The 140,828-nt window shown below is 39.9% G+C and overlaps 1 protein-coding gene and 1 pseudogene across 1 annotated transcript; both read left to right on the top strand.

The window, feature by feature from the left end:
• Positions 1-24,768: 24,768 nt before the first annotated feature.
• Positions 24,769-119,405, top strand: NPEPPS (aminopeptidase puromycin sensitive). Its single transcript, XM_030295838.1, has 23 exons — positions 24,769-25,152; positions 34,657-34,741; positions 78,794-78,871; positions 87,267-87,388; positions 88,821-88,928; positions 90,406-90,606; positions 91,052-91,148; positions 91,260-91,293; positions 92,136-92,250; positions 94,284-94,448; positions 95,275-95,379; positions 96,041-96,101; positions 98,728-98,837; positions 100,669-100,732; positions 102,454-102,593; positions 104,998-105,132; positions 106,598-106,817; positions 111,297-111,439; positions 111,868-111,924; positions 114,596-114,703; positions 115,187-115,342; positions 115,633-115,680; positions 117,811-119,405. The coding sequence occupies exons 1-23, from the start codon at positions 24,901-24,903 to the stop codon at positions 117,961-117,963; spliced, it is 2,757 nt and encodes a 918-aa protein (XP_030151698.1). The 5' UTR covers positions 24,769-24,900; the 3' UTR covers positions 117,964-119,405.
• On the top strand, positions 74,218-74,701 carry LOC115501260 (annotated as a pseudogene).
• Positions 119,406-140,828: the final 21,423 nt, after the last annotated feature.

Here is a 140,828-nt window from a genome sequence, read left to right as displayed (position 1 = left end):
GAAACAATCATGCTTAACTTTCTCAAGCAAGAATAAAATTGTTCTTTTATTTTATTTGGACAGGGACAGGGGCTGGGGAGATGGGGACTGGAACACGGAGCCAGGAAGTGACTGGCCATTATCACATAGTGAGTCAGTGGCCTAACTAGGGACAGAACTCAGGTTTCCTAACCCCACCCCAAATTCCATTCTTTTTCCTTCAGCCTCCGTACTTATGGACTCGAGCAATATTCTGGGTTTTCTGGACTTTATAAAGCCTGCAAATTCCTGAGGGTTCAATAGGATATCGATTGTATTTTGCTTATTTGTTTCATACGTGTCCCTTTCAATATCTGTCCTATGGAAATGTGAGATATGTTTATTGCCTCCTCCACAGATTGTTGAAAACACTTAGAGTTATCTAAGATTCAAAGAAGACCAATGTCTGTGTGAGGTTAGATTTCAAGACTGAAAATTCTATTTTTAAATTATTTCTTGGTATTCAGATTCTAATATCCTTGTAAATTACCGTACCTGTGAACGCTGAAAATTATTTTCTTACCCTCCGCTTTATTCAAAGTTCCCAATCTCTCCCTAACCGGGGTCATGCTTCTTAAAGACATTAGCTGGTTTCCAAGAAAGCAGATTTTAGCTTTATCCCTTGGCAGAGAGAATTCAGTCATTGCACACAGGCCAGAACATTCTGCCAGAGCTCCCCATCTGGAAGAAAAGAGAAAAAGAGTTTCAGAGTTTCCATAAGGGCTGCCTAAGGGGAGGAAGGGAGAATGAGCTATAGAGAGGGAAGAAGAAAGCTACCGGGCTGTAACCCCAAACTCCATAGTCAGAAAAGAAAATCAGATCTGCAAGCTTAAAATCCTGACTCAGCAGTATTATACCTTCTCCTTCCTCCTAACCCTTCCCCAGGATTTATTTTCACCCCATTCCTTTATCTTTCACATGTACTTATCTGTCCTGACTGTCCCACTTTAGGACATTCTGCTTATTCTTTGTTCTTTACGTATCTCCCCGTTCCAATTTTGTGCTCTCCCTATGGATAGCTCAGAACGTAGGATGGCCAGGGCACTCTGGTGTGCTGTCGCGATACTGTGGTGCCTAGCTGGAGAAGCTGGAGATTCAGTCTGGATCATGGAGAGTCTCCCACTAAATACAGAAAATTCTAAATGTCCCCAACAGACTGTTGCCCAGCTCTACCTGAGCTGTCTCAGTGACAGGGAACCTAGAACTTGGTAAGGCAGTTCATCCTGCTGTTGAGCATCTGATTGTGACAAATTCCTTCCAGATTGATGTAATGTTTGCTTCCCCTTTTCACCCAATGATTCTCATTTGCCCTCTGCTGAACTACAAAATGAGTTGACATCTTCTATTCAGGTTGAGCCACGTGAAATTGCCATTTTTCTATGTTAAAAATGGCTGAACATTGTCAATTTCGTATTGTTTGCCTTACACTTGACAAAGTAACCTATTTGAGGACAGCTATTACTTCTCCACCTTAGTCTTCTCTTCTCCATATGTAACATCTCTAAACTCCCCCAATGCTTCCTCACCTGGTAAAGTTACTGGATCCTGTTCCAACCTGTTCTCTCAATGGGTATAGGCTCATCCATCAATGTCTTTTTCAACATGGGGCACCTAGGACTGGCCAGTTCAAAACCCAGTGAGATTATTATCTCTCTTGATTTGACATTGTGTTTTTTCATGAAACTGTGACCGCACTGGGTTTGGTGAGGCCTAAACCTTTTTCACATAAAATGCTGCCAAGCCAGTACCACTGCTTCCTGTACAATTGATTTTTTTTTTTTTAAACCAAAATGTAGGTCTTCACTTTATCCCTGTCAAATTTCATCTCGTTGATTTTGGCTCTTGGTTCCAATCTGTCAAGATGATTTTAAATCTTGCTACTATCATCCATTCTATTAATTATCTTTCCCCACTAGATCATGCAAGTTATTGATTTTTAAAATGCTCAATCGGACAATGAGGCCTCTCTTTGTTGATATCAATCTTTTAATCAATATCCTTTGCGTTCAGTTGAAAGGCTAGTTAAAAAGCTACATAACTGATTATCTACCCACAACTCCCCTGCCTCATTTTCTTAGCCCCATCTTCCTGCTCCTTGACTACCTTTTTCTGATCTGCCCCTGGCCCATTAAGCACCAAACCCACCCAGGAACCATACAACTACAGATTTCTATAAGGGGGCCATAAGCACTAGTTGTTGTTGTTTTTATATATATATATATATATATATATATATATATATAATGTGTTATCATCTTGTTTATTTATGTATGTAAGTATTTAGTCTTATTTGAGAGAGAGAGAGGGAGAGAGTGCAAGTGGAGGAAAGAGGCAGAGGGAGAGAGAGAGAATCTTAAGCAGGCTCCGTGGTCAGCGGGGAGCCCAAAGTGAAGCCTGACGTGGGGCTCAATCCCATGACCCTGGGATCATGACCTGAGCCAAAATCAAGAGTTGGACACTCAACTGACTGAGTCACCCAGGTGTTCTGCACCAGCTGTTTTTTAAAAGGAATCATCAAAGGCCTTCCTTCTTGATAATTCCCCAACCGCTGTCATGGGGATCTTTCCTCTGTGCAACTTTGTGGGAGGCTTTGTGACCCAACCCTCATCACCCCTAGCAGCCACTCCAAACATGATGTCTCTATACTCCTCTAGAATATAGACTCTGGCTTGGACTTGGGCATGGCTCCTCCCATTGGCTCTTGGTGCTCTCCCTCTGCCTACAATAGAACTGTTTTTTTTGTTTTTTGTTTTTTTGGTTTTTTAGTTTGGGTATTATTCCATAAATAGTATTATAACCTTGCCTCAATCTTTTAGTGGCTATATAGTATTTCACTGTTTAGGTATACTACATTAATGAGCACTTAGGTGACTCCCAAGATTTTGGTGTTATAAACACAGAAGACATGAATCTGTTTGCAAGTACTTAGGTAAGACAAATTCCCGGAAATAGAATTGAAGGGTCAAAAGATATGTACAGTTTAATTTCAATAGCGCCAAACTGCTCTCGGAGGAGTTGTACCATTTTACTTTAGCAGTGGTTCAGATCTCAGCAACATCACCAGTTTCAAATTAAATATGCTTGTTCTTGGGGAGCCTGGGTGGCTCAGTCAGTTAAGCAATTGACTCTTGGTTTTGGCTCAGGTCATGATCTCATGGTTCCCGAGTTCTAGCTCCGCATCAGGCTCCACCCTGACAGCACGGAACCTGCTTGGGGTTCTCTCTCTCCCTCTCCCTCTGCCCCTCCCCTGCTCACTCTCTCTGTCTCTCTCTCAAAATAAATAAATAAACTTAAAAAAATGCCTGTTCTTAAAAGATATCTTGCCATACTACTGTAAATTTGGAATTGCTTTTAATCTTTCCCTTCTCCCTCATTTCTCCTCTTTACACCCTCCTCTGATTGTCCCCCTACCCTGAATTCCAAATTCTTCTCATTCATTTGTGCAAAATAATTCTGCTATCTCCAGACTCCCCTTCTTAACTCTGACCCAGACCTGTATTTGCACATGCAAACCTCAAGAGAATAAATTTGTTACCATCCAAAGCCATCCTCCTTCGTAATAGCAATATTGAACTCTATTATAACTTATTATTAAATAGTAACTTATTTAATCCTTTCAACAACCTTATGATGCAGGTACCATTGTTATCCCTACTTCACAGTGACAAAGTTGAAATAGAAGTAGCTTTTCTAAGGTCACACAGTTTAGAAATTGCAAAAATTATGTAAACCTACACGGTAGGTCTCTAAAGATCATGCCCTTAACCACTGCAGACAGATAACCTCTCTTGGGAGATTAGTCTACTTAGGTCCCCATCAAATTCTAACCCTTCTGAGCAATGCCAGTGATACAATTCAGGTTCTGGTATTTACTCTTGACGCCTATCTCGCCCACAGCCTGTTCTATTGGCATTTCTGCCCCACAAGGGTGCCTGGAAAAAACAAGTTTCAGGAAGGCTTTACTTAGCCTGCAGCAGAGGAAAAAGTGTCGGGTGGGTTCACAGGCAGAAGGGGACATCAGTCAAGCCCTTTCCCTTTGCAGAGGTGTGGCCTCCCTGTTCTGGTCTCTGGGTGGGTCTCCTCAGACAGGAAGGGAGCAGTTGGTTTAGTCAGTCTGATTTTCCCTGGAACTCAGCACACTGTGAAACGCAAGAGGTGCCTAAGGCCAATTTAGGCAAGTTCCATTCAACAAACATTCACTGAGTCCCAACAATGGGCCAGGCACTGTGCCGTGTTTGGGTACAACATAAATAAGTCACATGCTTTAGAAGCAAAGATAAGCACTCCAACCGCCAGTTACCTACATCTACATACCTGAGTGTATTGTCTGGCGGGCGAGAGGACAAGAGGAGAAAGGGAAAGTGTGGATAAGGTGCTTATCCCTGGGAGTTCTGATTTATTTTAAGAAAACAATCTCGATTAGGGAAAGAAATAATAACTCAGTCTCGGTAAGTATTTCTGGCAGAAGGGAGGCACCTTCCTGAATACTAAGTTCTTCAAAGGCAGGTGAGGTCAAATACTTTGCCTGTTTATCTCGAACGGTGGGGGAATGAAGGTAGGAGGGCAGGGAGCAGTCAGAGTAAGTTCCAAGGTTCATAATAGTGTGGGGGAGGGGGTTCCATGAAATGCGAATTCCTGTTTTTTTCTTGGCAGGTTTTCTGGAAATTGTGATGACAGCTGGTCGTGGGGAAAAAAAATCACTGAAATCACCAGTGACTATGGCCATTTCCCTGCCTCTAGGTGGCTGGCTATCACCTGGGCCATTCCAGATGGCAGGCTGCTATGGATTCTTCATTCTCTTTCTCTTATTTAATAAAGTGAGGGTATTATTGGCTTTTTTTTTTTAATTTTTTTTAACATTTATTTATTTTTGAGACAGAGAGAGACAGAGCATGAACAGGGGAGGGGCAGAGAGAGAGGGAGACACAGAATCTGAAACAGGCTCCAGGCTCTGAGCTGTCAGCACAGAGCCCGACGCGGGGCTCGAACTCACAGACTGTGAGATCATGACCTGAGCCGAAGTCGGGCGCTTAACCGACCAAGCCACCCAGGCGCCCCTTGGCTTTTTTTTTTTTAAATAAGAGGTAAAAGGTAGGAAGGAAGAGAGAGGTTCATTTTCCAACAGCAATGAATAAGCAAGCCACATCCTCTACATGAACCGGACAGCTTCTTGTGGGAGGATTAAAAGCTCTGGACAAGAGACTAAGCCAGCAGGGACACCCAGTTTCTGGTTTCAGATCGGGTCCAACTTACTGAGAGCTTTGGAAATTCAAAACCTATCTGTACATCCAGTTTCTCTTTTGTGCTGTGGAATAATAAATGTTTGTCTCCCAATGATATTGTGAAAAAGGAAAGAGAGGAATCATAGATACACATTTAAAGGCCTCAGGAAAAATAGTACTCTGTAGAGACGTATTTTATTGTTTTTAATAATTTCTCAGACTGTTTCAGAAAAGTAAAAAGACCATGGCTGGTATGCTATTTTTTAAATGGAGGTTGAGAGTTGCTAAGGGACCTCTCTTGAGTAACTTCCTCCTCTTAATTGGGACAGAAATTCTGGCAGTTGACAGAAACATAAGAAGGGCCAAAATAGAACTCAACCATTCTACAACTTCTGGTTCTCAGTGGACCCCACTTAAGCATTCAGTTGTATCTTCAAAGCTAAATCATTAAAACAAGGGCGAGTTCTAATGAAGAGCACACTTATGAAGAAATATGGATAACACATAGAGAGAGAAAAGGCAAGGAAAAAATCCACTGATGAGCTACAAATGGCCATAAAAATCTGGAAACACAGGCGAACATACATAGTAAAAGGCTTATGGATATTACCATACATGCTATGTTCAATAACATTACATCACGTGGTCAATAGAATGCCCCGCCTTAGGAATGCTTAGTTCAATGTGATGTGCCAATCCACAGTGCATGAAGCACTAATGGAGTTTCTATCAATCCCTGAAATGAGTCTGTGATGCCTTGTCTCATATAATTTAACTTTGATTTTCATTTTCTTTATTTAAGCTTTTTAAAAAGTTTGTTTAATGTTTATTTATTTTTGAAAGAGAGACATAGACAGAGCATGAGAGGGGGAGGGGCAGAGAGAGAGGGAGACACAGAATCTGAAGCAGGTTCCAGGCTCTGAGCTGTCAGCACAGAGCCCAATGTGGGGCTCAAACTCACGAATTGCGAGATCACGACCTGAGTCAAAGTCAGACATTTAACTGACTGAGCCACCCAGGCACCCCATCATTTTCTTTTTTCTTTTAAAGTTTATTTGTGTGTGTGTGTGTGTGTGTGTGTGTGTGTGAGAGAGAGAGAGAGAGAGAGAGAGAGAACAAGCGGGGAGGGACAGAGAGAGAGAGGGAGACACAGAATCTGAAGTAGGCTCCAGGCTCTGAGCTGTCAGCCCAGAGCCTGATGTGGGGCTCGAACTCAGGGACCGTGAGATCATGACCTGAGCCAAAGTCTGATGCTTAACTGACTGAGCCACCGAGGCGCCTCTGATTTTCATTTTCACTGAATAAACCTACATACCTCAGAAGAAGTAATCAAAGGGTTTCAATCTGTGAAAACTAAGCTATTTGCTATGTTTCTAGGTTTTATGGTTATCTTGTAGCTTTGATGGAGAGGAACACAGAGAATAGTAAAAAATAGTAAAGCAAGGAGAACAGTAACGAGTTTAGAGAATGATGGAGGGTAAAAGTAGAAACACACAGAATGTGACCATGGAAACAAAACTGGGGTGGGGGAGGGATATCCAAATCCAGTGAACAGAGAGACATAGGAAGAGAGAGACATCCTCTGGAAAAGAACGCAACAGATCAGGAGGAAAGGACAGTGAGAAGGACAGAAAGGGAGGTCAGAAAGAAAAAAGCATTTTTTTTAGTAATTTAGGATTTATTTTTGTAAAAGTAATTGACAAATATTAAAATGTTATACTTGCATTTTGAACATTATAATATAAATATAAAACACAAAACACCCAATGTTCAACACTGATCTCCCATGCCCAACTTGGATTTAGATAGTGAGTATATTTTAAAAAAGAAACTCAAAGTTTGTCACTGCTTGTAGTATATACTTTTATTAAGGGGAATTTCCTAGACTTCACAGACTGTTGGACGCATCCTTCATTAGCCAAAGCTGATAGATGGGAACATACTAGCTTTTTCTACAGAAAATTAATAGAAACATAGTAAGAACTATAACTAAGAACAAGAAAGAACTTTATTTTTATTATTTATTAAAAATTTTTTTTAATGTTTACCCATTCTCGAGGTAGAGAGGCAGAGCGTGAGTGGGGGAGGGGCAGAGAAGAGGGGGACACAACTCAAAGCAGGCTCCAGGTTCTGTGCTGTGAGCGACATGGGGCTGGAACCCACAGACCGAGAGATCATGACCTGAGCCAAAGTGCGGCGCTCAACCAACTGAGCCACCCAGGCACCCCTGGAAAGAATTTTAAAGATGATCTAGTCCAACACTCAACTTTACAGATGAAGGAACTAAAGACTGAGAGGTTCTAGAGACAAATAAAAGGATTTGGGTGGTGCTGCTGGAAAACCAAGAGATTGTGGTGACCATCAAGAGAAAATGACGTCTGTTAGTAAGTTTTCAATATTTAAACGAGGAGCGCCTGGGTGGCTCAATTGGTTGAGCGTTCAACTCCTGATCTCAGCTCAGGTCTTGATCTTAAGTCCCGTGATAGGCGCTGCGCCGGGAGTGAAGCCTATTTTTTTTTTTTAAATGAAATTTTGGGGCGTTTGGGTGGCTCAGTCAATTACGCATCCAGCTTTGGCTTAGGTCATGCTCTCACGGTTTGGCTCTCACGGGATGGAGTTCGAACCCCATCCCCGTCTCTATGCTAACAGCTCAGACAGAGCCTGGAGCCTGCTTCAGATTCTGTCTCCCTCTCTCTCAGTTCCTCCCCGTCTCGCGCCCTGTCTCTCTTTCTCTTTCAAAAATAAGTAAACAGTGAAAAAAAGTTTTTAAATGAAATTTAAATTAAACAGGTGAGGAAAACTCATCTGAACTGTGTGTTAGGGAAGAGCAAAATGGGGACTCAAGCTCTAGTCTTACTGTTCCAGCCATTCTTTACTTTTTTTTTTAATTTATTTATTTTGAGAGAGAGAGCAAGGACGAGCAGGGGAGGGGCAGAGAAAGGAGAGAGAGAGAGAGAGAGAGAGAGAGAGAGAGAGAGAGAATCCCAAGCAGGCTCTGTGCTAATGTGGGGCTTGATCTCATGAACTGTGAGATCATGACCTGAGTCAAAATCAAGAGTTGGACACTTAACCAACTGAGCCACCCAGGTGCCCTTGCTTTTTAAAACATTTTTATTTTATTTTTTATTTTTAAGTAATCTCCACACCCAGTGTGGGGCTTGAACTTACAACCCAAAGATCAAGAATCACATACTCCCCTGAATGAGCCAGTCAGGCGCCCCTTAAGGTTTTATTTTTAAGTAATCTCTACACCCAACAGGGGGCTTGAACTCATAACTTTGAGATTGAGTCGCGTACTCTCCAGCCATTCTTTGCATTGAATTACATCAATCAGCTCTGGAGTTTACAGAAGAAGATCATGAGAAGATGAGAAAAGAATGCCTGTTCTAAGTCAAGCCAGCTTGGGCTCTTGTACGGGTTCTACCAGTTACCAGCCACTGAGATCGCAGGAAATCAGTTAATCCAAGCGTTTCTGTTTTCCAAAACGAGAATAGTAACATCTGCTTCAAATGATACTTGGGGGTGTAAGTGAAAGAATACATAGTATAAAGTGTACAGCAATTCACCAAAGCAATAAGAATGGCCAATAGGAAAAGAACACCGAAACTTCTTCCTGACCATGAATCAAAGAAATGCAAAATAAAGAGCAACGAGGTACCACTTTCACCCACCAAATTGGCAAAGATGAAAACAAAGCTAATAACACTGGAGGGGAGGGGTGGAAGCAGATATTCTCATAGATTGCCGAAAGGAGTGTCAATTGATACATTTCTGGAAGTCAGTTCGGCAATGTGTATTAAGAACTTTAAAAATGTTCCTGCTCTGGGGGCACCTGGCTGGTTCAGTTGCGGGAGCGTGTGTCTCTTGATCTCAGGGTCATGAGTTTGAGCCCCACGTTGGCTGTAGAGATTACTACAAAAAATAAATAAACTTAAAATAAAAATAAATAAAATCTTTAGCAGAAAAGTCTATGCTCTCTGATTCAGGGTTTTACTCTAGGTATTTTGCCTAAAGAAACAATTACACGTGTGGAGTTTTTGTTCATATAGATGCTTTATAGGATAGGAAGAAATACAGTAAGGATGAGTTCTCACAACTTTCCTCTTTCCTACACGGTAAGAAGAATGCTTTGTTGCTAGATGAGTAGGTCCTGGAGAAAATTAGATACAGCTTCGATTTAATTGACATTGAAGGCAGATATTTACAGGAACGTGAGAGGAATTTTATCAGAACATTTTAAGAGGGAGGAAGACATGATGGGGAAAGGAAGGAAGGGAAGGTGGAAACAGGAAAAAAGGGGCTGGCTGAGAGAAGCTTCAAATAATTGTCCTATGTGTGAGGTATTAAGAGACAGGAGAGAGAAGAGAGGATTCTGAGAAGTGCTTATTAATGCTAATTAATTATGTCTTATTAATGAAAGGTTTTATCTTGAGAGAGTCAAAATTTACTTTTTCTTTTCTTGTTTTTTTTCCTTTTCTTAAAAAAATTTGTTTTAATTTTATTTTTTTAATGTTTATTTATTTCTGAGACAGAGAGAGACAGAGCATGAGCGGGGGAGGGGCAGAGAGAGAGGGAGACACAGAATCCGAAGCAGGCTCCAGACTCTGAGCTGTCAGCACAGAGCCCGACGCGGGGCTCGAACTCACAGACTGCGAGATCATGACCTGAGCGGAAGCCAGATGCTCAACCGACTGGGTGCTCAACCCAGGCACCCCAAATTTGTTTTAAGTAATTTCTACACCCAATGTGGGGCTCAAATTCATGATCCTGAGATTAAGAAGTCTCATGCTCTTCTGACTGAACCAGCCAGGCACCCCTTTCTTTTTTCTTTATTCTCATTCTCTCTCTCTCTCTCTCTCTCTTCTCTTCTCTTCTCTTCTCCTCTCTTCTTCTTTGTCATCCTCCTTTTCTCTTATTATTCTTTTTCTTTTCATTTATTTTTAAAATATTTATTTATTTATTTATTTATTATTTATTTATTTGAGAGAGTGAGAGAACACAAGTAGGGGAGGGAGAAGGGCAGAGGGAGAGGGAGAGAGAGAATCCCAAGCAGGCTCTGTGAGGTCAGTGCACAGCCAGACATGGGGGTTCAACTCACAAAATTGTGAGATTATGTCCTGAGCTGAAATCGAAAGTTGAACGCCCAACCAACTGAGCCACCCAGGTGCCCCCTTTTTCTTTTTAAAAATTTTTAAAAAATGTTTTATTTAGTTTGACTGAGAGAGACAGACAGAGCATGAGCAGGGGAGGGGCAGAGAGAGAGGGAGACACAGAATCCGAAGCAGGCTCCAGGCTCTGAGCTGTCAGCACAGAGCCTGGTGCGGGGCTCGAACTCACAGACCGCAAGATCATGACCTGAGCCGAAGTTGGACACTCACCTGACTGAGCCACCCAGGCGCCCCTTTAATTGTTGGAGTGATGTTTCTTTAAAATCTTAGCTTGGGCTATTATCAGCTTGGTTTTACGTGGATCATATCTAAAACAGCAAAAATAATTAGAAACACTCTAAATATCCAGGAATAGGAAATTAGTTAAATAAATTAACTAATCTATAGATTAACAGATTAAATTAAGATGTGATCATCTACAGTCATTAAGTCATACTGAAGAATATTTAATAGCATGAGTACATGAATAATATATTAAGCAAAATATATTATGATCCCAGTATGGTGTGCATGCATGTATGTGTGTGTGTGTGTGTGTGTGTGTGTGTGTGTAATGTATATGTGCATAGAAAAAAGACAGGAAGACAGTATACCAAATGTTAACAGTGATATTTATGGAATTACCAATTATTTGATATTTATGGAATTACTGGTTATTTTTGTTTTCTTTTTTTTTTTTTAAGATTTTATTTTTGAGTAATCTCTACACCCAATGTGGAGTTCGAACTTAAGACCCTGAGATCAAGAGTCACATGCTCTACTGACTGAGCCAGCCAGGTGCACCCTATTTTTGTTTTCTTTTTCTTTTTTAAAAATTTGTTAATGTTTATTTTTTAAAGACAGAGAGATTGAGAGGGAGAGAAAGAGAGAGAACACGATCAGGGGAGGGGCAAAGAGAGAGGGAGACACAGAATCAGTAGCAGGATCCAGGCTCTGAGCTGTCAGCACAAAGCCCGATGCGGGGCTCAAACTCACGAATTGTGAGATCATGACCTGAGGCGAAGTTGGATGTTTAATCGACTGAGTCTCACCCAGGTGCCCCCTGCCATTTTTGTTTTCTTAATGCTCATCTAAATTCTCTTAATTCACTGTGTTGATCAAGCAATACTTTTATAAACAGAAACACCCTCACAGTAACCTTTGCTTTTGATTTTTTTTAACGTTTATTTATTTTTGAGACAGAGACAGAGCATGAACAGGGGAGGAGCAGAGAGAGAGGGAGACACAGAATCCGAAACAGGCTCCAGGCTCTGAGGTATCAGCACAGAGCCCGACGCGGGGCTCGAACTCACGGACCATGAGATCATGACCCTAGCCGAAGTCAGATGCTTAACAGACCAAGCCACCCAGGCACCCCTGCTTTTGTTTTTTTTTTTTTTTCAATATATGAAATTTATTGTCAAATTAGTTTCCATACAACACCCAGTGCTCATCCCAAAAGGTGCCCTCCTCAATACCCATCACCCACCCTCCCCTCCCTCCCACTCCCCATCAACCCTCAGTTTGTTCTCAGTTTTTAAGAGTCTCTTATGCTTTGGCTCTCTCCCACTCTAACCTCTTTTTTTTTTTTTTCCTTCCCCTCCCCCATGGGTTTCTGTTAAGTTTCTCAGGATCCACATAAGAGTGAAAACATATGGTATCTGTCTTTCTCTGTATAGCTTATTTCACTTAGCATCACACTCTCCAGTTCCATCCACGTTGCTACAAAGGGCCATATTTCATTCTTTCTCATTGCCACGTAGTACTCCATTGTGTATATAAACCACAATTTCTTTATCCATTCATCAGTTGATGGACATTTAGGCTCTTTCCATAATTTGGCTATTGTTGAGAGTGCTGCTATAAACATTGGGGTACAAGTGCCCCTATGCATCAGTACTCCTGTATCCCTTGGGTAAATTCCTAGCAGGCACCCCTGCTTTTGAAAGTGAGTAGCACAAGAACCACACAGCTTCTAGAAAAAATACAGAAAAATATCACTGCAAGCTTGAAGGAAGCACAGATTTCTTGGCAGAACACTAAAAGCACTAAACATAAAATAAAAAATTGAAAAGTTGGACTTCATCAAAATTAAAAATGTCTACTCATCAAAAAACACCATTAAGAAAATGAGTAGACAAATGACAGGGAAAAATATTCATGGTATATTTACTTGACCAAGGATTCATACCCAGATAATACAAGGAATGCCTAAAAACCAACAACAAAAAAAGATGAACTACCCAATTAAAAAATGGTCAAAAGACTTAAGCAGACACCACAAAAAAAGAAACATAAATGGCCAATAAGCCATGAAAGGGTACTTATGGTAAATGCTGTATCACCCAGATTTTTCTTTTGGAACGAAGGACTTATTCTTCAGGTGTTGAAAGGCTGCCAATAGACAGCCTTCGACTGTCCAGTCCATCTCAATGATTGATTGCCTCAGCTGAAGAGCCCTGACTTGCCTAAGGTCATTCTTTCTTTACACAGTGGCCTGTATCCAATGACAAATCAACATGGAGGTATAAAGGCCTAGCCACTTGCTCAAACTCATAACATTTTTGAAGGGTCATCCCAGTTTCAGTGCTCTCTGTAGGGTCAGCTGAAGCCTCTGAGACTACATCATAGCTCGCCTTTCCTCTTCCCAATCATCCTTTTGCCTTCCACACTATAGGTGTTGAACCCAAGTGCACTCCCAAAAAAATCCTCCTGCTGACTAATCTCCCTCTCGGAGTCGGCTTCCAAGGGAACCCCAACTGTGACAATGCTCAACATCAGTAATCATCAGGAAAATGCAAATTAAAATCATAAGGAGATGCCATTTCACATCCACTAGAAGGGCTTTGAAGAAAGACTGACAACACCAAATGCTGATGAAGATATGGAAAAACTGGAGCTCTCATACAGTGGTGGTGGGCCTGTAAAATGGTACAACCACGTTGGAGAATTGTTTGGCAGCTTCTTAGAAGGTCAAATACACACTTAACCTATGACTATTCTTAAGTATGTACCCAAGAGAAATGAGGACATGTAGCCATAAGATTGTACAAGAATGGTCATAGGTAGCCTTAGTTATAATAGCTCCAAAACTGGAAATAAACCACACGTCTATCAATAAGAGAATGGATAAATAAACTGCAGTCCTATAATACTACTCAGCAGTATGTAGGGATGAACCATTGATATGTACAACATGTTAGATCAAAAACATTGTTGTATAAAAAAAAAAAGCCATAAGCGCACACACACACACACACACACACACACACACACCCCAAACACATATTGACTGATTCCATTGATATGAAGTACAAGAATAGGCAAAACAAATCTACGGTGATAGAAATCAGAAAGTAATTGCTTGGGTGAAGTGGGGTCAGGGGTGGAGATTGACTGAAGGGGCCATGAGGAAACTTTCCGGGGTGATGAAAATATTCTTTATCTTATTTTGTGTGGTGGTTATATAGTGGTTACAATTGTCAATAGGCACTGACCTGCACACTTATGATTTATCCATTTTACTGTATGTAGATTATATTTTTAAAAAAGCTTACGTACACAAAGAGTAGCACAGACACACTCAACAAATGTTTAATGAACAAACGGAGATGATTTTTCTAAGGAAACCAAATTATTAATAATCATAGAAAAGATTTCCTTCTCCTGGGTTATGGTAAAATGTGAGAGTCTCTTGGGATACCCCTTGATTAAAAGCTTGTGAATATTTATTCTTCACGGCAGTTTTTTTCCTCCCCCCATTAAAATGGGTAAGCTTTGATATCTACAGGAGTGGCAGAATCAGGTCTATGATGTCTGTCTGCATCATTTGCAGGTGAGTGGAAACACTAAAAGTATTATCAAGATAGTAACAGCGGTGAGAGAAAGAAGTTAAAAACCATCACTGGTTTCCCAGGGAGGTAGATCAGCATTTGGCTGCTTTTCCATATAATCCTGCCAACATCACTTTCAAAGCAATTTCTCTTATAAAATATGGCACAATCACCACCCTATTTTAAACATGGGTACTTAATCTCAAAAAAAAAGTATTTAAAGTATTTGAAAGGTTTCAAGAGACGAGCTAAGGTTTATGGAGCCAGCTGATGTTAACCTATGCTGTTTTGCACTAAGGTTAATACCCTGGGGTACAGGAAAATTAAAGGGGAGACAGAGAATCCTTCTGGGGGTTTCATAGCCTAAAAAAGTAAACATGACAGAATGCCAATCGACTCTCAAGAAAAAGATTTTCGCAAACATGCAAAGCTATTTTAAAATTCTCTTTTATAAAATCAAACAGTTCAAAAGCCATTGGCTGCCATCTTCAAAATCTGAAAGTAGATACTTGGTGGGGTTGCCAGATTCGGCAAATAAAAATATAGGATGTTCAATTAAATTTGACTTCCCGATAAAACAATGAACAGTTTTTAATAGAAGCGTTCCCTCCAAATATTGCATATTTTTAGTATGAGCACGTCTCATGAAATATTTGAGACATATTTATACTAAAAAGCTATGTATTATCTGAAGATCAAATTTAACTAGGCATCCCGTACTTCATCCAGCAACGCTGAGTGCTACTTCTCTGCAGGACAAGAGGCCCCACCAGGCTGAGGGGGATGAGCCTTTGCGGTTAGTACATGGAATTACAAGGTTAACGATGGTTATGGTAAAAGAAGAACTGAACCTTTCTTTTTAATGTTTATTTATTTTTGAGATAGAGAGAGCACAAGCAGGGGAGGGGCAGACAGAGAGGGGGACAGAGGATCCCAAGCAGGCTCTGCACTGATAGCAGAGAGCCCTATGCGGAGCTTGAATTTGCAAACCATGAGACCATGACCTGAGCTGAGGTCAGACGCTTAACTGACTGAACCACCCAGGTGCCCTTCTTTTCTTTTCTCTTTTCTTTTCTTTTCTTTCTTTAAATATTTATTCTCATCTAATCTGAAGGAATGGCACAACTTTATTTTTGTTGTTGTTGTTAGTTAATTTATTTAGAGAGAGAGCGCAAGCAGGCGAAGGGCAGAGAGAGAGGGAGACACAGAACCCAAAGCAGGCTCCAGGCTCTGAGCGGTCAGCACAGAGCCTGATGTGGGGCTTGAACCCAAAACCGTAAGATCATGACCTGAACTGAAGTCAGACGCTTAGCCGACTGAGCCACCCAGGTGTCGCCCCCCCCCATTTCTTTTTTAAAGATTTAAGTAATTTCTGCCCCCAATGTGGGGCTGGAACTCATGCCCCAGAGATCAAGAGTCACATGCTTCACTGACTGAGCCAGCCAGCTGCCCCTGAACCTTTCTTGTGCTCCTGGATTTTTTACTCTGTCACACTGAAAAATATGGTGAAAAGCATTGAAATGTATTTCCAATCTTTTTAAGTGGTAATGAATTGGTTGTACTAAATAAATACACTTGATATTGGAACTCTACGGTTTGTGTAGGGGCTAAGTGCCTAGGATTTACCATATGGATTTATAAACCTAGAGAACTCATTTCCCTTGCTAGGTTTGCTTTTCCTAGTAAGGAATGAACAGACCAGACTTTGTAAAGTGATTTAAAGACTTCCAAATTGCCACATGAAAGTATTTTTTTTCTAATGAGGTTATTCCCGCACTCCTTTTACTAAAGGATTGTCCACATTGTTTTGCTTTATAAGGCTTCTCTTAGGGGCGCCTGGGTGGCTCAGTCAGTTAATTGTCCGACTTCAGCTCAGGTTATGATCTCCCAGTTTGTGAGTCTGGGCCCTGCATTGGGCTCTATGTTGACAGCTCGGAGCCCGGAACCTGCTTCAGATTCTGTGTCCCCCTCTCTCTGCCCCACCCCACCTTGTGCTGTGTCTCCCAAAAATGAATAAATGTTAAAATAAAAATTAAAAAAAAAGACTTACATTATGTCAGAGATGTCTCATATACTATGTTTCCAAGAGGAGAGTCTGCTTCTGATGGAGTCTGGGGTACCAGTACTCCAGAGGTGGGTTGCAAACAGCAATACTTCTCTGAGTCTGTTTTAACACTCTTAGGGAGAGCATTCTTTTCAGCATCAGCTGATGCTCTGCAGCACAGGATTCTGTTACCCTCATTTGAGCTGCCTGGTTATTCTAGCAATCAGATCTTTCTGTCTCCTTCCTGTTACCCGGCCTGACACCAGCTATCATGTACCCTCTTTGCCTTGACTCCCAGACACACAATTCTTTCATTTTCTTTAAACTCAAATGCCAGAATATTAGAATTTCTAGGACAGCTACATGGCTGTAACAATAGTAGAGAATATGTGAAATCAGGACTTTTCCTGTAAAATCTAGGACACGTGGTCTCCCCAAGATTTCAACACTTGTCCTCTGACAGTTACCCACAACGGTGAGGATATTTGGAAAGGAGACAGGACTGAGAGTCAGAATTCTTTTCAACATGGCTTTGATCACTGCTTTGCAGTTAACCTTGGGCAAATTACTGCCGCTACCTCTGTCCTGTTTCTGATCCCCTTGAATTTGAAGCCCCCTATACCAAAAAAGTAATAATAATAAAAATAAGCTTAAAGAAAAAAAGAACAGAGCAAAAGGCACTCATCTCTGACTTACTTTGCCTAGCCTTAACATTTGAGTTTGAAACCTAGCGTTTGTAACTTGGTTTATTGGGTTTCTCTTTCTCTTTACCATGAAAGGGGAGAAGTTATGGAAAACAAAGCTCTTAAAGATTTTACCATTTGATTTCCTTGTTTAGGAGAATGAAACTTGCGTCTGCTTTCAGGACTGCCATTTGTCAACTTCAAGTCTGAACCTAACCTGGATAGAGCCATAGTATTCTCATTCCCGGGAAAAAAATGAAAAGGGGTTTATAAATTAAAGAAAGTAATTTACCCCCTCAGACAGTAAGAAAAGTATTTTCTAGGAAATAGTGACTCCTTTTTCTCCACTCAACCTCTTCATTTCCTTTGATCCTGTTACCTCCCCTCCATATACTAATGTCCTCTTAAATTGAGATAAGACAGCAATGAATCACTCTAGCAAAAGTACACAGGACTAAAAAAAGATGCCACAGGGGCACCTGGGTGGCTCAGTCGGTTAAGCAGCCGACTTCGGCTCAGGTCATGATCTCGCGGTCCGTGAGTTCGAGCCCCACGTCAGGCTCTGTGCTGACAACTCGGAGCCTGGAGCCTGTTTCAGATTCTGTGTCCCCCTCTCTCTGACCCTCCCCCGTTCATGCTCTGTCTCTCTCTGTCTCAAAAATAAATAAACGTTAAAAAAAAAAAAAAACAAAGATGCCACATTCTGGCATCTCTTGTCACTGAGACCCATCAGGATAGGGCACAGCAAGAGTTCAGGTTTCCTGATGCAGAGCTCCTAAAACTGTGGTCTCCACTTCATAGTTAATGCATGTTTGGGGCGGCAAAAATATAAATCTCTCTTGAATGTTTGAATTGTGCCTTGTTGCCTAAAGAGTTTTGTTTTTTTTTTTTTCTTTTGGCCTGCCCTAATTCCTGATGTCAGGTCCCTGGGGTATCTGTGATCTGTGCTAGGTCTCATTCTCAGTGAATGTATATTTTATACAGTGTGATCGCACTTTGAGCTAAAATAGATCATATCTAGAAATCGGCTGGTACGGCTTCCTAGGACGAAAGAATGTGAGCAGTTTGAATGCTTTTTGTCTCTTTGGTTTCTTACTGAGTCAATTCACAATACAGAGATGTTACCATATAGATTTATTTGGGGGGGGGGAAGGCACCATATCCCAAAGGCTAGCCTCCATACTGAGACCATTTTCCCAGAAAATATAGAATATCTGAAAATGAAAGGGACCTAGATGCATAATTTACAGTTTTTCTTCAGCTCTGGAATTACTTGTTTACTGGGGACAAGATGACTTTCAGCTCAGTCCTGTGCATAAGCAGGCCACAAGCCAATTTCTAGCTCTCTCTACACTTTTTAAGTGTTTATTAATCTTGGTTCCTATGCAAATTCTGTAGGGAAGCTGGCAGCAGATTTTTTTCATCCTCACTTATTTAAACTCCAAGATAAATCGCTCCTATAAAATCTCACTCCATAAGATGTGATCCCGCCAGGTTGGCAGGCCTAAATGTCTTGGGTCTCTTTTTTCACCTCACCCTTAACTCAGGGTTGGAAAAAGGTTGAGAGTATTCTCTTTGGTAGGCATGGCATCAGGTATTGAGTGAAGACCAATTCCTTTTTTTTAATGTTTTTATTATTATTATTATTATTATTATTTTAGAATTGCAATCTTTTTTTAATTAATGTTTATTTATTTTTGAGAGAGAGAGAGAGAGAGTGTGTAAGCAGGGGAGGGGCAGAGAGAGAGGGAGACACAGAATCCAAAGCAGGCTCTGAGCCAACAGCACAGAGCCTGACGTGGGGCTCGAATCCACAAACTGTGAGATCGTGACCTGAGCCGAAGATGGGTGCTCAACCAACTGAGCCACCTAGACGCCCCATTGTTTATTTATTTGGGGGGGGGGTGGAGAGAGAGAGAGAGAGAGAGAGAGAGAGAGAGAGAGAGAGAGCATGAGCTGGGGAGGGGCAGAGAGAGAGGGGGACAGAGGGTCCCAAGCAGCCAGATATGGGGCTTGAACTCACAAACCATGAGATCATGACCTGAGTGGAAATCCGACTCTCAACTGACTGAGTGTCCTGAGTGAGGGCCAACTCTGATGTACATTCTTTTTGTCAGGGATTTAAAAAGCAAACAGAAATAGAGCCAAGGGTGGAGAAACTGAGGCTATCTGACTGTTGCCAAGCTGCTGAGACTTCTAATCCTCTCAGCTACTCTACCGGGCTGGTTCCCGCTGAGCCCTCACTCATTTTTCTAGATGAGAGGTCAAGGCAACAACATTGCTAAGTCAATTCCAGCATGCCAGCTCCAGAACACTGTAACCTTTAAAGACTTGGGATTCCATGAGAAATGTTGCAGCAGCATTCCAGAGACCTACGCATCAGACACAGACATATGCATTCTCGCCTGCAGCACAGGGTGTTGGTGTTCCTGCTTAACTCATCTTCTTGTGAGACTCTGGTGGCTAATCTCTCCTAAAAGTACAGTCAGAAAGGCTCATCTCAGTATGAAGATCAGCAACAAAGGGCTTGGGTTTAGTCCTGTAGTTGTCAGTCACTCGGGATTGGTAATTAATCCTGGAGTAGTGGCTGGGGAAAAGGAAGCAGAAGTACTGAAGAAAAAAAAAAAAAGCTGGGAGGAGCTAGAAAAGAAGGAAGGTAGGTGGAAATGTATGACTTTTTCAACTTCCTGATGGAAAGATACCAAAAGAAATAAAACTCCTTCTGACTCTGAGGACCCTTCTTTGGCCATATCTGGATGTATATATAATAATGTCAAATTGCCACCAAATATATATAAAGTTGACCCTTGAAAAACACAGGTTTGAACTGTGAGGGCCCACTTATACATGGATTTTTCCCCCCATAAATACAGTATTGTAAATGTATTTTCTCTTCCTTATGATTTTCTTAAAACATTTTCCTTTCTTCAGCTTTACTGTAAGAATACAGTATGTAATACATATATAACATACACATTACATGTTAATTGGGGTGCCTGAGTGGCTCAGTTGGTTAAGCATTTGACTCTTGGTTTCGACTCAGGTCATGATCTCACAGTTCATGAGTTCAAGCCCTACATCAGGATTTGTGCTGCCAGTGTGGATTGTGCTAACAGCTCAGGATTTTTTCTTTCCCCCTCTCTCTCTGCCCCTTCCCCACTCATTCTCTCTCCCTCTCTCTCTCTTAAAATAAATAAATTAAAAAAAAAAAAACAGGGGCACCTGGGTGGCTCAGTCAGTTAAGCATCTGCCTCTTGACCTCGGCTTCAGGTCATGATCTCCTGGTTTGTGAGCTGGAGCCCCACATCAGGCTCTGCACTGTTGGTGTGGAGCCTGCTTGGGATTCAGTCTCTCCTTCTCCCTGGTCCTCCCCTGCTTATACATGCTCTGTCTCTCAAAATAAATAAACTTAAACACACACACACACACACACACACACACACACACACACACCTGGATGGCTCAGTAGGTTGAGCAGTCAACTTGGGCTCAGGTCATGATCTCGTGGTTCTTGAGTTTGAGCCCCGCAGTGGCCTCTGCGTTGACCATGCAGAGCCTGCTTAGGATTCTCTCTCTCTCCCTTGCCCTCTGCCCCTCCCCAACTTGTGCTATTTCTGCCCCTCCCCAACTTGTGCTATTTCTATCAAAATAAATAAACTTAAATAAACACACACACATGCACGCACACGCGCGCGCGCACACACACACACACACACACACACACACACACACACACACTACACGTTAATTGACTGATATCAGTAAGGCTTCCAGTCAACAGTAGGCTATTAGTAGCTAAGTCAGAGTCAAAGAGTTACATGCACTTTCAACTGCACAGGGGTCTGTGCCTCAATCCCTGCCTTTTGCAAAGTTCAGCTGTATTTATATACACATGCAAACATACACATCACCTGTTATACGTAGTATCCATTGGTATAGTATACATTTAAAAGCATATGGAATTAATCTGCTTTCCTTTCATGAAAAACACAGGATGGGTAGATGTACTCCCCACTTTTCCAACAGTCATTCCAACAGCCATTTTATGTTACAAAGAGTCAAAGCTGGGATCTCATGGCATCCAAGCTCCCATGGATTGCTCTCTTTCTTTTTGTGTCCCTGGTGCTTGGAACCCTCTCCCTACCTTCCGCAGGTTAAGACTCATAATAGCGAAATTAGAATTATAATTTCCATGCTTGAAAGTGACATTGAAGGCTTTAATTTCTACGCCAGGGAGGTTACATATTAATAGTTATGCTTAGTTTCGATCTAATATAGTGGGTTTTGTAATGGTCTCCCAAAGTCTTCCACATCTTTCTCTTCCCCTTTCAATGTTCCACAGCCAGGATGTGTTTCCCTCCTCCCTGAATATTTTGGCTTCCTGTCCCAACTCCTTTATATTATCTTTGCTTTAAAACATGTTTTCCAATGATTTACGTTTGTTTGACATATCATTTCTCCCAGCTCTTTATCTAGCATTCCTGCTATGAAGACCATACTGACATTAAGAACATGATAGACTTCTTTTAGAAATTCCTAACCCACAGGTAACATAATATTTTTCTTCGAGAAAAGCATTCATCATGCACTTGTCTCCTTTCCGAATGGGGAAACTGAAGCATGGAAATTGTAAGACTTGCTCCAGGCCATAGACAAAGTCAGCGGTAAGATTGGGACTTATGTCCTCAGACTCAGGCTAGTGCCTAAAATCTAAGGACAAAAATGTCTTAGAATGACTTCATTTATTTATTTTTTGAGGTTTATGTACTTATTTAAGTAATCTCTACATCCAATGTGGGGCTTAAACTCAAGACCCCAAGATCAAGAGTTGCACGCTCTACTGACTGAGCCAGCCAAGAGCCCCTAGAATAACTTTGGTGTTTTTTTCTTTCTTCCTCCCTTCCTTCCTTCCTTCCTTCCTTCCTTCCTTCCTTCCTTTCAAGTTTATTTATTTTGATAGAGAGAGAGAGAACGAGTGCAGGAGGGGCAGAGAGAGGGGGGGACAGAGGATCTGAAGCAGGCTCCCTGCCGATAGTAGAGTCCAATGCGGGGTTCTAAGTCTTGAACTGTGAGATTGTGACCTGAGCCAAAGTCAGAGGCTTAACCAACTGAGCCACCCAGATGCCCCTACGTTTTTCTTTCTTAACTTTTTACTGAAGTATATAATTTGCATGGGTTTTGAAATTTAGATTTTCATGCATCTATTTGACACACCTGGAGCAGTTACTGTGTGCTGCTAAGGTTCACATTACAGATGTAAGAAAAAAATTGTCCTCACCCTTTCTGTCTAATTGTGGCAGCCACGATTGAATGGGGGAATGGGGGGAGGGATTTAGATTTTCAAGGGCTTCCTTAAACAGAAGCCTAGAGATCTGCTAGAAGTAAGGCTAATGACCTTGAGACATTACTGAATCTCCCACCCCCCCACCCCGCCCCATTCCTTCTGAAGCATCGTGGAGAGAAATGAATTTCCAAGAGCCCTCGTGTTCTTCATTTCAGTTATTCCAGAGAGGCCTGCCTGGAGCATATTAGATTGTTAGCCAGTCTTATTTATGAGAACTGTATTCTCATAAATTCTCCCAATTCAACCTTCCATTCCCCAATCCCAACTTATAGGTAGTGAGTATGGCTTCACTCCTGACTTGCTACATTGGAACTTCCTGGGTCATGGGACTAGGGAGAGGGCCAGGTAAGATTCTCTCCTTTTCCCTCAGCAGGGTCACAATTACTGCTACTATGAAGTCTATGGCCCTGGTGATTTTTTTTTAATTGCTTCTGTGATTTTATTAAAAAAAAATGTTGCTTCTAGTCTTAGGTTCACATAGTTTCTCTATAGGGCATACGTCTTGTACAAAAAGGAAAGGCTACAGACTGGATAAAATATTCTCTCTTGATCAATCGGTTAGTTGGGTCAATAACAATTGAGATGTATTTGTTCAGGGCTCAATACCTACAGTTATGAAGGAATTAGAAGTACATCTTGAAAAGATATCCATATAAACAAATTAAAAATATAATTACAGAACAACAGACGAAATACAAACAAATCAGCAAAAGCCAGTACTTGGGAGCTGACAGGAAAGGGGTTTGAGTTGAGTGGAGTTAGTCAATGAGAGCTTTCTGGAAAAGGTGAGGTTTGAAGGAAGAAGCATGGGTTGGGCAAAAGAGGATAAGGAGGTCTTTCCAGCAATAACGCATGGCAATGGTAGAGAAGAGAGAATGAGTGAACTATAAGGGCCAAATAGTAAACAGGTTAGCTTGCTAAGACTGGAGAATCTATGTTACAGGGTGAGAAAAAACAAATCTAAGGACAGTTCATGGAGAGCCTTAAATGGTTATAAATCAAATTATCTTTAACAGACAAGAGGGAGTTTTATGGGTACTCACATAATGAGAATAACTTTTTAAGAAGCAGAGATACAGACGGACTGGAATAAAACAAAACTGAAGAGTTAGAAAAATAGGGAAGCTGCTGCAAATTTTTTCAGGACAGAAATAAAAATGGCTGTGTTCTGCTGCCAATTCTGCCATTTATTAGCTGTATGACAAGTCACTGAATCTATGTGTGTCTGTTTTCTCATCTGTAAAATGGGAAAAATGGGGTCCACCTAAACAGGCTGTTGAAAGGATTAAACGAATTAATATGTGAAAAGTGTGTAGTAAGCGTTCAATACATTATTATTCAGTTACTAGTTAGATTATTAGCATATAACTAAGTTATTACTACTATTATATCTATGACCTAGAGTGGTCATTTGTTCTCTGATGTGCTACTAGAAAATTTAAAGTTACTTAGTTGGCTCCAATATATTTCCATTGTACAGTGCTGGTCTGTATGTCATTCAGCATTTGAGTTTGGAAATCAAGGAGTACTACATGAGAAGGTTCTATAAAGGAATATGGGGATTATGGACGAATCTCTTTGTCCTTGACACTTTAAAAATACATACTTATATATATGTATAAATACATATTTATATATGATTAATATACATTTCTATTAAAATATATATAACCCCAATTTGTGAGATATCTACAGAACTACTATCTATGGAGGGAACCACAGCTAGTTTAACTTTAAAGAGGACACAACTGGCAAAGGGTCTTTTAGTTTAAAAAAGAAGAAACAAAGATGAAAACGGAAAAAAGATGAAAAACATATCTTACTGTGAACATTAACTCACGGAAACGAAAATCTTCCTAACTTTTGAAATCACTCCCTCAAAGGTCCAAATGGCATTGGTTTAAGTAACCTGGATTATTAAAAGTTTTCTGGCAATTTTTTTTTTCATAATCATCCCTTCAAGTTGCTGTTTAAAATGACAGGAATAAGTACTGCCAAATAGCCTCCAGTCAGGGCTTTCCGCTGATCTGGAGGTAAAAATCCAGTTTGGGGTTTTGCTCTGAATTGATATTTTAACATTTTACCCTGATGTACCAGCCAATTGCACAGACTTCAACTTCCAAATGTAGCTGGGGGTGGGGTGTGTGTTTGGGGGGGGTCCTCACACGGCTTTCCCTCCGCTTCTCCAACCCTTCTGGGCTCCTTTCGGCTCGCGACGATCCGGCTTTCCCCAGTGGCGCCGACAGGTGCAGCGCGGGGAGCCGCCTTCCGCCCCCAGCACGCGCCCGCGACCCCGCACCCTCCCGCCCAGCCGGCCGCGCCCTCGCCGCTCCGCCCCCTGCCCCGGCGCGCGCGCGCACAGCGGCGGGGGCGCGCCCGGCCGGCGGGGCCGCGCACGCAGCTGCCGCCGCCGCCGCCACCGCCTCCTTCCCTCCCTGCAGGCCCTCCTCCCCTGCCCTCCCCTCCGCCCCCTTCCCCGTAGGCAGCCCGCCCGCCCGCCCGCACTGCCTCCCTCCCGGCCGCGAGCGCTCCGGCTGGGTCTCTCCCCCGCCCCCCCCTACCCCAGGCTCCCCGGTCGCTCTCCTCAGGCGGTCGCCCGCGCTCGGTGGATGTGGCTGGCAGCCGCCGCCCCCTCCCTCGCTCGCCGCCTGCTCTTCCTCGGCCCTCCGCCTCCTCCCCTCCTCCTTCTCCTCAGCCGCTCCTCTCGCCGCCGCCTCCACAGCCTGGGCCGCGCCGCGATGCCGGAGAAGAGGCCCTTCGAGCGGCTGCCTGCCGATGTCTCCCCCATCAACTACAGCCTTTGCCTCAAGCCCGACTTGCTGGACTTCACCTTCGAGGGCAAGCTGGAGGCCGCCGCCCAGGTACGGCGACCCTCGGGCGCCGGGGGCGAGCTGCGGGGCAAGCAGTTAGGCCGCGGGCTGGGCTGGGGGCCCGGCCGGGAGGGCGGGCAGGCCGGCGGGCCTGGGCGCTGCGGGCCTGGGGCTGGCGAGGCCGGCTCGGGGAGCGGCGCGCCCCTCTGGGGCGGCCGCGGGGCGCCCCGGCCGATGTGCTCTGCCCTGCTGGGCTGGGGCCCCGGGCCGCGCTGCGGGGAGCGCCGAGGGAGCTGGCGGGCCCTGCCCGAGCGCCCGCACCCCCCTCCCCACCCCTGCCCCGGGCGAGCACACCTGTGCCGGGCTTCCCCCCGACCCCAGGCCCTTCCGGGCTCGGTAGTGTTCTGGGCGAGGCTGGAGGCTGTTGGGGGAGGCCAGAGGGGTCATGGGAGTCCACGCTCCGTCTCACCCTCCTGACTCAGTTCTTTTCTCTGGTTCTCCCTACGCCCCACGGAGGACACATTGGAAGGGGCGGTCATCTGAGACTCCGACCGCCGCGCGTTAGCGTGGACGGGAGATTCTAGAAGGGGGGGAGAGGGTGCGAAGGAGAATGCTAATCCCGGGCAGCCTTGCTGAGTTCTCCCCGCCTGCTCCGGCCCAGGGGCTGGGTTTCCAAGATGATCCGCCCCCTCCCCCTTCCCCTCAAGTGACAGTGCAGCAGTGACTTTGTTCTCTCCTAACCTCTAGAGAAGCTGAAGGAGGACCCCATCTCCGCTTTTCCTCCCGTCTTCCTAGCTTTGCAGGCTGTGAAGCAGGTGGATTTATTGTTACCGCGATGGTTGCTTAGCAGTAACAGTCCTTTGAAAGAAGCTGTTAGTTTTAGCATACCACTGTTGAAAATATTCCATTACTCTTCATTGCAGTTTTTGGTGAATCATGCCCCCCGCCCCCCACATTATCTTAAGTATTGTTTGATCTTGGAGAGTTTTAGTACCGATGCCCTCCAAAGGTCCCGAACAATAGACATTTGTGATATACCATGTTTTATGATGTGTTCTGTGAAGTCTGCGGTGAGAAATGGGAACCGTTTAGCAGTTATCTTTAAAAAGAATGATGGTAAATATATTGTTTCAGTTCTTTCTCTACTGCAGTCAGAGAGGGAAAACCAGTAGGCCTCAAGCTTAAAGAACAGGGTGTATATCGCAGCGAAATGAAAGGAATGTATGGTGCTGGAATGAATTGAAAGTTTGAAGTTGTCTTTGAAAGCTGAGTACTCAGATTGAAAATACGTCTAAAAGTGTAGAATTAAAAAGTATACTGTCACGTATGAAGTGCTTGTGGGAAAGCACGAGGGCTCTAGGGTCTGGCTGTTTCAAAAGGCAAAGCTTAACCCGTTTGAAAGTCAGGTGATTTAAAAAAATTTCCACTAAGAATATGAATCAGAATGAGTGTATCTTCGGTCTAAATTAGGATTTGAGAGGGTTATTTGGGAGACTGTTTGTTTAAGCCAAGTGACTAGAGTGTTTGATATATATTGGCAGGGGGCAGATGGGAGGGATTGTAAACAGTAGTGTGTCTTGTGACTTGGCAAACCTGGGGGAAGAAGGACCTATGATGAATGAGTTCGCATTATGTGAAAAGACTGAGTTAGATTTAAGAAATCATTTGTTTCCTTACCTCATTAGTTGGCAACGTGGGTTCCGAGTTTTGAGAGGTATGCATGTTTAAGGGAATTTTTCAGAAAAAGACTATCTAAATAAAGATTTTTCAGTGATTGTTAGGAAGTGAAGTGACAGTTCTGTTTAAGTGTTGGGACAGAACAAGATGCAGTGACATGCTTCTCCTTACCGCCTTTCTACTTGCTTTTCCAAAGTGGTGAAAACTATGTGGAAGACTGCTTTGGGCCATTGAGGGAGCACATGGTAACGTACTAGATATTAATGGGGAATTGTTAATTTGATACAAGGAAGTAAATGGATCTTTGTTCGTAACAGGAGCTTTTCAAAGCAATTCTTTCCAGAAATTCTTTGCAGGTTAGGTGGTAACACGAATGAAAGATGGTATGATAGTGACTTGTAACAGGTTTGATTAAAGAATGATTGGGCTTTTTAATTGCACACATTGCCACCTTTGGAAGAGGAAAGGAGTTAATGTTGGTAAAAAGTTAGCATTAGTAGTAAAAAGCACATAGTCATGTTTTTGAGATACATGTTTTAGAGCAACAATTGTGGCGTTAGATGGTATCTTATTGTGGAGATCTAAAAATGTGGACAAGATTATTATATCTCTAGAAATCTAGATTTAAATTTTTTTTTTTCAACGTTTATTTATTTTTGGGACAGAGAGAGACAGAGCATGAACGGGGGAGGGGCAGAGAGAGAGGGAGACACAGAATCGGAAACAGGCTCCAGGCTCTGAGCCATCAGCCCAGAGCCTGACGCGGGGCTCGAACTCACGGACCGCGAGATCGTGACCTGGCTGAAGTCGGACGCTTAACCGACTGCGCCACCCAGGCGCCCCTAGAAATCTAGATTTATAACTGGTATTGGGTCAGTTTCCTAACAGTTGGGATCATATTACACAAAGTATGCAAGTTGCTTGGTTGCTTTAGTTGCAAAATTTTATGATAAGCTCAGAGTATTTGTACAGGTTACATATTAGAAGCTTAGTGGATTTTTAACCTGGTCTGGGGTGTGGGCTCCTGGGGAAGGTGAAGAAATTAGTCAACGTGCACCAATTTTAAAAGCAGTTGTCTTTTACATAAGTGAGTGTGGTCTAGGTCAGCAGGGTTTTTTGCAAATGTGTTATCAAGGGCCTAGAGAAATGGGACGTTTCTACTACCACTGCCCCCATCCCCCTTTACATTAGGATACTTGAGAGCTTTTGTAGCTATTTCAAATTCTGATTTCTCTTGCTTTGTGGATAATTAAAAAATAGATAAGATGTTTATGTGAGTGGCTGCACTTTCTTGTTACTGGTGTATTGTGGTTTATACAGTAATTGGGCTTTCTCTTATGGAAATAGTTAACCTGTGCCAAAGAAATTAACTTCATCCTTCAAGGCCAGAAGTCAGGATATAGTAGACAATCCTTGGTCTTTGCCAACAAAATACTCATGTTGGTGATGACTAAATTGGCACTTAGCGGAGAGTTACAGATATAGTAGTTTGTTTGGCAGGCTAAAACCTGGCACCTAAATGGATGTTATTGTCAACCCTGTGTTATGGAATTTTATGCCCAAATTTTGCATATTTTCTTTAAATTTTTTAATGTTTATTTATTTTTGAGAGAGAGAGAGAGAGAGAGAGAGGCAGAATGTGAGCAGGGAGAGGCAAAGGGAGAGGGAGACACAGAATCCCAAGCAGGCTCCAGGCTCTGAGCTGTCAGCACAGAGCCCTATGCGGGGCTTGAACTCACCAATCAAGAGATCATGACCTGAGCCCAAGTTGGATGCTTAACCGACTGAGCCACCCAGGCGCTCTTGCATATTTTCTATGCAGTCATTTTGGTTGTGTTTTATTACTTAAAAAAGTGATAAAATTAATAATTTGTGCAGCATTGTGTGGAATCACTAAATGGTCTTAAGAAATTAAATTGGAAAGATTGGTAATAAGGAACTTAAGTTGTTCAGATTTTCTTTTATTTCTTGAATTATATGTATGAAGAAACACCTAAATATAAGCAGCTTTTATATGTTAAGCTTTATCTACTATCATCTGGCAATGAATTTTGCAGTGAATTTTCCGGATAAATGAAGTTTACCCTTTGAGGCACTTTACACTTAAAAAAAATATTTACTGATTTGGATGGAAATATGCCAAAAATGTATTTTTTTAAAACTCTAGTTCCTTATAATCTAGGTTTGTTGCTTTCCTCTTTTTTAAAATACTGGACATTGTTCTGAATATCTGTCACTGATACTTGTAACCACAGATTTACCCAATTATTACTATAATTTACTACTTTCATATCTATAAAGTCTTTTTGTTTGTTTTTCTTACTGTTAGGTTATTACTTCTTGCTGCTTCTGGTGCCTGGTTGTTGCCGATTGTGCAATTTCTTCCCTCTTCTATTTTATTGAACTTGATCTGAAGAGGTCTAACTAACCAGATAAACAGGCTTTTGTGAGCTTAAAAAGAAATTTCTAAGTGAGAGTTTGATGGACTCTTCTGAGTGAAGGGTATGAGCTTCATTGTATGGACTTTGTATCATCTATTCTGGCTTCTATACAGGCTCTTTTTTTTTTTTTTTTAAACTTCCTGGTTCTGGATAATTGGTGTTGTCCAGTACAACCTGGCCACATGTGATCTTGAGCAGTAAATTATCTATGCAACTTCTCCGAACTTTGCTACATAAATGAGCCTATTCTTATTGGAAGGTAAATCCTACTCTAATCTGTATGTGAGTCAGTGGCAAAGGACTGAGTCTTCCTAGATAGCTGCTTTGTTGCTAACTGGGATTCGTTCTCCAGATCTTGGAGATTCAGTTTTGAACCTCATTTAAGTTTGTAGTTCTTACTTTATTTGACCACTTGTAATCACTTTAAAATTTTACTTTAAATTAGGAAACATTTTATAAATACAGAACAGTAACTCACCACTCAGATTGAGCAGATATTAATGCTCCCCCCCCCCCCCCCCCCGCATTTGCTTCAGACTGTGCACAGTGTTTTTTAGGAAATAAAAGGTCACAGATACCACTGAAGTCCATTTCCATCTCTTCCCATCCCTACTCTCAGGGGTAACTTCTCTCTTTAGGTAGGTGAGTATTATTCCTACGTGTATATGTAAGTAGCCACCAACTGTTATTTAAACTTTTATTGCATATGTAAGTAGCCACCAACAACACACAGCAGTGTTCTGTACATTAAAAATTTTTACATTAGTGGTAATGGAAAACATTACTACATTTGACTTTCTGCAACTTGTTCTTGTCAATGTCTCTCATTAAAAAACTTGGCTCAATTTGTGTTTGCTAATTATTTGCTCCTTATTGTCTTTAGAAATTATAGCCCTGTTCTGCAGAAGCAATGATTATTACAGAATTTTAACTGTGAAACTGCTTGTGAGGCAAAGTGGCTCAGGCTTCAGACTGATTGGTATTTGGAGTTATTACACTGGAGATTTCCTTTTACTAAAATCTGAGGACTTTGGCAATCAGAAAAAAACCCTCTTGAGTCTTATAGTACCTGGAAGATGTATTTCTGGGTGATTGTAATAAAGACTTATTCAGGAAAAAAAATTATCTCATGTTGCTGCCTTCTTAGCTCATAGGAAACTTCCACTGTAAAAGTGTTACCAGTGGTAACACTGAAAAGCTGTCTTTTCAGTAGAGCTATTAGTGTTTGGTCCAGTTGAAATACAGTCTATATCAAACTTCAAGAAAACTTAACCCTAGGTTTGAAACAAGGAAAGGATATATTATTGTTCCATTCTTTAGTAGAATCAAATGGAGAAGTTGAAAATGAGTTTGTTATCCACACAATATATATGCCAACTTCAGCCTTTTGCTTCTATTTTAAGCTTGTAAATTGTGAAGGTCTTAATGCTGAAATTCCTTTGAATTATTACCCATATTTTTAATAGTGGAACACACAGGTAACATTCACTAACATGGTGATGTTAATATGTGAGAAATCACATACTGAATCATCAGGTCAGTGCTACTGTTGGGAAAGCGTCAAAAAGAGTAGTGTTACATTGTGGTAGTCAAGCACTTAAGTCCACGGAGATATTTTAAACCTTGGGCAGTATATGTATGCTGATACCCATGGTGCTATATAATAGCACATAGTTTTTAAGTTTTATATCATTCTCCTAGGCACTTTATAAACTGTTAGGTGAATGCTGTTAGATGATATTCAGAGTTAACATTTTTATGATTAGAGTGCATTTAATCTTGGTCTCTGTGTCTTTTTTTTTTTTTTTTTTAAGTAAACTCTGTGCCCAACGTGGGGCTTGAACTCACAACCCTGTGATCAAGAGTTCCATGTTCTACCAACTGAGCCAGCTGTGTGCTCCTCTGTGTGTGTGTCTTAATAATAACATCTATTAAGTAATTACTGTGTATCAGGCACTAAGGGCTAAAACAAGCACTTTCCATCCTGTTTAAAATGCATGGTCTGATATGAAGCAGAATATACTGTCTGGTTTTTAAAATTTGAGTAGCTTTCTATTATTAAAATAAGTGTTTTTGTTCCTTTGGTTCTTCCCTGCCACCCTGCAAAAAAAATTAGTAGTTATTCAACAAGCAGCTTATAAACAGGTGGGTTTTCCTTCAACACAGGAGAAATTAGAATGTACTGGTAACTGGATGTTGTACACTGTGCCTTTCCAAAGTACGCAAGCAGTTTCCCTCAGAATGTTACAGTAGTAGTGAGATAAATGTCATTTGGCATATGTAGTGTTGTACAGGTATCTTGACATTGGCAGATTAACTGCTTGGCTACCATTAAATTCACCAAAGCTGTTGATGGATGAAAATACGGTTGCCTAGATAAAGATTAAGATGCGTAACTAAACTCCTGTTGTCATTCTGTTGGCATAAACTTCAAACTCTGGAAGACTTTTATTCATTCAACTTTTTGGAGACACCTCCCTGCCCCTCACCGCAGCCTCATTAAGTGCTTCATTTCTCTGTTTCTGAATTTTTTTAAAGTCACTTTATAAATAGGCAAAGTTTTGTTTGTTTGTTTGTTTTTGTTCAGATGTGTTATTAAATGGCCAGTTGGGACACAAAAGTTTTACTGCTGTTTAGGAATGTTCCTGGTGTGGGATTCCAGGGTGGCTCAGGCGGTTAAGAGTCCAAGTCTTGGTTTCGGCTCAGGTCATGATCTCACTGTTCCTGGGATCAAGCCCTGCATCCATCTCCAAGTGGAAAGCAAAGAGCCTGTTTGGGATTCTCTATCTTCCTCTCTCTCTGCTCTTCCCCCCCACCTTGAGAGAAACAGAGAGCATGCTCGTTCTCTCCGTCAAAATGAATAAGTAGGGGCACTTGGGTGGCTCAGTTGGTTAAACGGTCTGACTTTGGCTCTGGTCATGATCTCATGGCTTGTGAGTTTGAGCCCCACATAGGGCTCCGTTTTGACAGCTCAGAGCCTGGAGCCTGCTTCGGATTCTCTCTCTCTCTACCCATCCTCCCCCCTCTCTCTCAAAAATAAATGAGTATTAAAAAAGGGAACAATATGATCTTGGTGAAGTAAATGGTATGAAGGAATATTACCACTCGCAAAATTTATTATGTATGTGTGTGTTTATTTTAAGATTTTATTTTTAATTAGTCTCTACACCCAATGTGGGGCTGGAACTCACGACCCCAGGATCAAGAGTCGCATACTCTGCTGACTGAGCCAGCCAGTTGCCTCTACCACTTGAAAATTTTTTTTAAAGTTCATTAAATGATATTTTTGTTTAGAAACGGACTTATGAAAAGGATTTTTTAAAAACTAAGCTCTATACCCATCGTGGGGCTTGAACTCAGGACCCCAAGAATAAGAGTCTCATATTTTACCAACTGAGCAAGTCAAGCCCCTGGAAAGGATTGTTTTTAATGAGCCAAAATAGTTTCGTGTTATATATTAGAGATTTTGACAGTGTGTTACAGGCTTAATAACATACTGTCTAATTTAGGTTAGATAATTTTAGCTTGAGATTAATCATGTTTATTAGTTATTAATAAAATGATTATGGTATAGCTTTTCCCTACAGATATTACACTACTCTCTTGTCCTTACCTAGTTCTGTGGTCTGTTGGTGATCTCAAGGCGCTATTGACCTACACGTGGATTTTGTTTGGACTGTGCAGTGTTTTTGCAAATTTTGCATTCATTGCCATTAGTTAAAATTTGGGAGATTGCACATGAAATCTGAAATTTGTGGCTTTTTTTTTTTTTTTTTTTTAAGTAATCTCTGTCTCTAATGTGGGGTTTGAACTCAGATCCTGAGATCTAGAGTTTTCATGCTCTACTGCCTGAGCCAGCCAGGCACCCCTGTGGCTTTTCTTTTCTTTTTTTTTTTTTAATTGGAAGATCTGTCACTACTAAGTCTGCTTTTCAGTATAGCAATAATTGGTTGGCTCCAAGAATTGGTTACTTCCACCTTACTTTTACACAAAGCCTTCACTTGGCCTACTGTACTCACCTGCTTGGCTGGCCTCTGTAGACATTTGTTGATGATTTAGGGCATCTGTATATTTATTGCTTTAAATTTAGACTTTTCAAATGTCTGAAAATGAATTTGAGTTTCTGTTTAATGCAACAAGTATGTAAAACCATGGTTACAACCAAATTGAAAAATGGGCAAAGGTTATGAATGGACAATTTGCAGAGGAAAAACAATGGCAAAAAAAAAAAAAAAAGGAAGAAAGAAACTTTTAGGAAAGATGCTTATTAGTGTTACTAGTAATAAGGGAAATTCTAATTAATGCAACAGTGAAATACCATTTAAGACTCATCAGCTTGTCAAAAATTTTTAAGTTTTCAGAGGATAATGAAAGTGAAATTTCTTTATTCTTTGCTCATTGGAGTATTAATTGAAAATACTCTAGAGGATAATTGGGTAATTCTTGGTAAAGAAAAAGGTGGATAAGAAAACATGGACCAAGATGTGTATTGTAGCACTATTTTAAATAACAACAACAAAAAAAATAGAACTAAACTAACTTCCTTCAGGACAGAAATGGATAACTGTGGTTTACTTACAGAATGGAATACCACTAGGCAGAAGTTAAAACTAATGAGTTAGGTCTACATCTGCCTGCATTTACCCATCTCAGAAACAATGTTAAATGAAAAAAGCGCATTGCAAAGGTTATATACACTTTGATACTATTTGTATAAAGTTAAAAACATTGCTTGCTGATATTTATATATGTAGCAGAAGTACTATACATACATGAGAAAGAGCTACATTAGCCTTTGGAGAGTGGCTGCAGGGAATGAGGAAGAGAGGATGGGGCTTTCGTTATGTCTGTATTTTATTTTGGGGATCTGAAGCACATAAGACAAAATCTTAAAAAGTTTATTTGGTCTTGATGGTGAGTCATTAGTGTCTGTTACATCCAAAATGTTTCTTTGGTAAGAAAAAAATTTAAAGAGTTTTATGAAGTTTTGACATGGTTTATGATATCACTTTTCTTCCTCTATCCTTACAGAAGGTCTTATGATGGGCTTGATGTATAGGTTATAATACATAATTAATTGCAACCTATGAGAAATGTTTCCTGATTTTTTTTTAATTTGAAAAATTGTAATTGTTTTAAATAAAGGTTCAAGTAGAAAAAAATTGCTTTTATTTCGCTCATTGGTCAGATGTTTAAATTCTGTGAAATACTTGTGTTTATTATTGCTTTTAATATAATTTGGAAAGTGTAAATTGCCTTGGGTTACTTAAAACAACTCATTTATTTTTACCATGGTGATGTATAAATACTCAGTCTAGGTTTTAGTGATGTCTGGGTTTTAAAAAATTGCCTGTGACATACATTAGGCTAAGGTGAAGATGTACATGTTACTAATCTAGGCTATTTCTGACACTGCTGGTTTTTCTTTTCCCTTTAGGTGAGGCAGGCAACCAATCAGATTGTGATGAATTGTGCTGATATTGACATTATTACAGCTTCATATGCACCAGAGGGAGATGAAGGTAAGAGCTGTTTTCCATTTGATTTGCTGTCTCTCTGTGTGTATGATGTGTGTGTGGTGATATATACATTTTCAGATTAAGATATCAGTGTTTGTTACTTTAGAAATAGGAAACATTTTTAGATGTTCATGGGAAATATTTTAATAATCTATATTATGAGATTAAGGAAATGCCACAATTTTAATTCTACTTCAAACATTAACTTATTTTTTGACTCTAGGCAGATTACATTTTTATAAATGTAAAATACATATAATATAGTAACATGCATATAAAGCCAAAGAGTTATTTTAAAAGTAAGTACTTTGAACATGAAAGATTGGTTCATCCAGGCAGCTTAGTTCATATGTGGTTTTCTTAAAAGTTTTTTTTTTTTCCTTCTTGAGCAATAGATTACAACAGGGATAATAAATCTTACTCGTAATGGAGAGAAAAATATTGGCCTTATGAGATTGAATGTGGAGGTTAGACGCTAGATGACCAAGTTAGTTACAGGGTAAGAATATGTTAAAAAGAAACATTATATAGAACACATGGGAATTCAGTTAGCATCTTTAAAATGAGAACTATTTTAGACCTTGTAATTACAATAAGGATTAAATTGAGTAGTCAGTTTTGGCCTGAAATCCTCTTCCCACATAAGCTACATTTTTAAAAAGTTGTCAAGTTTGGCAGAAACTCACAAGTATATTGATACTGGAACTGAAGTGCTTCTTACTTTTTTTTTTTAAGTTTATTTATTTATTTTGAGAGAGAGAGAGAGTGGGAGGGAGAGAGAGAATCCCAAGCAGGCTCCAGTCCGTCAGCACAGAGTCCAACACAGTGCTTGAACTCACGAACTGCAAGAGCGTGACCTGAGCTGAAACCAAGAGTTGGATGCTTAACCGACTAAGCCACTCAGAAGCCCCATAAAATCTTTTCATTTGATATCCGGGCGCTGGCTGGCTGGCTCAGTTGGTGGAGCATGTGACTCTTGGTCTCAGGGTTGTGAGTTCAAGCCCCATGTTGTGTGTAGAGCTTACTTTAAAAAGAAAAGAAAAAATCTTTTCATTTGATATCAAATAAGTTAGGAATTTGACCCTTTAATTTCCATTTAGTATTGCTCTTTCCCCTCTCCTTTACTCTGAAAAGAAGCATACAAGTAACATTTTATGACCAGGCAGTATTTATTTCGTGAGTTTTTCTTAGATTGTTTTGTCCATAGAAAGACCAAAAAAAAAGTATCAGTTGAGCAGATTATTGCCAAGAAGTACTGATGTTCGATTGTACATGAGATCAAACTGCAGTGATTTTAAGTTAGAGGAACAGATCCTTCCAATGGACTTTGAGTGAGTGCCAACATTAAAGCAATTGTTTGGTAAATGAAAGAGGGATGATTTAATTTCTTTACCTGTGAAGAAAAATATAAGCACCTTAGCCACGCATATCAATGCAAACATACTTTGTTACAGGTAGAGAACATTTAAATTTAATACAGAGTTTTTAAATGGTGCCCAGTAAAATACATGTGCACCCTCCAGCTGGCATGGTTTCAGCTCAGGTTTGTTTTTATCTTCCTCTACTAAAACGCCAGGAAAGAATTCAGAGAACTTAAATGCTTTGAATATGCATAACTGAATGGTGCCAAGCTCATACCAGCCTGAATATCAAGGAAGCAGTGTTTGTGTTCTCACTAAGAGGGTCAGAAGAGAAATGAAAGCTTATAGGAAGTAAGGGGATTTGGAGAGAGATTCAGATAAAATATTAATTTTTTTTAGGTACTTAAAATATTTTCTTCAAAACTAGCTAAGGTATATTTTTCAACTCATTTCTCCTACAGCAATGGGAAAAACCTAGGGTCATGTGTAAGCACCTCTAATTTAAGGGATAAGAAAAGGGGAAATTATATTAATGTGGTATTTTAAGGTTTCAGTCAGAAACATAGATTTGGCCTTCTAGATACATACCCAGCTTAATTTTCCCCTTGGACAGAGTAGCATTTCTTGATTTTTACCTTATGGGCGAGTACAACACGTTGTTTCTTTAGAAATTAGTAGTTGGAAATTTGACTGCCAGCTCCTTCTAGGACTGTATGAGTTGGCAGGGGAATATTTGAGTCAATAGGACTCATTTTTTAAACCCAACTAATCTCATCTAGTCCGGTACTTGTTAATACTTACAGATTGCCTTCTGCAAAACTGATTTACGTATCTGTAGCCACTAAATCTTGGTGCTTTAAGGTAAAATCAGAAAATCGTTTGAAAGCACAAAATTGTTGCTTCTCTGTGTAAGTTTTTAATTGATGAGAAAAGGCCATCTTATGATATGTGCAGTAACCCAGAAAGACCTATTGGCATGTGTCTCCTTAAACTAAGGCACTGCCTTTTAAACAGAAATAATTTATTTTAAAACCTAATTGAGATCTTTGTAGTATTTAAAAAAATGAGAAATCAGTAAGAAAAACGGCTGAAAACTGTTTTTTTACTGTTCTGCACTTCAAGGGTTGGTGAAATCACTAGCACTTAAGCCCCAGTACAAGGAGTGCACCTCCCTACACAGGGCAGGGATTAGTATTGTCATCAGCTTCTGCAAGAGAAATACGAAACTTTTGAGTGCCTGAACTCAGGTCCTGACAGGTAAAGAGTTTTTTAATTTATCGTTAATAGATGGCTTGGGCATAAGCACATGGAGAATGATCACTTGAAAGTTTTGTACCAACTTTTCCCTTAGTGTATACTCTGTCAGGTATGTTTGTGGCATTAGCTATATAAGGAAACAATTTTCCATTGGCGACATAATATTTCATAGAAGGTTCTAATACATACTTTCAGGTCCACTAGTATCACTTTGGTTTATTTGTAAGGCATGTAAATTTTAACACATTTATTCTTGAAGTAGAATTCTATTTTTCAGTGTGTGCATAAGAGCACATGTATGGGTTTAATGAAAGGAAACAGCTTAGTCAGAAATACTGCCAGATATTAATAATTCAGAACAAAACTGTTAACTTGAAAAAAAGGAATCGTTCCTAACACTTGATCATAAGCTTCAATAGGCCTTTATAAGCCTATTAGTAATATATATTCTGTCATACAGTTAAGTGTGGTTGAGGAATAACATTAATAAACTACCATTTCTTTGCAATAGAGTTGTTTTTGTCATCATTCGGAAAATACATGCATGACCAATTAAGTGCTAGCCCTCAAATCTGGAAAATTGAAAGAGAAGGGAAAATACCCATTTTTAATACAAATATATTGAAATATGATACAGAATTTCATAAGGAAATTTTATTTTTATTTTTTTAATTTTTTAATGTTTGTTTATTTTTGAGAGAGGGAGAGGGAGAGGGAGCATGAGCAGGGGAGGGGCAGAGAGGGGAGACACAGAATCCGAAGCTCCAGGCTCTGAGCTGTCAGCACAGAGTCCGACTCGGGGCTCAAACCCATGACACATGAGATCATGACCTGAGCTGAAGTCAGACGCTCAACTGACTGAGCCACCCAGACACCCCCATAAAGAAATTTTAAATAAAGAATCAAAGTATGAGTTTAATTATAAATAACAGTGTAGAGTAGGAGCCTCAAACCAAAGTTACTGTTGGGATTAAGCAAATAATAAAACGTGAATGAATTGGACTGGATATAGGAAAACAAGTGTGTTGGAACAGAGGCCAAACCAAAGAGTGCACGTCTCACGTAAATATTCAAATTTTAAAGAACTTTTCTGGCCAGCAACATTTTTGTGAGCTATATTGATTTCTTTTGAATTTGCAGCCTCCCAGGGAACTGTGGTGTGTTATGCATATTCTTTATCATTTGGACATGAAAATAAGACGTGAGCATAGCGGTCTCATTAAAAAGAGCAAAAACCCCGGGGCCCCTGGGTGGCTCAGTCAGTTAAGCATCTGACTTCACCCCAGGTCATGATCTTGAGGTTCACGAGGTGCAGCCCTGTGTCAGGCTCTGCTGACAGCTCGGAGCCTGGAGCCTGCTTCGGATTCTGTGTCTCCCTCTCTCTCTGCCCCTCCTCTGCTCGTGCTTTGTCTCTCTCTCTCTCTCTCTCTCTCTCTCTCTCTCTCTCTCAAAAATAAACATTTAAAAAAAAAAAAAAAGAGCAAAAACCCCGTGTGAAATTTTTCTAGTTTTTAATTGAAACTGATGTATACTGTGCTGTATTACTATTAAATATATTCATCAAACTGTGTTAGTTTGCTGTATGTGTTCCAGTGGTATATACTTTTTAAAGATTCAGAATCTAGTATAATACCTCTTCTTAGGTAGCTAGCTTTTTGGGGGCACTAAAATGGCCTTATTTGTGAGCTCTTATTTTTATTTTGTCTCTGGTTTAATTACCGGTCCTGAGTATACTGAGTTTTGGGGATTTTGAACATAAAAGTCTATCATGTGCTATTATTCTTCTGAAGAATGGGTATGTAAATGCAGAAGCTAACCACCACTCCAGGCTGTATTGAAGAACCGGATATTTTCCCAGGTCTTTGGTAACTTTCAGGACCTCCTGTTTTCTGAATTAAATGGTGATTTTATTTATTTACTCATTCATTTTATAAAATTTTTTTTTAACGTTTATGTATTTTTGAGAGAGAGAGTGCGAGTCGGGGAGAGCAGAGAGAGAGAGAGAGGGGAGACACAGAATCTGAAGCAGGCTCCAGCCTCTGAGCTGTCAGCACAGAGCCCATCGCGGGGCTCGAACTCACGAACTGTGACATCATGACCTGAACCAAAGTCGAATGCTTAACTGACTAAGCCACCCAGGCGCCCCTTCATTCGTTCATTTCAAAGTTTCTTTTGAGAGCATGTGCGCATACCCAGGTGGGGAGGGGCAGAGAGAAGAGACAGAATCCCAAGCGAGCTCTGCACCATCAGCACAGTGCCCTATGTGGGGCTTGAACTCATAAACGGTGAGATCTTTACCTGAGCCAAGATCAAGAGCTGGACCCTTAACTGACTGCGCCACCCAGGCGCCTCTGATTTTATTTTTTGTGCTAGTAAACTTCATTTTTTGAGCAGTTTCAAGTAAAAAGTGTAGATTTCCCATGTATTCCTTGTCCCACCCACCCCCTTTCCCCTCATAATCAACATCCTGAACCAGAATGGTACATTTGTTACAGTAGATGAACCTACATTAGCACCTCATTAACACTTAGAGTCCATAGTTTACATTAGGGTTCACTCTTGGTGTTATACATTCTATGGGTTTTAACAAATGTAGTCACCATTACTGTACCACACACAACTGTTTCACTGCCCTAAAAATCCTCTGTGCTCTGCCAATCTTCCTTCCTAACCCCTGGCAACCACTAATCTTTTTATTGTCTCCATAGTCTTTTCTAGAATGTCATATAGTTGGAGTCATAGGGCAGTATGTTGCCTTTTCAGATTGGCTTCTTTCACTTAGTATTAATGCACTTAAGTTTCTCCATGTCTTTTCGTCATTGCTTGAGAGTTCATTTCTTTTTAGCTCTGAATAATATTCCATTGTCTGTATATACCAGTTTATTTGTCCATTTACCTATTGAAGGACTTCTGGGTTACTCTAAAGTTTTGGCAGTTAGGAGTTAAGTTGCTGTAAATATCCACGTGCAGGTTTTTGTGAGGATGTACGTTTTCAGCTCCTTTTGATAGATACCAAGGAGCATGGTTGCTGGATCCTATGATAAGAGTGCATTTAGGGGTCCCTGGCTGGCTCAGTTGGTAGAGCATCTAATTCTTGTTTGCCAAGTTGTGAGTTTGAGCCCCACAGTGGATGTAGAGATTATTTAAAAAACAAAACTGTTTAGTTTTTAAGAAGCTGCCAGACTGTCTTCCAAAGTAACTGTATCATTTTGCATTCCCACCATCAATGGGTGAGAGTTCCTGTTGCTCTGCATGCTCCCAAGCATTTGTTGTTATCAGTGTTTTGGATTTTGGCTATTTTAGTAGGTGTAGAGTGGTATGTCATTACTGTTTTAATTTGCAGGTGCCTAATCACATGATGTTGAAACTCTTTCATATGCTTTCTTGTCATCTGTGTATCATCTTCTGTGAGATGTCAGTTCAGATCATTTACACAATATTAACTGGATTGTTCTTTTTCTTATTGTTGAGTTTTAAGAATCCTTTGTATGTTTTGGATAATAGTCCTTATCAGCTGTGTCCTTTGCAGATATTTTCTCCCAATCTGTGGCTTGTCTTTTCATTCTCTTGATACTGTCTTTCTCAGAGCAGAACTTTTAGATTTTAATTAAGTCCAGGTTATCATTTCTTTTTCATGGATTATATCCTGGGTGTTTTATCTAAAAAGTCATCACTGGGGCACCTAGTTGGCTCAGTTGGTTAAGTGTCTGACTTTGGCTCAGGTCATGATCTCACAGCTCGTGAATTGGAGTGCCATATCTGGCTCTCTGCTCACTGCTCAGAGTCTGGAACCTTCTTCAGATTCTGTGTCTTCCTCTCTCTCTGCTCCTCCCTCACTCACGCTGTCTCTCCTTCAAAAATAAATAAATGTTTTAAAACAAATTTTTTTTTTAAATAAAAAGCCATCACAATACTCAAGATCATTTAGGTTTTCTCCAGTGTTATCTTCCAGGGGGTTCGTAGCTTTGCATTTTCATTTAGGTCTATAATCCATTTTGAGTTAGGTTTTGTAAAAGATGTAAGGTCTGTATGTAGATTGTTTGCATGTGGATGTCCAGTTAACAGCACCATATATCAGAAAGATAGCTCCCTTGTATTGCTTTTTCTCCTATGTCAAAAATCAATATGACTGTATTTATGACTGTATTAAATACTTATGTATTTAAATTATGTATTTATCTACTTCTAGGCTCTCTATGCTCTTCCATTGATATACTTGCCTTTTGTTTTTCCAAAACCACACTATCTTGATTACTGTAGACTTTATGGTAAGATTTGAAGTAGGGTAGTGTCAGTCCTCTGACTTTGTTCTTCAGTATTGTGTTGACTATTCTAGGTTGTTTGCCTCTCCATATAAACTTTAGAATCAGTTTTTCAGTATCCACAAAACAACTTGCTGGGATTTTGATTGGGATTGGGATTGAATCTATAGATCAAATTGGGAGGAAATGACATCTTGACAGTATGGAGCCTTCTTACTCATGAACATGGAATATCTCTCCATTTATTTAGTTCTTTGGTATCTTTTGTTAGAGTTTTGTGTTTTTTTCATATGGATCTTCTATATATTTTGTTAGATTTATACCTCATTGTTTCATTTTTGAATATGATAATGTAAATGATAATGTGGTTTTAATTTTAAATACCACTTATTCATTACTGGCATATAGAAAAGTGATTGACTTATATGTATTAATCTTATATCATGCAACCTTATTATAATTGCTTATTAGTTCCAGTTTTTTGCTAATCCTTTTGAATTTTCTACATGACCATGTCATCTATGAACAAGGACAGTTTTATTTCTACCATCCCAGTATGTATACCTTTTGTTTCCTTTTCTTGTCTTACTGTGTTAGGATTTTCAGTACAACGTTGAAAAGCAGTGATGAGAAGGGACATCTTTGCTTTCTTTTTTCCTCATCTTAGCTGGAAAGCTTGGAATTTCAAGTTGAAGAAATTCATCCATTTCTACTTTGCTGAGAGTTTTTATCATGAATAGGCATTGGATTTTGTCAAATGCTTTTTGTACATGTGATGATTGTGTGATTTTTCTTCTTTAGGCTGTTATGATGAAGTACATTAGTTGATTTTTGAGTGTTGAAACAGCCTTGCATTCTAGGATAAATTCCACTTGGTCATGGCCCATAACTCTTTTTATATATTTTTTTCTTTTTCTTTTTTTTTAAACATGTATTTATTTTTGAGTGAGGGGGATTTATGGGGGAGGGACAGAGAGAAAGGGAGACAGAATCTGAAGCAGGCTCCAGGCTCTGAGCTATCAGCACAGAACCCAACATGGGGCTCAAACTCACAAACTGTGAGATCATGACCTGAGCTGAAGTTGAATGCTTAACTGACTGAGCCACCCAGACGGCCCTCTTTTTATATTTTTATATGTTGCTGCATTTGATTTGCTAATATTTTGTTGAGGATTTTTGTGTTTACATTCATAAGAGATATTGGTTGATAGTTTTCTTGTATGTCTTTTGTTTTGATGTTATGGTAGTGCTGACTTCATAAAATGAGTTAGGAAGTTAGGAACTCATAAAATGAGTTCTTCTATCTTCTGGAAGAGAGTGTAGAGAATGTATATAATTTCTTACTTAAATGTTTGGTAGAATTCACAAGTGAACCTATCTGGGCCTGTGCTTTCTGTTTTGGAGGATTATTATTGATTGAATTCTTTAATAGATATATAGCTATTCAGATTATCTGTTTCTTCTTGTGTGAGTTTTAGTAGATTGTGTGTTTCAAGGAATTGGTCCATTTCATTGAGGTTTTTAAATTTGTGGGCAGAGACTTCTTTATAATATTTCTGTATTATCTTTTTAATGTCCATGGGGTCTGTACTGATGTTCCCTCTTTCACTTGTGATTTTAGTAATTTGTGTCTTCTCTCTTTTTCCCTTAACCTGGCTTGAGGATTATTGATTTTTTTTTTTTTCAAAGAATCAGTTTTGTGGGTTTTTTTGTTGATTTTTCTCTACTGACTTTCTATTTTATTTTCTTTTATTATGTTTTTAAAGTCTATTTGAGAGTGAGAGAGAGCACACACGTGCAAGCAGGGAAGGGGCAGAGAGAGAGGGGGAGAGAGAATCCCAAGCGGCCTCTGTGCTGTCAGCATGGAGCCTGATGTAGGGCTCAATCCCACAAACCATGAGATCATGACCTGAGCCAAAATCAAGAATTGGGCACTTAACTGAGTGACCCAGGTGCCCCCTGTTTTTCTAGTTTAAATTTCATTGATTTCTGCTCAAATTTTTATTACTTATTTTTGTCTGCTTATTTTGGATTTAATTTGGATTTAAAAAACTTTTTCTAGTTTCCTAACATGGAAGCTTAGATGATTTTATTTATTTATTTATAAGTAAACTCTACACCCAACGTGGGGCTTGAATCAGAACCCCAAGATCAAGAGTTGTATCTTCTGACTGATCTAGCCAGGTACCCCTAGATAATTGAAATTAGATCTTCTTTTCTAATATATGTTTTCAGTACTATAAATTTCCCTCTAAGCACTTCTTTCACTGAATCCCACAAACTTTGATAAGTTGTATTTGCATTTTCATTTAGTTAAAAATATTTAAAGGTTTCTCTTGAGATTTCTTCTTTGACCTGTGTGTTATTTTATATATATATATATAATATATATGATTTATATATGTATATATGATATTAATATATTAATATATAATTAGTTAATATTAATATATAATATTTGTATATATAATATAAATATATTATATATATATATATAAAATTTAATTTCCAAGTATTTGGGAATTTTTCCAGCTATTTTTCTGTTACTGATTTCTAGTTTAATTCCTTTGTGGTCAAAAAGCAGAGGTTTTAGATTTCTATTCTCTTATTTATTTATTTTTAATTTTTAAAAAATGTTTCTTTTTGAGAGAGAGACAGAGCATGAGTGGGGGAGGAGCAGAGAGAGAGGGAGACGCAGGCTCCAGGCTCTGAGCTGTCAGCACAGAGCCTGATGTGGGGCTCAAACCTACGAACCGTGAGATCATGCCCTGAACCAAAGTCAGATACTTAACTGACCGAGCCACCCAGGTGCCCTGATGTGTATTCTTTTAGTTTAGTGAAAAGTGTGTTTTATGACACAAAATATGGTCTGTCTTGATGAATGTTCCAAATGAGCTTGAGTAAAATGTGTAACACATTTCTGTTTAATGAAATAGTCTATAGATGTCAATTATATCCAGTTGATTGATGGTGCTGTTGAGTTCAACTGTATCCTTACAGATTTTCTGCTGCTGAGTCTATTTATTTCTGATAGAAGGATGTTAAGGTCTCAGCTCTAATACTAGATTCATGTATTTCTCCTTGCCATTCTGTCAGGTTTTGCCTCATGTATTTTGATGCTTTGTTGTTAGACACATACACAGTAGGGATTGTTATGTCTTCTTGGAGTATTGGCCCCTCTCTCGTTATGTAATGTTCCTCTCTTTTTGCTTTGAAATCAGCTCTGTCTGAAATTAATACAGCTACTTGCACTTGTTTTCATTAGTGTTAGTGTATCTGTTTCCATCCCTTTACTTTTTAAAAAATTTTTAAAAATTATTTTCTTTTAATGTTTATTTTTGAGCGAGAGAGACAGAGCGTGAATGGAGGAGGGGCAGAGAGAAAGAGGGAGACACAGAATCTGAAGCAGGCTCCAGGCTTTGAGCTGTCAGCACAGAGCCCAACGTGGGGCTTGAACGCACAAGCTGTGAGATCATGACCTAAACTGAAGTCAGACGCTCAACTGACTGAGCCACCCAGGCACCCCTCCATCCCTTTACTTTTAATCTGTAAATTTTTTTAAGTGGTTTCCCTAGATTTTGCAGTATACGTTTATAACTAATTCAGTCACTTTCATATAACACCATCATGCTTCCCAAGTAGTATAGGCACCATATAATAACAAAATATTCCCAATTCCTTCCTGCCATGCCTCGTATCATTGCTATCATTCATTTCCCTTATGCATAAGCACATGCGCGCGCGCGCACACACACACACACACACACACACACACACACACAAAAGCCAACCTAATCAAATACATTGTTATTATTAATATTTTGAACAAATTATCGTTTAGATCACTTAAAAATAACAAAAATATTTTTATTTTACCGTCATTTATTCATTCTATAATGCTCTTCCTTTGTATAGATCCAAGTTTCTGACCTATATAATTTTCCTTTTCTCTAAAGAACTTTTTTTTTTAATGTTTATTTTGAGAGAGAGAGAGAGAGAGAAAGAGAGCGTGTGCGTGCATGCACAGGGGAATGGCAGAGAAAGAGAAGAGAGAGAATCACAAGTAAGCTTCCTGACTCAGGGCTCGGTCTCATAAACTGTGAGATCATGACCTGAGATCATGATCAAGAGTCCAATGCTTAACTGATTGAGCCACCCAGGAGCCCCTAAAGAACTTCTTTTAACATATCTTGCGAAGCATGTCTACTGGTAACAAATTCCCTCAATTTTTGTTTATCTGAGAAAGTATATTTTTCCTCACTTGTTTTTAAGACTTAATTTTGTTTTAAGTTTATTTTGAGAGAGAGAGAGCGCATGTGTGCATGCGTGCATATCAGTGGGAGAGAGGCAGAGACGGGGAGAGAATCCCAGGCAGGCTCTGCACTGTCCCTGATGCAGGGCTTGAACTCACAAACCATGAGATCATGACCTGAGCTGAAGTCAGACATTTACTGAACCACCCAGGTGTCCCTTAAGACTTAATTTTATTTTAGAACAGTTTAGGTTCACAGCCAGATTGAGAGGAGTATTCTATTTCACTTTTGAAGGATCTTTTTTTTTTCTTCAATGAGCAGCCGGCAAAAGCATATTAGAATGTAAGAACAGAAAGTAAGAATAATATGAAAGCTCTCTTTACAGAGAGGGGGCATTTGAAAGTGAATGCCACTGAAGGATCAGTTTCAAGGATACAGAATTCTAGTTAGTTTTTCTTTCTTCCCTTTAAATGTTTCATTCCATTCTCTTCTTGCTAGTGTGATTGATGAGAAGTTGAATGTAATCCTTATCTTACTCTTCTATAAATAAAGTGTTTTTTTCCCCTGTGGCTTCTTTCAAGACTTTTTCTTTATGTTTGATTTCCTAAAGTTTGAATATGATATGCCTAGGTTTAGAGGTTTTTGTTTTTGTTTTTGTTTTTTTACATTTATCCTGCTTGGTCTTCTCTGAGCTTCCTGGATCTGTAGTTTGGTATCTGACATTAATTTGGGAGAAATTCTCAGCCTTTATTGCTCCAAATACTGCTTCCATTCCTTTACTTTTCTTGTCCCTCTGGTAGTCCCATCATGGTTACACCTAAAGTTTTCCCATAATTCTTGGACATTTTGTTCTGTTCCCCCCCTCATCCCTTCCCCCACTTTTACCCTCAGTTTTGGAGGTTTCTTTTGTCATGTCTGCAGGCTCAGAGATGGTTTCCTCAGCCATGACCAGTCTTAACAACCAACCCATCAAAGGCATTCTTCATTTCTGTTACTGTTTTTGATTTCTATCATTTTTTAAATTCCTTTTTAGTATTTCTATCTCTGCTTACATTATCTGTCAGTTCTTGCACGTGTCTACTTTTTTCATTAAAGCTCTTAGCATATTAATCATAGTTTAAATTTTTTTTTTTCAACGTTTATTTATTTTTGGGACAGAGAGAGACAGAGCATGAACGGGGGAGGGGCAGAGAGAGAGGGAGACACAGAATCGGAAACAGGCTCCAGGCTCTGAGCCATCAGCCCAGAGCCTGACGCGGGGCTCGAACTCCCGGACCGCGAGATCGTGACCTGGCTGCAGTCGGACGCTTAACCGACTGCGCCACCCAGGTGCCCCTATCAATCATAGTTTAAAACAAAAATCCTGGTCACATAATTCCAACATTCCTGTCATAACTGACTCTGGTTTTGATGTTTGTTTAGTCTCTTCAAATTGCATTTTCTGCCTTTTAGTATGCCTTCCAATAGTTTTTGAGACCCAGACATGATGTACTGAGTAAAAAGAACCACAGGAAATAGGTCTTTAATAATGAGATGGGGGGCACCTGTGTGGCTCAGTCAGTTGGGTGTTCAGCTCTTGGTTTTGGCTCAGGTCATGACCTCACAGTTGAGTTCAAGCCCTGTGTCAAGCTCTGCGCTGGCAGCGTGGAGCCTGGTTGGGATTTTGTCTCTTCCTTCTCCTCTGCCTCTTCCTGGCTCATGCATGCTCATACATTCTGTACATTGCCTTTCACTCTGTTGATTGTGTTCTGATGTACAACAGTTTTTAATTTTGATGAGGTTCAGCTTTTTCTTTTGTTGCTTGTGCTTTTGGCATAATATCCAAGGAGTCGTTGCCAAATCCAATGTCATGAAACTTTTGCATTTTTTAAATTAATTTTATTATTTTTTAATTTACATCCAAATTAGTTAGCATATAGTTCAACAATGATTTCAGGAGTATATTCCTTAATGGCCCTTACCCATTCAGCCCATCCCCCCTCCCACAACTCCTCCAGTAATCCTCAGTTTTCTCCATATTTATGAGTCTCTTCTGTTTTGTCCCCCTCCCTGTTTTTAGATTATTTTTGTTTCCCTTCCCTTTTTTTTTTTTAATTTTTTTTTTTCAACGTTTATTTATTTTTGGGACAGAGAGAGACAGAGCACGAATGGGGGAGGGGCAGAGAGAGAGGGAGACACAGAACCGGAAACAGGCTCCAGGCTCTGAGCCATCAGCCCAGAGCCTGACGCGGGGCTCGAACTCACGGACCGCGAGATCGTGACCTGGCTGAAGTCGGACGCTTAACCGACTGCGCCACCCAGGCGCCCCTGTTTCCCTTCCCTTATGTTCATCTGTTTTGTTTCTTAAAGTCCTCATATGAGTGAAGTCATACGATTTTTGTCTTTCTCTGACTGACTAATTTCGCTTAGCATTAATACCTTCCAGTTCCAGCCAGGTAGGGCAAATGGGCAAGATTTCATTCTTGGGAGTGCTGAGGAAGACGCCACTGGTTAGAGGAAGAGGGAGAGGATGAGGGAGAGAGAGAAGAGAGAAGATGAGGGAGAGGCGAGAGAAAGAGAGAGTAGTAGGGAGAGAAAGAGAAGAGAGAAAAGAGAGAGGAGAGAAGAGAAGAGAGAGACGGAGAGGGAGAGAGAAAGGAGAGAGAAAGTGAGAGAGGGAGAGAGAGGAGAGAGAATGGGACGAGAGAGGAGAGACAATAGATAGTACATATATACGTATAGATAGTATATGATATAGATAAAATTTATATATGTAAATATAACATAAAAGATAAAATATATATTTATATATTATATTTATATATATTATATATTATATATATCATATATTTATATAAATATATATATACATACATACATATATATATGTATATATATAGGTACACACCACATCTTTATCCATTCACCCATCAGTGGACATTTGGGCTCTTTCCATACTTTGGCTATTGTTGAAAGTGCTGCTATAAACATAGGGGTGCATGTGTCCCTTCGGAACAGCACATCTGTATCCCTTGGATAAATATCTAGTAGTGCAATTGCTGAGTTGTAGGGTAGTTCTATTTTTAGTTTTTTGAGGAACCTCCATACTGTTTTCCAGAGTGGCTGCACCAGCTTGCATTCCCAGAAACTTTTGCATTTTTTTTTTAATGTTTATTTATTATTGAAAGACAGAGAGAGAGCATGAGCAGGTGAGGGGCAGAGAGAGAGGGAGACACAGAATCTGAAGCAGGCTCCAGGCTCTCAGCTGTCAGCACAGAGCCTGACGCAAGGCTCGAACTCACAAACCTCGAGATCATGACCTGAGCCGAAGTTGGATGCTTAACCGACTGAGCCACCCAGGCACCCCTGAAACTTTTGCATTTTTAAAAAACACTTATTCATTTTTTGGGAGAGCACAAACAGAGGAGGGGCAGAGAAAGGGGGATAGAGGATCTGAAGTGGGCTCTGCACTGACAAGCTGACAGCAGTGAGCCCGATATTGGGCTTGAACTCATGAACTGTGAGATTGTGACCTGAGCCAAAGTCGGACACTCAACCGACTGAGCCATCCAGGTGCACCTGCATTTTCTTTTAAGAGTTTTGTAGTGTGAGTTCTCACATTCAGGTCTTTGATTCATTTGAGCTGATTTTTAAAAAAAGTTTTATTTTTATTTTATTTTTGAGAGAGAGAGAAAGAGTGCAAATGGGGGATGGGCAGAGAGAGAGGGAGAGAGAGAATCCCAAACAGGCTCCACACTCAGCTTGGAGCCTGACTTTGGCTCAGTCCCACTAATCATGAGATTATAACCTCAGCTGAAATCAAGAGTCAGACTCTTAACTGATGGAGCTATCTAGGCACCCTGAGCTCATTTTTTTAAGTTTTGTATTTTAATCCAGTACAGTTAACATACAGTGTTATAGGGGTGCCTGTTCAGTGTAAAGAGCATGTGACTCGATCTTGGGTTGTGAGTTTGAGCCCCATATTAGGTGTAGAGAGTCCCAAAAAAGGCAGGGGGAACCCTTACAGTGTTATGTTAGTTTTAGGTGTACAGTATGGTGATTCAACAAGTCCAACTTTAGAGGCATCTGGGTGACTTGGTCAGTTAAGTGTCAACTCTTAAGTTCAGCTCAGGTCACCATCTCACAGACTGTGGGATGGAGCCCCACATTGGGCTTCGAGCTGTCAGAGTGGAATCTGTTTGGGATTTTCTCTCTCCCTGTCTCTCTGCCCCTCCCCTGCTTGTTCTCTCTTTCTCTCTCTCTCTCTCTCTCTCTCTCTCTCTCTCTCTCAAAATAAATAAGAAACATTTTTTAAAAAGTCCAACTTTATTCTTTTGCGTGTAGATATCCAGTTTTCCCAGCACTATTCTTTTTCTTTTTCTTCTTTTTTTTATTTTTTTTATTTTTTTAATCTTTATTTTTGAAAGAGAGACAGAGTGTGAGTGGGGGAGGGGCACAGAGAGAGGGAGACACAGAATTCGAAGTAGGCTTCAGGCTCTGAGCTGTCAGCACAGAGCCCGACGCGGGGCTCGAACTCACGAACTGTGAGATCATGACCTGAGCTAGAGTCGGATGCCCAACCGACTGCACCACTCAGGCGCCCCTTCTTTTCTTTTTTTAATTTACATCTAAGTTAGTTAGCATATAGCACAATAATGATTTCAGGAGTAGATTCCAGTGATTCATCCCCTATGTATAATACCCAGTGCTCATCCCATCAAGTGCCTTTCTTAATGCTCCTTATCCATTTAGCCCACCTCCCCACACACAACCTCTCCAGCAACCCTCAGTTTGTTCTCTGTATTTAAGAGTCTTATGTTTTGTCCCCTTGCTTGTTTTTATGTTATTTTTGCTTCCCTTTCCTTATGTTCATCTGTTTTGTATCTTAAATGCCTCATAGGAGTGAAGTCGTATGATATTTGTCTTTCTCTGACTTAATTTCTCTTAGTATAATACCCTCTAGTTCCATTTATGTAGTTGCAAATGGCAAGATTTCATTCTTTTTTTTTTTTTTAATTTTTTTTTTTCAATGTTTATTTATTTTTGGGACAGAGAGAGACAGAGCATGAACGGGGGAGGGGCAGAGAGAGAGGGAAACACAGAATCGGAAGCAGGCTCCAGGCTCTGAGCCATCAGCCCAGAGCCTGACGCGGGGCTCGAACTCGCGGAGCGCGAGATCGTGACCTGGCTGAAGTCGGACGCTTAACCGACTGCGCCACCCAGGCGCCCCAAGATTTCATTCTTTTTGATTGCTTAGTAATACTCCATTGTATATATATATACCACATCTTCTTTATCCACTCATCTGTCGATGGACATTTGGGCTCTTTCCATACTGTGGCTATTGTCGATGGCACTGCTGTAAACTTTGGGGTGCATGTGCCCCCCAGCACTATTTCTTTTTTAAAGATTACCTTTCCCCATTGAATAATTTTCGTACCCTTGTTGAAAATCATTTGGTCATATATGCAAGAGTTTATTTCTGGGCTCTTGATTCTATTCCATTAGTCTGTATGTCTGTCTGTATGCTAGTACCACACTTTTTTTTTTTTTTTTTTTTGGTTACTATACGTTTGTAATCAGGAAATGTGAAACTTCCAACTTTGTTCTTTTTTCAAGGTTGTTTTGGCTCTAAAGGTCTTTATGAGATACTATGTGATTTTTTTGGATGGGTTATTAAATTTTTGCAAAAAACATTGTTGAGCTTTTGAGAGGGATTGTACTGAATCTATAGATTGCTTTGGATATTATGAACATCTTTTTTTTTAATTAAAAACATTTTTTTAATGTTTGTTTATTTTTGGCAGGGGTGGGGCAAAGAAAGAGGGGGACAGAAGATCTGAAGTGCGCTCTATGCTGACAAGCAGAGAGCCTGACATGGGGCTCGAATTCACAAACCATGAGATTATGACCTGAACTGAAGTTGGATACTTGACTGACTGAGCCACCCTGGTGCCTCTAAGTTTAAAAACATTTTTAAGTAATCTCTACACCCAAGGTGGGACTCAAACTCACAACCCTGAGATCAAGAGTCATACATGTTCTACTGACTGAGCCCACCAGGTGCCCCATGGATATTATGAGCATCTCAATATTGACTTTTGTTTTTTAATTTTTTTTTAGCGTTTTATTTATTTTTGAGACAGAGAGAGACAGAGCATGAACAGGGGAGGGGCAGAGAGAGAGGGAGACACAGAATCCGAAACAGGCTCCAGGCTCTGAGCTGTCAGCACAGAGCCTGATGCGGGGCTCGAACCCGCGGACCGCGAGATCATGACCTTAGCCGAAGTCGCTCAACCGACTGAGCCACCCAGGCGCCCCTTAATATTGACTTTTAATCATAAACAAGGGATGTCTTTCCATTTGTATATCTTCTTTAACTTCTTTTAGCACCATTTTTTAGTTTCGAGTGTATGAGTCTTTCACTTCCTTGGTTAAATTTGTTCCTGAGTATGTTTATATTATTTTTGATGTTATTGCAAATGGAATGGTTTTGTTAATTTCCTTTTGAAATTGTTCATTGTTAGTGTGTAGAAATGCAACTGATTTCTGTATGTTGATTTTGTGTCCTACAACTTTGCTGAATTTGCTTATTCTAACAGTTTTTTTGCTGGAACCCTGAGGATTTTCTATATATAAGGTCATTTTTCTCTGAACAGAGAACATTTACTTCTTTCTTTACAATTTGAATGCTTTTTATTTCTCTTTCTTGCCTAATTACTCGGTCTAGAACCTCTAGTACTGTGTTGGATAGAAGTGGCAAAAGCAGCCATCCTGTTTTATTCCTGACCTTAGGGGGAAAGCTTTCAATCTTTTATTAATAAGCGAGATCATCTTGATACAATTGAATCTGTTTGTTTTTTCTAAACTGCTCTTATTCCGGGTTTGTAGCCTGGTCAGGGGTGTTTACTAAGGTTTTCCTTTCCCTTTTGGGCCCTGAAATTCAGTATTTAGTTCCCTCCCGTCATAAAACTGCTGAAATCTAGGAGTCACCAAATGTCTTGAGGGAAAATTGAATAAAGAATGTTAGACAATCTGTTATTCCATTTTTCTGGGATATTGGCCATTTGAATTCTGGCTGCTTTGGTAGTTCTGAATTCCAATTTTTGTGTCTTCAGCCCAGCAAGACTGCTGCAAGCTTTATGGCTCTCCTTTCTTCATTGGCCTCTGTGTTCTGTTTAGAAGTCAGAAAATGCAGCAAGGGAATAAAGAACCTGTGAATATAGAGTTGTTCTTTGTGTGATTCCCATTCAAACACTTAAAAGTTCTTTAATCCGATTTTTATAATTGTTCTGATACCACCTAAGCTGTGATAGCCAGAAGCAGAAGTCTAGATGCATCATTTAAAAATGCGAAACATGGGGCGCCTGGGTGGCGCAGTCGGTTAAGCGTCCGACTTCAGCCAGGTCACGATCTCGCGGTCCGTGAGTTCGAGCCCCGCGTCGGGCTCTGGGCTGATGGCTCAGAGCCTGGAGCCTGTTTCTGATTCTGTGTCTCCCTCTCTCTCTGCCCCTCCCCCGTTCATGCTCTGTCTCTCTCTGTCCCAAAAATAAATAAACGTTGAAAAAAAAAAATTAAAAAAAAAAAAAGAATATAGGACTGTTCATATCCATTTTTAAAAAAATTTTTTTTGAGTTTATTTATTTATTTTGAGAGAGAAAGAGTGGACAGAGAGGGAGCCAGAATCCCAAACAGGCTCCACACCATCAGCACAGAGCCTGATGCAGGGCTTGAACCCACAAATTCTGAGATCATGACCTGAGCTGAAATTAAGAGCTGGATGCTTAACCAACTGAGCCACCCAGGCATCCCAGGACTGTTCATTTCCTTATATTGCCATTTATCCTGAGTATTGTTATCAATCTATACTGTCACCACACCGGATGTTATTATCAGTCTTTCTACTCTAATCTAAGAAATGAAAAAATAATATTTTTATTTGAACATTTTATTGTATAAATAAATACAGTATATAAAATGTATGTTCAAGCAATATAAAATTGGACAGAAATACTACAGATTTATAATTGTTACAGAAAGTAAAAGGCCAATAAGTAGATGAAAAAATATTTAACCCTACTACTAACGGGTTCATAAAAAGCAGAACACAGTCTCGTACTCTTCATTAGACATATAATATGAAGCAACTCTTTAGGAGGATATTTGATAATCATATCTACAGCAGGCAATTTGATATGTGTTAAAAATTTGACACAGTAGGGGTGCCTGGGTGGTTCACGGTTCTCTCTCTCTCTCTCTCTCTCAAAAATAAATAAACATTTTTTTTAAATTAATTGAAAAATTTTTAATGTTTATTTTTTAGAGAGTGACAGAATGTGAATGGGGGAGGGGCAGAGAGAGAGGGAGACACAGAATCTGAAGCAGGCTCCAGGCTCAGAGCTGTCAGCACAGAGCCCAGCTTGGAGCTTGAACTCAAGAACTGTGAGATCATGATCTGAGCTGAAGTCGGATGCTTAACCAACTGAGCCAGCCAGGCGCCCCAAGATAAAATCTTAAATTTCTAATTCCTGATCTTATTGGGATATCTAAGTTTATATATGAAACTGTGTTTTGCTTTCTATACAAAATGTATGCATTTTAAAATAAGTAATCTGTAAGTACGATTAGCTCAACTTGGCGTCAGATTGAATATATTCTTGCATTAGAAGGAACAAATTGGGGGTGCCAGCTGAGCCAGCTCAGTTGAAAGAGCATATGACTCAGTCTTGGGATTGTGACTTCAAGTCCCATGTTGGGTGTAGAGATTAAATAATTTTTTTTTTAAAAAAAGGAGGGACAAACGATACTGCTAGTCAACCCTTTTCTTCCTTTTTAGTACAAGTCAGAAATGAGAAACATGACGTTTGGAGTTGTGCACACTTAAATTCTTTCGCTTTCATTTTAGTTGGTTTTGAACGGTAATGGAAAACTCTGATAAGGAGTAGTCCAGGTTCCATAAGGTTATGTACGAATATAAAGTATATCAGTGTATCATAGTTTTAAAATTTATCTTATTTGTATTTAGTGGGTTTTTAACGTTATTTAAACAGCTTTAACGTGATATGGATTGCTTTAGTGGCTGTTGTTTTTAAGAATTTAGATAACTTGTCATTTGATTATAAAAGATACATTGGCTTCCTAAATTAGGTTAGGTTCCCTATAATCTGTAGACCAGGTTAGGGGCCCAGTCACGTGTATCATTTTTCTTAATAATGATCATGTTTAGTAGTAATGATAAAAATACTGGAGAATTCATGGTTTATTGTATGCCAGGCAGAGTGTATTACATATTCATAGAGACAACAGCCTTAGGTACAGAGAGGTCATGTAATGTATGGTAGGTCATAAGACTGGTAATTGATGCAAATCCAGGTAGTTTGGCTTCTAGGGTCTACAGTCTGTTGCTGGTTATTAATTTAACGACACCATATTGTAAGTACTTGTTTGTGTCCATGCTTATTAGAATCTAAGTTCCTTAAGGACCAAGAGCCATGATTCCTTCTTTTTCCTCTGTGGTCTTTGATAGTATCTGATATATAATAGGTAAATATTTAGTAAAATGAAGTAAAATCTAAACAGATGGAGTGTCATGTTTGTTAGGACTGAATTTCTTCGTATGGCATTGACTTTTATGGGTAACAGAATTACATTATATTTGGGATTATTTTGTCATTAACTTTAATTTCTATTTTATTCCCTTTGAGGAATACAGTCAAAATATTTGCTAATTGTAAAGATTTTTTACTGGGGCACCTGGGTGGCTCATTCAGTTGAGTGTCTGACTCTTGATTTCAGCTCAGGTCATGATCCCAGGGTCAGAGGATTGAGCACCGCATGGGACTTTGCATTGAGTGTGGAGCCTGCTTAAGATTCTCTGAGTGCCCAGGTGGCCCAGTTGGTCGAGCGTCCATCTTTGGCTCATGTCATGACCTTGTGGTCTGTGAGTTTGAGACCCACATCTATCAGCACAGAGCCTGCTTTGGATCCTCTGTCCCCCTCTCTCTACACGTCTCCTGCTTGTGTGCTCTCTCTCTCAAAAATGAATAAACATTTTAAAAATTATTAAAAAAAATAAACATTAAAAAAAAGATTGTCCCTAAAGTTAAAAAGATGATTTTGTATAGTGTTTCATTTTTTTTAAGTTTATTTGTTTTTGAGAAAGAGCACACGAATGTGAGTGGGGGAGGCCAGAGAGAGAGGGAGATAATTCCAAGCAAGTTCTGCACAGACAGCATAGATGTGGGGCTCAAACCCACGAACCATGAAATCATGACCTAGGCTGAAACCGAGAGTCAGATGCTTAACTGACTGAGCCACCCAGACATCCCCAGTGTTTTAAATATTAAGACAATGAGGGGCGCCTGGGTGGCGCAGTCGGTTAAGCGTCCGACTTCAGCCAGGTCACGATCTCGCGGTCCGTGAGTTCGAGCCCCGCGTTGGGCTCTGGGCTGATGGCTCAGAGCCTGGAGCCTGTTTCTGATTCTGTGTCTCCCTCTCTCTCTGCCCCTCCCCCGTTCATGCTCTGTCTCTCTCTGTCCCAAAAATAAATAAACGTTGAAAAAAAAATTTAAATATTAAGACAATGAAGAGCATGAAAATTGTAAATTATGTAATTTTTGGATTAAATGAAAAAGAAAAATGGATTCTATAATATAATTTTGTATTTGCTGAGTTCCCCACCCCCAGTTTTAATGAGGTATAATTAGCAAATAAAAATTATATATATATTTAAGATACATAGTTTGATGTTTTATGATACATAACATCATGAAGTAATCATCACAAGCTAATTAGCATATCTATCACCTCACACAGTTAATTTTCTTCCTTTCTTTTTTTGTGTGTGTGTGTGGTGAGAACATTTAAGATTTACCTTCTTACAAATTTCAACTATACAAAACAGTTTTGTTAACTATAGTCACATTGCTATGTGTTAGATCTCCAGAAGTATTCATCTTGCATAGCTGAAACTTTGTACATTGTAATTAATGTCTCCCCATCCCCCTAGCTCTTGGCAACCACCGTTGTACTCTCTGCTTCTGTTTGATTATTTTGAATTCCACATACAAGTAATAATTGCTCAGTACTTGTCTGTTTCTGGCCTGTTTCACTTAGCATAATGTCCTCCGTGTTCATTCATGTTGTTCTCAAACATGTTCTCAAATGCCAGAATTTCCTTTTTTAAGGCTGAATAATATTCCATTATGTACACACACACACACACGCGCCCCCCCCCCCCCCCCGCCACCTTGTCTTTATCCATTCATCTAGGGGCAGATACTTAGGTTGTTTCCATGTCTTGCTATTGTGAATAATGCTGCAATGAATGTGGGAGATACTGATCTCATTTCCTTTGTGTATACATCTAGAAGTGGGATTGCAAGATCATAAGATAGCTCTATTTTTTATTTTTTAAGTTTTTAAAATTTATTTATTTTGAGAGAGAGCATGTATGCACACATGAGCAGGGGAATGGCAGAGAGAGAGAGGGGGAGAGAGAATACCAAGCAGGCTCAGCACAGAGCCCAGCTCGGGACTTGATCTCATGAACTGTGACGTCATGACCTGAGCCAAAACCAAAAGTCAGCCACTTAACCAACTGAGCCACCCAGGCCACCCCTATTTTTAATTTTTTGAAGAACCTTCATAACTTTTCCATAATGGCTGTGCCAGTTACATTTCTACTGGCACTATACAAGAGTTCTCTTTTTTCCACATCCTGCCACCACCTATTTATTATCTTTGTCTTTTTGATAGTATGTATGCTGTTCTTAAAGGCAAAGCTGGAAGAGTTATTCTCCAAATCAGTGCTTCTTAACTTTTTTTTCCCCAAGACATTCATAGAAAATGATAATGTGTTCTTGGTACACTGGAAAGAAGAGTCTCACACAAGGAGGGTGACAGAAGTATCTTATTGTTCAAGCACTATCTGGCGGACCCAAGGGCCAAGGAAATCAGCATCTTGGCAGACTTGTAATTCATATTTGGAGCTGCCACAAAACACTGAAAAACTCTACTGTAATTGTTTCAACATATTAACATTACAAAGGATCTTAGCTACCAAATCTCATATAACAAAATATCATTTTATTTATTTATATATTTTTTTTTACGTAAGTAATAACTTTATAAATTTACTGTACTTTTTTATAAATAGTTGATCCTTGAACATTGCAGGGTTTAGGGGCACCAACCTCCTGTGCAGTTGAAAATCTGCATATAATTTGGCTCCTCCAAAACTTAAGTACTGGTAGCATACTGTGTCTGGAAGACTCACCAGTAACCTAGAGTTAACACATATTTTGTGTATTATATGTATCATATACTGTATTTCTACAATAAAGTAAGCTAAAGAAAAGAAAATGTTATTAAGAAAACCATAAGGTGGGAATGCAGTTTGTTGTAGCCACTGTGTAAAATAGTATATAGAGGTTCCTCAAAAAATTAAAAATATAATTGTCATATGATCCGGTAATTCCACTACTGAGTATTTGCCTAAAGAATATGAAAACACTAATTTGAAAGGATATATGCACCCCTATGTTAATTGCAGCATTATTTACAATTGTCAAATTGTGGAAGCAGCCCAAGTATCCATCAACGGATGAATGGATAAAGATGTAGTGTGTGTGTGTGTGTGTGTTTGTGTGCGCGCGCGCGCCTGTGTGCGCAGTGGAATATTACTCAGCCATAAAAACTGAAATCTTGCTATTGACAACAACATGGATGGAGCTGGAGAGCATTATGCTAAGAGAAATAAGTCAGAGAAGGACAAAACCCATATGATTTTACTCTTATGTGGAATTTAAGAAACGAAACAAAGGGGGAAAAAAGAAATTAAGAAACAAACTCTTTCATACTCTTTTTATTGAGAGAGAAAGAGGGGGCAAGTGAGCAAGGGGCAGAGAAAGAGGTAAAGAGAAGTGGGGCTCACCTGAAGCGGGGCTCATGCTCACCCAGGTGCCCCAAGAAACAGACTCTTAACTGTAGAGAACTAATTGATGGCTACAGGGCAGGGGGCGGGGGGAACAGGTGAAGGGGACGAAGAACACACTTATCTTTTTTTTTTTTTTTTTTTTAATTTTTTTTAACGTTTATTTATTTTTGAGACAGAGAGAGACAGAGCATGAACGGGGGAGGAGGGTCAGAGAGAGGGAGACACAGAATCTGAAACAGGCTCCAGGCTCTGAGCTGTCAGCACAGAGCCCGACGTGGGGCTTGAACTCATGGACCGTGAGATCATGACCTGAGCTGAAGTCGGCGGCTTAACCGACTGAGCCACCCAGGCGCCCCAGAACACACTTATCTTGATGAGCACCGAGAATGTGTAGAATTGCTGAACATCTATATTGTACACCTGAAACTAATATAACAGTGTATGTTAACTGCACTGGAATTAAAATACAATTTTAAAAATTGAAAATAAAAAAAGAAAACCATAAAGGAGAGAAAGTACATTTACAGTACTGTATTTATTTAAAAGATCCATGTAGAAGTTAACCTGCACAGTTCAAACTCGTGTTGTTCAGAGTCAACCGTATTTTATTTCCTCATGACTTTTCTTTTTTCCCCTTCAGTCCCCAAGTCTCAGTTTTATTAGTCTAAGAACCAACTTTTGTGTTATTTATTCGTTTGTTTGTTTGTTTGTTTGTTTAGAGAACAAGCTGGGGAAGGGCAGAGGAGGGGGTGGACAGAGGATCTAAAGTGGGCTATGTGCTGACAGCAGAGAGCTTGAGGCGGGGCCTGAACTCACAAACCATGAGATCATGACCTGAGCTGAAGTCGGGTTCTTAACTGATTGAGCCACCCAGCCAACTTTTGATTTTAAGTCCTCAATTGCATGTTTATTTTCTGTTTCCTTAACTTTTGCTCTTTATTATTTCCTTCTCCTTTCTTCAAGTTTGTTTTGCAGTTGTTTTTTTTTTTAAACTTTTTGAGATGGTTGCTTGGTTTATTAGTTGCTTTTATAGTAATACATTCATTTAAAGCTAAAAAGTCTCCTTCTAAAAATATACCACTTTTAGGTGCATCCCACACTTTTTTTTAGTTTGTTTTGGGGAAAATTCTCCAGGCAGTGACTGTGGTTTGATGCAGCTGCAACTCCTCCTGCCTTCTCCTCTTTTTTTCTTTCCTTTTTTAAATACAGCTTTATAAGGTTTATGTAATATTGGACATGTAATAAACCGTGTGTACTAAAATGTATAATTTGGGGGCACCTTGGTGGGTCTGTCGGTTGAGTGTCTGACTCTTGATTTCAGCTCTGGTCATGATCTTACAGTTGTGAGATCCAGCCCCCTGTTGGGCTCTGCACTGGGTGTGGAGCCTGCTGAAGATTCTCTCTCTCCCTCTGCCCCTTCCCTGTTCACTGACTCGTGCGCGCGCGCTCTCTCTCTCTCTTAAATAAATAAAATGTATAACTTGATACTTTTTGACCAATGGATACAACCAAGATAACATATCCATCACCCCTGCAGTGTTTCTTCATGCCCCTTTGTGATCCATTCTTCCCCTTCTCTCCCCATCTCCAGGCAACCACTGATCTGCTTCCACGTTTTTTTGACATACAGTGTCTTTATCATTCAGTTCAAAATACTTTCTGATTCATGGAATATTTAGATGTACCTGGAGCTTTTCTAGTAATTGTATTATGGTCAAGTAACACACTATTGGCATATCTGGGGGATAGTATAGGTTGGTTTGGTTCCAGGCCCCTGAAATAAAGTAAATCATCATGGTAAAGTGAATCAAATGAGTTTTTTTTTTAGTTTTCCAGTGCATATAAAAGTTATGTTTACACTATACTATAGTCTGTTAAGTGTGCAGTAGCATTATGTGGTTAAAAAAACCCAAACAATGTATATACCTTAACTTAAAAATACTTCATTGCTAAAAAATGGTAATCATTATCAGAGCTTTTAGCAAATCACAATTTTTTTTTTTTTGCTGATGGAGAGTCTTGCTTTGATGTTGATAGATGCTGACTGATCTAAAGATTGAGGTGGCTGTGGCATTTTCTTTTTTATTTATTTAACGTTTATTTTTGAGAGAGAGAGAGAATGCGAGCAGAGGAGGGGCAGAGAGATGGGGGAGATAGAATCCCAAGTGGGCTCCATGGAGCCCGATTTGGGGCTCAATCTCACAAACCGTGAGATCATGACCTGAGCCAAAACCAAGAGTCTAGTGCTTAACTGACTGAGCTAGCCATCCAGATGCCCCTGTAGCATTTCCTTAAAATAAGACAACAATGAAGTTTGCTGCATTGGTTGACTCTTCCTTTCTTGAATGCTTTCTTTGTAGCATGTGATACTGTTTGATAGCATTTTACCCACAGTAGAACTTTCAAAATTGGAATCAGTCCTCTCAAATCCTATTGTTGCTTTATCAGTGAAGTTTATGTAATATTCCAGATTGCTCTTGTCATTTCAACAGTTTTCAAAGTATCTTCACCAAGAGTTGATTCCATCTCAAGAAACGACTTTCTTTGCTTACCCATAGGAAGCAACTCCTCATCAGGGCACCTGGGTGGCTCAGTCCGTTAAGCATCTAACCTCAGCTCAGGTCATGATCTCACGGTTCATGGGTTCGAGTCCTGTGTCAGGCTCTGTGCTGCCAGCTCAGAGCCTGGAGCCTGCTTTGGGTTCTGTGTACTCCTTCTCTCTCTCTGCCCCTCCCCCACTTGTGTTCTGTCGCTTTCCCTCTCAAAAATAAACAAACATTAAAATATTTTTTTTTTAAAAAGGAGCCACTTCTCATCCATTCACGCTTCATTATTGAGATTGCAGCAGTTTACTCACACCTTCAGGCTCCATTTCTAGTTATTTTGCTGTTTCCATCACATCTGCATTCTGAGTGTACTCAACATTTATTGATTAGGTTAGTGGTCTTACATAGGTGCAGTTTGTGGCACCCCAAAACAATTATGATAGTTACATCAGAGATCACCATAACATATACAAGTTTGAAATATTTTAGGACTTATCAAAATGTGACACAGAGACATAAAGTAAGCAAATGCTTTGGGGGGAAAATGGGGCCAATAGACTTGTTCTACACAGGGTTGTCACAGACCTTCAATTTGTAAGTAAAGCATGATATCTGTGAAGGACAATAAAATGACGTATGCCCGTATATGATTTTACTTCTTTGGACTTTAAGACTTGCTTTTGCTTTATGGACCAAGATTTGGTCACTTCTAAAATGTTCGTGGGTGCTTGAAAAGAGTGTGGTTTTGTAATTGTTGGATGCATTGTTTTATATATGTCTTAACCAAATCAAGTTTGTTAATTTTGTTTAAATTTTCATTTTTACTGATTTTTCCCTGCTTATTTTATGAATTATTGGTTGGTGTTTGTCACGATTTTTCTTATTCTTTACCTTTAACCTTTCTGAATGATTGTGTTTTAGGTATACCTCATGTAAACAGCTCATTGTACTTTTTTTTTCTTTGAGTTACAATCTGAAAACCTTTGTCTTCTAAATAAAGCTGCTAAGCCATTTACATTTAATGTAATTACTGTTATTTTTCTTTAAATCTACCATATTTTATGTGTTTTGTCATATTCTTTTTTTTTTTTTTAATTTTTTTTTTTTCAATGTTTATTTATTTTTGGGACAGAGAGAGACAGAGCATGAACGGGGGAGGGGCAGAGAGAGAGGGAAACACAGAATGGGAAACAGGCTCCAGGCTCTGAGCCATCAGCCCAGAGCCCGACGCAGGGCTCGAACTCACGCACCGCGAGATCGTGACCTGGCTGAAGTCGGACGCTTAACCGACTGCGCCACCCAGGCGCCCCTGTCATATTCTTTTAATTAGAAAGGTCCTAAAAGTAATGCTTGTTTTTTGGATGTATGTCAGTACCCCTGGAATTACAACAGCCATCCCTAACTAAAAAAATCCAGTGGTAATTGATCATTTCACCCTTCTTCTGGACACTACAAGGATCTTAGGAGCACTTAATCTCCATGTATCTCCATCTGACTTACATGGTATCATTGTGGTATAGTTTAATTTTCCTCTCTCCATTTTTAAAAAATTTTAAGTCATAAGACATTATTTTGTTATATATAGTATAATATTTCTTTAGCTTTACCAAAATATTTGTTGTTTTGTTGTTCATCCTAGCAATCCTTTTAGAATCATCCTTTTTTGTTTGAAGAATACCTTTTACAATGTTTAGTATGGGTCTGTTGATGGCAAAGTCTCTGATTTTGCTTCTTTGAGCATATCTTTGCTTTATTTTTTTTAGCCTTTATTTTAAATTCCTACCTTATTGGGGCACCTGGATGTCTCAGTTGGTTAAGCCTCCAACTCTTGATCTTGGCTCAGGACATGATCTCATGGTTCCTGGGATTGAGCCCCAAGTTGAGATCTGTGCTGGCAGCACAGATTCTCTCTCTGTCCCTTTTTCTCTGCCCCTCCCCTGCTTGCTCTCTCTCTCTTTCAAATAAATAAAACATTAAAAAAATAAATTCCTACTTTATTGAAGTATAATTCACATGCAATAATATGTTAATTTTAAGATATTATTAACACTTAATTTTTAGTGTTCATCTTGCATTTTGGTGAGTTTTGACAGATGTGTATTACCAGTGTTATAATACTCATTTAAAAAAATTTTTTTTTCAATGTTTATTTATTTTTGGGACAGAGAGAGACAGAGCATGAACGGGGGAGGGGCAGAGAGAGAGGGAGACACAGAATCGGAAACAGGTTCCAGGCTCGGAGCCATCAGCCCAGAGCCCGACGCGGGGCTCGAACTCACGACCGCGATATCGTGACCTGGCTGAAGTCGGACGCTTAACTGACTGCGCCACCCAGGCGCCCCAATACTCATTTTTTAAAACAAAATTAAAAAAAAAAATTTTTTTTTTACATTTATTTTTTGAGAAACAGTGAGACAAAGCGTGAGCGGGGGAGGGGCAGAGAGAGAAGGAGACACAGAATCTGAAGTAGGCTCCCGGCTCTGAGCAAGCAGTCAGCACGGAGCCTGATGTGGGGCTCGAACCCACGAACTGTGAGATCATGACTTGAGCCGAAGTCGGACGCTCAACTGACTGAGCCACCCAGGCGCCCCTTAAAACAAAATTTTAAATACATGGGGCACCTGGGTGGCCCAGCCAGTTAAGCGTCTGACTTGATTTCAGCTCAGGTCATGATCTCATCCATGGCTCATGGGTTTGAGTTCCACTTTGGGCTCTGCACTGAAAGTGAGGGGTCTGCTTGGGATCCTGTTTCTTTCTCTCTCTCCCCCTCCCCCACCTCAAAAAATTAAATAAATAAATAAAAATTTAAGTAAAATCTACTTCCAATGTAGGGCTCAAACACATGACCCCGAGAGTTGCATGTTCTACCAACTAAACAAGCCAGGTGCCCCATAATATTCCTTTTTTTGTTTTTTAATTTTAGAGAGAGAGAGAGAGATCTTGAGCAGAGGACGGGGGCAGAGGGAGAGAGAGAGAATCCCAAACAGGCTTCATGCTCAATGTGAGCCTGACATGGGGCTTGATCCCACAATCCTGGGATCATGACCTGAGTTGAAATCAGAGTTGGATGCTCCACTGACTGAGCCACCCAAGCGTCACCCCCCACCTTCATAGCATTCATTTTTGAAGAATTACTTTTCCTTGCCGTAAAATTCTAGATTGGCAGTTATTTTCTTTCAGTACATTGGCTATTTTATTCCACTGTCTTCCTCCTTCCATTGTTACCCTTACAAAGTCAGTTCTAGGCTATTATTTTTTTGACAACAGCGCTCCCCTCATACTTTCTGAGTTCTTGGTTCCATGTTCTCTGTAGGTTCCCCTGTAATTCCTCCAGAATGGTGTGGTTTTTTTTTTTTTTCCCCAGTGCAAAACCATTTTGGTTTTTATGAAAAAACAAGGTATGTTGCAAGTAGCAGGTGGCTATTGGAAGCGTCTGTTGAACTTTGAATCCTTTTTCATTGCACCATGAACTGCTTTCTGAAACCACAGAAACACTATGGCCGATAGGTTGCCATCTGAATAAACAAAACAAAACCTAATCACATTTGATTTAGTATTGAAATATATAGGCATATGTGGGTTATCTAGAGTTATGTGGATTAGGTTGCCTAATTAGGTTACATACAGATGTGGCTTGGAAGAAATGATATTCTGAGTTCCAAATAGACCATTAATTTATTTTTATTTTTTTAAGTTTTTACCTAAATTCCAGTTAGTTAACATACAGTATAATATTAGTTTTAGGTATAGAATTTAGTTTTACATACAATGCCTAGTGCTCATCAGAACAAGTGCCCTCCATAATCCCCATCACCTATTTAACCCATCCCTCACCCACCTCCCCTATAGTAACTATCAGTTTTTTCTCTATAGTTAAGAGTCTGTTTCTTGGTTTCCCTCTCTTTTTTTCCTCCCACTGTGTTTTAAATTCCATATATGAGTATTTGTCTTTCTCTGACTGACTTATTTCACTTAACATAATTAATCCTGTCTAGCTCCATCCACATTGATGCAAATAGCAAGATTTCATTCTTTTTTATGGTTGAGTAATATTCCATAGTGTGTGTGTGTGTGTGAGAGAGAGAGAGAGAGAGAGAAGACAGACAGACAGATGTGTGTATACCCCACATCTTTGTCCATTCATCAGTCAATGGACAGACATTTGGACTCTTTCCATACTTTGGCTCTTGTTGGTAATGCTGCTGTAAACATCAGGGTGCATGTATCCCTTCAAATTAGTATTTTTGTATCCTTTGGGTAAATACCTCCCTAGTGCAATTGCTGGGTCATAGGGTAGTTCTATTTTTAACTTTTTGAGGAACTGCAGTACTGTTTTCCAGAGTGGCTGCACCAGTTTGCGTTCCCACCAACAATGTAAGAGGATTCCCCTTTCTCTGCATCCTTGCCAACACCTGTTGTTTCTTGTGTTGTTAATTTTAGCCATTTTGATTAGTGTGAAATGATACCTCATTGTAGTTCTGATTTGTATTTCCCTGATGATGAGTGATGTTGAGCATCTTTTCATGTGTCTCTTGGCCATCTGCATGTCTTGTTTTGGAAAATGTCTCCAAATGACCATTTATAAAGGAACTTTTGAAGTACAGTTGAATTGGAACTTCTGTTACTGGCATTTTTAGAAGATTGTATATTTGTATCTCAGTATAATACGAGAACAGAATCCACTCGAAGCTTGTGTAGATGATGTAAGCTATAACAGTTTTGGCTGACTTTATGTATTTTTTTTTTCTATTTCAATCATTTTAAAAATGTGGCTTTCTGAGTATACTCTCTTGTATTTCTCTCTTTGTACTTCCTTTCCTGTGATTAAATTTCATCATGTTTAAACATAAAGAGGAAAAAAGTGTTGCATGGTTCAACTAATGTTTTACCTTTTAGTGCATGATGTTCATGCTCAAATATTAATATAGGAAGAGTTTTTTGATGCAGACAGAGAGGGCATATATAGAGGGCTAACATGAAAAAGTTAAATGGAGTGGAGAAGAGATGCTTTTGTCCTAAACTTAATACTTATTGCTTCTGCTGAATTTTCCTGGTGAAACACCAACTTTAGTTAATTGAAAACTTAAAATTTTTTTCATGTTTATTATTTTTGAGAGAGAGCATGTGCAAGTGGGGGAAGGGCAGAGAGAGAGAGAGAGAGAGACACACACACAGAATCTGAAGCAGGCTCCAGGCTCTGAGTTGTCAGCACAGAGCCCAATGCATGGCTTGAACTTGCGAACTGTGAGATCATGACCTGAGCTGAAGTCGGATGAGCCACCCAGGCGCCCCAGAAACTTACTTTTTAATACAAAAGTAGTATTTCATGAAAAACTGAACTTTGCTTATTTTGGGGCTTGTTATAAATCAGTACATAAAAAGCTTCCTCATTTTTTAATGGTTAATTAGTATTCCGTGAAATGAATTTATCATAATTCATTAAGCCAGTCCACTGCTGATGGATATTTAAATGGAATTCTATGCTGCAGTGAATAGTATTGTATATATCACACATCATTTTGCATATATGAGAAGGTATTTGGGATAAATTCCTGGAAGTTGAATTATTGGTTCAGAAGGCATATATATTTGTAATGTTGATTGATATTGTCCAATTGCACTTTATAGAGACTATACTAATATCCAGAAACTTGTTAATCAAACACTCTATTCAGTACCGTATCATCTCAAATTTTTTTATCTTTGGTAATCTGATAGGTAAAAGGTAATCTTATAATACCTTTACTTTGTATTTCTTTATATTATCAAATTAAGAATCTGTGTATTTTAAAAAACATTCATATTCGGGGCACCTGGGTGGCTCAGTCAGTTAAGCATCCAACTCTTGATTTCAACTCAGGTCATGATTTCATGGTCATGTATCAGGCTCTGCAGTGACTGCATGGAGCCTGTTTGGGAGCCTCTCTCTCTCACTCTCTCTGCCCTCCCCTGCTCATGCTTTCTCTCTATCTCAAAATAAACAAACAATTAAAACAATTCTTGTTTGAATTTTCTGTGATGTGCCTGTTCATATCATTGCCCATTTTTAATCGGATGCTGTCCTTTTTTACTGATTTTTTAAAAAAATCAATACTAAATCTAAGGGAGAGTAACCCTTTTTCTATCAGTGAGAGAGAGAGAGTGTGTGTGTGTGAGTCAGGAAGAGGGGCAAAAGGAGAGGAAGAGAGAATTCCAAGCAGGCTTCATGCTCAGTGCGGAGCCCAATGTGGGGCTCGATCCCACAACCATGAGATCATGACCTGAACTGAAACCAAGAGTTGGCCCCTTAACCAACTGAGCCACCCAGGTGCCCCTATGACTTCTAGATTTTAAGGCATGTTTAGAAAGGTTTTTCCAGGCATTGGTTATTTGTAAAAGGCAGTATTTTTATAGTTCTGGTTTTAAACATAAGTCTTTCTTCCACTTGGAATTTATTTTCATATTAGATATAAGGTATGAATCCAACTTAAATTTTTGCCACAACATCTTTTATGGAATAATCCATCTTTTCCCTCATATTCAAAATGCCACCTTTATTGTATGTTAAATCATACATATTTGATTCTCCTTTTTACTTTTTGAATATTCTGTATTGCTAAGTGTAGTTCCATACTCACAATTATTGTAATTTTGTAATATGTTTTAATAGCTATATAACAGGCCCTCTCATGACATTTCTTGTTCTGAATTCATCGAGTTTCTTATTTATTTTTACATATGAATATCAGTGTCAGATTGTCCCATTAAAAAAGAAAAACTATTGGTATTTTTATTGGGATCATATGATATGTAACCTAAAGACAATAACAATGAGATTTATCCCTAAGATTATTATTTACCTTTCCATTGTTTGTCTTTTGTGTCTCTGAGTAGTGTTTGAAATTATCTTCATAAAGATTTTACACATTTCGGGTGCCTGGGTGGCTCATTTGTTAAGCATCTGACTTTGGCTCAGGTCATGATCTCACGGTTCATGAGTTCGAGTCCCACTTCAGGTGAGCACAAGCCCCATTTCAGGTGAGCTGCCTTTCTGTCTCTCCCTCTCTCTCCCTCTCTCTCCCTCTCTCTCCCTCTCTCTCCCTCTCGCTCCCTCTCTCTCTCTCTCCCTCCCCCCCCACCCCCACCTGCCCTTCGCTCACTTGCACCCCCCCCCCAAGGAAAAAAAAAGATTTTACACGTTTCTTACTATATGTATTCCTAGGTGTTTTATACTTCTTATTGCTATTATGAATGAAGTCTTTTGTTATATCTTCTAGTTATGGCTCTTGATTTCTCTGTGTTAATTTTTTTTTTTAATGCAAACTCTATGCCCAATGTGGGGCTTGAATTCATGACTCTGAGATCAAGAGTCACATGCTCTACTGACTGAGTCAGCCAGGCACCTCCACTCTGTGTTAATTTTGTATCTTGTTTTACCTTACTGAATTTTTTAAATCATTTCTTTTCACTTGATTCTCTTGGATTTTCCTGAAATACAGTCTCATAACTGATACAGCTTTGTCTATACTTACTAAGTTTTTACCAAGAGTGGCTGATGAACGTTTAATCATGTTTTCAGCATCTATAGGGTAAACTATTTTTTTCTCTTAATCTGTTTTTACTGAACTAGTTTAGTTGTGTTTAAAGCAACTATAAGAAATGTTTTGGAGTTAGGATAGATGACACCCATCTGTTTTTAGTATGACTTGCGTTTCCTTAAATTTTTTAAATCTTTTATCGTGAAAAATATTGTGTACCTCAGAAAAGTGCCTATGGCAATTGTACAGCTTAGTACTATAATCCTAAAGACCTATTACCATGCCCCTTTCTGATCACATCCCATCTTATCTTACTTTGACTTTCAAAGTAATGATTTTCTTCTTTTGCTTTATAGTGTGACAACATAAGTACACATTCATGAATAATATAGCTTAGTTTACGTTTTTTGTACTTTATATAAATGGAATCACACAGTAAAATACTCTATGGCTTCTTTTGCTCAATATTAAGTTTTTAAGATTTGCCCATGTTGTATACAGCTGGAGTTTATTCTTTTTTTTTAATTTTATTTTTTATTTTTATTTATTTTTTTATTGTTTATTTTTTAAAATTTACATCCAAATTAGTTACCATATAGTTCAACAATGATTTCAGGAGTAGATTCCTTAATGCCCCTTACCCATTTAGCCCATCCCCCCTCCCACAACCCCTCCAGTAACCCTCAATTCTCCATATTTATGAGTCTCTTCTGTTTTGTCCCCCTCCCTGTTTTTATATTATTTTTGTTTCCCTTCCCTTATATTCATCTGTTTTGTCTCTTAAAGTCCTCATATGAGTGAAGTCATATGATTTTTGTCTTTCTCTGACTGACTAATTTCACTTAGCATAATACCTTTCAGTTCCATCCATGTAGTTGCAAATGGCAAGATTTCATTCTTTTTGATTGTCGAGTAATATTCCATTGTGTGTGTGTGTGTGTGTTGTGTGTGTATGTATATATATATATATACATATATATGTGTGTGTGTGTGTATGTGTATACACATACACACACACACACACACACACACCACATTTTCTTTATCCATTCATCCATCGATGGACATTTGGGCTCTTTCCATACTTTAGCTATTGTTGATAGTACTGCTATAAACATGGGGGTACATGTGTCCCTTTGAAACAGCACACCTATATCCCGTGGATAAATGCCTAGTAGTGCAATTGCTGGGTCATAGGGTAGTTCTATTTTTAGTTTTTTGAGGAACCTCCATACTGTTTTCCAGAGTGGCTGCATCAGCTTGCATTCCCATGGAGTTTATTCTTTTTTGTCACTACCCTGCATTCCATTATAGAAACATACCAAAATATATTTATCCTTTCTTCCATTGGTGGACATTGATGGACATCTGGATTGTTTTAGTTTGAGGCTATTGGGAACAATGTGGCTACATACTTTTTTTTTTTTTTAAATGTTTATTTATTTTAGAGAGCAAGCTGGGGAGGGACAGAGAGAGAGACGGAGACAGAAGATCTGAAGCAGGCTCCACGCTGTCAGTGCAGAAATGGATGTGGGGTTCGAACTCACAAATCGATCATGACCTGAGCTGAAGTCGGACATTTAACCGACTGAGCCACCCAGATGCCCTGCTATGTATTTTCTTAATGTTCAGCCTGGTGCACATAGGCATACTTTGCCATCAAGTATATGCCTTGGAGTGGAGTTTCTGTGCTATAGGGTGTAATTATTTTCAAGGTATGTCGGTTACATTACCTCCAAGAGTGAGTTCCAGCTGCTCCACGGTCTTCGGTCTTTTTTTTTTTTTTTTTTTTTTTTCAAGTTTATTTAGTTAAGTAATCTCTACACATAACGTGGAGCTAGAACTCATGACCCTCACGAATTCACTGCTGCATGCTCTTCTGTTCGGCCAGCCAGGCACCCCAGCTGCTTCACATTCTTATTAACACTTGGTGTTTTTAGACTTCTTGCTGTTAGCTAATCTGGTAGGTATGTAATGGTATCTGACTGAGGATTTAATTTTCATTTCCTGATTTTAATGAAGTTGGTTACCTTATTGTATATATGTTGGGCATACATATTTCCTTTATTGTGTCAAAGTCTTTTGCCTATTTTTATTCTGAGTTCTATGTCTTTTTCTTGGAATTTAAAGGAGTTCTTTTTATGTTCTGGATGTAAGTTCTTTGCCACTTATGTGTCACAAATATCTTCTGCATCTTAAGTTTAATTTTTTTAATTTTTGTAATTTTTTTTTTTTTTTTTTTGAGAGAGAGAGAGAGCAGGGGAGGGGCAGAGAGAGAGGGAGAGAGTGAATCCCAAACAAGCTCCATGCTGTCAGTGCAGAGCCCAATGTGGGGTTTGAACTCATGAACCGTGTAATCATAACCTGAGCCAAAATCAAGAGTCAGGTACTTAACTGACTGAGCCACCCAGATGCCCCTCCCTGCATCTTAACTTTCTTAATGGTGCCTCTTAATGTACAGAAATTCTTATTTCATGAGAAATACAATTTATCATTTTTTTCTTTTTAAAAACTTTTTGAAGATTTTATTTTTAAATAATCTCTATACCCAGTGTGGGACTCGAACTCACAATCCTGAGATCAAGAGTCGCATGCTCTACTGACTGAGCCAGTCAGGCACCACCCCCCTCCCCTTTTCTTTTTCTTTGTGACTATTGCTTTTTGTCTTAAAAAAAAAACAAAACTTTTTCGATTCTAATATCATGAAGATATCATCCATATTACCTTTTTATTTTTTATTTAAAAAAAATTTTTTTTAACGTTTATTTACTTTTGAGACAGAGAGAGACAGAGCATGAATGGGGGAGGGTCAAAGAGAGAGAGGGAGACACAGAATCTGAAACAGGCTCCAGGCTCTGAGCTGTCAGCACAGAGCCCGACGCGGGGCTCGAACTCACGAGCCGTGAGATCATATCCTGAGCCTAAGTCGGACGCTTAACCGACTGAGCCACCCAGGCGCCCCCATATTACCTTTTTAAAAAAATATTTATTTATTTTGAGAGAGAGCACGCAAGCGAGCAGGGGAGGTGCAGAGAGAGGGAGAGAGAGCAAATCCCAAGCAGGCTTTGCACTGACAGTGCAGAGCTGGATGCAGGTCTTGAACCCACAAACTGAGATCATGACCTGATCCAAAACCGAGAGTCGGATACTTAACCAACTGAGCCACCTAGGTGCCCCTATTATCTTTTTTTTTTAAGTTTACTTATTTATTTTTAGAGAGAGTGAGAGCATGAGCATGAGCAGGGGAGGGGCAGAGAGATGAGGAGACAGAATCGCAAGCTCTGTGCTGTCAGCGCAGAGCCCCATGGGGCTCAATCACACAAACTGAGATCATGACCTGAGCCAAAACCAAGAGTCGGATGGTCAGTGGACTGAGCCACCCAAGTGCCCCCATCCATGTTACCTTTGAAAAGCTTTGTTTTGATTTATATAATGTACTTCTTAAGGTATGGTATGAGTCCAGGTCCAGCTTGGTTTCTAACCCCCAAAGGGAGTTAGTACTTACTAGACTTACTAGTACTACTTACTAGACTACTTACTAGACTACTCAGTACTTACTAGACTTACTTACTAGAACATTATCCTTTCCCCACTGCTTTGTAGTGCTCCATTTGGTAGTTCATGTAATTGATACTTCTAGTATCTGTTGATTAAGATTTTGGTCAACCTTTTGTGAGGTTAGTGCTATGTTAAAATAGACTTGATTTTTTATTTTTTAATTTAATTTTGTTTAATTCCGGTATAGTTAACATACAGTATTATGTTAATTTTAGGTGTACAGTATAGTGATTCAACAATTCTGTACATTACTCGGTGTTCATCCTGATAAGTGTACTCTTTAATCTCCCATCACCTGTTTCACCCATCCCCCTCACCCACCTCCCCTCTGGTTTGTTCAGTTTGTTCTCTGTCGTTAAGAGTCAGTTTCTTGGTTTCTCTCTTTGTCTCTTTTTTTTTTCTTTGTTCATTTGTTTTGTTTCTTAAATTCCACATATGAGTGAAATCATATTTGTCTTTCTGTGACTGCCTTATTTCCCTTAGTATTATACCCTCTAGCACCATCCATACTGTTGCAAATGACAAGATTTCATTCCTTTTTATGGCTGAATAATAATAATCCATTGTATGTATATATTCCACATCTCTATCCATTTATCTGTCAGTGGACACGTAGGTTACTTCCATAATTTGGCTATTGTAAATAATGCGATAAACATAGGGGTGCGCGTATGTATCCCTTTGAGTTAGTGTTTTTGTACTTTTTGGGTAAATATCCAGTAGTGCGATTCCTGGATCATATGGTATATTTTCAACTTTTTGAGGAACTTCCTTACTGTCTTCAACAGTGGCTGAACCAGTTTGCATTCCCACCAGCAGTACACGAGGGTCCCTTTTTCTCCAGATCCTTGCCAATACTTGTGTCTTGGGTTTTTGATTTTAGCCATTCTGACCAGTGTGAGGTGATAGCTCGTGGTAGTTTGGATTTACATTTCCCCAATGACAAGTGATGTTAAGCATCTTTTCATCTGACTGTTGGCCATCTGTATGTCTTTGGAGAAATGTCTATTCATGTCTTCTGCCCATTTTTTTTCAATATATGAAATTTATTGTCAAATTGGTTTCCATACAACACCCAGTGCTCATCCCAAAAGATGCCCTCTTCAATACCCATCACCCACCCCCCCCCCCCCCCCCCATTAACCCTCAGTTCTCAGTTTTTAAGAGTCTCTTATGCTTTGGCTCTCTCCCACTCTAACCTCTTTTTCTTCTGCCCATTTTTATATTAGATTATTTGCTTTTGGGGTGTTGAGTAAAAATAGATTTGATTTTTATGACTACTAATATTTTTTAAAGTCAAGAAAAATATGAGATACTTCAGCATGTAAATAATGTTTTATGTTCACATTGTGAATGCAAGAGATCAGAGAATCAGTGAGACCTACAGGAAGCCTGTGGTTCACAAAGGAAGGAAGCTATTTTATATATTCTTTATTTTTTATATCTATTATTTATGTAGCATAGTACTGGTTGAATAAAAGGTTAAATTGAGATATAGGATTGTTAGCATATATGAACATATTTAACAAATTTTCAATTAAGAAAAACTCATCTAGATTTTATTAAGTAAAGCAGGAGTTACCTTATAATTACCGATTGTGTTATCCACTGATAATACAGATTGGCTTTAATGATAACGGTAGGCTCCCTCATAGTGGTATGTGCTTATTTAAAAAAGGTATTAGGGGTGCCTGGGTGGCCCAGTCAGTAAAGCATCTGACTCTTGATCTCAGCTCAGGTCTTAATCTCAGGGTCGTGAGTTCAAGCCCTGCACTGGGCTCTGCACTGGGCCTGAAGCCTACTTAAAATTGGAAAGAAAAAAGAATTAGTATTAGTGACATAAGATTGCAGCCATTATGGCCTTGGACAATTTATGAAAATCAAATATGCAGTCTTAAAATTAAATGTGAATATAAATACCCAGGAGTACCCCCATCTGTAAGATTTGTAATAAAAATTAATATGAATGGAGTTAAGAGTTCTAATGGAGTGGTGGACCCAAGAGACATATCAGTGTTAGCAAAATGGCAGAATTCATATAGCATCAAAGTTGTCCTGTGAGAGCTTCAGCGCCTAATGATGTCTAAAGAAAACGAAACTGCCTCAGCCACTGGAAGGACACTGTTACAGCAAGTATTCAAAAAGAAAAACCACAGCCCCCTTCCCCCAGTTCGACTGACTGACTGGAAGAGTGTCCCATAATACAAGAGACTTTTTAAGAATTCAAATATATGATTACTACTCTTTTTTCTAACCTTTATTTATTTATTTTTTGAGAGACAGAGCATGAGCTGGGGAGAGGCAGAGAGAGAGAGAGAGACACAGAATCTGAAGGAGGCTTCAGGATCTGAGCTGTTAGCTCAGAGCCCAACATGGGGCTCCAACCCATGAACTGAGAGATCATGACCTGAGCAGAAGTCCATTGCTCAACGGACTGAGCCACCCCATACAGGCACCCCATACTATCCTTTTTTTCTAAGAGAATTTTAGAGGAGGGTTTATTCTTTTTTTTACACATGTAATATAGTTGCTATGTACACTTGAAAGCCCGTATTAGAATGGAATACAGCAATACAAAACTTGATTGTTGTTTTTAATTTTTTAATGTTTATTAATTTTTTGAGAGAGAAAGAGTGAGTGAGAAAGAGTGAGGGGCAGAGAGAGAGAGAGGGAAGCATAGAATCCGAAGCAGGCTCCTGGCTCTGAGCTGTCAGCACAGAGCCTGACACGGGGCGTGAACCTATGAACTGCGAGATCATGACCTCAGTCAAAGTAGGACACTTAACCAACTGAGCCACCCAGGTGCCCCACAAAACTTGTTTCAATTTAAAAACTGCTATTCTTGGGGCGCCTGGGTGGCGCAGTCGGTTAAGCGTCCGACTTCAGCCAGGTCACGATCTCGCGGTCCGTGAGTTCGAGCCCCGCATCGGGCTCTGGGCTGATGGCTCGGAGCCTGGAGCCTGTTTCCGATTCTGTGTCTCCCTCTCTCTCTGCCCCTCCCCTGTTCATGCTCTGTCTCTCTCTGTCCCAAAAATAAATAAACGTTGAAAAAAAAAATTAAAAAAAAAAAAAACTGCTATTCTTGGGGCACCTAGCTCGTTCAGTTGGTGGATCATGTGACTCTTTTTTTTTTTTTTTTAAGTTCATTTATTTTGAGAGAGAAAGAAAGAGTGAGCAGGAGAGAGTCTGAGAGGTAAGGAGAGAAAGAATCCCAAGTAGGCTCTGCACGGTCAACACGAAGCCCACTGTGGGGCTTGATCCCATGAACCATGAGATCATGACCTGAGCTGAAATCAAGAATCCGATGCTCAACGACTGAGCCATCCATGCATCCCCAGAGGGGTACATTCTTAAGCATTAAGGTGATTCTTGGTTTTCCTCTAGGCTAAGTATGATTCTATATATAGGAATCAAGTTAGAGCAAATCTCGAGTTTTTGCCAGCAAGTCATTTCAGTGAAGATTTCATCAGTATTGTATATATGTCAAGTCATGAGTTCTTTTCAAATTTAGGAGCTAGTTTATGACGGTAGAAACAATTTTGGCAGTAGGAAGGGAACTGAGTTCTAGTCCAACTATGTGACCTTAGGCAAATCATTAACTTTTATGTATCTCATTTTCTTCATCTTTAAAACAAATATTTGATTAAAGTTTTTTTAAAATCTGAAATTGTAGGGCATCTGCGTGGCTCAGTTGGTTGAGCCTTGACTCTTGATTTCATCTCAGGTCATGATCTCACAGTTCATGGGATTGAGCCACATGGGGCTCAGCGCTGACAGCATGGAGCCTGTTGGGATTCTGTCTCTCCTTCTCTCTCTCTGCCCCACCCCTGCGCTCCCTTCCTCTCTGAAAATAAATAAACTTAAAAAAAATGTGAAATTATAGTTTAATGGTTTTGTGAAGATTTAGCTTTATAAAGACATGTTTGAACCATAATAGTATTAGAAACATTGAAAATTCAATCAGTGTGATTCATAAAAAGGAGTGAATTGTGGGCATCTTGCCTGGCTTACAGAATGTTATTAAATCTGAATCATTGTTACCCATATCAAACTTAAGTCCATGACTGATAAGCCTACCTTCTCTGTCTTTTTACCCTCTCTTTTAATAACAGTTTTATTGAGGTAGGATTCAGATACCATACAATTCACTCATTTAAAGTGTACAATTCAGTAATTTTTAGTATACTCACAGAATTGCACAGCCATCACCAGAATCAATTTTAAACATTTTCATCACCCCATTAAGAATGTACCTGTAAGCAGTCACTTTCCCTTTCTCCTCAAACTCCCAGCCCTAGGCAACCCCTAATCTACTTTCTGTCTCTATATAGATTTGCCTATTCTGAACACTTCTTATAAATATGTGGCCTTTTGTGTCTGGTTTCTTTCACTTAATACAATATTTTTCAAGGTTTATCCTTACTGTAGTATATAGCAACACTTTATTTCTTTTTGTTGTCAAACAGTATTCCATTGTATACCACATTTTTATCTGTTCATCATTTGATGGACATTAGGGTTGTTTCCACTTTTTGGCTATTGTGAATAATGCTACTACAAACATTTGCGTATAAGTTTTTGTGTGGACATATGTTTTTATTTCTCTTGGATATATACCTAGAAGTGGGAGCTGGGTCTTATGGTTATTCTATTTAATAATTATTTGAGGAACTGCTGGGCTGTTTTCCAAAGCGGCCACGCCGGTTTACATTCCCACCAGTAATGTACCAGGATTCTAATTTCTCTACATCCTCCCTTACACTTAGTATTTTCTCTCTTTTTGATTTTAGGCATCCTAGTGGGTGTGAAGTGGTGTTTCATTGTGGTTTGATTTGCATTTCCCTGACGTTGAAGGATGTTGAGCATCTATTCATGTGCTTATTAAGGCTACCTCTTTGGCTGACTTCTGATGTTGGGAATGTGATGTGGTTGAAGTTGATCTACCTTTTCCCTCTTTTCCCTCAAGTGTCAATTGAGCATTCTGAAGTATCAAATAAGCAGTCTTTTGTTACTACTGGTAGAGAGTAAATCAAAGCTGTAATTTAATCCACGCATCTGTTTTCACCTGTATTTCTGTAAAATGCAACAACAAAGAATTTTATTGGAAGTATGACCTGTATTTTACATTTGATTTTTTTAAATTTTTTATTTATTTTTGAGAGAGCAAGAACCAGCAGGGGAGGAACAGAGAGAGAGGGAGACAGAGAATCCCAAGCAGGCTCTGCACTGTCAGCATGGAGCACAATGTGGGGCTGGAACCCACAAACCATGAGATGATGACCTGAGCCGAAATCAAGAGCTGGATGTTTAACCGACTGAACCACCCAGGCACCCCAGTATGACCTGTATTTTGGTTGGAATTGTTACCTATGTTTGGTTAGGGGACAGAACTTTCATTGATATATTTTAACACTGAAATCTTGGCAATTTGCTGTATCTTTCGAACGTTCGTGAGTAAAACTACAACATAGAAAGCAGTATCTTGTCTGGGACAGGGATGTCTGGGTGGCTCAGTTGGTTGTACATCCAACTCTTGATTTCGGCTCGGTTCATGATCTCATGGTTCGTGGGTTCGGGCCCTGCATCAGGCTCTGTGCTGACAGCTCAGAGCCTGCTTGGGATTCTGTCTCCCTCTCTCTCTGCCTCTCCCCCGCTCATTCAGTCTCTCTCAAAATAAATAAAAGCAAACTTAAATATCTTAGTCACACAAAGATGTGAATGAAGCATGTCTAGGAATCTGGTAGAAAACCTTTTCATATTTATATTAGCCCTATTTCCTTTATGTTATGAAAGTTTTGTGTATTAATACAGATGTATAATTGTTTTTCATGAGCCTTTTTAACTTAGGATGTGGCCTAAAATAGGTTAGTTTGAAATGATACTTTTGTTACTACAAACTTAATTTATTAAATTAAGAATATTTAGTTTTAGGGACACCTGGCTGGCTCAGTCGATAGAGCATGTGACTCTTGATTTCAAGGTTGTGAGTTCAAACCCCACGTTGAGTGTGAAGCCTACTTAAAGAAAAAAAAAAGAATATTTAGTTTTAGTAGAGATTTTGCTCTTAAAAAAGTTAATTGTTGGGGCGCCTGGGTGGCGCAGTCGGTTAAGCGTCCGACTTCAGCCAGGTCACGATCTTGCGGTCCGTGAGTTCGAGCCCCGCGTCGGGCTCTGGGCTGATGGCTCAGAGCCTGGAGCCTGTTTCCGATTCTGTGTCTCCCTCTCTCTCTACCCCTCCCCCGTTCATGCTCTGTCTCTCTCTGTCCCAAAAATAAATAAACGTTGAAAAAAAAAAAATTAAAAAAAAAAAAAGTTAATTGTTGCAGTCTAGATTTGTCTTAGTTCAGTCAGATATGTGAAGTAATGTTTTTTATTTCCATTCCAGAAATACATGCTACAGGATTTAATTATCAGAATGAAGATGAAAAAGTCACCTTGTCTTTTCCTAGCACTCTCCAAACAGGTAAGAGTCATGGCTTTTGTAAGATCCCATGTGACATCTTATTTCTTCCAAAGTAGTGACATCTTACTTCTTCCAAAGAAATTTGTTGTGTGCCTTTTTTTTCCCCTCACCGTTTTTTTTTTTCTCAATATATGAAGTTTATTGTCAAATTGGTTTCCATACAACACCCAGTGCTCATCCCAAAAGGTGCCCTCCTCAATCCCCTCACCGTTTTAAGCAGATTAAATATTAAGACAAAGCTTTTGAAAGAGGTTCATTAAAGCTTTTGGGCCACCAGGAAAAAAGATGACCAAAACTAATGATCATCCTATCCTAGAACATAATGCATTGTTTTTCACCTTTTTAGTTTCAGCTTTTAAAAAAATACAGTTACCCAGCTCTGTCTTTCCATACTTGAATCCACATGTCTGAGGTGAATTTCCCACAGATGATTTTGATGTATATTATGCAAGTGAGGGCACGAAAGGAAATATTTGTTGATACGATACTATTATTAGGTATAAAAGCACAAAGAAAGGGGTGCCTGGATGGCTCAGTGGTTAAGCGTCCAACTTCGGCTCAGGTCATGATCTCATGGTTTGTGAGTTTGAGCCCTGTGTCGGGCTCTGTGCTGACAGCTCGGAGCCTGGAGCCTGCTTCAGATTCTGTGTCTCCCTCTCTCTCTCTGTCCCTTCCCCACTAGCACTCTGTCTCTTTGTGTCTCTCTCAAAAATAAATAAACATTAAAAAAAAACACAAAGAAAAAAGAAGACTGAGCTTAACGTAGTATAAGAAATTACATACAAGTCAATTGGTAAAGCACTATATGACTTTGATTTATGATCAATTTGAAAAGCAGCAGGTGACGTACACTTGTGATGAGCACCGAGAGTTGTATGGAAGTATTGAATCACTGTATTGAAAATCTGAAACTAATATAACACTGTGCATTAACCAACTGGAATTAAAAGTTAAAAAAAAAAAAAAAGCAACAGGTAATTTGTATAAAAGAAAATGCAGATGACTAAAACATGTGAAAAGACATTTGACTTCCTAGTAATGAGAAATATGAAAACAGCATTTACTGATACACCAGTTTTTGTCTGTTATGTAAGCTAAAGTTAAAAAAAAGATTCTTAATGATTTGACTACTTTGATATTACTGGTGGGAGTGCAAATCCATGCAGTGTATTTGGAAGGCAGTCTGGAAATATGTATCAAAAGCCTGGGGGGCCTGAGGGGCTCAGTTGGTTAAACTTCTGACTCTTTAATCTTGGCTCAGGTCATGATTTCACAAACTGTGAGATCAAGCCCCCTGTCAGGCACTGTGCTGACAGCAAGGAGCCTACTTGGGATTCTCTCTCTCTCCTTCTCTCTCTGCTCTTTTCCTGGTCGTGCTCTCTCTTGCACTCTCAGAAAAAAATAAACTTAAAAAAACATGTCTAAACATGTTCATGTCTTTTGACTCAGCAGTTCTGAATATAAAGAAAAATCCTAAATGCAAGAAATGCTTTATGCTTAGAAATGTCTGTTGAGACATTACTTAAGGCAGTAAAAAAATAAGAGTGAATATATTTACCCAACAGTAAGGGAATAATTAAGCTAATTATGACATATCAGTATGGTGGAATATATATAGCAATTAAAAGTGAGGTTATGAATTCTTAATGCTGTGAAGTGCTTGTTATAGTGTAAAATCGAAAAGCAGAATACAAAATTACATATACAAGGTGATGAATCATATCCCTAAAATTGTACAAATAAAATGGTATGTCTGGTTGTTGACATATTGATTATTTTTATTCTTATTTATACCTTTTTTTAGTTTCCGTAATTTTTAAAAATGTTTATTTACTTTGAGAGACAGACTGTGAGCAGGTTAGGGGCAGAGAGAGAGAGAGTGAGAGGGAGAGAGAGAGAATTCCAAGTGGGCTCTGCACTGTTAGCACAGAGCCCGATATGGGGCTTGAACTCGTGAACTGTGAGATCATGACCTGAGCTGAAGTCAGGAGTTGGATGCTAAATCGACTGAGCCACCCAGGTGCCCCAGTTTCCATAGTTTTTATACTGATAATATATTGCCTAGTATTTTTAGAAAAAAATAAAAAAAAAACTTTTTTTACATTTATTTATTTTTGAGAGAGATAGAGCACAAGTGGGGGAGGGGCAAAGAGAAAGGGAGACACAGCCTCCGAAGCAGGCTCCAGGCTCTGAGCTGTCAGCACAGAGCCTGACGTGGGGCTCGAACCCACAAACCATGAGATCATGTGAGCCGAAGTCAGACACTTAACCAACTGAACCATCCAGGCACCCCTAGAAAAATTTTAAATCGGAGAAGTTTTATTTTTTATTTCAGTCCTCTTTTCATTTTGCCTTTTTCTAACTAGGATTTCTTGTATGAAATGATCATAAAAATAAATGTTTTGCCATGAACATGTATTAAAAGATACTGAATAATATAACATAAAAATTGAGATTTCTCTTCCTCTGATCCCTTCCACTTCCATCATCTGGTGAATCCTTCAAGAAATATTTCATCTAGGGGCGCCTGGGTGGCTCAGTCAGTTAATTGTCTGACTTCGGCTCAGGTCATGATCTCACAGTTTGTGGGTTCAAGCCCTGCGTCGGGCTCTGTGCTGACAGCTCAGAGCCTGGAGCCTGTTTCAGATTCTGTGTCTCCCTCTCTCTCTGCCCCTCCCCTGTTCACGCTCTGTCTCTGTCTCAAGAATAAACATTTTTTAAAAATTAAAAAAATAAATATTTCATCTATGTAGAAGTATATACATACATTTTCATCTACAAATGGGATGACAAATCTCAGTGGCTTACAGCAGAGAATTCTTGCTTACACACAGCCCTGAGGACTGCTGCAGCCTTCTTTCCACCTTTACCTAAGAGCTCCACTCAACTCACAACTCTTCTCTTTCTAGGACCTGTAGTAAGCAGCTTCTGCAACTCAGGGATGGGGACAGAAACAAACCATAAAGATACATTTAATGCTTCTGCACGAATGGTGGTATACTTGATGTCCATTCTCATTTCACTGGTTGAAGCAAATAGCATGGCCAAGCCCAAAGTCACTGGGGCAACAATTACCAGATATTTGACTAAACTTCTATGAAAGAGTCAAAAACCAGACAATAATAGAAATATAGAAACTTGCTACAAGACAAAAATAAAGTCACAAAAAACCCCACAAAACAAATGAATATCCTTAGAGATATTGTTAATAGCACATTCATCAAATAAGAACAGGACAGAATGTTATCAAACAGAATTAGAGCAAGAAAACTTTGGAAATTATAATACAGTAGAAATAAAAAAACTTAGGGAGCCTGGATGGCTCATTCAGTTAAGCGTCTGCCTCTTGATTTCGGCTCAGGTCATGATCTCATGGTTCATGAGTTCAAGTCCTGTGTGGGGCTGGGCACTGACAGTGCAGAGCCTGCTTGGGATTCTCTCTCTCCCCCTCTCTCTCTGCCCCCTCTCGCGCACATGTTTGTGCCCTCTCTCTCAAAATAAATAAATAAAAACGTAAAACAAAAAAAGAAAGAAAAAACTCAATAGAAGTTTTGGAAAATGAAATAGAGGAATCTTACAAACGGGAAGAAGATTTGAGGACCAATCTATCAGAACCAACATCCATCTAGTAGAAGAGGGGACAGAGAAAATGAGAAGAGAAAATTATTAAAGACACAAACAAGAAAATTCCTTTGAACTGAGGGGATTGGAATCTTCATTTTGAAAAGGTACACCACCGAGAGGGACTAACTTAATAAATGTAAAAAATGCCGTATCATTGCAAATCTTAGAACTTCCAGGGATAAAAGTGAGGCTCTCAAAGAGTTTCTCCCCAAAGTCAGGGGGTTGGGAGGAAGGAGGGAATGCTAGCAGGTTACCTTCCAAGTTCAGGAATCAAAATAACAGTAGACTGGGGAGTGGGTAAAATGGGTGAAAAGGAGTGGGAGATACAGGCTTCCCTTTATAGAATAAGTTGGGGGGGGGATTAGAAGTACAGCATAAAAAACATAGTCAGTGGGATTGTAATAGCTTGTATGGTAATAGGTGGTAGCTACACTTGGATGAGCACTGCAAAGCTTATAGACTTGCCAAATCACTATGTTTTATACCTGAAACTAATGTAACATTGTGTGTCAACTATACTTGAATGAATGATATTTTGTTTTTAAAAAAGGGATAGTAGTAGACCATCAGGAACAATGGAAACTAGACCCTAATGAAGCCATTCCTTCAAAATTATGAATGAATATGAGTCTCAACCTAGAATTAATTCTGTGCTTAGCCAAATTGTGAATTTAAAGAGGGTAAAATAAAGGTACTTTCAGATTTGCATGGTCATAAAAAAAATTAACTCTTTGTAAAAAATAAAGGAGTGGGAGATGTAATTTAGCTAAAACTTTACTTTCTACAGTAAAAAGAAAATAATATGTAAAATTGAAAAATGAAGAAATAGCTGTATAAGCAAGGTATTTAGAAATCACACAGTTGGGGTGCCTGGCTGGCTCAGTCGGTTAAGCTTCTGACTCTTGATTTTTGCTCAGGTCATAATCTCCCATTTATGAGATAGAGTCCCGCATAGGGCTCTGCACTGACAGCTCTGAGCCTGCTTGGGATTGTCTCTCTCCCTGTCGCTCTCTCTCTCTGTCTCTCTCTCTCTCTTTCTCTCTCTCTCTCAAAATGAATAAACATTAAAAAATAATAATAACGGGGCACCTGAATGGCTCAGTCGGTTGAGTGTCTGACTTCTGCTCAGTTTCATGATCTTGAGTCCTGCACTGGGCTTGCCGCGGTCAGCCTGTCAGCACAGAGCGTGCTTCAGATTCTCTGAAAAATCCCCTCCCACCCCTCCCCCATGCAAGCTCGCTTGCCCTCTCCCTCCCTCCCTCCCTCCCTCCCTCTCTCTCTCTCTCTCTCTCTCTCTCTCAAATAATAAATAAAACATAAAAGTTTAAAAAATAATAAAAATAAAATTCATAGGATATATAGTGGAAATGTGTTTGCCATTCTAGTCCTTTCTAACTCAGCTCTACTCAAAAGCAACCAGTTTCCTATGTATCCTTTCAAAACTATTCCATAGTTTTGTAAACATGTCTGTATATACTGTTTAAGAACACAGACGTTAGGGGCACCTGGGTGGCTCAGTTGGTTGAATGTCCGACTTTTGGTTTCGGCTTGGGTCATGATTTCATGGTTTGTGGGTTTGAGCCCTGCATCCGGCTCTGTGCTGACAGGGTGAAGTCCTCTTGGGATTCTCCCTCTTTGCCCCTCCCTTGTTGGCTTTCTCTCTCTAAACAAACAAACCAACCTAAAAAAAAAAAAACCCATAAAGGTTAGCATGCCACACATCATATTCTGTACCCTTCTTTTCCCCTTAATTGTGTGTGTATTTGGAGAAATACCGGGTGATACTGACATTTTGAAGAGTGAAAAACAGGTTCACAGGAAATGGTGGCATGAAAGCAGAGACCTTTACTCTCTTTTTATACAAATTAATCTGTCTTTAATTTTTTAGCATTTAGTAGGCTCATTAAATTTTTATTGAAGTATTTCAAGGTCTACATGAGGTTTTATAGCAGTTCTATCCTAAGCAGGATAGCAAATAGAGTTTTTGGTAGAAGTTGCAATTTTTCTGTTGTTTAATTTATAAATGAATTTATTGTATGTTTTAAAAGGTTTACCATTCCAAGCAGATAAGTATTGCATACACTGGATATTGAAATAAGGTGTCTAATGTGAGGAACAATGTAAATTTTGTACACAAACAGGTATAAAATTAGACAGTCTGGCAATCAGTTCTTCAGTATGCTGTAAATTTGATAAGTTGACGTTTATTAAGAAGTCTTTTCTCTCCTGTTTTTGCCCTAAAATTCTATATTAGTGTAAGCATTTTGTAATTAGTATTGTATGTGACACTACTTAAATTTATTAATGATTTTTTAAAACTTTAACTTGTGTTTTGTTTGAATTTCAGGTAATAACCTTTTCCAATACTTTGTATTTTGTTTAGTATGCCACTTTTTTGGAAGTGGTCACTATCAGTATCTTGTTATGGTTTGATGGCCTTGGAGATTTAAAACCGAGTAAAAGTGTAAGCAGCCTTTCTTATTTAGTTATGAGTTTTGAATCCATTTGTATTCCAAATAGGAAAAGGCAAAAGTAGATTTTCCATGGAGTATGAATTACATAAAAGAAATTTTAACAGTTGACTTAGTGAAAACAGACTGGCAGTTTCCATTTATGGGAATTGCAACATAACATGGCATCATACAACTTCCCTTTAAAGGTAGTGGGTTTTTAGAATCTATTAGATATTCCTTATAAACTTTATTAATGTGACTATATCTGCTTTTTTAAAGATTAGTGAATTCCTAAAGAAAACACATTTTATACTATAATTCTTTAGTATATAATACTATATATACATATCATTTGGTATCACTCATTTAGAATTCTTTCACATTCTTTTATTGTATTCTTATTTACTGTCCCAGTAATCTGTCATTCTCTTTAAGAAAGTATTCATTGTCCCCTTCAGACAGAATGTCTGATTTTTAAAAAATCAGAGTCACAAACATTTATTTAAATAAACTTCAGTTTTTTTCCCAGCATGATTATTTTAAGAATATGGCACTTTTGGGTGCCTGGCTGGCTCATCAGGAGAGCGTGCAACTCTTGATCTTGGGGTCATGAGTTCGGGCCCTGCGTTGCGTGTAGAGCTTACTTAAAAAAAATTAAAAAAAATAGAACATGGCACTTTGTTGAGTGATGACTTTGCCACAAAGGTCTGAAATTTTCACTTGAAATTACTTCCAGAATGAGTTTGAGGTACATAAGGAAATCAGTTTAATTACTTAATTGACATACTTAATAGACCACAGTGTTTTGTCCAGAAACAGTTTGCAGTTTGTCATTCACTTATTCTGTAGACTTGGACTCTTCGTGACTTTTGGACCTTTTTAAAAAAGTTGAATTTTGCAAGGTGAAGATTTGACTTTGAGAACATCCGAAAGCATATGTCAGAAAGATAAAGAGTCAAGAACATTGTAAACAATGTCAGTGGCATTGCTCTGTGGCATTCCAAAATGACAGTTTAAAACATTAGGGTATAAAATGTTTTAGAATGATTGCCTAATTACTTTATAATCATACTATGTCTTTGATTTGTTAGATTCCCATGCTCTAGCTCTTGTTATAAATAGGCACTTTTAAAAGGATCAAGTAAAAGTCAACATTTTTCTGGTTGGTTTTTTGGGGGGGTTTGTAAAATGTAGAATGGGATTATTGTTTTGTCATGCATCTGAATTTCATAGATGACTATAGATAATAATTTTTCTGTTGTGAAAGAAAGTATATATACTCACAAAAACTCCCATTTTGTCTAATTTGGTTTGCCCTTATACAATAATAGAATATATATTCAAGTTGCATTTTTATTTGCATTTAGTAATTATTGATTAAATGTATTTCTTTTATCATTTCAAATGATTGAGGTGACTATAAGAGTTTTTATGCCCCTTTGCTAGCCAAATCATTGATCTTCCATATATAGTTCCTTACAAAAGTAGGGAATCAGTGTTCCATTTGGATTGAACAGATAAGATCTTATCTTACTGATAGAGTAATTGGCATGAATTCATCTAAATGGGCCAATTTATATGGCATAATTGGCAAAGGACATGAATTTTGGATTAAGCAGGCCTAAATTTTTATCTCATTCTTGCTGCTTACTAATCGTGTGACCTCAAGCAAGTTATTGAAGTCAGTTTCCTCATCTGAAAAAAATGGAGACTATACCAACTTTCAAGTTTCTAAATATTTTTAAAGCACCATGCACAGTAACATGTCATACATTTATTAACAAATGTTCATTTCCTCTTCTGTTTTTATCTTTATGTATTGGTGATTTGAGATGAAGTTAATACAGTTAAAGAACTTAAAAAAAAATTTTTTTAACATTTATTATTGAGAGACAGAGAGAGACAGAACATGATCATGGGAGGGGCAGAGAGAGGAGGAGACACAGAATCCAAAGCAAGTTCCAGGCTCTGAGCTGTCAGCACAGACCTGACGCAGGGCTCGAACTCAGAAACCGTGAGATCATGACCTGAGCCGAAGTCGGGCAGTCAACTGACTGAGCCACCCAGGCGCCCCAATACAGTTAAAGAACTTTATAAGCAGTCACCCTAAACGTGATGTTAAGATTTACTTTAGGATTAGTCTGCCATTTCCTTTAGTAAATACTGTATTCTCTCCTTTGCTGGGAGAAGTGTTTGAGAAAGGAAAGAATGAATTGAACATTGTAACAGGTCAACTAAGTTAGTGTCTTAAGGACATATTTTTAATAACTTGAACTAATATCTATATTAAAGTGGTTTTCATTCATTTTCAATCACAGGTACAGGAACCTTAAAGATAGATTTTGTTGGAGAGCTGAATGACAAAATGAAAGGCTTCTACAGAAGTAAATATACTACCCCTTCTGGAGAGGTGCGTTATGCTGCTGTCACACAGTTTGAGGTATGGTATTCTTCTCTAAAATATTACGATCTTGATGTATAAACATTCTGACAAAGTTCTGTTCTATTATTTGCATGATTATTCTGTTCCCTTCATATTGGTTTATGTCTAATGTCTGTCCCTCAAATGAATTTTTGAGAGCTTTCATCACTTTGTCTTTTAGATATTTGAGAAACTGGTTTTTTTTTTTTAGAAACTTTTAAATCTTATCCATGTTAATTCATTTAATTTCTTCTAGTATCAATTCATTTACCTACTGCTGCTGCTCCTAATTGAAAAGTTTTCTGTGCTACCATTTCTTTCCTTATACCCTATTTACTTTTCAAATAAGTAAGTAGAATGAATTCATCATTTACTTAACTTCTTTTAGAGTGCAGCCAGCCATCTAACATTTTCCTTGGAGAAACTTTTTTCCAAAAGTATGTGCTTCCTCTACTTCTGCATATTTTGTTCCTTCTTTTCAAGATACAGCATCTTGTCATCGGTTCTTTTTTTTTTTTTTTACTTCATTCTGTTTTGTTCAAGTTTCTTTCAAAACTGAACCACTAAACGTTATTTTGCTTAACAAGTTTGCTCCCTTTTTTTTTTTTTTTTTTTGAGAGAGAGAGAGATAGCGCAAGCGAGGGAGAGGGGCAGAGGGAGAGAGAGAAAGAATCTTAAGCAGGCTACATGCTCAGTGTGGAACCCAACGTGGGGCTCATTCTCACAACCGTGAGATCATGACCTGAGCTGAAATCAAGAGTCACATGCTCAACTGACTGAGCCACCCAGATGCCTTTCTTAAAAAACAAATTAATTTGTTCTTTGTTTATTTTTAAAGGAAAAAATGAGGTCTCTTTAAGTAGGTCAAGTGGTGGCAGTTTTATGTGTAGTATATGGAAATGCCATTAAACGAATGACCTGTTTAGAACTGATGAGGGCATCTGTCTTTATTCCTGTTGCTGTCATTTCGGATGAAGAACAAAGCACATCGGAGATTCGGCGGGGGGGAGGTGTTAATAAATCCAGAGAGGCAACCTGTGTTCCCAGCTCTGAATCCTTACTGTGTACTTGTTGACTCTCTTATGCTCTGTGTTTTGTAACATTACTGCTGAAGCCATTTACATTGAATTTTTGAAATGTTGAAATGTTTTGTTGAAAATATTCTAAAATAGTCTAATACTATAGACTGTTAAGACCTGTAGCAGACCTAATTCCTGGATTATTGTTTATTGTTTGTTTCTGTTTGTTTGGGGTTGCTGATGGGGCAGTGATAGTAAGCCTTATGTTCTCCTTGTAGTCACTGCCTAGCTTGTTGCCTGACACTGAGTAGAAAGTAAACATTTAAACAAGTGAAGGAATGGATGATAGAAATAAGACAATGGCAGTTACTTCATGAAATAGTTGGTTAGGTTAATTCAGTAATATTTAGATTTCATATTCTTTTCTTAAGGCTACGGATGCTCGGAGGGCTTTCCCTTGCTGGGATGAGCCTGCCATCAAAGCAACTTTTGATATCTCGTTGGTTGTTCCTAAAGACAGAGTAGCTTTATCAAATATGGTATGTATGTGTTTGTAAGTATATTTAAATTTTGAATAAGTGTTTAGAATATTTAGTTTGCTGGTTAGATGGAATAGCGTGAAACCACCTAGCACACAGTGCTTGATACAGAATGGGAACATAAATGTTAGTTTTCTTATTTCCAGTAAGCCCTCTTTTTTAAAACTGCCTTATTTGGAATTTCCCTCCTCATGGAAGAAATTCCTTATAAACTTTAATTTGGAAAACTAAATAAGTGATGAGTTTAATAAATATTACCTGAAAAAAAAATCTGGCTTTCTTGTTAATAATGCCAAAAGATATAGCCATATAATGAAGTGTGTATTTAGGTTTTTGGTTGATTGTACTCTTGGAATATGCTCTTTTCACTGATGTCATTGATCTCTTTCATAAATAGAGTAGGCATTTACCACATGAAGTATATTGATTAAGACAGAGAGTACCCTATAGCATATAATATGAATCTGGGGAACTTGGAAAAGCCTACTGTACCTGAAAATAACTGGCTTTTGCCTCCTTTATTGGTAGAGAGAATTCCATAGATAGAATGCCATTCTCTTCTCGAATATTCCTAAAAGGAGAATAATACATTAAACTGAGATATTCTTTTACCGTTTAGTATGAATGAAATTATCAGGTCTGTTCTTGAGTAAGTCTTCCTTGGAAGAAAGAATAGAGAGATCTTGAGGAAATGGAGAGCCTGAATAGGAAAAAGAGGGGTAACAAAAAAGAGAAATGAGGAACTCTGTAGGTAAAAGTGGAGATTCTTCCACAAATTTGCTTAGAACCAGCCTTGGTATAGAGAATGCGCTAAATTTAGAAATCTGTACCCTTTGAAATGTAGATTTCACAATTACACTTCATTAATAGTTATTTGCCCTCTATCCTTCTTTCACTTGAAAAGCATTGAGGTCTTACATCCCAGTGCCGGCATATAATAGGTATCCAGGAAAAGTTGCTGCTTTTCTCTCACAGATCCTTGGTAGTTTTAACACTTTAGCCCCCAACCTCTTAATGTATCCTTTAAAAAAATTTTTTTTTTAATGTTTATTTACCTTTGAGAGAGCGAGCGTGCGCGCTCCTGCGCAAGCAGGTGAGGGTCAGAGAGAGAGGGAGACACAGAATCTGAAGCAGGCTGCAGGCTCCAGGCTCTGAGCTGTCAGCCAGAGTCCAGCGTGGGGCTCAAACTCATGGACTGCGAGATCATGACCTGAGCCGAAGTCTGACACGCAACCGACTGAGCCCCCCAGGTGCTCCTATCCTTCTTAATGGGAGAGATTTTGACAGCATGAAAGCAATGGTTGAATTGGGATAGATAAGTAAGCAGTACTGGAAAGGGGGAAGGAGAGGCAGCACAGTTTATGGCTAGTATTTCCTCTAAGGTATTTAATGTAAACCTGTTTAAATTTTCTACTTCTTTCTTTGTTTCTTTTTCTCTTTCTTTCTTTCTTTTCTTTTTTTTTTTTTTTTTTTAAAGAATGTAATTGATCGGAAACCGTACCCTGATGATGAAAATGTAGTGGAAGTGAAGTTTGCCCGCACACCTGTCATGTCTACATATCTGGTGGCATTTGTTGTGGGTGAATATGACTTTGTAGAAACAAGGTCAAAAGATGGTGTGTGTGTCCGTGTTTACACCCCTGTTGGCAAAGCAGAGCAAGGAAAATTTGCGTTAGAGGTAAATGTACTTGAAGAGGATTGTTCCAACAGTCCATAACTCCAGGTTGGGGAATTTACATTTCTGATCAATTATTAGTACAATTATTTATAATTTAGTCTGAAGTTTGTTGTGCTACGTTGATTTTATTTTTAATAGAATTTTGGAACTACCAACCTTGGTGTTATATTAACATTTTACAAGATAATGATTAAGAGAATATTAGAGTGGCATTTATTTATCCAGACAGTGGGTGGGAAAATAAGTAATATATTTTTCATACCAAGTTTTAAATGGCCAACCTTAACAAAGCTTGGGGCTAAGGTAGTCTTCGGAGGTAGGGCTCCCCAGGGTTGGTTTCTAGTAACTTGAGGTGCTTTGGCTTGCAACAGGATTCCTGTGTGGATTTCTATATGAACTACAATGAAATATTTATCAGGTGGTTCTTTTGTTTATACTTTTGTAGGTTGCTGCTAAAACCCTGCCTTTTTATAAGGACTACTTCAATGTTCCTTATCCTCTACCTAAAATTGATCTCATTGCTATTGCAGACTTTGCAGCTGGTAAAGTAAATTTCATTTTATTGCTGAATTGTAATAACTTTTTTGAATTTTGTGATTTTGAGGAAGAGTTATGTACATATATCAATAAATGTTTGTATTTATTTTATGAAGGTGCCATGGAGAACTGGGGCCTTGTTACTTATAGGTATGTTTATGATACATTCCCCTGCCTTGTCTTTTCAATCACTGATTTCGTAAGAGGTTCACACCTACTTGCAGTTGAGTAGCTTCTGCCTTATGATCTGCGGTAAATTCTCCTACCTCCCCCACTTCTGTGCACATTTCAGGAATGCACATGAACACCCTCTGGTGCTACTATCTGAGATTGTAAGATTTTAAAGTGAGCATCTGGCATTAGTAACATTTTTAGATCTATTTTTGGCTGAGTTTCTCATTTCGGTGCCTTCTCTTCCTCCCAGAAGTTTCATAGTTATTTTTCCAGCTTGAAGAACCTTCTCTGCTTTAATATTTTCTGGCCAGGTTTTTACATGTCTGTCACCACAATACAAACATGTGGGTTGTATAATTTTTAAAGCAGGGTCTGTAAACAAGTTTTTGCCCTGCCTGCTTCAATGAGTTAAGTTTTGGACAGCCTGTTCAGTGTTCTTTTCCGGACTGTGGAATGCATCTTCTCCCAATTTGCCAGTCCCCTTCTTTTAATGGAAGGACTGTCTTCTGTCTCTGTCTAGCACAATAGTCTAATCCCTCAGACTAAATTCTTTAAAAATTTCAGGCAGCTGTCTTATTTACAAACTGATGATTTAACTTGTGTCACACCTTTGATCTTCTGTTGTATGAATTCTGTTGGAATAGCTTTTAATCTTCCCAGAACTTTTTCTCCTTTGTATACTCGGAGGAAATGTTTTCTTGATATCTCTAAAGCCTAACTTGACCATCTTATTTAGTGGGGGGAGCTCACCCACTTGTGCATGCCTGCTTTTATTGCAATACTTTTATTGTTTAAAAAAATTTTTTTTTTAAACACAGGGAGACTGCATTGCTTATCGATCCAAAAAACTCCTGTTCTTCATCACGCCAGTGGGTTGCTCTGGTTGTGGGACATGAACTCGCCCATCAATGGTTTGGAAATCTTGTTACTATGGTATTTAATATTTTTAAGTGCTCAAATATATTTGTCTTCATCCTGCTGTACATTATTTTGGCTACATAGTATTTCAGGTTTGACTGGAACACTGTGCTAAAAAATAAATGAATCATAGAAAATCTTTATTTTAGAAGGTCCACTTTGAAAAGTGTTTATCAGAATCTCAGTATTAACCAGGAGCACGTGGACAGTCTTTATTCAACACAAAACACTTCCTAAACTGTTGTAGGGTTTGCCTACAAATGGGAAGTCATACTAATTTGGGTGACAGGGGTTCCTTTTAGGTACAGAGATTCCGTGCAGTGAGATGCCAGCCTGACACTAGTTTCTTGGGAATATTTATTATGTAGTCCAGTAGCTGAAAAATAACCTGATAAATAACAACATGATCTTTGATTAGGCTGAAATGCTTTTAGGGGTCAGTTGTCTCATTGACTAAAATATTACATGGAAATTTAATAGAAACGGAAGCAAAGTAGGGAATAACTATAAAGTATATTAAAATTTCCAACTGTTCCATTGAGATTATTGTTTATTATAATGTTTACAGTGAATGATCTCTGTCCTTAAGTCTTGACCTTTCCCCTCTTACTCTAAGTAAGTGCTATCTATGGCAGCCAACTATGTTACAGCTTGGGAGCACAGGGTTTAATGAGTGAACTAGAAGTACCTCTGCAAAGAAAGAACTGGAAATTCTGGAGCCAGCCAAATTCCCTGATAGCATTTTAGGTTGCCAAAGAGCAGAACCTGACTTGGATGTTAGTTGAGTCCATATGTCACAGGAATAAGCAAGAAAGTACGGCATTTAACAACTATTACATGTCTGAGAGAGTTTTTAAAGAAAGCCAGCCCTTGAGATTAAACCATTTCCTTTTGCTTTGGATGTTTAAAATTTTACGTAGGAGTAAAAAAAATTTTTTGACATATAATTTCATGTGGAATTAAGTGTGCTAGTAAACTACCAGCAATACATTTTAGTGGGGGGATATGTGCACATTCTCATATTGCTTTTAAACAACTTTTTACTGGATTTGAGTAACTGTTCTAGTTGTTAGATGTCAGTTGTTTCATTAAGTGAAATTTAAGGGCTTAATGATAGGTTGGTGAATAGCTAGCTCTGTACCAGCTTATCTTCGTGGGAGCTACTAGTTAAATAAGTGCACAGAGCACTTAGACAAATAGCCTTTCATCACCTAGTATTGAAAACATCTGATCTTTCCAGAATTTTAATGCCTTTTTGTTTTTCACCATTGCATTAGTCCTTTAGCATCTCTATCGTGGATTCTTATATTGATTTCTTTTTTTAAGAGATTTAATCAGCTTTAATGAAACTTAGATTAAGATCTCTTTCTAAAAAGTTGGTTTTTTTTAAGTTGGTTTTATCTGTGACTCACTTATATTCCTTGTCCACTCTACTATTAATTCTTATTAACAGGTGAGAATTTTGTATTCCATAAATACTTAAAACAACATTCATTACTGAACTACTTACTGCCATGATATTTCTGTTCATTTTACCTAATATTTATATAAGCAGTACTGCTTTTCTGTTTATCTAGAAAGTTTAACTTGTCAGTTGACAGTAACTTTTCTCAGTCATTATAAAAATCCTTTCTAGTTTTCTGTGTTTGGTCCTGGTAGCTTTCTGGTTTATCAAACTAACTTTTACCTGACAATTTAGGCTCTTGCCTACATTTATCTGTTCTCTTCCCCTTTTCCATATAAGCACCCTCCCCCCCCCCCACCTTTCTCCTTACATCTTTTCTACCTTTGGTAATAAAAAGTGACTTAGCTATGTTTTGAAATGTCCCTCAGGCATAATGCCAATATCACCAGTAGGCCTTTCTTAGCATCTCTTTTAAACACTTTTTTTGTTGTTCAGACATGTGACTTACTAAATGTTTTTCACTGAATTTTGGTTTATTAAGTTGTAAGTTGTAGAGTATAGTGGAAGAGACATGTGACTTTTTCAAGTTAGTGGAATGAAAAGCATTTTGTTTTCCTTACACATTTCTTTCTTTTGTTTTTAGGAATGGTGGACTCATCTTTGGCTAAATGAAGGCTTTGCATCATGGATTGAATATCTGTGTGTAGACCACTGCTTCCCAGAGTATGATATCTGGACTCAGTTTGTTTCTGCTGATTACACCCGTGCCCAGGAACTTGACGCTCTAGATAACAGCCATCCTATTGAAGTGAGCCATACTTTTCAACCATCGGCCTTTCTCTCATATTTAATGAAATAAGTAATTTGTTATAGAGATACTTAGGACTCTGAAAAGAAAATTACATGAGCAGTTCACTTGTTTTTATAGCTTATATTTTTAGTCTTGAAAATCTCACAAGGTTAAGTTCTAATTATGTTTCTTTTTAAGGTAAGCAGTATAAAAATTTGATCTTTGTAGAAGTAAGTGCTATGTACCCATAAACATTCACTAAGTACATTTTTATTGCATAGAATGGGAGAACCATGCCTATTGGGCAGTATGCATAAGGGAACATTTTGATTCCATTGTTTGTTTCAAAGAAAATTCTGAATGTTTTTTTTTATTTTTGTCATTATCTGTTTTTATGTATATTTTATTTCTCTTGACTTATTTCAGCTTAGTTTATATGAATTAATTTTGCTTCCAAAGAACTAGACTTACAGTCTACTTTGATGTATTTAACGAGGATCCTATATAATTGTAAGCCATTACAATTAGCTGCAAGAAATAAAATGTTTTTCATCTTTCCTTTCTTCCTTCTCCAGTCTTCCAGTAAATAGATCCGTAGTGATTTACCTCCCAGCAAAGCGGAGCCAGGACCCTCAGAGATGATGGGGATCATGTCATATATTCCACTTTATTTAGTATTAGTTACTACATGCTTTTTAAGGATCATCATTATGCATTTAGCAGTGAGCTAAAGGCAGAAAAGTATCTTATGAGTTAGGAGGGTTTTCCTAGAAAGCTTTTTATGTAATTCAGTATTACTGGCTGTCTGCTTCCTGTTATAACCCTGAATCACACTGTCTGCCAGGTCAGTGTGGGACATCCTTCTGAAGTCGATGAGATATTTGACGCTATATCATATAGCAAAGGTGCATCTGTCATCCGAATGCTCCATGACTACATTGGGGATAAGGTAAAAAAGCAGTTTAAAAAAATCTTCCATTCTTTTATGGTGAAATCATAGAGTTTTGCATGGAAAAAAAATGTCTGCTTTCATTTAAATTAAGTTCCTAAGTAATTTTTCTAGATTCTAGAAGAATATACTCTGATCTGGCTTATACCTCCATTTCTTTTTTTTTTTTTTTTTAATTTTTTTTTTTTTCAACGTTTATTTATTTTTGGGACAGAGAGAGACAGAGCATGAACGGGGGAGGGGCAGAGAGAGAAGGAGACACAGAATCGGAAACAGGCTCCAGGCTCCGAGCCATCAGCCCAGAGCCTGACGCGGGGCTCGAACTCACAGACCGCGAGATCGTGACCTGGCTGAAGTCGGACGCTTAACCGACTGCGCCACCCAGGCGCCCCACCTCCATTTCTTTTTATACTGACTCTCGTGGTCTCTTAGATGAATGATGTGTAAATGTGTTTGGGGGATGTGTGGGAGGCTGGTATAAAACTTAAAAGCAAAAGTAGAAGGCAAAGCGTATGCATTCTTAAATAAAAGGTAGTAGACATTCGAGGGATATGTGTTTTTCAGTAAATCTGACACTCAGGTAATTTGAGTACTAATATGCAAATACACTATAAATTCCAAGGTCTTAATCTCCTGGATTTTAAAAATTGTGTTTTCTCAGGACTTTAAGAAAGGAATGAACATGTATTTAACCAAGTTCCAACAAAAGAATGCTGCCACAGGTAATCTTTAATAGCTTGAGATAGGAGTGGAGAGAAGGTGTTGGCACTCAATCCAGAGTGGGACATTTGATTTTTCCTAAATGCTTAACATAGGAAATCAAGTTGACTTATCTGGTGCCATGTGTTAAGTCACGGATCAGCATGAATCAGGACCTTCCTTCCGGTGCCCTCTGGTAGTCTGCTCTCCATGGCTCGGTGTCCTGCCACTTCCAAGAGTCTGAAGAGTTCTGTTTGGCCATTAAAATTGCTGCAAATTAACCATTTTTAGGAGTAAACTTATGGAATAACAGAGTTTCAATGAAGTAAGGTTTAAGATTTTTAGTGTATAGTGGTCTGTGACTTATTGTGAATGGGAGTCCAAAGAAAGAATAAAGGTGTAAGTGTTGATTGAAAATGACAAAGAACCGGAGTTGGAGTTTTGAGTTCTTAGTGAACAAAAAGTTTAGAAAACAAGATTTATATAATGTCATTAGTATCTAATAGAATGACAAAAGTTCAGAGAGGCCCGGCCATGGGCTGTTCCTGAGGTTTATGACCTGTGACTTAAAAATACATACATCTATCTGCCTCTCTGTTGAGGACACGATGTAATCCTGACACTCTGCCCTTCTACCCACCCCCCCCCATTCCCCTGGCCATAAATGTCCATCTCAGTTTATGAAATAGAGAGGCATTCTGTTCCTTAAAGCAGAGCCAAAGAAGAATGTGCTCTTGCAAATTTTCTGAGTCTTTAGCATGCATATATACATAATACATGAGGAAAGAGCTTTCTCGTTCTTAAACCAGACATGTAATGTACATGCAGTAACCCAGAGCTGAAAATGTTTCTAATTCAGTAGATCTGGGGTGAGACCGGAGGATCTGCATTTCTAACAAGCTCCCAGGTGAAGCCAGTGCCACTAGTCTTTAGGCCACACTTTGAAAAGCAACACCTACCATGTACCTTTTTTGGGTTTATGTTACTTCTAAAGACAGTTGGCAGTTCAAAGACACTGCAGTTACCATCCATGGTTTTTATCCTGTCTGTCCTCACTACCCTTTGCTTAATTCACGCCTTCACAATCTCTACTGAATTCCACAGCTGCCTACCAACTCACTACTTCTTGCCTGCCCCACTCTCTTCAGTTCTCCCTGTCACTCTGAGGCTAGCCAGGGTTATCTTTCTAAAGCAAATACTTGATTGCATCACCTACTGATTATTGCATCACCTACTGATTAAAAACATTTGAGATACTTCAGTCCCTTCACAGTATAGTCTGTTCTTTCTAAGCCATACATAGTCTTTTTTTTTTTTTTTTAATTTTTATTTATTTTTGAGAGAGATACACACAGAATGTGAGCAGGGGAGGGGCAGAGAGAGAGGGAGACACAGAATCTGAAACAGGCTCCAGGCTCTGAGCTGTCAGCACAGAGCCCTATGTGGGGATTGGACCCATGAACCATGAGATCATAACCTGAGCCAAAGTCGGACGCTTAACTGACTGAGCCAACCAGGTGCCCCAAGCCACACATAGCCTTAGCTGGTCAGCCCTTGCCTACTGTTTCAGCCTCATTGCTGGATATGCCTTCTAGATTCAGCGCATTGAACATTTGCTATTAGTAATGTTTTGTGTCTTTCTTACACTTTTTCTTTATATATAAACCATTTATTTGTCCACCTGGAACGCCTTTTTCCCTTTGCCTAATGAACAACTCCTCTTCAAGATGCAGACCAGAAGCCAACTCTTGTGAAGCCTTTATTTTCCTTGAATTTTTTTTTAAAGTTTACATATGTATTTTGAGAGAGAGAGAGTGCGAGCAGGAGAGAGGGACAGAGAGAGGGGGAGAGAGAAAGAGAAACTCAAACAGGTGCCTCACTGTCAGCTCACAAACCTGTGAAATCATGCCCTGAGCCCAAATCAAGAGTCGGATGCTTAACCAACTGAGCCACCCAGGTGCCCCTTCTTTGGATTTTTCCTTAAGGGCTTTTCCTCTCTTCATGCCCCCATTATGGCGTGTATCTCCTTGTATTGCTGTTTTGCTTACCATGCCACCAGTGCCATTTGACCATATGAGTTTTACTTCAGCCTTAGAGCACTGAGTGTTTTTTAAGCCTCTGTTAATTGAATGGATAGCATGGTTTTAGGTTTGTAGGTGATGCTTAGTGGTGATCTTGAATATGTTTGTTTGTTTCTGTTATCTTCTTGCTTGAACTTCCCTGTTTGTCTTTTCTTTACTATAATTTGTGATGGATTTTTTTTTTTTTTTTTTTTTTAAGTAAACTCTAGGCTTAACATGGGGCTTGAACTCAAAAAACTGAGATCAAGAGTTGCACCCTCTATTGACTGAGCCAGCCAGGCACTCCTATAATTTGTGATTTTTTTTTTGAATAATTTGTGATATTTTTTTTTTATTAAACTGGAACAATTAGGGGCATCTTAAACTATAAGACTGGTTTTTGTAATAGAGTTTATATAATGGAGAGGCAAGTGGACATTAACTTGACCCCCCGTTTATCTCCCGAACCTGAAAGAACCAAAGAATTGGTTAGCAAGATAGCGTCAGGAGCTATATAAAATTTCTGGTTTGTTTCAGAAAATAAAAATGTAAACATTTTAGATTTTCATTGTTCATGTTTATCTTCTAGAGGACCTCTGGGAAAGTTTAGAAAATGCTAGTGGTAAACCTATCGCAGCGGTGATGAATACCTGGACCAAACAAATGGGATTTCCCCTCATTTATGTGGAAGCAGAACAGGTAACCTTATAAAAAGTCCTCCAATTTGTCTGCTACTGTACTACATGGAATTCAGGCAGTGTTACCTCATTTGCTTTTCTGTACTTTAAGTATTCTAGGTAACATTTAAACTAGCCCTTGCATTGTTTTCTTGGTGATCTATTATCTGTATACTAAATGGTTTGCCTCCCCCTCCGCCATCATTAAAATCATACATACTTATAGTAGAAAACAAAATGTTGTCTACTCTTACTGTCCCCAAGGAAAACACTGTAAACTTGTTGATATAACTCATTTTTTTAAATTTATTTACGTAATCTCTACACCCAACATGGGGCTTGCACTCATGATTTTGAGGTCACTAGTTGCATGCTCTTCCAACTGAACCAACCAGGTGCCCCTTGATAGAATTCTAAAATGACCAAGTCAGGTTTATCCTAGGACTGCAAAGTTGATATAACATTAAAAAAAACTATCAGTATTTTGATTCATAAACACTACACTAACAGAACATAGGTAGGAGAACCACATAATCACTTCAATAAGATGCAGGAAAAGCATTTGTGAAAATTCAACACCCATTTATAATATCATTCTTAAACATCAGCGCTTTTTAAAATATTTTATTCATTTTTTTTAAATGCTTATTTATTTTGAAAGAGAGCATGAGCGGGGGAGGGACAGAGGGAGAGAGAATCCCAAGCAAGCTCCATGCTCAGCACAGAGCCCAACCCAGGGCTCAATCTCACAACCATGAGATCATAACCAGAGCTGATACCAAGAGTCGGACGCTCAAGCAACTGAGCCACCCCGGCACCACTTAAGATTTATTTTTTAAGTAATCTCTACACCCGGTGTGGCACACGAACCCACAACCCCAAGACCAAGAGTCACATGCTGCACCATCTGAACCAGCCCGGTGCCCCTAAAATTAGTTTTAATGTTGGTTGGGTGGCAATGGGATTTTGATCAGAATTGCACTATTATTAGTTGAACTGTTACCTGAATTCAGAGAGTTGTACCTCAGAATGAGTTGTCTTCCCAGCAGGACTGAGCTACCCAGGCGCCCCCGGTCATTGCTTCTTTACTCAAATTTTTTAGCTTTTCAATTCTGTCTTGTGTAGTCAGTTTATCCATAAAGGTCATTGGCCTAATTTGACATTGAATTTGGGTGATACTAATCTGTTATATATTATGTTATTTAAAATGTTCTAGGACGTATTAACAAATGATAAGTAAAGCAAACGATTGCATATTTGCAAAGTTTTTTGTTTGTTTTTTTTAATATGCACTTCGGTTGTTTTAAATTGTTTTTGCAGTTTTCCTCCACCACTTTTTTTGTGCTTCATTGCAAAGCTTATCCTTTGAAACAAAATGTGTGCCTCTTTCATGTTTAGCAGTCACTCTAAACCTTTGAATTCTGAACGTTGAGTCCATGTGCTAATGTAAGGTTGCCACTTTTTAGAAGCTTAAGAGTCTAAAGACATAACCTCCCTCTATAAAGATTAAAACAACTGGCTGCAGTATTATTTATTGTTACATATCCTTGTGAAAATGGTAACATTTTAAGGTTCTTGTCTGTATACATAACCCTTCTGAGGGGCCGTATTACATAGAACATGGCCTTTTATTTAGAGGCTTGTTATTTTGGGGCCTAAATGAGAAACAGCGCCTTTTCTCCCATTCTATACTATTGTCCTCTTCCTCACTGTTGTACTTTGTGTTCTCATGAGACATTTGGCTGTACTGGTTTCACCTTCTACTTTGTCACAGAAGTGTTGGCCCCTCCAAAAAGAAGGGGAAAAAAAAGTGTTGATACTACTATTAATAGCCTTTGTTTATGCTTTCTTAGGTAGAAGATGACAGATTATTGAGGTTGTCCCAAAGAAAGTTCTGTGCCAGTGGACCATATGCTGGTAAGCAAATGGCTGTAAGTGGGAGCTGATGAGTGAATGTGGACACCATTCCAGTAGTGTTCCAATTAACAGGAAGTAATTACATATTTTTTAATATTTTTGATAGGATTAAATAAAAACAAGGAAATGGTAATAAAATACAAATGAAATCTAGGAAGGCAAAAGAGGAGATTCATGAGGTATTTGTGGTGTTTTGATATTCTTCAGTTTTTTGAAATTCCATGTCTCTGTATGTTATTGGAGGCTACAAGGAATGAAGAAGGATAGGAACACCCAAGAAGTGATGTCTCTATCCTTACAAGAATCTTGCTGCACATTTGTGTGGGTGGCTAATTCTTTGTCTTCTTTTTAATTCTTGGGCATACTAAGTAAGTAAACAAGTAAATAAAGCACAAAGATTATTTAGAGTTATTATGTACCATTTACTGTGCTAAAGCAGTATCACTGACCCTTATTTTATAGTTTCAGCAACCCTACTGGGTAGGTAGTATTATTTCCTTTCTACAAATGAAGGAGCTGAGGCATAGCTGGGTTAGTTAAATTGCCCAAGGTCGCCTATCTGATGAGTTAACGAGTAGGAATTCAAACGAAATAGTTGGATTCCATGAGTTTATACCACTCGACTCTGGCTTTTCAAATTATTTCTACAGGTCATTAGATTCTTTTGCTCAGGAAATTAAAAGTACCTTTCTCACCTCCTTTAAAACAATTCTTAGTAGGGGGAGGTGTATATCAGAATCACCTATCCTTTTCATGTTCCAAAATAGGGTATACTCTACTAGGGTTAAGAGGTATATACCCTTTCATCCTTAACCTTCCTTAGCATTTGGAATTACTTTTTAAGTAAAGCTGTCTGACAAGTCAGATGACAAGTTTATTATCCAAAATAAATCCGTAAGTGTCACAGTTTCTGTTTTCTGCCTCATACCCACAATCTGCATCGTAGGACTGAGAGGTTTTGCAGTTTTTTTCAAATACTCTGTGACTGACCAGTATAGGCAGTATTAAAACCTGAAATGTCCCATTGTTAGGAAATTTTAATTTGTGGTTTAACCTGATAGCACAAAACTAGATAACTTAGTAAAATAGTTAAATGTAACTATAGTTAAATGTACTGGGCAATGGGCAAAGGACTCTCTTCTGTTTGGCATCTTAATTCAAAGTCTGTTTTTCTGTCGGATCCCTAAAAGACAGGTATGTTATCTGCCTTGCAAAAGCTTTGAGTTTTAGCTATGACTTTTTAGTGATGGAATCCGTCAGCTCTAGGGTATATCCTATCTAAGAAATTAAGTCAACCCTTCACTACGTATACTTGTTAAGGACTGCACCTTAGAATGTTTTTAAATGCTATATGAAGACTTTGACCTACTTGAAATTTCTTTTACAGTAAAATCATTACTGTCTCTGTTACTCTATAAAGGGAAATGATTAAATTAAAATCACTGTTTTAATTTAACACAAATTTTAATTAAGAAACACTAAATAAACTGTTCTCCTTTTCTCTTTTAGGCTATTGTGATTTTTGTTAATAAATTCTCTCTTCCTTTATATTAGTATTATTCAGGTTATGGAAGAGTTTATGTACCGTTGAAAATGAGCTATTGGCTTAACAGACTCAAGCTCATATGTAAGATACCAGTCCTCTCTCTCCACCTTACCTTCTATTTCTTCCAATGACAAATTATTTTTCAAGTTTTCTATTTGTTCTTCTGTTGCTTAAGGAGAAGACTGTCCCCAGTGGATGGTTCCTATCACAATCTCTACTAGTGAAGACCCCAACCATGCCAAACTGAAAATTCTGATGGACAAGCCAGACATGAATGTGGTTTTGAAAAATGTCAAACCAGACCAGTGGGTAAAGGTGAGTCCATAAATGGCCTAGCCATTTTTATCTTACCTAAATGAATTGATTTCTCTCACTTCCTTTATACATTTTATGGCCGGCTGTAAATTCTGCTTTAGTTTAGATGAGGACTTGCAAAGACAAAAACATTACTAAACTGTCCTGTGTGAAATTTAGGGCCAATTTTCAAATATTATCTGATATCTTCCCTTAGGTAAGGGAGTGGTACATAAGCAGATAAAAAGGGATATGATCAAAGGGGAAAAAGTAGTAGATTATGTGTAAAGTCACATTAATCAAAAGGTCTGTGGTCTTGCAACTTCCAGCTGCGCTGTCATTGTAACAAGATGTTAACCTCCACGATGTGCTGTCATTGTGTATGCACAGCTATCGTCAAGCGAGGCCACACATATAATAATGAGTTTGTGTCACTGAAATGTGAAATTCCTGTAACTGGTGTTTTAAAATCATTTCATAAAAATAACAGTTGGTAAAGATTATTTCCCATTATTCTGTACTCTGTACCATTCATAATAAAAGTATCTACTATAAACTTTTCTCCCAATTATAGGTTCCTAATAGGAATCATACATTATCTCAGACTTTTGTATATGTATATGTGTATATGTGTATGTGTGTGTGTGTGTGTGTGTGTGTGTGTGGATACACATACACATATATGATTTTTTAAAAATATACTCAGTGGAGGGGTGCCTGGCTGGCTCCGTCAGAAGAGTGTGAGACTCTTGATCTCAGGGTTGAGTTCACACCCCACATTGGGTATAGAGATTACATAAAAATGAAATCTTTAAGAGGTGCCTGGGTGGCTCAGTCGGTTAAGCGGCCGACTTCGGCTTAGGTCATGATCCTCACGGTTTGTGAGTTTGAGCCCCACGTTGAGCTCTGTGCTGACAGCTTGGAGCCTGGAGCCTGCTCTGGATTCTATGTCTCCTTCTCTCTCTGACCCTCACCCGCTCACACTCTGTCTCCCTCTCTCTCAAAAAATAAACATTTAAAAAATTATAAAAATAAATAAATAAATAATTATAAATTATAAGTAAATAAATAAAAACTTTAAAAATAGATAGATACACACATATACATACTCAGTAGAATACTATGTTACCATTTGAAATTACATCTGGAAGATTATGTAGCTATATGAAATTTTTCTTATAAATGAGAAAAACCTATGTATGCTGTGATTGTAACTGGGTAAATAAAGGTATTATTCCTGCAGTAAAAGGTAGAGGGAATCAATAAAATAGCAGTTGTATTATCGTGAGGTGATTTTAAAAAAATACTTACAGGGGTACCTGGGTGACTCAGTCAGTTAAGCATCCAACTCTTGGTTTCAGCTTAGGTCATGACCTCATGGTTCTGGGATCGGTCCTGCATCAGGCTCTGTGCTGAGTGTGGAGGCTGCTTGGGATGCTCTCTCCACCTCTCTCTCTGCCCCTCCTTCCCTGCTCGTGCTCACTCTCTCTTTCTTTCAAAATAAATAAATAAAATTTAAAAAATACTTACATGTAAGTAGTAAAATTAAAAACATAAATAGTGAAGTACTTGTATCTTCTACCTTATTTTACCTTTAAGGTATTTGGTATATAAATATTATCAAAAATATTTTTGCCTGTCGGTCATTAGCCTACAGAGAATGATAACAGTCTGTGATTATCTCACTCCACAAATTATATGAAATTACTTTTAAAGTCCATGCAATTCTTTAAAATCTAGGACCTGAGCATTGCTATTCTGGTGAGACTGTGGGCTGAGTAGATGAGTCTTTTTGTAAAGGTTTAGTCTTCCTCAGAGATTCCACTGTCCCCGTGTTCTTACGTATAGTAAATATTTTCTGTGAACTTAAAACCATCCACCGAGAGTAGACCTAGAAACCGATCTGTGTGATTCCCTCCCTCCCAACCATATCCTTCCTACCGTCTCTCACTCTGTCCCCTACTATGTCAAGTTTCTGTTTTCTTTCACCTGTTTTCATCTTTGACAACCGCTTTTTATCTTTATGTGTTGTTTCATTTTAATCCCTGCCTGCGCATGTGATCTTTGTTGTTTTCACTCAGATATACTGAAAGCAAAACTCCTTTCACACCTGCAAAAGACTGCTTTAAAAAACAAATGGATGCGGCGCCTGGGTGGCTCAGTCAGTTAAGTCTCCGACTTCGGCTCAGGTCATGATCTCATGGTTCATGAGTTCAAGCCCTGCGTTGGGCTCTGTGCTGACAGCTCAGAGCCTGGAGTCTGCTTCAGATTCTGTGTCTCCCTCTCTCTCTCTCTCTGTCTCTCTCTGTCTGCCCCTCCCCTGCTTGTGCTCTCGCTCTCAAATAAACAAACACTAAAATTAAAAATTAACAAACAAAACAAATGGAACTGTTTAATTAATAATGTCCATTGGGTATCTTTTCAGTTAAACCTGGGAACAGTTGGGTTTTATCGGACCCAGTACAGCTCAGCCATGCTGGAAAGTTTATTACCCGGCATTCGTGACCTTTCTCTGCCCCCTGTGGATCGACTTGGATTACAAAATGACCTCTTCTCCTTGGTGAGCCTCTCTCAAGTAGTATAATGGATTTTGTTGATTAAAGGATTTTGTTTTTCCTGGAGTATCTGACTGAAACATAATTAGAAGAATATGGCTCTTCCTGAAGGTTGAACACCTTTTGGGACTAGAACAAATGACTAATTATTAATTAACATGACAAGATTGAACCTATATAATTTACTGGAAACAAATCCCATGTCACTACTCCTAAGCCAGCTTTTTGCAATGAGAACTATCCTTCGTAAGGCAAAAATTCTTTTCGGTAGAAATAGGTATGGGCCTTGAAGAAATTTCCCTACTGATGTTTGTTTTTTTTCTTTTAATAATTCAGAATAATTTATATTTTTCTAAAATGGTGATTGTACTTGGCTGGAAACATCTAGAATTTTTTAACATTCCATTACTACTCAAATAATAGTCCATTAGCTTTAGAATTATATTTATGTGGGGCATCTGGGCGGCTGCGTCAGGAGAGCATCCGACTCTTGATCTCAGGGTCATGAGTTCAAGCCCCACATTGGGCGTGGAGCCTACTTTAAAAAAAAAAAAAAAGGATTATATTTCTTTTGGCTTTGTTCCAGAAAGGATTTAAATCAGCAATTAGTAGTATTATCTTTATGACTCCAACATAGGTTAGATAATTTCCAGATGTCTGTGATAAAATTGTCAGATTCCTCCTACTGTTCCTTTAAAGTGGACTTGAGTTTTCCCTCCCTTCTGCAGTAACTGGTTTTGGATTCCTCCTTTGTATAAACACAGATTAGCACTGATGCACAAAACCTCACATCTGCTGATCTCATTGCTGAGAGAGACCTGTCCCAGGAGAGTGGTGTATTTGTGCAGTTGGCTGCTGTAACACGAGTTCCTTTTCCTAGCTCTGTTAGTTAATTCTGAAAGGCCTTCCAGTTTGCCTTCTTTCACAAATAAGTAAAGGACAGACTGAAGTTGACACAGTTGGCAGGTCCAGCTTTGAAAGAGCCTCTGTCAAAAACCAAAGCTCTAACTATTGTTGTGTCTTTTCTGAAAATATGAGAATTTTAAAAATAAAAACAAAGCCAAGGCCCCAGACACTGGATAGAAATAGGAAGTTAACGGCACTCCTTTTTGTTTTCTTTTTTTTCCCTTGCTTTCTTTCTCATTGAAGTATAGTTGATGCACAGTGTTACATCAGTTTCAGGTGGACAGCATAGTGATTCCACGAGTTTGCGCCTCATGCTGTGCTCACCACAAGTGTAGCTATACCACCTGTCACCAAACAAAGTGTACCTAAGTTGCTCTCTCACAAATAACAAAAAGTAAATAAGGGATATTGTCATGATAGGAGTTTTATTCTCATAATCCCCTGTGTTCTTTCAACCAAAGAAATGACTGACTAGCAGTAGATAATGCTGAAAATGCATGCTTGTGTTTCTTTGTTTTGTTTTTGTCTGAAGACTAGATTAATTTATGTTTTTTCCTATCCCAGGCTCGAGCTGGAATCATTAGCACTGTAGAGGTTCTAAAAGTCATGGAGGCTTTTGTGAATGAGCCCAATTATACTGTATGGAGCGACCTGAGCTGTAACCTGGGGATTCTCTCAACTCTCTTGTCCCACACAGACTTCTATGAGGAAATCCAGGAGTTTGTGAAAGATGTCTTTTCACCCATAGGGGAGAGACTAGGCTGGGACCCCAAACCTGGAGAAGGTAATGGATGCACGGAATGGGGAAAGAATTGATGAGAAATTGGACCCTTTTTACTCAGCTGTGGTTAACAGTATCAGTAGCATCTTGGTATCTGTTGGGTGTTACTATGTTTTCAGCTCCCCAGAAATTAAATCTTAGGTCTTTTAAGTTTATTGGTGAAGTTACATGGGTCACCAACATAAAAACAGTGGTGGTTATGTGTATTCACTGTTAAATACGATTCGTAAACAACACAAATGGTGGAAATAGAGGCCTTTTACAGCGTTCCAAAGGCCTGTCTATAGTCAAGAAAAGCTAAAGGGAATTTTAGATGATTTTATTTATTATTGCCATAAATATCAGGCACCTTATATGTACAACTTGGAAAGATACCAAGAGACAGTAAGTGAATTCAGGAAGTTACTGACATTCTACATGTGTTCTCTCCTCTGATTATTTCCATAATTGTATATTTACTCTTTTGCTGTCATCATATGTTGGGAATGGTGATCTTGTGGTTTTATATATAATTGTTTTCTACCATCTGCAAATAACTAAAGTTGGTATTTCATCCTGGCAGTCTTGATCTCAGAGTCTTTTGCAATAAGAACAACAGTAACAATTACCTAGAGCTCTGTGTTTTCCCCTTGTGGATTCAACAAATATTTATGCGCCTAGTAAATACCAGGTACTATTCTGGGAGCTGGTGGTACAGCAGTGAAGAAAGCTTTGCCCTGTGTGGCTTACATTCTAGTGGGAGACCCAGCAAACCATTGAACATACGATAATTTAGGTGGCAACGAGTATCATGAAGAAAAATAAAGTTAGGTAAGGTAGATAAAGAGTGGTAGGCTGGTACGCCCTAGCCTGGTCAGGGCAACAGTCACTCATGATGAAGTGATAATATGAGCATAAGCAGAGACCTGAGAGAGAGCTGTGAGGCCATCTAGAGGGAAATGGTCCAGACAGGGAACAGCCAGTGCAGGAGATCTGCAGCAGGAGCAAGCTTGGGTTGTTCAAGGAATAATAAGGAGGCTAGTTACATCAGGACGGAGTAAGTGAGGGGGACAGAGTGGGAAGCAGTGCAGCTCCTATAGGACCTGTGGGACCTAGTACGTTTTCGACTTTCACAGTTAGTGATATGAGAAAGTGACTTGAGAGCTGATGCACAAGAACGTGACTTGACGTACTCAGCTGTGTGGGACCCAGACGAGTGGAGAGGCAAGAGACAGGAGCAGGGAGATTACAGAGCTGTTCCAGTAATCCAGTTGAGGTGCCGGGTGCAGCTTACACTTGCAGGTGGCAGATTCTGGGCATGTTTTGAAGGTAGAACTGAACCTATTTGGTGGTGGACTGACTGCAAGGGGAAGAAGGAGGAGCCACCACATTCTGGCCTGAGGACCGGAGGGGTGACCTTGCCAGATACAGAATAGGACGGCCGTAGAAGCGGGCTGGGAACAGAAGGAATCAGGAGCTGGGTGTTGGACATGTCAACTTAGACATCCAGGTGGAGAGTCAAGCCTAGAGGTCCAGGCTGAATAAATGCATTTAGTGTGTAGATGGTGTTTACAGCCACGAGACTGGACGAGATCACGCAGGGCCTGAGTGTAGGCGGACAAAAGAGGTCTGAGGGCTAGGTCCGAGGCCAGGCCAAGATTTGGAGATTGAGTGGAAGACGAGGAGTCCGCAAGGGAGACTGACTGGCCACTGAGGTGGGAGAGTCAGGAGGGAGGAGATGTTCCAGACGTCTTAAGCAGTGCAGAAGGAGTGTTACCCACTGTGACAGCTGGTGCTCTGAGTCCGGCGAGATGAAGGGGGTTGGTGAGGCCATCAGCAAGTTCTGTGGAGCGGCGGAGAGCACTAGTGGTTCTCCAGAGCGGGAGGGGGTAAGCAAAGGGCGCATTCAGACAACTTTTTTTTTTTTTTTTAATTTTTAATGTTTATTTTTGGGAGAGAGAGACAGAGCATGAGCAAGGGAGGGGCAGAGAGAGAGAGGGAGACACGGAATCGGAAGCAGGCTCCAGGCTCTGAGCTGTCAGCCAGAGCTGGATGTGGGGCTTGAACTCAAGAACCGGGAGATATGACCCGAGCCGAAGTCAGACGCTTAACCGACTGAGCCACCCCCCAGGCGCCCCACATTCAGACAACTTCTTCAAGGAGTTTTTGCTGAAAAGGCAATCAGAGAAAAGGGGATAGTCTGGGGAGAGATGTTGAGTCAGTGGAGGCATATATATATTTTTTTTAATAAAGAGGGAGATTTTGTAACATGTTTTTGTGCTGATGACAATGCTAGAGTAGTAATAGAAAAATCTGTGATGTGAAAGAGACGGGGGGTAATTCCTGGAGCGATGGCCAAGCGATGGAGAGGAGTCGGGACCCAACGGAGGAGTGTGCTTTAGACAGGAGCACAGAGCCCTAGAAACAAAACATAAGAGGGTATGTGGGGTCAGATCCATGCAGACTGGTGGATGTTGTACTTCTCTTTCACAGCTCAAAAACACCTTAATGAAATAGGGAGAATATCTTTAGTTTTCTAGTTTTATAGATAGAAGAATCAAACAGCAAAGTAATAAAACATTCCCTTGTGTCACACAGCAAGTGAGTACCAGAGTCAGAATTACAAATTGGTTCTTCTAAGAACCTCACTAGTGTCCTGTTGTGTTATGTATTGATCTCCTATTGTTTTCTTGAACTTATTTTTTTACTGAGTTATAATTTAAATGTAGCAAAATGCACAATTAAATGTTACATTTCTTGGGGCGCCTGGGTAGCTCAGTCAGTTAGGCATCCAGCTTCAGCTCAGGTCATGATCTCGCAGTTCATGGGTTCGAGCACCGGGTCGGGATCTGTCCTGACAGCTCAGAGCCTGGAGCCTGCTCCGGATATTCTCTCTCTCAATCTCTCTCTCTCTCTCTCTTTCTTTCTTTCTCTCTGCCCCTCCCCTGCTCTCTCCAAAATAAATAAACATTTAAAAAAAATTTAATGTTACAATTCAGCGACTTTTGACAAAAAATACACTGAAGAGGTTGCCTCGGGGCCTCTTCCCAGTCAGTCCTTGCCAGGCCGGTTCCCCTATCCATCCCCTCCAGGCAAACACTATTCTGCCTTTTTTCACCCTAGATTAATATTATCTCTTCTAGAATTTTATGTAAATGGAATCCTAATATATTTTTTCCTGCTCTTACATCTGGCTTCTTTCAATATAATGTGCTAGAGATACATCCAGGGTGTTCATTCCATTTTATTGCTTAGTGGTATTTCATTGTATGTACCACGACTTAGCTATTTTGGTACTGCAATCCATCATTGCTAGTGTTAACTTTTTTTTTTTAAGACATAGTATATAATAAAATGTACCTTTTAAAGTATACAACTCAGTCTTTTTTAGTTTGTTCACAGCATTGCACAACCGTCACCACCATCTAATTCCAGAATAACTTCTTTAGCCTCAAAAGAAACTCCATACCCATGGCAGTCACTCCCCATCTCCTGGCAATCCCGATCCCTGGTAACCACTAATCTGCTGTCAGTCTCTATGGATTTGCCTACTCTGGGCACTTCCTGTAAATGGAATCATACCCCGTGTAGCCTTTTGTGTCTCACTTTTTTCACTTAGCACAATGTTGCTAAGGTTCATCCGTGTTGTCTGTCAGTACCGCATCCTCTTATAGCTGAATAGTATTCTACTGTATGGATGTACCACATTTTGTGTTTTCATCACTTGGTGGGTGTTTGGATGGTTTCTACTTTTTGACAGTTGTGAATACTGCTGTGAACATGTGTGTACAAATTTTTGTGGACGTAACACTTCCATTTCTATTGCGTGGACTTGCCGGATCATACGGTAACCCCATGTTTAACCTCTCTAGGAAATGCCAGACTGTTTTTCCAAGTGGTCACAACATTTTACGTTCCCGCCAGCAGCGTATGAGGGTTCTAACTTCTCCACATCCTTGACAGTGCTTGTTATTGTCCGTCTTTTTTAGTCATCCTGGTGGGTGTGAAGCAGATCTCATAGTGGTTTTGATTTGCGTTTCCCTAATGACCAAAGTTGAACATCTCTTTATGTGCTTATTGGAGTAAACCGATCCATCAGATTTCGATTTTTAAAAATCTAAGATTTCAGTTGGTTATACACAGCGTACTAGTTCAGTATGTGGACTTTTTTCTGAATCTTGGGTCAAAACTGCATGATCTAAGCCTGTTTCTTTCACATATAATCCTTAGCAATGTAATTACCTAGATGGAGTGAACATTTAGTAAATTCAGATCATTGGCATTTGTAGACAAAGTCAGCAAATTTATTTGCTTGTCTAGTGTGTTTATTAGCACTTAATTTCACTCTTATGATTTGAACAATATAAATCAGTGTTCTCTCAAGTACTAGGGTAATTGATTGTGTTTGTTCAAGATGGTAGACGTGGTATAAGATACCCAAGTAGCATATTTGTGAAAATGGGATTTTTAAGCAGTGTTGTGTCTCTTTTACTTCTTAATCAGGTCATCTAGATGCACTCCTGAGGGGCTTGGTTCTGGGCAAACTAGGAAAAGCAGGACATAAGGCAACATTAGAAGAAGCCCGCCGTCGGTTTAAGGACCACGTGGAAGGGAAACAGATTCTCTCCGCTGATCTGAGGAGTCCTGTAGGTTTTCATGATAAATAACCTTGATTTCTAGATGACTGCATCATTCTGCACACAGTGTGGGATGTATTTAATGGTAACCAGAAATGACTTAGACACTGACCCACACATTGTGTCTGACTCTGTGTTAATATGTGCCATTTAGGTGGTTTGTAGCCAGCTTCTCGTTTGTTTAAAGTTTCTCAGACTACACTGTGCTTAAAGCTGATTATCTGTGCGCATTCCCCTGAGAGAGCCGGTGTGCATGCCGTCTCCCTGCCTGGTTTTCAGTATGGGCTCCGAAGCTCTTTGTCGCACAGTTTGTACGTAACATCCACACACAGCTGTTTACAATCGTGTTGACTTGCTTTCTGTCTTAACATTAGAATATTTGGAACAAGATGCATTTAATCAGATGCCTTCTTTGTCGTTCCTGTATTCTCTTGTAGGTTTATCTGACCGTTTTGAAGCATGGTGATGGCACTACCTTAGACATTATGCTAAAGGTGAGTACATTTGGAAAGGGTTTCCATCTTCTGCTGTAAAACTTGGATTGACACAGTACAAGCTTTAAGTGGTAAAAAAAAAAAAAAAAGTCCTGGCGAAAGAAATATACGTAGATATGCATGTTGCAGACAGGCAAATATTAAGAAACTATGGGAGAGAGAGATCATGTCTGTTCACGTGTACTACCAATACGATGCCAGAAGTCATCTAGTGTTTTCACTTTTTTTAATTTGTAAGTTTATGTATCTTAAACCAAAAAATGAAGTGTTCATTTTGATTAACAAGTCAAGCTCTTAAAATTTTCCCTTCTGTGTAAACTTACATAGGATCCTTCCCATTTTGAAGAAAAGGTTTGTGTCCGTGCTTAGGGGAGAGAGAATCAGGTGTCTCCAGGGTTTGAGTTATGTCAGTGCCTCTGATGAATGGACAGGAAATTAATTGACTTGCCTGCGTAGCCTCTGTAGTTTCCCCAGAGGGTTGGCATGTAATTAAACTCTAATACAGATACTGTACTTCTCCAGTCCCTGTCCATGCGGTTGTCAATCTAAGAAATCACTTGACAGGTAGGGGGAGCTGAATGTACTTATTACCATCGAATAAAATGTGCAAAATGTGTCTAAATACCCAAATTACGTGTCAAATCTGCAAAGCCCATTCGTTTAAAGACCTGCTCTTAGTGGGAACAAACAACAGGAATGGGATGTGCTTTGCTACTTCCATCTTTAATGGATTAAGAACACTTTTCTGACCTCAAGTAGATCAAAATTGCAAATCCAATTTCTAGTATTTCATTTTAAACAAATCCTGTTTTTTTTTTTTAATGTTTATTTATTTTTGAGAGAGAGAGAGAGCATGAGCATGAGCAGGGGAGGGGCAGAGAGAGAGGGAGACAAAGAATGTGAAGCAGGCTCCAGGCTCTGAGCTGTCAACACAGAGCCCGACACAGGGCTCGAACTCAGGGACCGCGAGATCATGACCTGAGCAGAAGTCAGATGCTCAACCAACTGAGCTACCCAGGCGCCCCCAAATCATATTTTTTAAATGATTAAAATATTTTGAAAAATGTAAACTTTAAGAAGCTCAAAATGTGCCACTTTTCTGATCTTGGACAAGAGTTTCCTTTCTAATAATATCAAAATTATACTTTGGGTTTAACTTAACTTTCAATTAAATGACATTGAGGTCCCTTCTCAGTCTTAATATTCTGTGAAACTGTACACTATGAATCCTGTATTTCTTTGCATATGAAATCAGATATTTGTAGGTTTTGTCTTTTCCATAGCAGTATGGAACAAAATAGGGGTTCTGAAATTCTCATGACAGATACCTTGACATTTTCATGTCATAGCACACTTTTAAGAATTTTATTCTAGTATGTATATTTAATAAGTGTTGGCATCTGTTTAATGTAAGGGAGCTGACTGTAATTCTGATTTACTGTCAAAAGAGCTCTAATGAAGGCCAAATTAGGTTTCTTCAAGAAACCAGTTGATGGGAGATGAGGATTGTCTTCTGTTGGTAATTTAGGAGTAATGAGGCCCGCTAAAAAAGAACTTTGATTTCAAAGTATATTTGGAATGTGGTGTTATGGTGCCATCTAGTGGACTAGTTTAACAGGTTCTCCTTGGGGAAAACCATGCTTCTTGAAAGCCAGAGTTCAGACCTTGAGTCCTGGAGCTGAAAAGGACCTTAGAAATTATCTCTGCACCCCACTCATTTTACACAAGAGGAAACTGAGATCCAAAGAGGTTAAGGACTTAGTCAAGGTCACACAGCTAGTTAGACACAAAACCAGGACTAGAACCCAGGTCTCCTGACTTCTATCTATTTTACTACACTGCTGCTCAAAAGAAATCAAAGGAAAAGAAGAGGAAATGGGGGCCTGTGATGGGGTGTGCGGGCACTGGTCAGTGTAAAATCTTCAGTGAGAAAAAAAGTCAACAGAGTCTATTGATTAAGTTGTCTTGGAGAGATATCTCATATATGCTTGTAATTTTTGTATGCATAATGTTTTGTTTCTGATGGTGGAAAAAAGACTCGGTATAATCAGTGTGGAAGATTTAGAGACTAGAAAAGTATAAAGAAAATACTTACCTGTAATTTGAAATGTTTAAAAAGGTCACAAAATAGGTATAAGATGATCTAATGTCCAATTTGATAATGTACATATTGTAATAATTTAATTTTTTCTTTATGCTTCTCATTTTCCTAATTTCCTGCATTCAGCATGCGATGCTTTTGCAGTTGAAAAATTTGATGATACAGAATCCCACTGATCAGAGACCATCGTTAATATTAACATGCATTTTTGACTATTAGAAATTAAATTGATGACCTTCAATGGTATTGGCAATCATCAGTTTGTTCATTTAACACAGAACATTAGTCAGACATCATACCCCTCAGATCTTGAATTTAAAGCTCAGAACTGATGACCAGCCATTCACATAGTACTCACTTACGTTTAGTGACTTACTATAATGGCAAATCACAAATTTAGTGCCTGAACATCCTGTTAAGTTTTATCTTCTGTTAATTTTATGCCCTGCGCACCTAGCCAATGAGAATATAGAACAGAAGTTTCACCTTACTGGGGGAAAAGCTCATATAAGCATGTGTCTGACTTCCAGGGGACAGTTAACTATCTCGATCTGTATTTTTTCACTATAGCTTCACAAACAAGCAGATATGCAGGAAGAGAAAAACCGAATTGAAAGGGTCCTTGGGGCTACTCTTTCACCTGAATTGATTCAAAAAGTCCTCACGTTTGCACTTTCAGTAAGTTACAATGAAAATTGCTTTTAGAGGGAATTGTAACCTATCAATCTGTGGCAGCTGTCTTTGATTCAGTATTCTCTTGATCTGCTTTAACCCCTTCCTCTTAGTCTGGGGGAAATGGAATGGGCTTTTGTTACTGACCTCTATCTATATCTGCCTCTAATGGTGGGAATTGGGATAGTTGGAAGCAGGAATAAACTGGCAAGCCTACTTATCTTACCCCTGTGCCTACTTTCTGTCTCTTCCTTTCTTTATCCTGTAGGAACCCAAGCAAACATCTATTCAGCAGCCTGTTTTTGCCTGTCTCAGTGCCTCATTCTCAATTTGGCTGATCTTTAGGAAGCTTTCTGGTGCCAGTTATTCCTAAAATAAGGAATGAGGGTCTTCAGTGTGATTACTTGGGTACCTCAACAGCACTTGCCCTTTCTGGCACCAGAAGATGTTTTGAGTACAGTAGACTTTTCGTTCTCTTTCTATTTCTAGGAAGAGGTACGCCCACAGGACACTGTGTCAGTAATTGGGGGAGTGGCAGGAGGCAGCAAGCATGGAAGGAAGGCTGCTTGGAAGTTTATAAAAGACAACTGGGAAGAACTTTATAATCGATACCAGGGAGGATTCTTAATATCCAGACTAATAAAGGTGTGTGAAGATTTTTATTTTGAGTAGCTTGCTTATCATAGATGTTATTTAGAGACATCCCTGATTCACTAGGCCTATAGTCTTTGCTCTTTAAGGGTTTCTTCCAAAAAAAAAAAAAGTTCCTTAAATAATTATTAGCTTTATTAAAGGGCTTCTCCATCACCCATCCTGCACCTTCTAGAATATTCTGAAGTTGGGAGACTATAAAATGATTTGGTTTTTAGGTAAATGGAAGTTTGTTCCTAGCGTCTTTTAGTTACATTTACTATTTAAACCATTGTTTTTTTCAGCTATCAGTTGAGGGATTTGCAGTTGATAAAATGGCTGGAGAGGTTAAGGTAAGCAAAATACTGTTTCCTTTTTACTTTTCAATCTAGTAAGTAAAAACACTAATGAGCCAAATTGTAATGATACGATGTTGGGGTAATGCTGTATTTATCCTTGTTTTTGCTTGGAAAAAGACAGCTTGGGTTGTGTCTTTAATGCTTGAAGAATTTAGGGTTGGAATCATCTTTGAGCGCTTTGCAATATGGTTGAAGGAATGTGGTGGAACTTGGAATCAGTCGATCTGAGTATAAATCTGTGCTCTGCCCTATGTTAGCTATGGGACTTCAAGTAAGTTTTTTAATCCCTGTGAGCCTGTCTCCTCATCCATAAAATGGAATGATGATAAGATTGTTATTTAAGTAATGTAGTGGGACTGGAACAGAGTAGTAGGTCCTCGATAATGGTTCTTTTTTTTCCTTTCTAAAAACAACCTTCATAGGTCTGTCCTGTGCACGAGGAGACAAGATGGCTATGCAAGGAATCTCCTCTTAGCCCTTACAAAGGAGAATCTTCAGTTTAGTGGTAAAGTTCAGCATTTGAGGAACAGATATACACTGATGAGGGAAATCTTAATGTTAAGCCTTCCATTGCATTTAATTGTGAAGTTATTTTTGAAGAGTCACTTTTACCTTTACTTCTTGAAGGCAGTGGGGTTACGAGGTGTGAATGTGGAGGCTCTGAGGGCTGTTGTGTTGTTTCACTCACTCTGTGAGCCATTGTTTGGAATTTTAAGATGTCAGGTCTTGAGAAAACAGTGAAAGACTTGATCTCTGCCTTCATTTAACTTACATTGTATGCTGTGGAAACAGTTCCTTTACCGTAAAGGATAGAAGTACTCTGAAGGAGAAGTACATATACCTGGTTTGGAGGGGAAAGGCAGTGAGTGGCCAAGCTGAGGCCGGGAAGATAGGTAGAGGCCAGACTGGAGGGCCTTGGAGGCCATATGAATTTTCCTAAGAGTGCAAAGCCCTTGAACTGCTTGTCAACAGGGGAATGAGTTGATGTGATTTGTACCATAAAAATTTCAGTCTGGCTGCAGTATGGGAAAGAGAAACATTTTGGGATGCTGACTGCAAGCAAGAATGATAGAGTAGCTTTCAGGAGATGGAGTTATGAAATTCAGGGGCTTGGGTTTGTTAATCTTTAATTCAACAAATATTTACTGATTGGCTTCTCTGTGTTGTGAATGTACCTGGCAGAGGAAGAAGGAAGAACCAACGATAATTCCTGGGTTTCTTATATGTAAATAGTGGTGCTATTTGTGGAGATGGAATGAGGGGCAGTTCTGTATTGTACTTGGGCCCTAAGAACCCAGCCCCAAGAACGAGCCTCAGCGAAGGCGCCATTGTTGTTTGTGTGAACGAGGTTATTGATTTCCAAAAGTTCTAGACTTAATCTGATGAATTAGTCATTCTTTCCTTTACACCTGTGACGACTGGTTCAAAGTGAAGACCCCTATCCTTTCGTTGGTTGGTATTTAAGAGTTGCTCTGTTTACTATGAATCTTGGTATACTTCATTGGAACGTAGTTTATTGAATCTTTAATCAATAAGCTTTGGATAAATTATAATAAACTCAGAAATGGTTTTGTTGTATGAAAGATGTGGTCTGTGGAGCAGCAATTTAATCTTTGTGGTCTTATCGCCTTCACAAATTAATCTTTGTTTGAAGCAGCCGGAATGTGTGCGTCCTTAAGGACTCTGCCTGCCAAGTATTGTGCTAACAGTTTTTATGGATTTTCTCTTAAACTTCTGGACTAAATAGTCTCTTACCAATGAGAAAACAGAATGATTAATGTACTCAAACTCACAGGCTCATACATGACCGAACCGAGATTTGAGTCCCAACCTAATTCCAAAGCCCTACATTAACCACTAGATAATGAACCTAAAAGGCCAGAGGTTCTGCCTCTTTGTTACCTTTTGATTAGATTTGAAGCATTTATTTGGAGAAGAATTCCTGTATGCAGGTCTAAGGGGCTGCTTTGTTTTCTTTTAGCCTGGGAGTAGCAGCGGTAAATTTTCATGATTAAAGCTTTTGAATCCTTTACAGAACAGTGGGTAACTTTTCATGACCTGTGATACTTCTAACTTCTTACCATTGCTAGTACTGATCCTACCTTCTGGGTTGTGTTATACCAGGCTTTCTTCGAGAGCCACCCAGCTCCTTCAGCTGAGCGCACCATCCAGCAGTGTTGTGAAAATATCCTGCTGAATGCTGCTTGGCTAAAGCGAGATGCTGAGAGCATTCACCAGTACCTCCTTCAGCGAAAGGCCTCGCCACCTACGGCGTGAACCCTGAGCGCCGCCACCGCGGTTCTGCTGCTTGGCTGCAGGGATGAGGTGGGGCTACCGAACAGCTGATTCATATGCCGAGAATTTGGAGTCTTCTTTCAAACCAGTGGGGGTTGGACGATGAATGTAGTTAACTGGTTCCTGCTCACACTCCAGAATTAAATTCTATTGAAAAAGGAAAATCAGCAATTCAGCAAAAAAATAAGTAAATAAATAAAAATAAAAAATAAAAAATGTAAATATGATAGTAATAAAATAGAGCATAACGAAACTGTGAAACTTCCTGAAGCCTTGTCAGTGGTTAAAAGTATTTAACACTCTCCTGTTAATGACAGATGTTCTGTTTTTATAACCTACCAAAAGGAAACTAGAGGCTTCTGGGTGAAGAAGATTTTTTGTGAAGTGGGTTCTGCGAGCAGCCTACAAGCCAAGGGTAGTGTCCATTGCTCTGGGAATGGTTAAACGTGAAAGGCTGATAGCTGGTATAACATAGAGTCTGTGCATAATTCCAAGTGTTTTTTGGTTTTTTGTTTTTGGGGTTTTGGTTTTTTTTTTTTTGGTTTTTTTTTTTTTTTTTGGGCATGGGGACTGATCAGGAATATATATTTTCCTGCATAACTCAATCTGAACCAAGGATTGTAGTTTTCCTCCTTGCCTTCCCTTCTGTGTGACCCCCTTGGCCAAAAAAAAAAAAAAGTTAAAAAAACCAAACCTATCCTGGTCTGGGTTTTTCCTCCTCCTAGTTCCACCCCCAACCTCCTCCGCCCCCCCCCCCGGTGTCCTTCTTAGAGATAAAGAAATAATAAGGAAACATCTTTTATAGCCACATTAAATAAGAGAAACTGATATACATTATTTTTCTTTCTTTTTTAAGATAACTTTTAAGAACCCTGAAATGCATATAGGTGAGACATAGAGATGAAAGGGTTTTCAGCCAGGCCATCCTGAAGGAGTTACTCTGCTAACAGCGGTCTTAGTTGTCTGACAGGCCAACTGTTAAGCCTCTTTCCAACAGTGTCAACACTGGCTTCTCCTGGTTCATTCTGGACACGTAAGAAGTCCGTGGTAACTGCTGCAGGGGCCGCATATTAGTGGTAACTGGTTCAAACAAAAGCTGTAAGCCTGTGTGCCACTCTTCGCTTTAACAGTGTATCCTACTAACAAGCCTCACCTCACTAATCCAGCGAGTTTTAACTCTAAACCTCTTTCCTTTTCTCTGGCCCTACCTTTTTTCTTTTCTTCCCTTTTTCCTTTTCTTTTTATTTTTCTTTTTAAAAATATTTTTTTGTGTTATTAACAGGAATTCATATTTGGTGTGGCTTAACTGTATTTCAGAAGGTCATCAGATTGTGAGACTGCTTCCTTGAAACATTTTTGTGCTATTGTTTTAAAAAAATAATAATTAAAAAACAGTTGGCGTTAATAAAAATGTCAATGTGAAATTGATGTCCTGATTTCTTTTATTCTCTTCAATAAGAAATTATAAACATTTCCTATCATTCACTAGGATTATAAGAAGTTTTGCTATCATGGGATTTTTTGAATCTAAGAAAATCCAGTTTCTGAATTCCTTAATGACTAAGACCTAAACAGAAAAATCCGAAGAGTCCTTCTAAATTCATTCTGGATCAGTCAGCATTCAGGAGTTAACCTGACACTTGCCAGTTCCCGTTTCTTGAGGCTCTCTTGTCCAGGTGCCACACGCAGGGCGGCCATGAGGCCATCTAGGCATGTGCTTAAGGCACCAGCAAAGTAGGGACACCAAAAAGACTGAGAAGAAATCTGCTTAGTATTCTCATTTTACAATTAGAAATTCTAGAAAGAAGTAATTTCATTTTCAGCATATATACAAGTTTTGTGTATAATAGTTAATTGGCTTGAATTATGCTGCGGCACAGGTGGTGGAGGGTGTCTTCTGCGTCCCCTTCAGAGCCGCTCCCATCCTATTCTGTGCCCCAGGAGGGCATGGCCCACACGGACTGCACTGACAGGGTCCTTTGCCCTCTGACTTCAGGTTGTGTTGATCCAATTTGTAATACCTTCAAGATCAAAAGGCATGAGGAGAGGACGGTCAGGGCATTTATTCACCAGGCTTCCTCATCCCCAGGTCACATGGGTCGGGTCGTCTGTGACCCTCTACCAAAGGCCACGACTCCTGTTCAGAAGCCCTCTCTAGCTTCTAGCTCCGTCACTTTGCCCCTTCAAATCTAGGGAAAGGATTATTCCCTTACTAGCTCTGGATCATTCCATTATTCCTTGTTGGTTCCCCTGAACTTTGCTCATGTCTTTGTAAATAGTCCCTTTATTAAACCTTCGTCAAGTTACCTAGTTCAAGTGTGTTCTCTGTTCTCTACTAATATCCTGACTGATTCTGGCACCAGAGTCCTGATAACGGGTCTCTAAAGGTCTTCAGCCTTTTTGGTGTTAGATTTACTGCTTGTCTTCCAAGTAGCTCCCTATCGGGTAATATATTCATTTTACAGGTGAGAAAGCAGGCTCAGAAAAATTAGGTAAAGTTACACAACAAATAACTTAGGGGGCACCTGAGTGGCTCAGTTGGTTAAGCGTCTAACTCTTGGTTTTGGCTTAGGTCGTGATCTCATTCTCTCTCTCCCTCCCTCCCTCTTAAACTTGAAAAAAAAAGAAAAAAAGAAAAAAACAACTTAGAACCAGTGGTCAGCCCAAGATCACCAGCCTCTAAAACCTGTTTTCTTCTCACTAATTGTCATGTCTTCACATTTAAAAGGTCATACAGTCAGACTGGATTCAGGCAACAGCTTTAAAGGTTTTTAATGATTTTTCCTTGGTTAAAGATTTTAGTGGAAATCAGAAGGTTGGAAAGAAAGATGAATGTGGGGTACCTGGCTGGCTCAGTAGAGCATGCAACTCTTGATCTTGGGGCCACGAGTTCAAGCCCCACATAGAGCTAATTAAAAATTTTTTTTCAGGGGCGCCTGGGTGGCTCAGTCGGTTAAGCGGCCGACTTCGGCTCAGGTCATGATCTCGCGGTCCGTGAGTTCGAGCCCCGCGTCGGGCTCTGTGCTGACAGCTCGGAGCCTGGAGCCTGTTCCGGATTCTGTGTCGCCCTCTCTCTGACCCTCCCCTGTTCATGCTCTGTCTCTCCCTGTCTCAAAAATAAATGAATAAAACGTTAAAAAAAATTTTTTTTTTCAAAAAAAAAAAAGATGAATGTGTTACTTCCTATAGGGAATTTGATATTATCTTTTATTAATGGGAAGCAGTAAACCATTTTGGAATACTACATGGTGCTGCATGAATTCTTAAACTTACAGTTTCAGGGAGCAAGGAGCCCCTTGAAAGTATTGGTAAAGAATAGATCTCTGTAGTGTGCGATTTAGGGGGTATGAGTGGAGTTCTGGAGCTTTGAAAAGATTCTTTCAATTCTGTTACCCAAACAGGTCCTAGAATGTGATCAGAAAGACTTGGAGCCACATTTGTACGGTTAGTGATTATTTTTTTTAGCAGGGCAGAAAATAAACAAGCTTTTGGTAATCTACTTACAGCACTGAATCTACACTTAAGAGATAGCCTCATTTTTTACTGAATAAATTACTTGATGAGAAATTGATCTCTTCTTACTACATACTGATTTTAGGCTCTCCAGGTTTTTGGTGTGTGTGTGTGCGTGTGTTTTTTTTTTTTTTTAACGTTCATTTTTGAGAGAAAGGGAGAGACAGAGCGCAAGTGGGGCGGGGCAGAGAGAGAGGGAGACAACAGAATCCGAAACAGGCTCCAGGCTCTGAGCTGTTAGCACAGAGCCCGAGGCGGGGCTCGAACTCACAGACCTCGAGATCATGACTTGAGCCAAAGTTGGAAGCTCAGCCAACTGAGCCACCCAGGCGCGCGCGCGTGTGTGTGTGTGTGCGTGTGTTGTTTTAAATTTTTTATAAGACTGGGGCGCCTGGGTGGCTCAGTCAGTTGAGCGTCCGACTTCGGCCCAGATCATGATCTTGCGGTCCCTGAGTTCGAGCCCCGCGTCGGGCTCTGTGCTGACAGCTCAGAGCCTGGAGCCTGCTTCGGATTCTGTGTCTCCCTCTCTCTCTGCCCCTCCCCGCTTATGGTCTCTCTGTCAAAAATAAACACTAAAAAATTTTTTTATTTTTATTTTTTTATAAGACTGTCTTCTCCTTTGAGATAATGCAGAAATTCACCCAAGGTGGACCGTGCCTTCTTGCACCGCCCCCAGCGGGCACAGACTGTTCAAGGTGCTTGGTTTCCAACACAAGCACAAGAGACAGGAGACCCTGATGGTAATAAAATGTTAGGCCAAACAACTGCCTTCCCTGGGAAACCAAATTAGAGGATTGGTTGCTGTACCAGGACATTTGATGGCAAATGGGATAGACGGCAGGGTCAGAGGAGGGAAGGTTTATTGGGCTGTTCGTGCCACTTGTAAAAAAAAAAAAAGTCTGCTCGGTCCTGCAGTTCCGCTGCTGGTATCTGGCAGGTGTAGCTTTCAGCACTGAACTTCTGGTTCCAACACTAGGGTAGAGTTAACGACAGAAACATAGCTGACTATCGATCTACGCTTTCTTGGGGAAGTTGCCAGCAGCTGACAGGAGACATACTGTATACCAATTAAGATGACAACCGAAGAAAAATATAATTAAATCTTGCCATAGTTTGGCTGACCATGCCAGCATGGCCCTCTGAGCCATCTGCCCCTCCCCATACCCCCAGCCAACTTGAACCATTTTCATCAGTTGGACAAGTGGTGCAGGTATGTAACACTGCACTTTAATTTCAGCCCACTCTATTAGGCGGCTGATTATCTACTTTGTATTGTATATGCTAATCTTATGGATATTCTCTTTTTTTAAATTTTTTAAAATTTATCGTTGAGAGAGAGTGCGAGCGGGGAAGGGGCAGAGAGAGAGAGGGAGATACAGAATCCGAAGCAGGCTCCAGGCTGTGACCTGTCAGCACAGAGCCTGATGTGGGGCTCGAACTCACCAACTGCGATATCATGACCTGAGCTGAGGTGGATGCCCACCAACTGCGTCACCCAGGCGCCCCACAGATACTCTCTTCTTAATGCTTACTATTTAGACTTCTACTAAGGCAGTTAAGATGAAGAAAGCCACATACTGAATGGCTAATGGTTTAATAGAAGTCTCAAGAAAATACAAGATAATGAAGGAGAGATGGAGAACCAGTTTATAAGAAAAAGTACAAAATATTTAAAATGACATGAGTGAGGATGGATGACATGATTGTTGCTTTCTTGATAGGTCAGTTTCCGCTTCTAGGAATAGAGCACTTGAAAGTTGGACATGTGAAGGGGCCTTTTAGAGTGTGAAGAGGTGCCTTCTCTCACTTGGTTCTTTTTCTCTGCCCCCTTCACCACCACTCTCTGGGGCCTCTGGCAACCACCAATCTGATCTCTGTATCTATGAGCTTGGTTTTTTGTTCTTGTTTTTTTTTAGCATTTCACACTTGAGAGACATCACTTGGTATTTTGTCTTTCTCAGTCTGACTTACTTCACTTCGCATGATGCCCTTGAGGTCCATTCGTGTTGGCGCAAATGACAAGGCTTCATTCTTTTTATGGCTGAATAATATTCTAGCGTGTGTGCACATGTGATGTGTGTGTGTACATGTGTCCATGCTACAGTTTCTTTCTTCATCCATCCGTTGGTGGACATGGGTTGTTTACATATCATGGCTATTGTAAGTAATGCTACAATGAATGTGGGGGTGCGTATCTTTTTTGAGTTAGTATTTTCATTTTCTTCAGATAAATACCCAAAAGAGGACTTGCTAGGTCATATGGTATTTCTGTTTCTAATTTTTTGAAGAGCCTCCATACTGTTTTCTGGTATGCATCTGCACTAATTTACATTCTCACCAACAGCGCGTGAAGGTTCGCTTTTCTCCATATCCTCACCAACACTTGTTACTTCTTGTCTGTTTGATTCTGGCCATTCTGACAGGTGTAAGGTGATAGCTCGTTATACTTTTGATATCCATTTCCCTGATGATTAATGATGCTGGGCATCATTTCATATGCCTGTTGGCCATCTGTCTTTGGGAAAAGGTCTGTTCAGGTCGTGTGCCCATTTTTAATTGAATTATTTGCAGGGTGCTTTTTGCTATGGAGTTGTAGGAGTTCTGTAGAGATCTTGGGTACTAGCCCCTTATATATGACTTGCAAATATTTTTTCCCATTCAGTAAAGTTTGCCTTTTTGTTTTGTTAGTGGTTTCCTTTGGTGTGAGGAACCTTTTTAATATTATATAGTCCCACTTATTTTTGCTTTTGGTGTCAGGTTAAAACAAACAAGACAAAACATTGCCAGGACTTATGTCAAGGAGCTTACCAACTATATTTTCTTCTAGGAGTTTTATGGTTTCAGGTGTTAATTCTTTAATCCACTTTGAGTTCATTTTTGTGTATGGTGAAAGATGGTGGTCAAGTCCCATTCTTCTGTGTGTGGCTCGCCAGTTTTCCCAGCACCATTTATTGAACAGACTGTCCTTTCCCTGTTGTATATTCTAAGCTCCTTTGTCATAAATTAATTGGCCATACATATATGGGTTTATTTCTGGGCTGTCTATTCTGTTCCATTGACCTACGTGTCTGTTTTTATGCCAATACCATATTGTTTTAATTATCATAATTTTGTAATATAGTTTGAAACCAGGGAGGGGGATGCATCCAGTGTTGTTGTTTCTTGAGATTGCTGTGGCCATTCAAGGGTTTCTCACTTCCCTCATCTACTAATAGAGTACACGGATGATCTCTAACTGGAAAGACAACAAAACAGTACATGACTTATAAGGTCTTTTGCCTACCAAATCTGGTCTACTCTCCCTGCCCCGCTGACACTCTTCTTTCCAGCAGATGGAATGTTCTAGAGCTGTGTGTCCAAATACACTAGCCTCTAACCATATGCAGCTATTTAAGATTAAATTAAAGTAGGGGCACCTGGGTGGCTCAGTCGGTTAAGCGTCGGACTTCAGCTCAGGTCATGATCTCGCGGTTCGTGGGTTCAAGCCCTGCATTGGGCTCTGTGCTGACAGCTCAGAGCCTAGAGCCTATTTCAGATTCTGTGTCTCCCTCTCTCTCTGCCTCTTTCCGACTCACGCTCTCTTTCTCAAAATAAATATATAAAACTTAAAAAAAAAAAGATTAAAATAAATTAAAAATTAAGTTCCACATTTCAAGTGTTCATTAGCCACATATGGCTAGTGGCTGCTGTACTGGGCAGCACAGGTGTCTACATCATATTCCATCATTGAAAGTTCTGCTGGACCCCCTGTTCTACATGGAGTATGTGCAAGTGTATTTTTTATTTAAGGTAGCAAATAGTTACATAATATGTTCTTCTTTACCAACCTCTTGTAATATTGCTACTCATCTAAGAACATTGTATCACCAACCCCTATCCACTTTAAATTTTATTTCTGTTTACAAATGTGATACATACTCATTTTCTAAAATTTGAAGAAAAAAAAAAGAACGAGCACTGGGTGTTATATGGAAACCAATTTGATACTAAATTATATTTTAAAAAGAAAAAGAAGGGGCGCCTGGGTGGCTCAGTCGGTTAAGCGGTCGACTTCAGCTCAGGTCATGATCTCGCGGTCCGTGAGTTTGAGCCCCGCGTCGGGCTCTGTGCTGACAGCTCAGAGCCTGGAGCCTGTTTCGGATTCTGTCTCTCCCTCTCTCTGACCCTCCCCCATTCACGCTCTGTCTCAAAAATAAATAAACGTTAAACAAAAAGAAAAAAAAAAAGAAAAAAGTGACCATCTCTTCTTAAAAACCTGCCTCCCAGAGACCGTCATGATTACAGATGCATTTGGGAGGTCTTCTTCCAGCTATGTTTTTACACTCTAGTGTATGCATTTTTTTTTATGTTTATTTATTTATCGTTGGGAGAGAGAGGACATGAGTTGGAGAAGGGAGAGGATCCCAAGCAGGCTCAGCACTGTCAGCACAGAGCTTGCCACGGGGCTCGAACCCGTGAACCGCGAGATTGTGACCTGAGCTGAAATCCAGAGTCGGACGCTTAGCCGACTGAGCCACCCAGGCGTCCCCCTACCGTATGCATTTAATTATTTTTAGTAACAAAGACAGGCCGTGCCCCTTTTGTTGTTCCCCTTTGTAACCGGTGCCCAGCTTTTTCCGTCTTTGCCTTAGGGAAGCTAAGTGTGCTCGGCTCAGACCTGTGACCCCTGATGTCATGCTCTAAGTCATGAGGCTAATCACTAGAAGTCACTTGAGCACAAATTAACGGTTGGCAAGTGCATACCTTGAGGAGCATTTTTTCCTTGTTTAGATTCACTGGCTCAGGAGTGTTTTCCAGCCTGACTGCCTGATGTTAAATGCCAGTTTTGTAGAGTGCACACATTTGAAGAATGTGGCTTTAAGCTCCTGGCTCGATTAGTTTAAGTGGCTCGTGTAATGAATTCACTCGGTGTTCTTTCCTCACTGGAGATGTGAACTGGCACTATATTTGGAACTAACATTTGCAACCCTATGCACTGCTGCCTGGGTGTTTAGTGACAGATTTTGGTTGTTACCACTCTTAGGTGGATTTAGGAAGTCATATGGTGACGGATTTCACTTTGATGGGGAGAGATATAGCTGGCTTAGGGTGAGAAAAGAAGAAAAGAAATGCCCTTCTCCTAGACTGCAACCTGCAGGGACTTCAGCTTGCGGCAGTTGTTGAAATGAGGCCGTGAGTGCCTCTCACTGGGCCCTGCTTACCTGTCGAGTGCCTGCCTCGTGAGCCCGCGCAGCGCTGTTAACCTCCTACTCTTCCACTCTCACCATTAATTTGACCATACCTCACTGCTTCCAGTAAATAAACGTGCCGTCCATCTGCAGACGACCCGAGTGTGCGCCAGACGAAGGGGAGACCTGAGACAGGAAGAGTCTGGGCGCTTTTGAATATCCATATTATCTTCTGTGATCCCCGCTCGACCACCCCACCCAGGGTGGTGGACACAGGTTCTCGTTGGTGTTTGAGCATCACAGAAACAACACGACAGGTGACGACAGCACCAGCCTTTCCCGGTAACCATCAAATAATACAGTGACACTGTGTGCTAACCTCACGACCTGCCATGTGATGCGGGACATGTGTGTTTTGATCACGAATCAAAGGGTCAATGAAATACCCTGAGGTATTAGTGAAATTGTTTTTGGAAATATCAGAAGAAGCTTATCAGGAAAGCCTGATAGAACTGAACTTAAGGGCAGAATTCAAGGCAAGATTCTTTTTTTTATTTACAGAATGAGAGAGAGGGGGTGGGGGAGGGGCAGAAAGAGAGACTCCCAAGCTGCACTGATAGCGCAGAGCCTGACTCGAGTCTTGAACTCAGGAACCGTGAGATCATGACCTGAGCCCAAGTCGGCCGCTTAACCGAATGAGCCACCCAGGTGCCCCTCAAGGAAAGATCCTGATGCATTATTTCCTATGGAGTCCAGATATCGGGCAATGGTTACAGAAGTTTTCAGTATAAAAGGATATTGTACTGGGCACTGAGGCTACGGAATTAAATAAGGCAGACTTGGTCTCTGCCTCATAGAGCTTACAATCGAGCAAGAACAAGAAATAGTGAACGAGTTACTCCTAAGTGTCATGGATCTTTGGAATGGGAAGTGCAGGGCGGTAGAAGAGGACATTACTAGGGAATCCAACGTAGCTCGAAAATTCAGGAAAGGCTCCCATGAAGAAATGATGTTAAACAGGCCTGGAAGATGAGTAGTTGCTAGCCAGGCAAAGAGGAGAGGGAGAAGTGTTCTAAGCAGAAGGAATAGCATGTGCAATGGGCCTGTGGATGAAAAGAACCTGACCTATCTAAGGAACCAAAGGTAATCCAGAAGAGCTGGAACAAAGAGGACTCTGGGGAAAGTATGAAAGAGGAATCTGGAGAGGCCGGCGAGGGCCAGACTAGGGAGAGACTTAGGCCATATTAAAGATACTATACTGGGGGCAGCTGGGTGGTTTAGTCAGTTAAACATCCGACTTCAGCTCAGGTCATGATCTCACGGCTCATGAGTTAGAGCCCCGCGTCGGGCTCTGTGCTGACAGCTCAGAGCCTGGAGCCTGCTTCAGATTCTGTGTCTCCCTCTCTCTGCCCCTCCCCCGTTCACGCTCTCTCAAAAATAAACAAACATTAAAAAAAAAATTTTTTTTTAAATATCCTATACTGGGGCACCCAGCCAGCTCAGTCAGTGGAGTGTGGGACTCTTCATCTTGGGGTCATGAGTTCAAGCCCCATGCTGGGCGTAGAGAGTATTTAAAGGAAGAAAAAATATTTAGGTAAATACTTTAGGTAAAATATAATGGGAGACCATCCCTTTCCTCCTCTGTAAAATGAGAAAAATAATACCCCCTCATAGAGTCACCAGGGAACAAAATGAACAATGCATGAGAAAGGTCTCTGTCAGTTACAAAACATTCTAGGAATACTACTGATAGAATATTAGCAGTGGCACTAATGAGCTGTGCTGCCTTCTTAAGTAAAATAACTAATAGTTCAGCCCTCCTTCTGAGTGGGAATATGAAATAATCCATAAAACCCTGACTTACTCAAGGGAACTGATGGAAAGGTCAGAAGTTTATTTCGGTCGAAATTTCCAGCATGAGGTTCAGGAAGCCTAGGGATGAGCTCAGATGTTTGGAGCAGGATCACACCATTTATGGCCATGTGTATTTCCCCACTCCATACCAACTCCCCAACACCACTTCCAGAAAAGATCAGTATTCTGCCTCCTCAAACCCACCAGAGCAGCACCACTAAGACGTCCTTTCTTCTTGATTTCTTCCGGTCAGCGCTGGGGCCCAGCATCTCCCAGGGTAGCTTTTGTAGAAACTGCCATCATTCCAAAACATTAAACTCCTCTGAGCTGTTCGTGGCAAACTAATTACCCCACTTAGCACCTGCATTACGGTGTAGGAAAATCTCAACACCTTTCCAAATCTGTGGGATTTCATTCTTCCGGAGGGTCTGCGAAGGAGGTACAGTGAAACCTCAGAACGGATGCAAAACCTGGGGTTCACCTCTCCGGTGTGACTGGCATTGATATACTGCCATGGAGGACTCAATGGTTGATTTATGAGGGGCCACTTCCTATCTGTCTGCGACACATTATTACCCAAGTACAGAAGGGCAGAACTTCTGCAGGTGCAGGCATTTGATTTAGGCCCCATTCCTACAACCTGCTTCCCAGGTCTGCTGGAACAAATCAGACACAATTCTTCTCCAGAGGCAAATGACTACCATAAGCGCTCCACACTATTACACACTAGGGGTTGCAAACTTGTATTTTCTCTTTGGCCTGTAAAATGCTTTTTCAATCTTTCTGAAAATTGATGGGGTGCCTGGGTGGCTCAGTTAGGCGTCCAACTTCAGATCTCACAGTTCGTGAGTTCAAGCCCCGCATCGGACTGGACTCTGTGCTGACAGCTCCGAGCCTGGAGCCTGCTTCCGATTCTGTGTCTCCCGTCTCTCTCTGCCCCTCCCCCACTCCCTCAAAAATAAATACACATTAAATCTTTTTGGAAATGTAAACGCCAGTTTTTAAAAAATCAGAGCATTTTACATAAAATTCCAGATTTCCAGTTTATCTGAATAATCAGAAGATCTGTCTGCAAACTGTCGGGAGCTGAGTACTGACTTATGTGACCAGCATTAAAAAAAAAAATTTTTTTTTTAAGTTTTTTTTAATGTTGATTTTTGAGAGCGTGCACACGTACAAGTTGCGGAGGGGGCAGAGAGAGAGGGAACGAGAGAGGATCCCAAGCAGGCTCCGCACTGTCAGCTCAGAGCCTGACGTGATCTCACAAACGAGGAGATCATGATCTGGGCAGAAATCAAGAGTCTGACACTCAACTGGCTGAGCCACACGGATGCCCCAAGACGATAATTTTTTAAACCATAATTAAATTTTTTTTAAATGCATCACTGGGAGGATGGGCAAAACGGATGAAGGACAGTGGGAGATACAGGCTTCCAGTTACGGAATAAGTCACGGGGATCAAAGGCACAGCACAGGGAATACAGTCGATGGTACTGTAAGTGTTGTGGGGGGACAGGTGGTAGCTACCCTTGTGAGCGCAACCTAATATATATAGACTTTTGAATCACGATGCTTTACACCTGAAACTAAAACGACATTGTATGTCAGCCAGCTACACTTCAACTTTTAAAAATTTATGTAAAATAATACATAAAAATCCATCGATTTTAATTAATTAATGAGCACTTAAAGTGCATCACGAGGTGTCAGGAGACCCAGGTTCTCCTAGAGGCGTCAACACGGACTTAGAAGACCTCGGGGCAAGACACTCTCTGGAACTCACGTCCTGTTTTGCGAAATGGGACGGTGGAAGAGATAATGATAAGAACACCAGTCTCGGTGCCGGGTGGACAGATGGGACAGTGCTGTGTGAGTAATGGGACACTCTGGATACAAATGGTCACCATCTCAAACTTAGATTAGGTTATGGTAGGTAAATCTTAGGTTAAAAAAAAAGCCAAGGTCTGTGTTAGGTGCCAGAACCTTATGGAGGAAACAACAAGAGCCTGCCTTCAAATTGCTCACAGTCTACGGACTTCAAGCTGTATTACCAAGCTGTAATCATCAAGACAGTATGGTACTGGCACAAGAACACTCAGATCAATGGAACAGAATAGAGAACCCCGAAATGGACCCACAAACGTATGGCCAACTAATCTTTGACAAAGCAGGAAAGGATATCCAATGGAATAAAGACAGTCTCTTCAGCAAGTGGTGCTGGGAAAACTGGACAGCGACATGCAGAAGAATGAACCTGGACCACCTTCTTACACCATACACAAAAATAAACTCAAAACGGATGAAAGACCTAAATGTGAGACAGGAAGCCATCAAAATCCTTGAGGAGAAAGCAGGCAAAAACCTCTTTGGCCTTGGCCGCAGCAACTTCTTACTCAACACGTCTCCAGAGGCAAGGGAAACAAAAACAAAAATCAACTATTGGGACCTCATCAAGATAAAAAGCTTCTGCACAGCGAAGGAAACAATCAGCAAAACTAAAAGGCAACCGACAGAATGGGAGAAGATATTTGCAAACGACATATCAGATAAAGGGTTAGTATCCAAAATCTACAAAGAACTTAGCAAACTCAACACCCAAAAAACAAATAATCCAATGAAAAAATGGGCAAAAGACGATAGACACTTCTCCAAAGAAGACATCCAGATGGCCAACCGACACATGAAAAAATGCTCAACATCACTCATCATCAGGGAAATACAAATCGAAACCACAATGAGATACCACCTCACACCTGTCAGAATGGCAATGGCTCACATTAACAACTCAGGCAACAACAGATGTTGGCAAGGATGCAGAGAAAGAGGATCTCTTTTGCATTGTTGGTGGGAATGCAAGCTGGTGCAGCCACTCTAGAAAACAGTATGGAGGTTCCTCAAAAAATTAAAAATAGAACTACCCTACGACCCAGCAATTGCACTACTAGGTATTTATCCAAGGCATACAGGTGTGCTGTCTCGAAGGGGCATATGCACCCCAATGTTTACAGCAGCACTATCAATGATAGCCAAAGTATGGGAAGAGCCCAAATGTCCATCGATGGATGAATGGATAAAGAAGATGTGGTATAAATATATACAATGGAGTATTACTCGGCAATCAAAAAGATGAAATCTTTTCATTCGCAACTACGTGGATGGAACTAGAGGGTATTATTAAGCTAAGCGAAATTAGTCACAGAAAGACTAATATCATATGACTTCACTCATATGAGGACTTTTAGACACAAAACAGATGAACATAAGGGAAGGGAAGCAAAAATAATATAAAAACAGGGAGGGGGACAAAAACATAAGAGACTCTTAAATATGGAAAACAGAGGGTTCCTGGAGGGGTTGTGGGAGGGGGCATGGACTAAATGGTTAAGGGGCACTAAGGAATCTACTCCTGAAATCACTGTTGCACTATATGCTAACTAACTTAGATGTAAATTTAAAAAAATAAATTAAACAAATAGAGAACAGCCAAAAAAAATTGCTCACAGTCTAGTGGAAAAATAAAAATGGAACTAGAAAAACATTTGCAATGTAACGTGTTAAGGGTCAGTCTAACATATGTGGAATTCAAATAAATATGACTTATCTTCCCTATAATGGGATGAAGGTTGGTTATACACAGTGATATGTTGTTTGGGTAAATCAAAAGGTCTCAACTTAGGGGTGCCTGGCTGGCTCAGTAGGTAGAGCATGAGACACTTGATCTCAGAGTGGTGAGTTCAAGCCACAGTTTGGGCAGAGCTTACTTTAAAAAAAAAAAAAAGTTCTTGGGGTGCCTGGGTGGCTCAGTCAGTTGAGCTTCTGACTTCCGGCTCAGGTCATGATCTCACAGTGTGAGTTCGAGGGCCGCATCGGACTCTGTGCTGACAGCTCAGAGCCTGGAGCCTGCTTCGGATTCTGTGTCTCCCTCCCTCTCTCTGTCTCTCCCCAACTCGCATTCTGTCTCTCTCTCTCTGTCTCTTTCTGTCTCTCTCTCTCTCTCTCTCAAAAATAAATAAACGTTAAAAAAAAATTAAAAAGGGGCTCCTGTGTGGCTCAGTCCGTTAAACATCTGACTTCGGCTCAGGTCATGATCTCCCGGTTTGTGGGTTTGAGCCCTGCGTCTGGCTCTGTGCTGACAGCTCAGAGCCTGGAGCCTGCTTTGGATTCTGTGTTTCCCTTTCTTTCTGCCCCTCCCCCACTCATGCTCTGTCTGTCTCTGTCAATAAATAAATAAATATTTTTAAAAAAGTTCTCAAATGAGTTAGCAGAATATAAATTTAAAGCTTCAGACGATCTCTTCCAAGTGTTTAGCTTAAAAAAGAAAAAAAAAATGTGTGTGTGTGTGTCTATACTTTCGTCCACAGCCTTTTGCTTAGACCCAATTTTCTTATAGCCATTTTAACAATTTAATTTGTGAATGTATTAATTTACTAACTGAATTTAACGAACTCATTTCCTGTTTAACCAAAAGAAACCCCGGGATACCTGGAGCAAAGAGACTTCCTGCTGGCTGGAATGCAGTCTGCAAGGAAGAAAGGCCATGCATGCTGGGGTTGGTGGAGATCGATACTCTCTGTTTACACAATCATGCCTCCATAAATATTATTCACAGCCAAGCTATTTAGTCGACTATGATTAAGCTTTGTTTCTTTTTCAGGGCTTTGCTTTTTTTTTTTTCTTTTAACTTTCCTGGAGTTAATTATTAATGAAAACAAATACATTTCTACTTGTTTCATTTTCCATGTCCCTCTAATGAATTCATTCTTCACCATCACTAAAAGTGTAAATTTTCCTTCTATTCTTTTCATCTTATTTCTTGGAGGTATCCTTTCTGGGGCCTTCTGTCTTCCTGCCCCAATCTTTGATTACTCTCTACGCCTGTTGCCAAGCCACCTGTCACCCTGGGATTTCCCTTCATCATCATCATCTTGGGGATTCTCTTCACTTCTCACCTGTGTCGAATATTCTGTTTCCAGGATCACATGTTTCTTGGTTGATTCTCTCATATTGATGTACCACATCCTCCAAGAGGTTTCCTGAGAAAGCATCCACAGGTAGGAAGGAAGGGTTGTAAGATTTCACATGTCTGAAAAGGTGCTTACTTTACTGAATTTGGAATTTGGCTAATATGTAAAACCACAGGTCATAAATAACTGGAAAGTGTTCCTCCACTGCCTTCCAGCATGGCTGATGAACAGCGCCTACCATTTTGATGATTGTTCCTTCGAACGTGACCTGTTTTTGTTGTTGTTTTAAATCTCTGGGAGGTTCTCGTAACCTTCCTCTATTTACTCAATGATCTGAAATGTCATAACCTCTTTCTCATCCATTATGTTGGGCACTCAACGGGCCTCTTATTCTGGAGATCTAGGCCATTCAGTTCTGAGATAGATGATTTCTTAAATTATTCCTTCAATGATTGCTTTCCCTCCATTGTTCTCTATAACTCTTCTGAGCTGCATATTAGTTAGTCCTCCTGGGCTAATTTTAAAAATCATTTCAGGGGCGCCTGGGTGGCTTGGTCGGTTAAGCGTCCGACTTTGGCTCAGGTCATGATCTCACGGTCCGTGAGTTCGAGCCCTGCGTCAGGCTCCGTGCTGACAGCTCAGAGCCTGGATCCTGTTTCAGATTCTGTGTCTCCCTCTCTCTCCGCTCCTCCCCTGTTCATGCTCTGTCTCTCTGTCTCAAAAATAAATAAACGTTAAAAAAAAAAAATTAAAAATAAATAAATAAATAAATAAAAATCATTTCATGTTGGGGCGCCTGGGTGGCTCAGTCGGTTAAGTGTCCGACTTCGACTCAGGTCATGATCTCACAGGTTTGTGAGTTTGACCCCACATCTGGCTCTCTGCTGTCAGCACAGAGCCTGCTTTGGATCCTCTGTCTGCCTCTCTCTCTGCCCCTCCCCCGTGCACGTGCACTCTCGCTCTCAAAAATAAACATTTGAAAAAATAAAAATCGTTTCATGCCTCTATTTTCTGGCTTTTTTAAAAAAAGGCTATTTCCTCAATATTTCCCCAACACTTTGGTTGAAGTTCTTGGTTTCATATTTTGAAGATTCTTTTTAAGCTTATTTATTTTGAGAGAGAAAGCTTGAGTCAGGGAGGGGCAGAGAGAGAGAATCCTAAGCAGGCTCTGTGCTTTCAGCGCAGCGTCCAATGCGGGGCTTGAACTCAAGAGCCATGAGGTCGTGACCTGAGCCAAAGTCGGACACCTATTCGCCTGAGCCACCTGGGCCCCCACCCCCCCCCCCCCGGCATCTTTTTTCTTTACGTTAAGATTCTGTTTTGTTCTGTTCTCTGTGCCATTTCTGTATACTCTGATTTCCCTTTATCTTGTTTATTTGTTTGGTTTTCATCTTTCGCGTTAGAGTTTCTTCAATTACCTAGTGATCCTTGACAGTGCATTCATGATTAAGACAGAGGCACTAGGGACACCTGGGGTGGCTCAGTCCATTAAGCGTCTGACTCTTGATTTTGGCTCATGTCACGATCCCAGGGTTGTGGGATTGAGCCCCGCATCAGGCTCTGTGCTCAGCGTGCTCAGCATGGAGCCTCCTTAAGATTCTCTCTCCCTCTCCCCCACTTCCGTGCGCTCTCTTTCTCAAAAAAAAAAAAAAAAAAAGACTGAGGCACTAAAATTGTCTGAAAGTCCCATGTTCATGAAACAGTTCACGAAACAGGCTTCTCAGTTGGTGAGCATTACCACAGAGGGCTAATTTTCACTGGGGACTCTCAGCTCTTAGTACCTGTCACGTGTTGAACGGTGGGCCCCCAAAAAGATATGTCTACATCCTAATCCCCACAACCTCTGAATATGACCTTATTTGGAAAAACAATCTTGGCCGCTGTCAGTTACAGACTTTGAGATAAAACCATCCTGGATTATCTGGGTGGGCTCACAATAGCAAGTGTCTGCAAGAGACCCAGAGAGGAGAGGAGAAAGTTCTGTGAAGATGGTTGCATCCACAAGCCAGGGAACGCCTGGAACCCTGGAAGCCCGAAGACGCAAGGGAAGAAATGCTCCCTCGAGCCTCCAGAGGGAACATGGCTCTGCTGATCCCTTGCTTTCAACCTTCTGACCTCCCAACCCGTGGAAGCATACATTTCTTTTGTTTGAAGCCACAACGTTTTTGGTAATTTGCTCACAGTAGCCCTAGGAAATGAATATAGTGTCCACAGGAATGTCCTCCTGGGCTGGTCAGTCTTCCCAAAGAAAGATCCTCCAGCCTACTGGTGGTAGGGTATGAGCTTGGCTAGGAGGATGTTAGTGCCGAGGTGACAAGGGGGCCAGGTCTCACCATCCCCTATGTCGTCTTTACCGAATTCCCTGTTTTTCAGCACAGGACTTTGTCTAAGCTATCCTTAGCATCCCAGAGCTCAGAGTTTTTCTAGATTAACCCTTTAAGAAGGTGTATTCATCATGTTTTGTTTTGTTTTAAGCATTTCCTGATGCTTTGACATCTCGGGGCCTTGCTGATTCTGGACAGACAGCCCCTCCCAGGCTAGCCAATTCTTAGACATAGTAAACTATCCTCCTGCCAGTGCACCTTTGATCTACAAGCCAACCAATCCAAAACCTTTACCTCAACTACCTACTTTACCTTGCTCCCACAGGGGCCACTATTCCTCTGCCCTAATCATCTGAGGCCATATAGCAGACAATTAGAGACAGTCCCTATGACCCAGGGCCCACTGAAATTGTTAAACTAACCAATCCTAAACCCGTTTGACCTATCTCCTCTGTTCCTTCCTGTGTCAGCCACAACAGGGGCTCTGGCCGTGCTGTGTATCCATACAATGTAATACAATGACAAGGAATGAACTTTTGGGGCGCCTGGGTGGCTCAGTCGGTTGAGCATCGGACTCTTGATTTCGGCTCAGGTCATGATCTCACGGTTCGTGAGTTCAAGCCCTGCACTGGGCTCTCTGCTGTCAGCACAGAGCCTGCTTCAGACCCTCTGTCCCCCTGTCTCTGCCCCTCTGCCGCTCACACGCTCTCTCAAAAATAAACAAAAAGTTCTGCATTGTGACTGTATTGGTGGGAGCATAGGTTTATACACTTATCAGAACAGTTTGATAACTGTGCCCTTAGAATGGGTGCACTTTATTACATGTAAATTATACTGTAAAAAACTGATTATGTCTCAAATAAAATATAAACAACAACCAAAGTGCCCAATAAGAAGGGACTGGTTATAGGGGCGCCTGGGTGGCTCAGTCGGTTAAGCGTCCGACTTCGGCTCAGGTCATGATCTCACGGTCCGTGAGTTCGAGCCCCGCGTCGGGCGCTGTGCTGACAGCTCGGAGCCTGGAGCCTGTTTCAGATTCTGAGTCTCCCTCTCTCTCTGACCCTCCCCCGTTCATGCTCTGTCTCTCCCTGTCTCAAAAATAAATAAACATTAAAAAAAAAAAAAAAGGGACTGGTTATGATGCAGCCATTCAGACAACTTAGATTTTAGCAACATGGCAAAAATGCTTTGCTGTATCATGTTTTGTGAAAAAGGCAGAACAGAAAATTTTATTTATTTTTTTTTTTTTTTAAATTTTTTTTTTTTTTTTTCAACGTTTATTTATTTTTGGGACAGAGAGAGACAGAGCATGAACGGGGGAGGGGCAGAGAGAGAGGGAGACACAGAATCGGAAACAGGCTCCAGGCTCCGAGCCATCAGCCCAGAGCCCGACGCGGGGCTCGAACTCACGGACCGCGAGATCGTGACCTGGCTGAAGTCGGACGCTTAACCGACTGCGCCACCCAGGCGCCCCGAAAATTTTATTTTTATCATGTGTTTGCCTATGCAAATTCTGTAGGCAGATGGATAATGTCCAGCTTTTTTTTTTTTTTTAAGTGGGTTGATTTTTTTGTGTGTATATTTAAAAGCAGTAGATAGAGGGGCGCGTGGGTGGCTCAGTTGGTTAAGCGTCTGACTTCAGCTCAGGTCATGATCTCATGGTTCCTGAGTTCAAGCCCAGAATTGGCTCTCTGCTGTCAGCACAGAGCCTGCTTCAGATCTTCGGTCTCCCTTTCTCTCTGCCCCTCCCCCTCTTGTGTTCTCTCTCTCTCTCAAAAACACACATTAAAAAAAAAATTTTTTTTTAAAGCAGTGGAAAAATGGTTTAGAACCCAGAATCTCCACTGGATTGCCTGTTGCCTGAGTTAGGGTTCAAATCTGAGGTGTCACTTCCCTAGGTGACCTTGAGCTCTAACCTCTTGGAGCCTTAGTTTCTTGACTATAGAAAGGGCATAATAATAGTACTCATCTCCTAAGATTGTCATGAGGATTAAGTGAATACAGGTGAAGAGCTTAGAACAATAAAAATAGTAAGGACTTTATAAATGTTAGCTATTATTTTCATGAGACAATGATACTGTCTGGACAATAAAAATGTGCACTGGGACGCCTGGGTGGCTCAGTCGGTTGAGTGTCCAATTCTTTTTTTTCTTTTTAATGCTTCTTTATTTTTGAGAGAGCTAGAGACAGCGCGTGAGCAGGGGAGGGGCAGAGAGAGAGAGGGAGACACAGCATCCGAAGCAGGCTCCAGGCTCCAAGCTGTCAGCACAGAACCTGATGTGGGGCTTGAACTCATGAACCGTGAGATCATGACCTGAGCTGAAGTCAGACGCTTAACCGACTGAGCCACCCAGGTGACCAGGAATACAGGAATTTATAAGACATACACTCTGACCTCAGGAAGCTATAGCACTGTTTCTCAGTTGCCAGGGCGGGGGGGGGGGGGGGTGCGGATGGAGTAGGGCGGTGGAGCAAGGAGCAATTTTTGTCACCAGGGGCCATCAAGCAAAATATCTGGAGATATTTTTGATTGTCATGACTCAAGAAGGGTGTCCTACTGGCATCTAGTGGGTAAAAGCCAGGGATGTTGCTAAAAAATCCTGCGGTGCATAGGACGGTTCCCCCCCACCCAACAAATAATTATTAGGCTCAAAATATCAGTAGTAACTGAGCAACTCTGAGTTAGGGTCCAACAGGGGAAAAAGATAGATATGTGCATACAAAATGTGCAAATGTGAGATAATAGGGAAAAACATGTTGTTGGTATCTGCCCCTGGTTCCCCACACAGAGCCCCCAAAACCCTCGTAAATGCCTAAGTGATGGGAGCACTAGTACCTGTGGATGAGCTCACGGATGGAAGCTGGTGACCAGAAAGAGAAAGCCTTACATAAGAAGCAGCTTGGAATTTCCAGCCTTGGCCCCCTCCCCCTTCTCTAGCGGGAAGAGGGGCTGGAAATGGAGCTAATAATTGATCATGCCTACATGAGGAAACCTCTCTAGAAATCCCAATGGCAGGGGCTTTAGGGAGCTTCCACGTGGGTGAACACATCCATGACGCCCAGGGACAGAAGCTCCTGCATTCAGGACCCTCCCAGACCTTGCCCTATGCATTTCTTCATCTGGCTGTTCATCTGTATCCTTTGTCATAGCCTTTGATGAAGTGGCTAATGTATGCAATTCCCTGAGCTGTAATTGCAAAGTAATTGAACCGGAGGAGGGGACTGTGGGAACGAACCTTTGATTTGTAGCCAAACAGAAGTTGAGGGTAACCTGGGGACCTATCCTTACAATTGGCATCTAAGTAGGGTGGGGGCAGGCTCGTGGGACTGAGCCCTTAACCTGTGGGGTCTGACAGCATCTCCAATTAGCTAGTGTCAGAATGGAGTTCAACTGTAGGACACCCAGCTGGTGTCAGAGAATTGCTTGGGGGGGGGGAAGCCCACATCTGCTGTCAGAAGTTTGTGAGTGTGGCAGTCATGTGAGAATAAAGGACACACGCAGGCAGAAAAGAGCTGGGTTTTCCCCCCAAACAACAAAGCAGATAATCAAAATTGAAGTACATACTCAAATAAAGACAAGAACAGGAAGATTACAAGAGTCTGGGCCCAGAATGCAGGATTCCCCGGAACACCTGGCCAGGAAGAGAAGCCTCAGTGAGCTTCCGGATTTGTGACCCAGTGGGCATACTTCAATGATCTTCAATTTTTAGCTTATTCTATTGGTATTTCAAAAGCTGAAGTCAAAAGCTTTTAAAAGTTGAAAGGCTTCATTAACTTCTGCATTACATGATCAGTGTGAAAACCCATTCAGAGCCAGTCCAAATACATGCAGTTGATACTACTTTAAGTTTATTTATTTTCGAGAGAGAGAAAGCACAAGTTGGGGAGGGGCAGAGAGAGAGAGAGGGAAAGAGAGAGAATCCCAAGCAGGCTCTGCATTGTCAGCGCGGAGCCCGATGTGGAGCCCAGGAACTGTGACATCGTGACCTGAGCTGAAGCAGGATGCTTAACCGACTGAGGCACCCAGGTGTCCCCTAGTACTATTTTTTAATGCAACCTGATAAAGAGTTGAGCCAATTTAGAAATCTTGAAAGTACATTTTTAGGTGGTGACAAAAAAAAAAAAAAAGTTACATGGTAATATTTTGGTTCTAGATTAAAACTGAACTATGTCGGGGAAAATATGCCAATGTTTTAGCAGTGGGTAGAATGTGAGATTACAGGTGGTTTTTGCTTCTCTTTTGATGCTTTTCAAAATTTCCCTAGTGAGGAGCATGTATTACTCTGGTAATCAGAAAAAGAACAAAGGGAAGGAACAAAGAAGGACTGACTAAATGAAAGGGGAAAGCGGCGAGGCTGTCTGGTGCGGGTGTCTGGCGTGCCCACAGACACAGTAGGGGGCAGGGGTAAAACTGATTAAATAATTTACTCCCCCTCCACCCTTCTCTGAGGCCCTTCCAACTCAGGGTTCACAAAGCTTCTACCTCTACATTCATGCTTTTCTCCTTCTTCCTTCCATGTCTCCTGTACTGAGTCCCTTTCTGCTTTGGTGGATGCGGGGGGGGGGGGGGGGGAGCAGCGCAAAAAACCATCACCTATTTTCAGAAACTGTTTATAGAGGCTTGGTTGTGCCAGGTGCCGCAGGGGCCGTGCCCATGGGCTTACACCTACTCCTTCAAACTTTCTCCCTACCCCTTACTCGATTTAAAAAAAAACAACTAATTTGAAAGATTTTTCTTTCTGATCAAAAAAAAAGTAACATCTGTTCACTGACGAAAAATTGGAATACACACAGAAGACTCAAAAAAGAACATAAAAATCATCTCTGGTACTACCATCCAGAGACATCCATTATTAACATCTGGTTTATACGTTCCCAGTCTTTTTCCTATTCATGGATACACAGATAGAACATGTGCTTCTCTTCTTTGAACAAAACCGGACATCTATATTCAATGTGCAAAAAAATATTCAATGTGTTTATTGACATATATCATGCCTGTAGTCAAGTGCATAAAATGTATG

This window comes from Lynx canadensis, chromosome E1 (assembly GCF_007474595.2).
Source record: "Lynx canadensis isolate LIC74 chromosome E1, mLynCan4.pri.v2, whole genome shotgun sequence".
NCBI classification, from domain to species: domain Eukaryota; kingdom Metazoa; phylum Chordata; class Mammalia; order Carnivora; family Felidae; genus Lynx; species Lynx canadensis.
Note: the sequence above shows the minus strand (reverse complement) of the source record. Positions and strands in the feature narration are given on the sequence as shown.

Bases quoted from the DNA above. Each gene is read 5' to 3' on its own strand.
- NPEPPS (XM_030295838.1), top strand. From the start codon at position 24,901: ATGTGGCTGGCAGCCGCCGCCCCCTCCCTCGCTCGCCGCCTGCTCTTC. The intron at 88,929-90,405 runs GTATGTATGTGT...TTTTTTTTAAAG, and splicing joins GAGTAGCTTTATCAAATATG to AATGTAATTGATCGGAAACC. The intron at 106,818-111,296 runs GTAATGGATGCA...CTTCTTAATCAG, and splicing joins GGACCCCAAACCTGGAGAAG to GTCATCTAGATGCACTCCTG.